The 132,439-nt window shown below is 58.5% G+C and overlaps 12 protein-coding genes across 25 annotated transcripts in view; 5 read left to right on the top strand and 7 right to left on the bottom strand.

Annotated features, from left to right (window-relative positions):
- The first annotated feature begins 6,532 nt into the window (after positions 1-6,532).
- On the top strand, positions 6,533-12,039 carry THY1 (Thy-1 cell surface antigen). Its single transcript, XM_039722180.1, has 4 exons — positions 6,533-6,779; positions 8,993-9,074; positions 9,187-9,522; positions 10,072-12,039. The coding sequence occupies exons 2-4, from the start codon at positions 9,038-9,040 to the stop codon at positions 10,182-10,184; spliced, it is 486 nt and encodes a 161-aa protein (XP_039578114.1). The 5' UTR covers positions 6,533-6,779; positions 8,993-9,037; the 3' UTR covers positions 10,185-12,039.
- A 1,280-nt stretch (positions 12,040-13,319) lies between these two features.
- USP2 (ubiquitin specific peptidase 2) lies at positions 13,320-27,626 on the top strand. 2 transcript variants are annotated; one of them, XM_039722175.1, is made up of 13 exons: positions 13,320-13,524; positions 17,318-18,057; positions 24,683-24,733; positions 24,960-25,083; positions 25,330-25,441; positions 25,521-25,631; positions 25,782-25,846; positions 25,935-26,038; positions 26,500-26,580; positions 26,687-26,765; positions 26,871-26,978; positions 27,178-27,298; positions 27,392-27,626. In XM_039722175.1, the coding sequence occupies exons 2-13, from the start codon at positions 17,359-17,361 to the stop codon at positions 27,477-27,479; spliced, it is 1,743 nt and encodes a 580-aa protein (XP_039578109.1). In that variant the 5' UTR covers positions 13,320-13,524; positions 17,318-17,358; the 3' UTR covers positions 27,480-27,626. The 2 variants fall into 2 exon arrangements, with proteins under 2 accessions (XP_039578109.1, XP_039578110.1); XM_039722176.1 differs by lacking the exons at positions 13,320-13,524; positions 17,318-18,057 and adding an exon at positions 21,524-22,209.
- A 310-nt stretch (positions 27,627-27,936) lies between these two features.
- LOC120508499 (membrane frizzled-related protein) lies at positions 27,937-33,621 on the top strand. Its single transcript, XM_039722178.1, has 13 exons — positions 27,937-29,949; positions 30,026-30,131; positions 30,292-30,420; positions 30,623-30,784; positions 30,862-31,099; positions 31,174-31,304; positions 31,431-31,556; positions 31,690-31,766; positions 31,906-32,054; positions 32,225-32,355; positions 32,734-32,868; positions 32,949-33,076; positions 33,149-33,621. The coding sequence occupies exons 1-13, from the start codon at positions 29,896-29,898 to the stop codon at positions 33,371-33,373; spliced, it is 1,791 nt and encodes a 596-aa protein (XP_039578112.1). The 5' UTR covers positions 27,937-29,895; the 3' UTR covers positions 33,374-33,621.
- A 1,227-nt stretch (positions 33,622-34,848) lies between these two features.
- Positions 34,849-37,423, top strand: C1QTNF5 (C1q and TNF related 5). Its single transcript, XM_039722179.1, has 3 exons — positions 34,849-35,183; positions 35,938-36,157; positions 36,636-37,423. Exons 1-3 carry the CDS (start codon positions 34,971-34,973, stop codon positions 37,151-37,153), a joined length of 951 nt encoding a protein of 316 aa, XP_039578113.1. The 5' UTR covers positions 34,849-34,970; the 3' UTR covers positions 37,154-37,423.
- Positions 37,424-41,429: 4,006 nt separating this feature from the next.
- Positions 41,430-44,912, bottom strand: RNF26 (ring finger protein 26). Its single transcript, XM_039722069.1, is given in 2 exon segments — positions 41,430-44,672; positions 44,675-44,912. Coding segments are annotated over 2 exon segments (1,296 nt in total). The 5' UTR covers positions 44,898-44,912; the 3' UTR covers positions 41,430-43,599.
- Positions 44,913-52,973: 8,061 nt separating this feature from the next.
- MCAM (melanoma cell adhesion molecule) lies at positions 52,974-63,104 on the top strand. 2 transcript variants are annotated; one of them, XM_039721948.1, is made up of 15 exons: positions 52,979-53,165; positions 56,731-56,858; positions 56,965-57,178; positions 57,279-57,349; positions 57,431-57,518; positions 57,601-57,780; positions 57,857-57,984; positions 58,124-58,286; positions 58,377-58,498; positions 58,748-58,886; positions 59,450-59,571; positions 59,651-59,789; positions 60,384-60,528; positions 60,877-60,994; positions 61,826-63,104. In XM_039721948.1, the coding sequence occupies exons 1-15, from the start codon at positions 53,099-53,101 to the stop codon at positions 61,853-61,855; spliced, it is 1,854 nt and encodes a 617-aa protein (XP_039577882.1). In that variant the 5' UTR covers positions 52,979-53,098; the 3' UTR covers positions 61,856-63,104. The 2 variants fall into 2 exon arrangements, with proteins under 2 accessions (XP_039577883.1, XP_039577882.1); XM_039721949.1 differs by lacking the exon at positions 60,877-60,994 and having other exon boundaries at positions 52,974-53,165.
- A 2,075-nt stretch (positions 63,105-65,179) lies between these two features.
- CBL (Cbl proto-oncogene) lies at positions 65,180-100,445 on the bottom strand. Of its 6 annotated transcripts, XR_005628976.1 has the most exons (18): positions 100,203-100,445; positions 93,694-93,941; positions 83,242-83,388; positions 81,835-81,991; positions 80,253-80,374; positions 79,664-79,801; positions 79,136-79,223; positions 78,588-78,719; positions 77,974-78,177; positions 75,953-76,084; positions 74,808-75,152; positions 73,887-73,981; positions 73,295-73,450; positions 72,699-72,802; positions 72,197-72,379; positions 66,117-69,680; positions 66,032-66,074; positions 65,180-65,947 (listed from the first exon to the last, which is right to left on the bottom strand). XR_005628976.1 is itself a non-coding variant. In XM_039721905.1 (16 exons), the coding sequence occupies exons 1-16, from the start codon at positions 100,347-100,349 to the stop codon at positions 69,415-69,417; spliced, it is 2,664 nt and encodes an 887-aa protein (XP_039577839.1). In that variant the 5' UTR covers positions 100,350-100,445; the 3' UTR covers positions 65,180-69,414. The 6 variants fall into 6 exon arrangements, 1 of the variants encoding a protein (XP_039577839.1); XR_005628972.1 differs by having other exon boundaries at positions 66,032-69,680; XR_005628973.1 differs by lacking the exon at positions 66,032-66,074 and having other exon boundaries at positions 66,075-69,680.
- A 2,435-nt stretch (positions 100,446-102,880) lies between these two features.
- Positions 102,881-107,229, bottom strand: PDZD3 (PDZ domain containing 3). The gene is made up of 10 exons (XM_039721997.1): positions 106,509-107,229; positions 105,926-105,953; positions 105,659-105,723; positions 105,006-105,217; positions 104,716-104,902; positions 104,497-104,633; positions 104,220-104,424; positions 103,872-104,068; positions 103,594-103,764; positions 102,881-103,434 (listed from the first exon to the last, which is right to left on the bottom strand). The coding sequence occupies exons 1-10, from the start codon at positions 107,200-107,202 to the stop codon at positions 103,390-103,392; spliced, it is 1,941 nt and encodes a 646-aa protein (XP_039577931.1). The 5' UTR covers positions 107,203-107,229; the 3' UTR covers positions 102,881-103,389.
- Positions 107,230-107,247: 18 nt separating this feature from the next.
- NLRX1 (NLR family member X1) lies at positions 107,248-113,497 on the bottom strand. Of its 4 annotated transcripts, none has more exons than XM_039721993.1 (10): positions 113,396-113,497; positions 112,390-112,521; positions 112,177-112,304; positions 111,979-112,042; positions 111,509-111,606; positions 110,705-111,321; positions 108,898-110,312; positions 108,025-108,111; positions 107,698-107,949; positions 107,248-107,601 (listed from the first exon to the last, which is right to left on the bottom strand). In XM_039721993.1, the coding sequence occupies exons 3-10, from the start codon at positions 112,295-112,297 to the stop codon at positions 107,283-107,285; spliced, it is 2,973 nt and encodes a 990-aa protein (XP_039577927.1). In that variant the 5' UTR covers positions 112,298-112,304; positions 112,390-112,521; positions 113,396-113,497; the 3' UTR covers positions 107,248-107,282. The 4 variants fall into 4 exon arrangements, with proteins under 4 accessions (XP_039577927.1, XP_039577930.1, XP_039577926.1 ...); XM_039721996.1 differs by lacking the exon at positions 113,396-113,497 and adding an exon at positions 112,928-113,206 and having other exon boundaries at positions 111,979-112,039; XM_039721992.1 differs by lacking the exon at positions 113,396-113,497 and adding an exon at positions 112,928-113,205.
- A 360-nt stretch (positions 113,498-113,857) lies between these two features.
- ABCG4 (ATP binding cassette subfamily G member 4) lies at positions 113,858-125,620 on the bottom strand. Of its 2 annotated transcripts, none has more exons than XM_039722170.1 (15): positions 125,216-125,620; positions 123,671-123,908; positions 121,508-121,625; positions 121,300-121,432; positions 121,053-121,103; positions 120,770-120,915; positions 120,419-120,542; positions 120,122-120,236; positions 119,852-119,988; positions 119,616-119,714; positions 119,314-119,482; positions 118,732-118,832; positions 118,429-118,587; positions 118,201-118,319; positions 113,858-118,120 (listed from the first exon to the last, which is right to left on the bottom strand). In XM_039722170.1, exons 2-15 carry the CDS (start codon positions 123,897-123,899, stop codon positions 117,895-117,897), a joined length of 1,926 nt encoding a protein of 641 aa, XP_039578104.1. In that variant the 5' UTR covers positions 123,900-123,908; positions 125,216-125,620; the 3' UTR covers positions 113,858-117,894. The 2 variants fall into 2 exon arrangements, with proteins under 2 accessions (XP_039578104.1, XP_039578105.1); XM_039722171.1 differs by lacking the exon at positions 125,216-125,620 and adding an exon at positions 125,025-125,192.
- Positions 125,621-126,768: 1,148 nt separating this feature from the next.
- On the bottom strand, positions 126,769-128,657 carry LOC120508388 (CUB and sushi domain-containing protein 3-like). 2 transcript variants are annotated; one of them, XM_039721944.1, is made up of 4 exons: positions 128,444-128,657; positions 128,154-128,321; positions 127,869-128,072; positions 126,769-127,755 (listed from the first exon to the last, which is right to left on the bottom strand). In XM_039721944.1, the coding sequence occupies exons 1-4, from the start codon at positions 128,604-128,606 to the stop codon at positions 127,742-127,744; spliced, it is 549 nt and encodes a 182-aa protein (XP_039577878.1). In that variant the 5' UTR covers positions 128,607-128,657; the 3' UTR covers positions 126,769-127,741. The 2 variants fall into 2 exon arrangements, with proteins under 2 accessions (XP_039577878.1, XP_039577877.1); XM_039721943.1 differs by having other exon boundaries at positions 126,769-128,072.
- Positions 128,658-129,814: 1,157 nt separating this feature from the next.
- LOC120508433 (histone H4 transcription factor) overlaps positions 129,815-132,439 on the bottom strand; it is a 6,495-nt gene continuing 3,870 nt past the window's right edge. The window contains exons 5-9 of one of the 2 annotated variants that reach the window (XM_039722024.1): positions 132,184-132,261; positions 131,974-132,094; positions 131,753-131,891; positions 131,530-131,654; positions 129,815-130,971 (exon numbers count right to left, since the gene is read on the bottom strand). In XM_039722024.1, coding sequence (XP_039577958.1) covers positions 130,452-130,971; positions 131,530-131,654; positions 131,753-131,891; positions 131,974-132,094; positions 132,184-132,261 — 983 coding nt within the window. In that variant the 3' untranslated portion in view covers positions 129,815-130,451. The remainder of the gene's footprint in view (positions 130,972-131,529; positions 131,655-131,752; positions 131,892-131,973; positions 132,095-132,183; positions 132,262-132,439) is intronic. The other variant, XM_039722025.1, reaches the window with a different exon arrangement.

The raw sequence follows: 132,439 nt of genomic DNA, 5'->3' as shown, positions 1-132,439 counted from the left end.
CTGGAGAAAAGCCCATCTTTAGAAAGGCTGTTTTTTTTTACAGCAGTTTTACCGTTACTGGAGAAAGTCTCTTTATCTCAGCATTCACGAAATCCTTCTTTTTTTTCTCTCCCCAGGAGCAGCAGCTGTGACTTTTTTTTTTTTTTTTTCTCTTCCTCCATCTTCTTTTCCCTCAATAAAATGCTTTTTCTGCCTCTGGTTTACAATTTTTCATACACCTTCTTCTCTCATGCTTTTGCACTTGTCCTGCATTTCTTTAACGTTTTCCCCTGCAGCTGCAGATTGTAATGTCATGAGGTGTTTATCCATCCTTGGTGTTCCTTGATGCATATTTGTTGCCATGCTTTGGTGTCCATCACCCTGCTACAGCTGACATCTTATGGGCAGATTTCTGTGAATTATCTGAAAAGAATATGAGAGTGAGTTGTAATCAAGTGCTGACTGGCAGGATCTCAAACCCCTTAGGCATAAATGTTACAGCAGATGCTGTGTAGCTTCTGCTTTGGAACATGCTCGAGCTCCCTCAGCCACAGGGAGACATTTCTGCTATAAAATACAGACAGGAGGTGTTTGCTCTTTGCGATGAAGATTTCAACATTTAAGGGAGATTTATTAAGCATGTGTTGCCTTTTCTTGTTTATTCCTGGTGTTCCCAGCTGTGAATTCCTCAGCAATAGGAGAGCAAACTCAGCAAAACTTGGTTTTACTCATGTTTGTTGTGCTTCTTGGCCAAACATAAAGAATTCTCCACATGGCAGAGCCTCCACTTGCTGAGTTTTAGGTACTGTAGATAATAATAACTAATAAAAATGTAAGTAATTGGTAATAACAATAGATAATAAATAATTAATGATAATGGATAAGTAATAGCTGAGAGAGATGAGCGCTCACCAGCACAATTCCTTGTGTGCCTGGGTAAATTCTCACTGCTACAATCCTGAATTTTTTCCCCTTTCATTTCTATCTTTTTTCTAACATTAGGATTCTCCTTTCTAAAGCTCAGTGCCTCTTTATGACAGTGCTGTCTATATCCACAATCTCTCCTACACTAACATTTCAAAGCAGAGGGGTTGGCCTGGACTAAAAAAAAAAGGAAGGGTGTTTTCTTAAGGGTGTTTTTTTCTGTGGCAAAACTGCTCCCCAGGGATAAGTGACCCACTTGCTGTCCCTGAAGGGATGGGGGACTGGGGCTCCCAGCTCTGCTGTGAGAGCCCAGACACTTGTGGGTTCTCCAGCCTAAGCAGGAGTCGATGACAAACGGGTGTTGAGCTGCCTGGGAAGCACTTGAAAATCCCCCCTGCTCGGAACAATTTGCCATTATGGGCTGGGAGGAATCCATGTGCAGCAGAAGAGGTTGGTGTGGCTGCAGGGCTGCTGGTGTTGGGGCTGTGACACCAAGAAGGGACAGAGCAGGGCTGGCCGAGTGCCTGGAGGAGCCACAGCCCGGTGTGGGGAGGCAGGGCTGCCTCCTCCTCTTCCTCCTCTTCCTCCTCTTGCAGGCACTCGGCTTGGCTGGGGCAGGAGGGCTCCTCAGAGCAGGGGAAGCCCTTTCTCCCCGGCCCTGCACATGTGCCATTGTCCCTGCTAACAATGGGGAGAGGCGGGAGCGCTGGAGCTGGTGACACAAACCCCAGGGCAGGAGCAGCTGGTGGCTGCTCAAGGGAAGCTCTGTGTGTGCAGCCACAGCCACTGCCCTGCCAGCACTGCCCGGGTCCTGACAGCCTCAGGGTAGGACTGAGCCCTGTGCCGTGCTAGAAAGGGGCAAAACTGCCTTGATTTATGGAATCGTGGAACATCCTGAGTTGGGTCATTGAGTTCCCACAGCACAGCTCCAACAGCCCCACCCTGCGCATCCCTGAGAGGAGTGTCCAAACACTCCTGGAGCTCTGGCAGCCTTGGGGCCCTGACCATTCCCTGGGGAGCCTGGGCAGTGCCTCTCCATCCTCTTTTCCTAATATCCAACCTAAATCTCCCCTGACACAGCTCCAGCCATTCCTGCACCTCCTGTCCCTGGTCATCAAAGAGCAGAGATTGAATCTCCCCTGACACAGCTCCAGCCATTCCTGCACCTCCTGTCCCTGGTCGTCAAAGAGCAGAGATTGGTGCTGCCCCTCAGGAGGAAGTTGTAGACTGTATTTAACTGTGGGCTGGATTTAACCTGCCTCTTCCCAGTGTTTGGGGCTTCCTAGCTGGCTCAGAGCACTGGGACACCCTGCAGGCTGCTGCTTCCTGTGGTTCTTCGTTGGTGCTATCCCTAGGCACCTGTGTGGTGAGAGTTAACCACCCTGGCCTAATGGTTCCTTCATAAATAAGGAATGTTAATAAATACTTTCTATTCCTTAAGGCCCAGCAGATAGGAAGAGAATAATCAAGGAAGCTATTTCCACTTTCTGTAACTTGCATTAGTCATCTCTCCTGAGACGGAGGGGAAAGCATGGCTGAGGATGGGAAACAGAAATGGTGCTGTGCTCTACACCTCTCTTTCTGTCCAGCACCTCCTGGAGGCCCCCAGCAGCATCTCCTTTCCAACATGTGTAAGTTTCTGTAAAACAAAGGGGCTTAAGTTTTATCTGGGAATCAATTCCCTCTCGGAGCTTCCAGTACTGCACATCCTGTATCAGCCCCACAGGTACTCCCCATTTTAAAGGGAGTGAGGGTGGTGGTGTCACAGGTGTTCAGCAGGTGGCAGAGGGGAGTTTCACCACCTGAAGTGGCACCTTTTCCCAATTCTATCTCTGATGTTCACTCTCCTCCAAAGAGCCCGTGGGATGTGGCACCTTGCAGAGAGCTTGAAATACAGGCCCTGTGGCTACTGACCCTGCAGGTAAAGGTCTGCAAACTGAGCCAGGAGTTACCTGCCAGACCTGCCTGGCTCAGCTGGAAGAGAAGCCTCTCCTGCCCGCAGGGATGAGTCTCACTCGCAGCTCAGCAGAGATCAGCTTTGCAGGGCACAGTGCAGAAAGCAGCTCTCTCAAAAAACCCAGCCCCTGCCGAGAACTAACAGGATGTGATGGGAGGCGGTGAGGAGGAGGCTGGAGCAGGCAGCCAAGCACCCTTCCCACTCAGTCTGGAGAGCAGATGGAGCAAACTAAGAGCTCTCTACCTCAGTCAACCTCCTCTTCCAGGCTGAGCTCACTCCTCATGTCCTGGCTGGCTCCCACAAGGATTCCTAAGACTTGCAAAGAGATTTTTAGTGGCCTTGGGCTGGAGGCGGACAGAGATAGTCAACCCCTCCTTCAGATGGATATCAGGCTGCAGGGACAATGGCTCTGCTCTGCTTTGGCAGGACAGCTCCACTGCTGGTCTTGTCTGGTGGATCCCAGTAGGCTGGGAAGGCAGCAGTGCAGGTGAAGCAGGATTTACTGGGGAGGATCCCACACTGTAGTGAATCTCAGTGCTGGCAGCCTCCCAGAGAAGCCCCTTGACAACATTCCCACTTTGGGGCACTCGTGTGACTGGTAGTGAGCACAGAGCCAGCAGTTACAAGGCAGCTCCAGGATAGAGTGTGCAGCAAACAGGGGGAAGGGAGGGATGTTCCTGCTGGCAAGTGTGTCAGTGCAGGGCTGGAGCTGACTGCTCGCAGGCACTGCTTAGCCCTGATCACTGTTAGAGATCTTCATTCTCTGGGGTTCTCTTTATGCAGGACACAGGCACAAAGCAGGTACAGGCTACCAAGGCTGGGGCTGTGTGCCAGCCATCTCCTTTGCCAGGCTGATGCGACCCCAAGCAGTGCTGCAGCAGGAGTCCTGCCTGCCCCTGTTTTCCCTGGCTCTGTGCTACCTGCAGGAAGCAGGGGAGCACAGTCTCCTCCACCCCTGCTCTGTGCAGCACTGCCACAAAGCCCAGGGGCTTAATATCTGGGCCGTGCTACATTTAGCATCTGTGGGGCCTCACTGGGCTCCCGAGGGCCATTCTGTCCCTCCAATCAAGGGCACAGCTCTTCTGCAGCCTCCCTTCCTTGTCCCTCAAAGATGGGGTGGGAAGGGCCTGGGTTTGGCTTAGTGCAGTGAGGAGCAAACCCTTTGCAGCCCTCCTGTCTCTGGGGCAGGAGCTGAGCTGTGAGGTGGATGAGCATCAGTCACTCCTTGGGCTGTGATCTCTGCAGCTCTACCACTGATGTTGCAACTCCTCAGCTCTAATGGCCTTGGGGAGGGTGTCAGGGGTCTCTCCACAGCATGGCTGCCCCCAGGTCCTGTTGTCCATGTCCTTACACCACCTCTCCCCAGCAACTGGCAGCGTGGGAGCAAATGGTTGCTGTGTGGGCATTGTTTTGAGCAGGACCCAGGGCGTGCTGCTGTGCTGTGATTCATGAGCAGGAGGAAAAGGGAGAGACTCTCCAATTCCTGTGTTTGGGATAGGCTGAGGGCAGGGCAGAGATGTTCCTCTTGGGAAGGATGTGCATCCACCTTTCTCCTAGAAGGGTGTCTCCTGCAGCAGGATGTCCTTGGGCAAGGCCAGGTTTTAATTGCTGCAGCATCACCAGACACCCGAGTCATGATGCCCCTCAGAGCCTCTGCTCCCAGCCTGCCTCCTGCAGTACAGCTACACCCACACGCCCTGGCTTTCTCTCCAGAGAGGGTCCAGGGGCAGTTTGGCTGCTCTGAGCTCCCAGGGAGCTGTCTGTGCCCTGCTTCTGCCTGCTGGTCTGTCTGTCCTGCCGCATCCACTCACTTCTGCTGGTGTCTGCACTGCTCTGCTGCGCTGTGCCTGTTTGGCTGCCTCCTTGTCCCTCTTGCTGTCTGTCTCCCTGACTGACACCTGCCACTGCCTGCCCCCCTTTCCATTAGGTTTTCTCCTCCCCACCCCTTTCCTCTGGCTGCTATCCGGAGGCCTCTGCATTAGGTGTGACTTGGATGCTTTTCTCTGGTTTAGGGATAGCAGCCAGGCTGCAATCTGCAGCAAGGGAAAACCTCTGCAAGGAGCCTCCTGCAAACACCTAGGCAGGACAGTGGCTGCCAGCACTGCCCACATACTGCACACTCACGCCTGCCTCTACAGCCAGAGACTGAAAGGAAGCCCAGATCTCTCGCAGTGGGACTTGGGCCACTGCATGCCTCTAGAAGCCAGTAATTGGAGCTTGAATTCCCTGGTTCACTGTGCAATAGCTGCAGCTGAGGGTGGGGATGCAGAGGAGACAGCTTGTGGAGATGTGAGGCTAAATGTGAAAAGGACCCGCGCGTGTGTGTGTGTGTGTGTGTGTGTGTGTGTGTGTGTGTGTGTGGTTAAATGTGCTGCCCCACATCACAGCTGTGTTTGGATGCAGACCTTGTGCTTGCAATATTTTCCCCCCGACAACATTGCAGCATGCCTCGTGTCTGTCTCTTTGCCTTGCATCCATCTGCTCCCAGTCTCGGTATCTTTCCCTGTTGTTTTGCCATGCCTCTCCTCCCATCCATAGCCAGCCCTGCCAGACTCAGCCAGCAGTGTGGTGTGTCATGCTGCCACAGTGCCTTCAACACCCCACTGCCACAAGGGTCAGCTCTTTGCCCTGCTCCTGGCAGCACACTGGGACCCTGCTGAACACTCCCAGGGCACCACAGGCCCCCTGGCCAGCTTGGGGGGCTGTCCCTGTTTGGGCCAGCACACCTGCAGCCCATGTAGCGAGCAAGCAGCCACAGCCAAGCTTCTGTAGAATTAGCAAAACCCCCTGCACAGCCAGCTTGCAAAACCTCAGCACTCGAGTGTCACCTGGGATCAGGTTCTGCTGGAGAAGAACATGACTTTTATATCAGCTTTCCCGGTGTCAGCCCTTTTAGCAGGGCCCAGCCAGAGCTGTGGGAGGAGGTGAGGGCAGGGCAGGCCATCCTGTGTGTTTCTGTGCCTTCCTGGGATACCTCTGGACCCAAACTCCCAGGGAAAACAGCTCCCTGCTGCTGCCTTCCTTGCTGTCGTGACCTTGACAAAGACCATGGAAGAGGTCTTGCCCCAGGCTGCTTTCTGGATCCAAAGCCATTTTGCCTGGGCAGACACAGCTCTGCTTATCCCCTTTCCAAACATGCTGATGGGAGCCTGTGGGGAGGAAAACCTTGCTGTGTCCTCATTGTCACCAGACCTGGGCTGAAAACTGAAGGTCTGTGTCCAATGCCATCACAGACAGAGCCTGTAGATGTGACACTTGGGGCCATGGCTTAGCTGTAGATTTGGCAGTGTTGGGTTAGCAGTTGGACTTGATGGTGTTAAAGATCCTTCCCAAATTAAATGATTGTGTGATTCTTTGATTCAGCATCGTGAATCATTGAATCACAATTACTTCCCACATGGAGGAGACCTGTGGTGACCTGGTGCAGAATGGCCTCTTGGAGCACCTGAGCTGAACTCATTTGGTGGCAGAGGATGATACCTGCCCCCTCCCCAGCAAAGCCCACACCAAGCTCCTTTTCCCCTTCCCAACCATCCTCCTTTCCCAGCAAAACACCTCCCACGCTGCCGGGGAATATGAGGGTTGGCAGCTCTTCCGCAAAATGATGTTCCCATGGCGATAGGGATGTGTCGCCCTTCCTGGGGAACATAACGGGGGCGAACGGCACCTTCCGCATCAGTGCGCGCCCCTTGTCCGGGGCGGGGGCGTCCGAGTCCCGCAGAGGCAGGGCCCCCCCGCACCGCCCCCCACCGCAGGGCCGGGGGCCGAGCCTCAGTGACGCCTCCCGGTCCCCATTCGCTGGGTCCGCCCGCCCAGCCCTGCCCAGACTGCGGGAGCGCCGCGCCCACAGCCCGCCGGGCAGCCCCGGACAGCGCCGGCAGCCCCGCAGGCAGCGGGCAGCACCGGACAGCGCCCGCAGGTAAGCACCGACCGCCCCGCAGCGCCCCGCACGCTGCGGGCCGGGAGCAGCCGCTGGGCTCGGGGCACAACGCGGGGCTGCGGGCGGGGCAGGGTCCGCAGTGGCCGGGCGCGGCGGTGGCACCGGGGGCATCTCGCCCCTCGCCCGGGGGATGCTCGGCCGGACGGAGCGCGCTGGAGGAGGGGATGGGCTCAGCTTCTCGCCCCGCTGCCGGTGCCCCCCACCCTCGGCTCGGGACTGCGGCATTCCCGGTGGGCGCGCCCGCGCGCACGCCCGCACCGCAGCCGCGCTCCCGCTCTGCGCTGCTGCAGGGGGGGAGCTCGCCCGCCCCGAGCGCTCCTGCCCCTCTCGAGGGTCGCCCGATTGCTCTTCCCTGCGCACCGCGTCCCCGTGCACCCCCTTTGCTGGCAGCACAGCCAGGACCCTGCGGCTCTGCGTTCCGTCAGCCCACCAGCCTGGCTCTGCACGCCCCCGTCCCCATCCCCATCCCCGCAGCTCGTTTGTCACCCTGAGCCTGTCACGCTGGTGGGCACAGGGGGTAGGTACCGCCATGGTGTGACCCCGAGCAGGTGGGGACCACGCCAGGAACTTTGCCCTCTAAGAGCTGGAGCCCCTCGAATGCCACCGTTCCCCTGAGCCCTGTCCCTACGCCAAACCCCTGGGATCATGCAGGAGTGAGAGTTACCTGGCTTGCTCTGCTCCCAGCACTGCTGGCAGGAGAGGAGGGGTCCAAAGGCTATCAACCCAAAGCCTAGAAAATCTGAGTGTTTGGGCACATAGATGGGAGGAAAACCCCCTCTCTGGGAGCTTGGATTTTCTGGAGGAAAGCCAGGCTATGACCTAGATAGTGTCCCAGGACATTCAAAAGCGAGCAGATTGGTGCTGGGAAATGACAAAGCAAGGGACGGAGGGACAATTTCTAGGAATCCAGAGGTTCAAGCATTTACCCCATTGGCAACCTCTTGGTTGTCAAGACCAAAGAGAAGATAATTTTTCCTCCTGGCCAGGGGTTAAGGTTCTGGATAAAGAGACTTTTCAGAGCTTCAGGGTGAGCAAATGGGTTTGGTATTTCCTCTCAGAACGTTATATGAAAAACCGAAAAATTGTGAAATAGAAAAATGTAGCTGGCTGTGGTACAGGCAATTCCTAGCTCTTCCCTGGATGCTTTGCTAGGCTCAGAGGGAGCAAACTGTGGGGCTGTTGTCCCTTCTGCCAGCTTGGAGTGACGAAGGGTTGGTTTATCAGCTCCCCCTCTTGGACCTGGCCCCACATGGCCAGCCCGGAGGGCTGACTGCAGGATGCTTGGTGTGTCCTTCAGCCCGGCCGCCTCGCTGCTCCCCCACACTGTCCCTCCATTCCGCATGTCTGCGGCTGGATTCCCCACGCGGCTGCTTGGCCAGGCTGCAAACCTTTAATTGATTCCTTGTGGCTGCGTTGGGCTGACTGGAATCAGCAGCCCTGGTGTTTGGATGGCACATCACGGGCCCCTTATCCACACACACAGCCTGGAGAGAGACAGGCACTGGGCACGGACTTGGACAGTGGATGCTGCCACCCAAACCCCTTCCACCCCATGGCCAGGCAGGCTGATCTCAGCTGCTGGAGGCTTTGTGCCATCTTTCAGTGGTCTTGGCTCACTGTCCAGCTGCTGTGTCCCTCTTCCTCACTGCTCTTGGCCCCTTTCCCTCGCTGCATCGCAATGACTCATCCTTGCTGAGCTCACCCGCTGGAGCTGCTCGAGAGCTGGCAGGGCGGGCACCCACCGCCCCCAAAGAGGGTCCCTCAGCTGGCAGCCCCCTCGCCGTGAGCCACAGACCTCTGGTCAAGGTGTGCAGGCACTGGGGTGCAGCCTGGTTTCACCTATCCAAACCTTGGCTGGCCATGGGGCAAAAGGGGGAGGAGACTGGACATGCAGGCCTTGCTGCAGGTCTGGCCACGCTCATTTAATGTCTGCTGGGGGGATCTGGACAGGGAAAACAAAGTGTGGATGGGGCATTGCCTGGGCGTGTGCAAAGATGATGCTGGGCAGACACACAGTGCCTGATTCCCCAGCTGGGTGCAGTGCCAGCCGGGCTCTGTGCAGTGAACCAGACACTGGTGAGGAGGAGCAGGCACCAGAGCATCGTCTGTGCAAGAAGGGCAGCCTGCACCACCGAGTGCCCACACCCATGGGGCAGTGGCCTGGCTAACTGCCTCTCTCTCCCCCTGCCCAGGTTCCCCTCTCAGAGACAGCCCCCACCTGGCACCTCTGCAGCAAGATGAACCCCACCGTGGGCATCGCTGTCATCCTGACAGGTACATCCCTCCCTGCTCCCTGCTCCCTGCTCTGCCCACACCAGCCTGGAGGCTGTGTGGGCACCCCCAGAGCTCTCTGTTCCCTGTCCAAGCCCCTTCTGCCTCTCCCCAGTCCTCCAGGCCGCCAACTGCCAGATGATCAAGGACCTGAGTGCCTGCCTGCTGGGCCAGAACCTGCGCGTGGACTGTCGCTATGAGAACAAAACCGACAACCCCCTGACCTACGAGTTCAGCATCACCAAGGACAACAGGAAGCACGTCATCCACAGCACCATCAGCGTCTCCGAGAACATCTACCGGAGCCGAGCCAACGTCACCATGCACAAGAACCTGGTGTGCCTCCACCTGCAGAGCTTCACCACCAGCGATGAGGGCATCTACATGTGCGAGCTGAAGGCCACCAATGACTACACTGGCAACCAGATAAAGAACATCACTGTCATCAAAGGTGAGACAGGCAGTGGCACCTGGCCTCAGTCCTTCCCACCTGCTCCGACCAGCAGAGAACACCACAACTCCCTGTCCCCAGATCCTCCCTGAGGTCCCTAAATTATGTCCTAACCCTTACATGCCCTTCAGGTGGGTTTCATCCCACAGATGGACTCAGTCTACCCCATTTCACAGTGCTTTTCCTGTCTCTCTTGGGTCCCACCTCGGGCACATTGCCTAGATATCCTCCCATAGAGAAGACAGTGGGGATCCTCCACACCTGCATCCCACAGGAGCACTCCTCCAGATGCAGAGACCTTTGTCTCACCTGGTGCCCATCCACTTGTCACCTCAGTCAGGCACAGGCAGGGTTATGCTTCTCAGGGTCTCAAAAAATCTTTATTGCTACGTGTTAGGAGGGAAACAGGCCAGGATGGGGTGTGCTGCAGTTCTGTGACAGAGCCAAGGCAAGAAGCTGTGTTCCAGTACCATTAGAACTCCCAGCCTGAGCCCCGTTCCCGAGGGATTTCATTGCCTCTCTTCTTTCCCTCCCCATTCCTTCTCACAGACAAACTGGAGAAATGCGCCGGCTTCAGCCTCTTGATCCAGAACACCTCGTGGCTCCTGCTGCTGCTCCTTTCCCTGCCTCTCCTGCAAGCCGTGGACTTCGTGTCCCTCTGAAAGGCGCAACACACACACTCACAGCGCTCGCACACACACACACGCACGCACACACCGAGCACCCAGCCACCCCGCCTTCCTCGCAGCCCCTGGAAAGAGAAGCTGAAGCGTCTGGAAGCCGTGAAACCTCTCTGTGTTATCTCTATTTAGCCGTATATTAACGCTACCCACCATCCTGTGCCGAGGCCCACCATCCCACGCCCACACGCCCCGCTCCGAAGCATGGTGGCTCTGCTAGGCAGCGTTGCTTCTCCCATCGCGCCTCCCCGCTCCGTAGGCTGGCTGGTTTGCTTGTGCTGGGAGCACTGGAGGCCTCAGCCTCGCTTGTCCCATCCCTTTAACTCTTGGGGTTTGCCTGTTCTCAACTGGGGAAAGACAGCTGGATTGGCAGGTAAGAGAGAGGGGTGATGCGAGAGCATGCAGAGGGTGCCCATGGTGGGTGCTGTGCTCGTGGTGGGTGCTGTGCCCGTGGCCCCAGGAGGTGACAGGGCTCTTGGTGTCCCCACCCACCCTGCCAGGTGACTTATTCCTCACCCTGCTCCTCTCACCCTGAGCTGTCACGGCTGGGAGAGGGCACAAAATTACTCCTGTCTCAGTGAGCAGGGGAGCCATGGGATGCTGCTGGGCCTGGCAGGCTGGGAGGAGAGAGTGGAGCAGGTCTAGGAGACACCATGAACCCCCCCCTGCCTCCTTAGGGCTTCTTTGGGGCCCTGGGAATGGGCTCAATGCAAATGTGCTTCGGCAACAAGTTTTTCCTAATCTGTTTCTTACAGCTGAGCTGTAAGTGAGGCCTCCTCCAGACACCTTCTGGTACCTTTGGGCTGCCCGAGCCAGACATCACTTGCTCTCCCCAGGGACCAGCCCTTAGCTGTGACGAGAGAATTGCTGCCAGCACCAGTGGAGGCAAGCAGAGCCTCTCTGAGCTAGCCACAGCCCCACTGCCCTCCCCAAGGCACTCAGAGCTGCACCCAGGCTGGCTGGTGGGGAGGGGGTTCCCCTCTGGGAGTGTGACCCCAGGGTCTCCATAGGGACTTCCCTGCACGGGCACCTTGTCTTCCCTAAGGGAACATCTGGGGACCCCAGTCCTTCCTCATGGAGAGGCAGAGCAGTCTTCCTCAAATCCCACCGTGCTCCTGGGAGGAGCCCTGTGTGCCCCCTCCCTTCTCCCTCCTCCCTTTCAGCATTTCCCTGTCTCCCTTGAAGAGCAGCAAAGGATGGAAGGGCAGCCCACAAGCTCGGTAAGGCCAGGATGGTGCCAGGGGCTGGCGAGAGCAGGGACAGGGATGGCCAGCACAGCTCAGATCTGCTGCCTGGATGCCCATGGGACCCCGAGGAGCCTCACCCAGGGGAGGACACAGGGAAAGGAAGAGGCAGGCAGGAGCATCCAGGTGCATGGGGTGAACCCCAGCTGTGAGACCCGTGCAGCCCGGGCTGTGCCACCACGGCTGAGAGCAATACACAGCAGCTGCTCCCCACTCCTTGCTCCTCTCCAGAGCTGCTTCCTCCCCCCGTGCCCGTCCCCTGCCCATCCCTGCCTGCTTGCTTGCTGTCTAGTGCTGCTGAGGCCGTGCCCAGCTGAGGCCTGGCTGTGCCCAGCTCCCTGGGCGTGCTGGCGAGCGCCGGGGCACGCGCGGAGCCCAGCGGCAGAGCGCGGACGCGGCTCGAGTCTCATTTTTTTGTGAACATTTGTAGTTGTTTCCACAGCTTGTCGTCAAAGAAATTCTGTTAAGGGAAAAGGGAAAAAAAATGGGAAAAAAGAACCCTATGAAAAGCAACAACAACAAAAAAAACACCTTACCATCCAGGAGTGTTCCTCTGTCTGCACAATAAAACCCTACCTAGGTTGTGTGTTGGAGCCACGGGCGCCCGTGTGTGCGGCGGTGGGGACAAGGGCTGTGTGGGGCTGGGCACCAGGACCCTGCTGAGGGGTACAGCCCCCCAGGCAACCCCAATGTCTGTGGGAGAGAAGCAGGCAGAGGGGCAAGACTCGACTTTCCTGGGCAGGACAACTCCCTCCTGCCCACCCGGACCCAGACCCTTTGTCCCCATCCTTGTCTCTAAACCCCCAGCTCCATCCCAGAGGTCACCTACTGCCCACAGTGGTGGCAGGGAGGCAAAGCAGGGGACCAGGCCTGGTGCTGGCCCATCCGTCCTCTGGGGAGGGAATTGCCAGGGATGGAAGTGGCCATGGGAGCGGGGCTGGGTGTGCACGTGTCCCAAAGCTCCTGTGCCCGTCACACCAGGGTCCTGCTGGAGCCCCCGTTCCCACACGCTGCCTGGGGGGCTGCCAAGGGCTCCTGTGTACATACACTGCCCTGCCCAGGGTCAAGACACCACCCTGGCACCAGGAGCCACCAGCAGGAGACTGCCACCACCCCTTAACACCATTGGTGACCCTGCGCCACCTCCCAGAGCGACGCCCCGACGCGTCCCTCCCTGTTTAAGGCTGGAGCCAGACGGGAGGGAGGGAGGAAGATGCCACCCTAATTACATCCCTCCCCATTATCCCCGGCAGGTGCTCGCTGAGTCACGGCCACGCAGGTGCCGTAGGCTGGGCGGGTCAGGCGTTCCGGTGTCCCCATGGATCCCCGAGGGGTGGCCATGCCACGCCAGCTGCCCCACGCCCACCTTTGCTGAAGGTTTAGGGGGCTCTTCTCCCTACAGCTCACCCCACAGTGGGCAAAACCCATTCCAGCTCCTCCCCTCACCCTGATGCTCTACTCCAGACCTTGCTGGCAGCCACGACCACCCCTTTTTTGTGCCTCCCTCCCCCCACACCAAGCTGTGTGCCCCCCTCCCCTCTCTCTTAACCCTCCCTCTATCCTTTCCCTCCTGGACCTCGGCCTCCCTCCCCAAATCTCTCCGTTCCTCACGCTTACCCTCCGTCCTCCTTCTCCACTGGCACAGCCCCCGCTGCCCCGCAGCCTCCCCTCTCGGCACCCCCTTGCCGTGGGCCACCAGCCCCCCCGGGTTCGCGTCCCCTTTAAGCCTCCCCAAGCTGGAATGCGAGAGGAGCATTTCAGCGCCCTGTGAGGTCAGATAAAGACACTATATTTATCTGGCTGGTAACCTGAGCCCTGAATTTCTGCGGTGGTGTTTTTACGTGGCCCCACAGCCCTCGGGCTCGGCCCCCTCCGGCCACTGCGCTCCCTCCCCGGGTGGAGGGGCTGAGCCGGGGGTGTCCTGTCCCCTGAGAAGGGCTCGGCTGCTGCCCATCTCCGCATCGCCCATCTCCGGTGCGGGGGGAAGCTCCCCAAGGAGGCAGGATCAGCCCCGAGGGCATCACCAAATGCCTGGCTGGTCACCCTGAGCAGCCATCGGCCACCCGCGCCACATGCAGGTGAGTGCAGGTGGGGACACCGCCCCGGGAGGGGGACACGGAGACAGACAAAACTGTCCCCCTCTTCCTTCAGCTGGATAAACCACGGGGTGAGGTTTCTCTCCAGGGAGAAGGTTCTGAGTTCACACACAAAATCCTGGCTTTGAGCCCTCCCTGGCACCCTCCTGGTCCCCCGGTGTGGGCAGAGCCACCTGCCCGAGGGTCCCTTCTTTTTTTGCCACCCACAGACCTCAAAGCAGTATCTCATGCCCTGGGTCTTATGCCAGGGTCCCCGGTGGGTTTGGGTTTTGCTGCCCGGTGGGGAGCAGGTTCTGCAGCAGGGTGGGGATGTGTCGGCAGCACAGAGCGGGGCCAGGGCAGTGACTGTGGCCATGTGGGGTGAGCGTGGGGGGTTCTCAGGCCCAGGGCTGGCAGGGGAAGGGCCCTGGCCAGGCTGGCCCTAGCTGGGTGAGTCACCTTGGGCAAGGCCTGTCGCTTTGGGGGGTGGGAGTGGTTGGGGGCAACGCAGGAGCTGGGCTGTGACAGAGGCACTGCAGTCCCCATCTGTCAACAAGGGTCACTCCAGTCCCTTCCAGGGAGCGAATGATTTGTGGCACATTCCCCCCAGGGCTGCTTGGGGTCACCCTTCCTAGAGGGAAATGGATACCTGAAGGATTCTGTGCCTTGTTTCCCTTGGGGAATGGGCAAGAGGGTGTCCCACCCCACTCAGCTGGACACAGAGCCCCTCAACCCCAAAGCACTTGTACCCTGAAGCGTGCAAAGTGCCTCACACAGGGTCCCCTCTCTGCCTCCACCACAGCAGAGTCCTGGGAGCTCCCACGTAACCTCCAGGCTGGGACATTGTGTCTCAGGGGACAGGGGACACTGCTCCAAGCCTGCGTAAGCGAGAAGCAGCTGTGCTGTGACACCTTGGATGGAGCCAGCGCTGTGTAAGCTGAGCTGAGCCCGCTCTGGGGCTCCGTGGCCGCCGAGGGGGACAGCTGCCACCAGGCACAGGCAGGACGGAGGGGACACCTGCCACTGGGCACGGGCAGGACAGCAACTGGGGACAGTGCAGGGCTCTTCTTCTCTGCCTCCAGAGTGAAGGTTTTGCCTCCTCGCTTTGAGCTGAGATTCCCAGGGAAGGCCAGGGCAGCACTGCCCAGCGCCCCGAGCAGCCCGTGGTGTCCCTGTCCCATGTGGTGGCACCGCTCCTGCCTGTCCCCGTGAGCGCAGACCGGACATTCCTGTGCCTCAGCTTCCCCTGACACCCCGGGAGGATGATGAGGGTGCAGGAGGCCTGAGTCAGCCGTGCCGGCCGCAGGGCTTTGCCAGGCAGCAGGAAAGCTCAGCACAATGACGGGTAGGGAGGGGCCAGGCAGCCCAGGAAGCGCTGGGAGGAACCGGGGTTTTCTCACACCCCCTCAGCTCCTCGGGCTCCTGGCACGCTCCGCTCTCCCGCCGCCCTGGGGTCCGCTCGGCTGTGACATGGGGACTTGGAAGCACAGGCAAGGCTGGCAGATGTGACATTGCTCCATGGTAAGGCCTCTCCTCCCAAGGAAGGGATAGCTCCCGTGTCTGGGGCCGGTGCCGCTCCTGACCCTGCATCCCTCCATCGGCTGCTCCGCATCCCCGGGGCAGGTGCTGCCCTGTGCAGACCTGTCCTGCTGCCAGGAGCTGCTGCTGCCCTCCTCTTCCCAAACTGGTGCTCTCCTGATGCTGCTGGTGCCAGGAGAGAGCGTGGGCACCTGGCAGGGGATGATGGCGTGGGGCTGTCCTGGCACCGTCCCAAGCCAAGATCATCTCTGCTGGCGAGGAGGATGGGGAGCAGGGGCAGCCGCTGTGCCAGGCTGCTCCGTGCCCCAGCAGGGCACGCAGCCAGGCATGTGCTCCCGGGGAGCCCAGGGGCTCCGTCACTTCCATCCTGGCACTCGAGTGCCAGTCTCTTGGCTGGGGTCCCACTCCCTGTGAGCGAAATTCCCCACTGTCCATGTCAAATCCCGACCGGCAGAGCCCCGCTCCCGGTGAGGGGCTGGGAAGAGCCGAGCCGGGTGTTTCGTGGCGCCCTTGCCCGGGAGCAGATTATTCACCCTTCAGCCTCCGTCCCCAAACAGGTCTGTGCGCTCCACCTCGCTGCTGCTCGTAAATATTTCCCTCTCCGCGGTGGGGTGGCTGCTCCCCGGGCAGTTGAAGCAGCTCCCGGGATGCAGCCGGCTGGCTGCAAAGCCAGGCTGCCCGCCAGGAGCCCACGGGGGCTGCTGCTCTCTCTCACCACCCCCTCCTAGAAGCATTCCCGGGGCGTTTCCACGGGGCTCTGAGCAGGAGGCTGTGTCCCCCAGGGCCAGGCTGGCAGTGACCCGCGGTGGCTCCTCGTGTCGCGTCCAGCGCCCGTCCCCAAGCCCGGGTGCACCCTCGGTGCTGCGAGGGACGGGCCAGGCACAGACTCCGGCACCTCCTGGCTTGGAGCAGGGCCAGAGCCCGCCCCGGCTGGGCTGGGAAAAGCCTTTGAATCAGGGTCATCTCCCGGGTGACTGGAGACTCTCCGAGCCACATGAGCCACTGTCCTGCCAGGGAAGGGACACCAGTCACCCCGGGAGCTGAGCACCGGCAGCGCCAGGGCAGAGGAGCTCGGCTGGGTCCTGCCTGCCCCAGTGCCACCCACAGGTAGGGATCCAGCCATCAGCCTGCCAGCCGGGTGCTGAGGGCAAACTTCCCTCAACTCCTGACAGCCTGTGTTTGGGGACTGCCACACTGCCCTGTCCCTGCTCCGGGCTGGCTCTGTGTGTGCTCTAGGAGCCTCTGTCCCTGTCTCTGTGTCCTGCCCTGTGTGGGAGTCACCAGCTCTCTGTGGGGACCGAGTGCTGGCTCTGCCCAGCTGGCAGGGGCACGGCTGCCACCTCACCAGGAGGACACTTGGCTTGAGTGACTGGTGGGGGCACACAGGGCACAGCCACGGCAGGGAGATGGGAAAGCTGCTCAGATGCTGGCCTTGCCTCAGCTTCCCTCTCACTGAAATGCCAGCCCTTTGCCAAGCCCCAGCACTCCCTGTGAGTAACCAGGGGAAGGTGCTGGGCTGGCTGGATCGGCCCATCCCACTGCCTGTCCCATCATCCTGTGTGCTGGCTCTGCCCAGCTGGCAGGGGCACGGCTGCCACCTCACCAGGAGGACACTTGGCTTGAGTGACTGGTGGGGGCACACAGGGCACAGCCACGGCAGGGAGATGGGAAAGCTGCTCAGATGCTGGCCTTGCCTCAGCTTCCCTCTCACTGAAATGCCAGCCCTTTGCCAAGCCCCAGCACTCCCTGTGAGTAACCAGGGGAAGGTGCTGGGCTGGCTGGATCAGCCCATCCCACTGCCTGTCCCAGCCAGAGCTGGGCCTGAGCATCATCCTGTGACCAGGCCACTGCCTCCCACCTGGAGGAGACACTGGGGATGTGTCTCTAGCCCCAAGAGTGGGACAGCCATGGGATGGTGTGGCAGGGATGCCAGGGCTGGGGCAGAGGTGACTGCTGCAGTTCCTTGGTGTCTATGGGGATGTTGGGTGTGTCTGGCTGTGTCCATGGGCTCCCTTCTGTGGTTTGTGGTGCGTGGGGGCATGGGGGTGGCAGTGCCAGCGGGGTCCTGCTGTTCCAGGCTCTCCAGGAAGGCTGGCAGGTGGCAGGAGCCATGGCCACACTGTCACCAACAGCCCCTGGATCCCCTCTGTCTCCCAGGATCTCCAGGGGAGGCAGGAGCTGCTGTGTGGGAGCTGCTGGGTGCCCTGCGGTGCTGAGCAGGGCCTGTGGAACTGATCCCTGGGCTCTTCCCTTGCAGCCGATGCCTCCAGGACAGCCTGCTGAGCCCCAGCCTGCAGCATGTCCCAGCTCTCCTCCACCCTGAAGCGATACGTGGACTCGTCCCGCTACGCCGAGAGCACCTACAGCAAAGTGCCCAGCGGCTACAGCTCCTACAGCTCCTATGGATCCACCCTGTCCACCGCCTACGCGGACAGCGACAAAATCGGCTTCAAAGCCAGCTACCTGCCCTCCCCCCGCTACCACCACGCTGGGGGGCTGTCCCCCACCAGCGGCTATGACAGCGGCCGCCTGTACCCCGACCCCAGCATCCGCCTGAGCCCCTCGTACCTCCGCACGCAGCCGCGGCCGCCCGGCGCCGGGCTCAGCGGAGGCGCCTGCTACTCCTTCACCGGCAGCCCCGGCAGCCCCACGGGCTACCTGCCCTCCGCAGCGCCCCTCAGCCGCCACAAATCCATCAGCCACTCGGACCTGGCGCGGGAGTTCTCGGGGCTGCACACCTCCGACAGCGCCTACCTGCCCAGCGCCCGCGCCCGGCCGGAGCTCGGCAACCTGCAGGGTCTCTACCAGGCTGCCACTCACTCCGACTATGTCCGTGGCTACCTGGACAGCTACGGGAGGAAAAGCCACCACGGCAGCCTCTCCACCGGCCACCTGAGCCCCTCTCAGGCCACGCTGCCACCGTCGGGCACCCGCTGTGGCAGCCAGCCCTGCGAGAGGAGCGATGAGCCCTGCGACGTGTCCTGCCAGGACCCCACGGTATGTGGGGCTGCCTGGGGGTGGGGGACACAGCTGTGCTGGGGGGGATGTGGGTGAGCTGAGGAGCCCGAGGCACCCGTGCTCGGCCTGGGAACCTGAGTGTGCTGCTGCGTGCCTCGGTTTCTGCGTGTGACCCTCTGCGATGCCCTTGCTGGCGCAGCAGTCCCTGCTGGAGCTGCTGAGGCAGCCGTGTGCGGGTGGGAGGGTGTCCTCTGAGGGGCTGTGCTCGCAGGGCACGCTCCCCAAGGAGGAGGATCAGCCTGTGCCCAGGGTTGTGCCCGCTGCGCTTTCCGCGTGCATGTGACAGCAGGTGATAGCTCTGGCCCCATGTGGGGCTGACGAGGATTTCCTGCTGCCTCATCCCCGATAGGGAAGGTGACATGAGCAGGCTGGGCACTCATCCTGCTGGCACAGCTGGTTTGGCTGGTGCTGGCTCTGCCACAGTGACTCGGTGCCCAGCGATGCCGGTTCCCTGGCACCATGCACTGCTGCCAGTTTGGGGCCCTGTGCCCCAGCCTGTGCGGCAGCAGGGGGTTCCCCATGGCAGTGCTGCTCTGGGCAGCACCACATGTGTTGACAGGTGCTCGGTGCCCCACGTCCCTGTCGGTGCTGCAGCGTCCCCAGAGCCCCAGCCCAGGCCGGGAGCAGGCATGGCACACGCAGCCCGTGCAGGGGAGCAGCCTGGTAATTTTCCACTCAGGTTTCCTTCCAAGATCTGGCCAGGCTGTGCCTGCATTGTCTCCCGCTGTCTTTCCAGTCACCCTCCATTCCCCCGTGGTCTGACCTGCCCTTTGTGTTCCTGCGTCTCTGTCCCACTGCCACCCGCCGAACCACAAGAAGTCCTGTCCTGCTCACAGGGAAGCAGAAAAGAATCCCGCAGCAATTTTTCCATTTGAAGCCAGTGCCCCCACATCCCTCCCTGTGCCCCTTCCCCAGTGCCTTCCCCCACAGAACCACATTCAGCAGTGCCCTGCCGTGGTGTGGAGCCCCTTGTGCCCACCTGCCTCATGCCTGGCCCCCAATCCTGGGGTGAGGGAGCGGGCTGGGGAGTCAGGGCAGTGGAAGGGAATTCCTGCCTCCCCCTCCCACACCAGGCCCTGCTGGGGGGCACCAAGGGGGGATCCAGCAGCTGCTGCAGCCACTGGCTGTCACTAAAGCTGACACTGCCACTGCAGGCTCCCCACCCCACGTGCCCACACACTGCTGTGTGGGGTGCCAGCCTGCTCCCATGGGGTGCCTGTGGGACAGCAGTGCAAGTCCCAACCCACAGTCTGCAGGTGAACACAGCCCAGGCTGATGTGTGGCAAAGGTGGCAGAGGGCGCTGGGACGGACAGCCATGCCAGGGCAGGCCGGGTCAGTGACACTGGCTTAGGTTTCCTCGGTTCTTTGATGGGCACACCTGCTATTTTCCACTGCTGTGGTTTATTCCCTCCCTTTCCCAAGCTGGGAAGCAAATGTCCCGATCATAAACCAGAGCTGGGTGCCTGCAGCCGTGCCAGGTGCCGGAAACAAGCGCAGGCTGCAGCCCCGGAGCTGCCATCCGTTCTGCCCCATTGCCCAGCCCCGAGGGCAGTGTCAGCAGCACCCGCTCCTGACGCAGCCAGGCCACGGCGGGGCTGGCCCCACGCCTCCTCCCATCCCTTTTTCCACCGCCGCCTCCTGCCTCTGCGCCATCCAGAGGGGTTTGCAGCCAGGAGTGAGGGTGTCTCCGTGTGTCCCTACCCTCACCATCACTTCGTGCCTCAGTTTACCCTGTCGGCAAAGGGAGGTGTGTGAAGGTGCGATTTCAGCGGGGGGCTGTGCCTGTGGAGCTGCAGGGCCGTGCTGGCTCCCGGGAAGGGCAGTCTGCTGAGGGGCAGGACTGGAGCTGTGCCGGCCCATTAACCACCCCGGGTGTACATAGGGTCAGAAGGCCAGGGCCACCCACCAAACCGCCGGCAGCTCTCCGCAGTCCCATCCTGAGCAGCTGACGTCCCTGGCCCGCAGCCAGGGCTGGCTGGCCCTGCCTGCTGCCACGGTGCCAACCGGGCCCGTGGCAACCTCTGCCCGCGGCAGAAGGTCACTGCTGCAGAGGGGCCAGCTGAGGGCAGGGACCTGCTCGGGGTGATGCCATCCCACCGGGTGTCCCCTTCTCTCGCCCTCAGAGCCTGCGTGCTGCTCTCTGGCTGGAGGGGAATTTGGTGCTTGGCCCGGGGCGCTCCATGTCACCGGGGCACGAGGTTCAACACGGGATGTGGCTGATCTGCCCTCTCGCCATGGAACCGGCTGGGCCAGCACGGTGCATCCCCACGGGGAGAGCTGCCCCAGCTCCCTGCACAGCTCGGGGCTGGCTGTGCCCATCCTGCCCCCACGGTGCCACCCACGCTGGCAGGAGCCCTGGATTTTAGGGAGCTGTGCCACAGCCCGGAGGCCCGGGCTGTGTCCCTGGGCATGGCAGGGCACCCAGGCAGGGCAGTAGGGCGTGTGCCCCGGTGTGCACACCGTGTCCCCGTGTGTGTACGCCGTACACAGCGCGGGGTGTGTACATGTACACACGTGTGAGCACGCGCAGGCCGCCGTTACGACAGCCCTCCCGTTGTGATGCAAAAGAGCCCTGCAGATGAATAACGCTGCAAGATGCCTCCTCAGATATTTTTGCTGGTGCCAAAAATAGTCCTGCCTCCCTTCCTCCCTCCCCTCCCTCCGTCCCCAGCCAGCCCCTCCGCTGGCTGTGCCGAGCTCTGCTTGACAGAGAGGCTGCATCTGCAGCCAGCAGGATTCAGCAGCCCCTCTGTGGATGGGGGTGTTTTGGGGGCTGCAGAGGAGCAAAGGAGGCTCTGCTTAGAGCCCTCTCGGTGAGGTTGGAGGCTGTGGCTCTGTCAGAGCAGCCCAGCCGCACTCCCTGCCCTGGCTGCCCATGGAAATTTCCCTGAGCAGGCAGAGAAACACCTGGGCACGCAGAGCAGGCGCAGGGCTCCGGCGCTCGTCCTGCCGCGGTCAGAGGGGTGAAGCAGCGGGAGACGCAGGACGAGGACGCAGGACACCCGGGCTCCCTGCCAGTCCCCGCATCTGCCCTTGCTGCAGGAGAAGAGCTGGAGCCCTGCCCGTGCCGTGCCTCAGTTTACCGAGGGGAGACACCAGGTGGGGTCTTTGCTCCACACAGGAATTGCGGGGAGTTTTTCCCCAGCGCAAGGCACTGAAATGTCCTCTGAGCTCAGTGCTAATGCATCCCCCAAAGAGAGGGGTTCCCCCAAAATGTCACTGCCTGGGAACCTGGCATTGGCACTGCAGGAAAGGCACATGCCCAGGAGCCCCACAACCCTGTCTGGCAGCCCGCAGCCCCTCTCTGGGTACAGGCACCCCCTGCACCCGCACGCTGTGGGATTATCCCACTTTTACCAAGGCAATTTTGGCGAGCGACCCCCAGGTGGGGAGCCCCACTCCCTGCCCAGTGCCTGCCCGGAGCACAGCGTGCCCGGGGCCGGACTGCCGGTGCCACCAGCCCTGGGCACGCCGAGCTGCGAGCAGGGGGGAGCACTGGGGGGGGCAGGCGCTCCTCCATCTGCCGCCTCTCCCCAAATCCCCGTTGCCCCCGCGGTGCGCGCACGGTGCCGGTGTCGGGGTACGGGAGCGCTGAGAGCGATGCCGAGGGGGCACCGCTGTCCCCCGCAGCCCCCCGGAGCCGGGGCGATGTCACCGCCCCGTTCCGGAGCGTGTCCCCGGGGCAGAGCCGCCCCTCGCGGGCCCCCCTGGCTCCGGGCGCGCTGTACCACGCGGTGCGCGGGGGCTGGCCGTCACCGAGCCGTCACCGAGCCGTCACCGAGCCCGGCCGCCGCCTCTCCACCCATTTGATGTCAGAGGCGCTCAGGTGCCGTCAGCCCCGCAGCCGGCACCGGCTCCGGCCCCGCTCGCCCAGCACGGGGGGCTCCGCGCCGGACCCCGCGCCCCCGGCTGCAGCCGGCCCCGGGTGAGGGCAGCCCGGCCGGTGTCCCCCTGCTCCCCGCCGCGCTGCGGTGCCCGCCGGGGCCACCATGAGGGACTCCTACACGGTGACGCTGCCCGAGGAGCCCCCCGCGCTGCCCGACCTTCACAAGGAGCTGCGGCCCCGCACCTCCATGCCAGGGTCCCTGCTGGTTTCCACCTTCGTCGGGCTCGTCCTCAACAAGACCAAGGTACGAGATGCCCGCAGCGCCCACCCCCCGGCTGGGGGGCAGAGAAGGGGGCACCCCCTGCCCACCTGGGGAGCGTGGAGTGCCCTGTGCCATCCCCCGTGGCCGAGGATGGGGTGCCTGGGGGTGGGTGCCCTCCCTGCTGCCCGTGGGGACGGCGTGTCCCGGTGTCCCACAGGATGGCAGGGAGCAGGTGAACTGCACGTGTCAGGACACCTGGGTTCCCCTGCCAGCCCTGCCCTTGCGGTGACCTTGGCCGGGTCCTCGTGTCCCACCACAAGGAAGGGTCTGCTGGCCACGCTGAGCCCCTTGGCAGTGCCATGGGAGTGAACTCGGCTGTCCCCAGAGCCACAGCGCCGGGACAGATCTCACCCGCAGGGATGGCAGAGCAAGGGGCAAGGAGGGCAAGGTCTGAGCACTTATGTAAGTCTGGCTGCTCTGGTTCTCCCGCTGCCCCAACAGGCTCCTGGCGTGTGGAGCTGCATGGGGCAGGACGGTCAGGATCTTGTCCCCTGTCCCCATCGCCTGTGCCTTGTCCCCGTCCTGCGGTGCAGCCTCGGGGAGTCCCCAGCCGCGCCGCGTGAGCCAGCTCTCCTTCAGCGCCTCTGAGCATGTCGTGTCCTAGATAAAGCCCTGTACGGGAGAGGGGGATTAGCTGGAGTTGAGTCACCCAGGGGAGGGGAATCCAGAGGGGGAAATAACACCTCGGTGCACACAGGGCTTGTGCCACGCTAGGGGAGCACCTGACACCCCCTCCTCACCCCTGCCCTCCCCTGGGCTTGTTCCAGGCTCTGGGAGGACAGCCTGGGAGCTGGCTGTGGCGGAAGGCAGGATCTGTGGGGAGGTTTGAACCCACACGGGCAGGACTGGCCGGTCCCTCCTGGCTGTCCAGCCAGGGCAACTGGACAAGCACGTCCTGGTGGGCATGGCCGGGGCACACTGGGGCAGCTCCTGGGGGGTGCTGCTCGCCCCTGGCACCGTGACCTTCCCTGGGGTGGTTGTGGGGACACGAGCAGAGCCTTGGGGCTCAGATCCTCCGAGGGATGGATGTAGGCTGTTGGGACACAGGCTCACCTCTCCCACTGCCATCTGCTCAGGAGCCAGGCTAGCTCCTCCAGCCGTGGCGTGGCACTGACCTGTCACATCCTGCTGGCACCCTGTGCCCAACCGAGCCTGCCCCCGGCCCAAGAAGGCACCTGGCACTTTTGGACAGCAACCCCCTGGCACTGACAGCCATGGGCAGCCCCATCTGGGGACACCCCTGTGCTCTGGGCACTGTGGGGGCACCCGATGGCACAGAGGGCAGCCGGGCAGTCCGGCAGGGCCACGTGTGCCCACGCAGGGCGGCCAGGTCCCCGCTGGTGCTGGTCCCTGCCCTGGTGGGTGATGCCTGCGCCGTCGCTAAGGAGCACGTGTAACTGGATCTGGGTTATTTTGGGCTGCTGTCAGGGCTGGGTGCTCAGCACCTCCCACACACACACCAGCTGCTGCTATTTCGGAGCTGCTGGGCCCCCTCCCCTCCTCTCGCCTCCTCTCCTCCTCCTCAAGGCTCAGGTGGGCAGCTGGGGTGTTTGCCTGAGGATCCTTAAATCCTGGGCATCCGGGGAAGCACCACCAGCAGTCTGCCCCTGCAGGCCCTGTCAGACCCCCACCCTGCTCGGGGAGGCTCCTCCTGCTGCTCCCCAGTGCAGGGCTGGCAGCAGGACCCCTGGGCTCCCCCCGGTGCCCCCCACCAGCATCCTGTCCTGCATGCTGGGAGAGGGGTGCTGGCACCCCTAAACCCCTCTGTGCTCTCCAGCAAAGAGTGATGATGGTTCCCAGCCTCAGCATCCAGCTGTCCATGCCCATCTTTGCTTTCCCAGCTCAGGGAGCACCTGGAGCACCTGGAATTGCCACCCCATGGCACAGGTGCAGCACAGGCAGGGCTGGGAAGGCACCACTGGGCACACAGCCCTGTTCCCCGGTTCGGCTGTCCCAGGGCTGGGCTTGCACTTTCCCAGGTGGACTTTATCCTGCCAGACAGCTGTGCCAAAGCCTGGGCTGCGCTTGTGCAGGGTGTCCTGGCGGGGATGGACACCCGGCACGAGGCAGGCAGGCAGTGACAGGGCACTGTGCTCCTCCTGCAGCACGCAGCAGGCACAGGGCACTGCCATGCCCCGGTGTCCCCAGGGGAGGCAGTGCCCTGACCTGCAATCCAGGGCATGGGGCAAAAGCGTTGCCAGGCAGGGAGAACTTTGAGCCCTGTGCACAGTCCTGGGCCAGCAGGACAGGGCAGGCCAGCCATGCTTTGTCACCAGGCCCTTGCCCAGAGAGCTGCTCGGTGCTGGCTCTGCCCATGATGTCACAGCAGGATGGGGCCTCTCCTTGCACCTGAGCGTCTGCTCCAGGGCCAGGACTGTGGCACCATGGCCTCGCTGGGCTGCCCACAGGCATGGCCAGCCCGCCACCCTCCCAGCACTGTTCCCTCTCTCTGCAGAGCTCCAAGGCCGTGCAGGGGCTGACCGGCCTGCGGAACCTCGGCAACACGGTGAGTGTGTCCCCAGCCCTGTGGCTCACATCTGTGGGGCAGGGGGAGCCCTGTCCCTTCACCTTGCCCCCCAACTCCCCACCCTGGCAGCTCCCTGCACCCCTCTCCCCACGGCGCTGCCTGGGGAGAAGCTTCCCCTGTCCTGTGCCCAGCCCAGGTGTCCCCCTGCCACGGCCTGCCTCCCTGTGCTTCCCGTTGCCATGGTTTTCTCTTGTGCCTCCCCCAGTGCTTCATGAACTCCATCCTGCAGTGCCTGAGCAACACCAAGGAGCTGCGGGATTACTGCCTGCAGAACCAGTACCTGCGGGACCTCAACAACAACAGCCGCATGCGCACGGCGCTCATCTCAGGTAACTGCCCAGCCCGGCCCTCGGGTGAGCTCCTGCAGCAATTCCTGCAGCAATTCCTGCAGCAGTTCCTGCAGCAGTTCCTGCAGCACATCCCTGCGACGCCCCACATCCCGCGGGACCCCCGCCCAGAGCTCCGTGCTCCTCCTTGGGCTGCCCAGCCGTGAGACCCCGGAGTGTGGCCCTGAGCTGTCCCCACGGGGGCATGGCCGTGCCACCTGCTCTGCTGACCTGCCTCTCTGCCTGCAGAGTTTGCAAAGCTGATTCAGCTGCTCTGGACCTCATCCCCCAACGAGAGCGTGAGCCCCTCCGAGTTCAAGACGCAGATCCAGAGATACGCCCCACGCTTCGTCGGCTACAAGTAAGGGGGGGTGGCTGCAGGGTGGCGGGGGGAGCTGAGCCCCTGCCGCCTCTCACCGGCCGTGCCCCGTGTCTTGCAGCCAGCAGGATGCACAGGAGTTCCTGCGGTTCCTGCTGGACGGGCTGCACAGCGAGGTGAACCGCGTGCTGGTGCGGCCCCGGGCCAGCACCGACACCCTGGATCACCTCCCGTAAGTGCTGGCACCTCACAGGCCCCAGAAGAGTGCACTGCCCGCAAGGCCAGCCCGGGGACAGTGACCTCACAGCTCCCTCTGGGCTGGGCGGCGGGGCTGGTGTCCCCCGGGCCATGCTCAGTGCCTGCTGTGTCCCCACCCTTGCAGTGACGACGAGAAGAGCCGGCAGATGTGGAGGAGGTACCAGGAGAGGGAGGACAGCCGCATCAGCGGTGAGCAGGGCTGGGAAGGGAGGGCACGGCTGGGCTGGGGGCGAGGAGGGGACCAGGGCTCTCACCCTGCTCTGTCCCACCCCACCAGACCTCTTCGTTGGGCAGCTGAAGAGCTCTCTGACCTGCAGCGAGTGTGGCTACTGCTCCACGGCCTTCGACCCCTTCTGGGACCTGTCCCTGCCCATCCCCAAGGTGAGGTGCCGGGGTCGGCTGTCACTTGTCTCTGCCCCAACACGGGAAAAGGTGGTTCTGGGCAGGCCGTGCTTTGAAAAAGGAGTCTGGACTCTTGCTTTTCGGTCTTCAGTTGAGTTTATTGTTCCTTATCTACAAAGTTTTTCTGTCTGTCCAGCCGAGGTCTGATCAGCAAGACAGCCAAGGCACTCTCTCCCGCCCATGGGGTCACTTTTATAGTAAAAACCACATATAAGATATTTACCTTCTATTTCCAATACTTTTCAACCTTGTTGGCAAGTGTACCTTCACCATGAACCAATCCACACATGCCAACATCATCCTGAACATGGATGCCAGGGAGAAGAAAGAAGGAGGACAGGGCATGCCCAGATCCCTGACAGTGAGGGAGCCCCAGCGATCCCTGTCCCACACCCCCTGTCCCACGCTGCCTGTCCCTAACCATCACTGTACCCCCACAGAAAAGCTACGGGGAGGTGACGCTCATGGATTGCCTCCGGCTCTTCACCAAAGAGGACGTGCTGGATGGGGACGAGAAACCGGTACGGGGCTCCCTGGGGCAGGCTGGGCCCCTTCCCCTCCGTGCTTGTGTTGCCAGGACTGTGGGCAGTGCCCTCACCCTCCTGCTTGTGCTGTTTTCTCCCACAGACGTGTTGTCGCTGCAAAGCCAGGACAAGGTGCACCAAAAAATTCAGCATCCAGAAGTTCCCCAAGATCCTGGTGCTTCGTATCCTTCGGGCAGAGGGATGGGGACAGGGGCTGTTGTGGGGGGTGGAGATGGGTTATTGCAGGCTCCCCTCTGTCCCTTTGGCCCCTTGACGTGACCCCCCAGACCTGAAGCGCTTCTCCGAGGCCAGGATACGAAGCAGCAAACTCACCACCTTCGTCAACTTCCCGCTGAAGGACCTGGACCTGCGGGAATTCGCCTCGCAGAGCTGCAGTGAGTCCCAAACCCTGCCTGGTCTGACCCCAGCCCGGAGCTCCTGGGGACCCCCGGGCTCCTCGTGTCCCAGCTGGTGGGGGGCAGAAGTGTGAGGGGTGGGAGGCACGGAATCCCCTGGAGCTGCTGGCATGGTGGGGGGCTCTGTGCTGGCGCTTTTTGGGGCAGCAGGGCTGAGCAGCACCCCGGCTCCCCACAGACCACGCCGTTTACAACCTCTACGCCGTCTCCAACCACTCGGGCACCACCATGGGGGGACACTACACAGCCTACTGCAAGAGCCCCGTGTCCAGCGAGTGGCACACCTTCAACGACTCCCGGTGAGCCTGGCGGGGGGGACAAGCCAGCAGCGACGCCCTGCTCAGGGCATCCCCTCCCTGCTGCTCACAGCTGTCCCCTTCCCCTCTCCGCAGCGTCACGCCGATGTCCTCGAGCCACGTGCGCAGCAGCGATGCCTACCTGCTCTTCTACGAGCTGGCCAGCCCGTCCTCCCGCATGTAGCCAGCCCTGCCTCCCTGGGGAAGCCCTGGGCCACCCCTCAGAGCCGGCTGTGCCAGAGTTCGGGCGTTCAGCCCCCCCGGAGCAAGGGGAGGCGAAGAGGAGACACCCCCGAGGTGGCTGCAGAGGGAGGCTGGGGACAGCCAGGAGCAGAGCCCGGGCAGGGACATCCCAGCTCTGAACTGAGGAGGGACTCATGACAGGACAGGGCTCAGGCAGCTCAGGCACCTTCTGATGGCTGGCATTTGGTTTTTACCTCGGGGTTTTAGTTTCTTTTTTTTTTCTCTTTTTTTCCCCCCTTTTTTATCTTTTTCCCTCTTTTTTCCTTTTTCCCCCCTTTTTTCCTTTTATTTTCTTTTTTTTTTCTCTTTTTTTTCTTTTTTCTTTTTTTTTTTTTTTTTTTTTTGGGTTAAAAAAAAATTCTGGGAAAGNCCCGGGCAGGGACATCCCAGCTCTGAACTGAGGAGGGACTCATGACAGGACAGGGCTCAGGCAGCTCAGGCACCTTCTGATGGCTGGCATTTGGTTTTTACCTCGGGGTTTTAGTTTCTTATTTTTTTCTCTTTTTTTTCCCCCTTTTTTATTTTTTCCCTCTTTTTTTCCTTTTTTCCCCCTTTTTTTCCTTTTATTTTCTTTTTTTCTCCTTTTTTTCTTTTTTTTCTTTTTTTTTTTTTTGGTGTGTAATAAAAATCCTGAGCAAGGGACTCTACAGGAATGGGGCCACCTGTCCCATTGACTCGAGCAGGACCTCTCCTCCCCTGGGACAGCACCCAGGAGAGCCTCACACATCCCTCCTGACCTCTTGCCACTCCTGTATCTGCTTGGCCGTCCCAGAGGATCCGTGAACTGCTCCCGATCTCCTCCCAGCACTTCCAAACCTCCTGGCAAAGGACTCCAGCCCTCCGGTGGCCTCAGGCAGCACATCCCCTGCAGCTGCCCCACACACACTCCTCAAAGCAGCCTGAGCCCAGACTCACGGACAGGAGGGAGGAAAACCTTTTGTGGAATTTCTATGTATTTATAATGGACTTGGCTTCAGCCTGGAGCCCCCCGCTGCTTCCTGCCTCTCCAGGGACTCGTGCCGGGGCTGCTCCGGGTAGGTTTTTACCTGCCTCCTCATACGACGGTGCCTTAAACCATTTAGGGGAGCAGGGGTCACACCGAGAGGGGGGGAGGACGGTGGCTTTCCGGGACCATCTGCAATCGGGGCTTTTTCCTCCCTGTGATCAGGAGCCCTCCTGGGTGCCCGGGGACCCGCCCTGCTGCTCTGTCCTCCAGCTAGCAAATGCCAGTGGCCTTTTTAGCCTTTAATTTATTCTCCTCCCCGTCCTGCCTTGCCGGAGGCGCAGCGGGAGGAGACACGGGCACCATCCCAGCCCTGGAGGCAGCTCCATCCAACCCACAGCCGGCCGGCTTCGCCCTCGCTGCCCCGCGGGCACGGGCTGAGCGCTGGCACCAGCATCCTGCCCAGCCTGGGGCATCCCAGCGGGGCTCGGGGGGGCAGGATGGGAAAGGGGGGCAGGAGCTGGGCTGGGGCAGCGATGCTGCTTGGCAGGTGGCTTGTTTACTGTGTAAGCAAGACGGGTGGGAAGCGTCTCATACAAGGGAGACTCGTGCAGGAATAAATCTGAGCTTGAACAGGGCGTCGGGTGCGTGTGATTTGTCTCTGGGGGGGCTGGCAGAGGGTGGGGAGCTGCCACCGGGGGAGCCCCAGGGGCACCCATGGACCAGGAGCGCTCCGGGCTCGCCTGGAGCAAGGGAGATGTGGCTGCAGGTGGCAGAAGGAGCATTTCCAGCCCCACGGGGCTCCCCGGTGCCCACACTCTTCCCTCAAAACCCCTGAACAATGGCCCCTTTCTGCCCTGCTTAGGGAAGGAGACGGGCATTAAGGGGCAGCAGGAATGCGGGTGGCAGGGCCCAGGCACCCAGCGAGGGCAGGGGGGACACGCTCAGCCCGGAGTCCCCAGCACGGCCCCTTCAGCGCTGCCCTGAGCGGCGAGGAGCCTGCTGGAAAACCAAGGAGCATCGTGGGGACCCCCGCAGCAGGGTGCCTGGGGGGTGGGCTCCCAGCGGGATGGCTGCGAGCACTCGTTCCCCTTTAAGACGCTGTTTCTCCGTGCCAGAGCCTGACCTCGGCATCCTCAGCTGAGCTGGATTAACGGGGCGAGGGGGAAGGGGCCTGCCGAGGGGACTGGGGCTGCTCCCCGCACTCCCGGCGGGGTGGGCATGGCCCTCGGGTGGGCTCCGGCGCTGGGCTGCCACGTGTAGGGCTGGCACTGCCACCACCCCGTCCCCGGAGCGGGAACAGGGGTCCCCACGGCGCCCCGGGGCCCATGGGGGCAGCTGGGGAGGAGTGGGTGGTGGGCACAGGGCACCGGGCAGGGTTTTAGCCAGGCTGCGCCGGGAACCTCCCGCTGCCATGAAAGACTTCACCGAAATCACGCTTTGCCCCGAGGCTCTGGACGGCAGCAAGGTAGGGCTGGGCGTGTGGGCGCTGCTGATGGTCCCCGCGGGTCCCCAGGGTGCCACCCGCGCTCGCTGTCCCACAGACCGAGTTCTGCAACCCCGTTTTTGAGGGCGAGGAGCCCCGGGCGGCGCCGGAGCATCCGCCAGACAAGGATGGGACCGGCCCCGCAGCGCGCCGGGACGGCCTCGGTACCAGCCTGGGGGTTTGTACACACCCCCTGCCCGTGGGGTGCGGGAGAGGGGTGCTGGGGCTGCCTGGGGACACATCGGCACCGCGGGGACTGCCCAGCCAGGGCAGGGAGGTGGGGGAATGATTTAGCAGCGCCCTGCCCGCTGCCCTCGCCTCCAGGCCAGCAGCTGTGGGCACAGGTGGGCTGGAGGCACCGCGCCGACTGCAGGTTCACCTGGCTCTGCGTGGCCCTGATGAGCGCCATCCTGCTCTTCCTCATCGCCCTCCTGCTCGGCATCGTCATCCACCGTGAGTGCCGAGCCCGGGGGCGGCTGTGGCCGGGGTGGGGCACCCAGAACCGGCTCACGGTGGGAGGGGGGCACCCCGGGCACACCCCGGGGTTCCGCAGTGTGGGATCCCCTGTGGGTAAGGAGCACAGGGCTGGGTGGGCTCCCCGAGCCCCTTCCCTCCCCGCCGGGGCTGAGCGATCCCTGCTCTTCCCTGGGCACAGAGCTGACGTCCCCGCACCCCCCCGGCGCCCCGGGCACGGCGCTGCCCGCCCGCGGCACTGCCACCACGGCCACAGCAGCCATCCGAAGGGACCCCCCGGCCCCCAAAACAGCCGCCACCCCAACGGCGAGCGGGCTGCCCGCGGCCCGCACCGCAGCGCCGGGTGAGTCCCGAGCGGGGCAGCGTTTCGGGATGGGGGTGCCCTGCTCCAGCTCATGCCCACGCTGTTGCCTCGTTCAGCCTGCGGAGGGACCCTGCGGGGCCCCGAGGGCTCCTTCAGCTCCCCCAACTTCCCCGGCCCCTACCCCCCCAACGCCCTCTGCATCTGGCGCATCGAGGTGAGCGCCGGCCTGGCCATCCAGCTGAGGATGGAGGCGTTCAGCGTGGAGGGCACGGCCTCCTGCCTCTTCGACCGCCTGGAGCTCTACGAAGAGCCGGGCACCGCTGGCACTGCCCCGGCTCGGGGCAGCCCGACCAGGTAGGGCTCCTCGCACCTGGGGAGCGTGGCAGCGCGGGGGCAGCGAGCGGTGCCAGCGCTTGCTGTGCCCCCAGGTTTTGTGGCAACGTGCCCCCGCCGACCTTCAACACGGACTCGAACCGCCTGCGGGTCACCTTCGTGTCCGACAGCAGCGTGGGCGCCCCGGGCTTCAGCGCCCGCTACCGCGCCGTGAGCCCCGCCGAGAGTGAGTGCCCCCAGCCCGGGCACTGCCAGGGTCCCTCCCGGCTGGCAGCGAGCGGGGACAGCCGGCGGGGAGGGCAGGGTGCCCCGCGGAACCCCCGCTCCATCCCGGGTGTGTGGCTGCGTGCAGAGAGCTGCTCCTGGGACGAGCACCTGTGCGACCGCGGGCTGTGCCTGCAGCTGGGCTTCGTGTGCGACGGCTTCCAGGACTGCGCGGACAGGAGCGACGAGGCCAACTGCAGCCTGAGACACAGAGGTGGGCGGGAGAGACCCCCACCCGCAGCCCCCAGCCCCCCCCGGCACCGGGGATGAGCGGGGAGATGGAGGGAAGGGAGAGGGGCAGGGGTAAATCTCTGTCTCTGTGTGTTTGTGTGTGTGTCCCCCTCCAGAATGTGGGGGCTCGCTGACCGCCTTGGAGGGACACTTCTCCACCCCGAACCACCCGCAGCCATACCCGCACCAGCAGGTGAGAGAAGGGGCGCTGTGGGAGCACGGGGAGGGTGAGGGTGGGAGGGGAGGAAGGCAACCCCGGCCCCGGGGAGAGCTGGGGGTGCCCCTGCCCAGCTTCACGGGTGTCGCCGGCTGCCCCCCACCCCGCCCCGCAGCTGTGCCTCTGGCAGATCTCGGTGCCCCTGGGCCACGTCATCGACCTGCACTTCCACAACTTCAGCCTGGAGTCGCACGAGGAATGCAGCTTCGACTTCGTGGAGGTGCACGACAGCGCGGGCACGGGCACCGCCAGCCTCATGGGCAGGTACCCGACACCCCGGGCCTGCTGTGCCACCCCGGAGACACAGGAGCCGTGCCTCACCCGGGGAAACTGAGGCACGGGGCCGGCTGGTGGGGAGGAGCCACCAGAAGGCAGGGTTTGGGGAGGTGCTGGTCAGCCCCCTGACGCCATCTCTTGTCCCCTGGTCTCGGCAGGTTTTGTGGCCACCAGCTGCCACCCCCCCTGACCTCCTCACGGCACGTCATGACCGTCCTCTTCGTGGCAGACGAGGGGGTTGCAGATGAGGGGTTCTTTGCCACCTACCAAGCCCGCAATGCCACAGAGAGTAGGTAGCCAAGCGGGGGCACAGGCTGCCCCGGGGTGGGTGGTGCCACCTCCATCCTTGGGGGGCTTCAAGGCCAAGCTGGATAAAAACCTGGGAGAAGCAGCTCTTGTTCCAAAGCTGGCCCTGCTTGGAGAAAAAGGCCCCGGGGCCCCTTCTCACCTGGTTTACCCTAAAACCTTACAGCCCTGGGGGTGGGACTCGGACGGGCTCACCTGCACAGAGGCCTGATCCATGACCTGAGGGCTCCTCCAAAAAAACCAGGGAATTTGGGATTCCCTAAGCTGGATCTGCCAGATCCCCTGGCCAGTGAGCAAGACAGGGGTGGTCAGCATGGGACCACGCTGCCCCCCAGCCGAGCCCTGCCCTCTCCCCTCCCAGAGACCTGCAGCCCCGCCGAGTTTTCCTGTGGGAACGGCGAGTGCCGGGCGCTGGAGTCCGTGTGTGACGGCTGGCACGACTGCCCCGACGGCACCGACGAGCTGAACTGCACCGGGGTGTCCTACCCGGCCTTCGGTGAGTGCCACCACCCCTGGGTGCCCCCCGGGCACGCACCGGCAGCGCTGCCGCTGGCACAACCCTTCTCCCTGTGGCAGGGTCTGTCTGCGAGCCCGTGGAGGTGGAGATGTGCCTGGGGCTGGGCTACAACGCCACCTCCTTCCCCAACATCTGGCTGGCCATCCCGGACCAGCAGGGAGCCGCCGAGGTGCTGCAGGACTACCAGGTGAGCCGGCCCCCGCGGGGCTGCCCTCGCCCTGCCACGCCGCGCTCACCGCGCTGTCCCCGCTGTCCCCAGACGCTGATGGAGCTGCCGTGCTACCAGCACCTCCGCCTGCTCATCTGCAGCCTCTTCGTGCCCAAGTGCACCCCGGACGGCGGCGTGCTGCAGCCCTGCCGCGCCGTGTGCCTGGCGGCCGAGCAGCGCTGCCGCCAGTCCCTCGGCCTGCTGGGCATCCTCTGGCCCATCAACTGCAACATCCTGCCCGACTCCAGCGACCCCGTGGAGTGCTTCCAGCCCTGAGCCGGCCAGAGGAGGGCAGCAGGGGCTGAAGCACCCTCCCCACCCCAAACGTCCCTCCTGTGCTTTTGCTGTTGTGGATGCCCAGCTGTTGGGGTGCCCCCTCAGCTGCCCCTGTGCCCAGTGCTTGCCGTGGTGCCTGGATGCCACGGGCTTGCCCACAGCTCCATTTCCCTAGAGAGCAGGTGACATATCCCACAGGGAAAGGGTTAATGCTCCCCAAAGGGAGCAGGGCTGGGCAGAGGTGGGCCAGGCTGCAGGGACAGGAGCCCAGGCCTGCCCGTGTGCCACAGCCCCAAACCCAGCAGAATAAACAGCGTGAGCAGCTGACAGACCCAAAGCTGACTCATCTGGGGTCTGTGTGGGGGTGCTGCCAGATCCCAGGGAAACTGAGGAATGGGTGGAGGGAGGGAAGACAGGGATGGGGCAGGGAGCTGGGCAGGGATGGAGGGGCACAGGGAAGACTGCAGGGGACAGTGGGCAGCTGCCTGTGCTCTCACTGGGCTTGGGGCTTGCAGGGTCCCGGGGAGATGGATGGGTCTCACAGGGGCTCCAATTGGTGGCCCCGTGGTGTAGGGAAGGGATCCTGCACCACCAAGAGTGGAAGCAGCCCTGCTGGCTGAGCTGGCTGTGCTGGCTGAAGGCCACCCTCATAGCCACAGGCCTGGCAACACCCATGGCCACAAACCAGTGTCCAGCTGGCCAAAAACAACAGTCCCTTCACACCTTCGAGAGGAGAGAGGTGGCTCCCTGCCAGCACCCAGCCCGGCCATGGGCATCCAGGTCTGCAAGGCACATTTGGCAATGTCCCCAGCTCCACTGCAGGCTGTGGCACGGAGAGGAGAGAGCCAGCAGTGCCACCGTGTTTCCCACTGCCCTGAGCATGTGGAGAAATCCCCAGCCTGGCTGGGGTCACTGGGGTCAGGACTCACTGGTGCCAGCACCGCTCTGCCCCCGTACCCAGCACTGCCACCCAGCCCGGCGGGTTTGAGCCCACCCAGCTCCTTCTCTCCCTGCATGTCCCAGCTGCTGCCGGGCACAGGGACATCCCCGGCCGCAGGCCCGCCCCTCTGGCCAGCGTGTGACCGTGTCCCTTGGATGCACTTGGTGCTGGAACGAGTTTAAGGCGGGCTGGGAGCGCCTCGAAAGCCTCGCCGCGTGCTCCGCGTCCCCGGGGCCAGCCCTGCCTCCTGGCACGGGCACAGCGCTGCTCTGCCTGCCCTTCCACCTGCCCTGCACGCTCAGCCCAGCGTGCTGGGACCGCCCAGATGGATCCTGCGTGCTCCCAGGGCTGGCACTGCCAGGCAGCGTGTGTTCTGCCATCCTCAGCTCTGCCCTGCTGCCAGTCAGGGCACCCGCACACCCTGAGAGCTCCCTCTTCTTTCTGCCACCCCATCTCTCTCTGCCTTGCTGGGTTCCTCCCCTCTTCACCCTTTATCTTGTTTCCTTTCCCTGTGCTGCCTGTTCTCCCTGTTTTCCTCCCCTCCACCCCCTGCCCAGCCCTGTCCAGCTGAGGAGGTTCCCAGCCTGTGCCTCCTCTCCCTCGGCCGGGCTCTTTGCAGCCCTCTCCCTTCCCCCTGCTTACAGCACTTCCGACATCATGGGATTATTTTTCTTTTTCCCCTTGTCTTGTAGCTTTTGGCTCCCAAAGCCCTTGATTTCCTTTGGAGTTTGGGAGGAGAGACGTGGGGAGGAGGAGGGGGGGGAGAGGCTGCCTCTCTTAGGGCCTTCGTCAGAGCCAAGTGGCCAGGAAGAGCCTCAGCCCTTGCACAGCGGCGAGCAGCGAGGCCCCCGACAGGAGCACGGGATCACAGTGAGTGGGGACACCCAGCCGGGGGCAGCTGGGACTCCCTGCCCTCCTGGCTCCGGCGCCTGGGCGGAGGAGAGACGCTTTTCTCCTCCTTTTCCTCTTTGTCGCCGTCGTGGAAGGGGGAAGAGAGCAGCTCCTCTGGCTCGAGGCCACGGGGAGGGGGCCAGCGCTGGCCCCGGGGCTCAGCCCTCGCCGTGCTGCTGCGGGAAGGGCTGGGGGCAGCGCGGGCAGGGGGGTGGTCCCGGCAGCCGCCGGGGATGCTGCGGCCGGCCGGGGGTGGAGCGGAGCCGCCGGCAGCCGGGATGCTGCCAAGGGCAGGGCCACGACACAGCCCCGCAGCTCCCCGAGCTGCCGCCCCACCACGCAGCCCCCCAGGGGCAACAACCCCACCCCAGGCACGCCCACCACCCCCAGCCCGAAATCCCCCTGCCCGTTTCCCCCGTAGCTGGGCACGGCGGGGCAGTGCCCACCCCAAAGAGCCCCCAGCCCCACACACCGAGCCACTGGCACAGCCCCTGGCCCCGCACACGTCCCGAGCTGTCCCGGGGCTGCAGGGTGCTCTGGTGGCACACGGGCCACCGGGATGCTGTGGCAGGTGCAGGCAGCACCGGGGCCTCGCTGATGGGAGCAGCCCAAAAGGTAAAGGGAAAACAAGGCGGGAGTGTCCCCTGCTGACCCCCCACACTCCCTGTCAGGCGCTTCCAGCCCTCTCCACTGTGGTGCCCAGAGCTGTGATCCTTCTCTGCCCCCTCTCCAGGAGAAGATGAAGCAGCTCTTCCTCCTCTTCCTCCTCGGGCTCGTCACCAGGTCCTTGCAGATCGAAGACAACAAGATCCCCGGGCTGTGCTCAGGGCAGCCGGGCATCCCGGGCACCCCGGGCCTGCACGGGGGCCAGGGTTTGCCAGGCAGAGACGGGCGAGATGGCCGGGATGGAGCCGTGGGGATGCCAGGGGAGAAGGGCGAGATGGGCCCTCCTGGTAAGAAAGGGGAGATGCCAGCTGGGGAGGGGGATTTGCCATTCCCAGCCCGTGGGGAGCACCCCATGCCAGGGGGTGAGTCCTGCAGGCTGGCACAAATTGCCAAACGGAGAATGAAGCCTGCAGAAGCGCCCCTCCCATGCCACCACCACCCTTTGGCCCTGCCTGTGGTGCCCCTGTGTCCTGTAGAAAGCAGTAGCTGGTGAAGCTGCGTTTGTCCCCATCCCAAATGCCACCTCGCTCTTCCAGCCCTGCTTTAGGAGGCACCACCAGGAATTGTACAATCCCTGCCCTGGCTCCTGGGCTGGGCTCTCCCCTGGCCTGTGAGGGTTTCTCCAAAGATTTGTTGAATTACACATCCATCCCTCCCCACTCCTGCTGCTTCCCCACGCAGTGCCCGGCTCCGGCAGGGAATTTGGGCTGGGCAGGAGGGGTGGACGAGCTGTGTTGGTGACTCAGCGGTGACCCTGTCCCCCAGGAGTGCCCGGGCCCCGCGGGGAGGCGGGCAGCCCCGGCGCGGACGGGCTGCCCGGCCACAAGGGCGCTCAGGGCGAGTGCGCCGTGGCTCCGCGCTCCGCCTTCAGCGCCAAGCGCTCCGAGTCGCGCAGCCCTCCCCTGGCCGACCAGCCCATCCTCTTCGACGTGGTGCTCATCAACGAGCAGGGCCACTACGACCCGGCCACGGGCAAGTTCACCTGCGAGGTGCCCGGCCTGTACTACTTCGCCGTGCACGCCACCGTGTACCGCACCAGCCTGCAGTTCGACATCATGAAGAACGGCGGCTCCATCGCCTCCTTCTTCCAGTACTACGGCAACTGGCCCAAGCCCACCTCGCTCTCCGGGGGCACCCTGGTGCGCCTGGAGCCCGAGGATGAGGTGTGGGTGCAGGTAGGGGTGGGCGACTACATCGGCTTCTACGCCAGCGTCAAGACGGACAGCACCTTCACCGGCTTCCTCGTCTACTCCTACTGGCAAAACTCCGCCGTGTTCGCCTGAGCCAGCCCTGCGCTGCGGGTGGGGCCGGGCAGGTGCCCCTTCCCAGCCCCTTCCCAGCCCCCAGCGCGGTGGGAGCCGGGGCAGCGCGACCCCCGCCCTGCCCGGGGCACAGAAACCCTCCCTGTGCCATCGCGGGGGGACGGAGCCCCCCTGGGGCAGAGCTCGCTGTTGTTTCGGGCACCCCCAGGGCAGGGCAAGCCGGGCTGAGTGGCCAGGAGCCCGTCCAGAGGGTCCTGCCCCATCCCTCCCCTCAATAAAGGGCTGCTCAGCTCCGCGTGTGCCGCCTGCCTGCGTGCCCCCGCGGGACCCCCGAGGGCCGAGGGGGCTGCCTGGGGGTTCCGGGCCGGGGCCACCGCGTCGGGATGTCCCCGCAGGGCCAGCGAGAGCCGCTAGATGGTGGCATCGGCGTCCTTGAGCCGTGAGCGCGGCGCTGCGGCCGCCCCCGGCGCCTCCCCGAGGCTCGGGAGCACCCCCGAGGACCGAGCCCCGCAGGATGGGAGGGTCCCCAGGCTGCCAGGGCCGCCCCGGGGGGAGCGGAGCCGCGGTCCGGGGCCGGCCGAGCCCCCCGCCCCGCTGTGAAAGCGGCGACCCGCCGCTGGGAAAGGTCGCTATTTTTAGCGGGGGAATGAAGAGCTTCCTCATTCCTTGCCCAAAATGGGTCCCTGAAGGGACCGGCCGGGGAGGGGGCTCTTGGCCAGCGGCCGAAGCCCTTCATGGGCTTGGGAGGCTGCCCTGCCGGGCTGTGGGGTGCCAGCTGGGACCGGCTCCTCTCCTGGCCGTGCCAGCGGGATTTTGCAGCATTCCCCAGCCCAGGAACCCCGAACACAGCTGGACAGACACAGCTGGATCCCCCACTGCCCCCCACCTGTGCCGGATGGACCCCCAGGAGCACAGCTGTGCCCGTCGGGATGAGCAAACCCCGTGTCCCTGCTCGCCAGGGGTGCCACCAGCCCTGGGGACACCGCGTGCCACCCTACAGGGTGCCACCCCAAAGGAACCCCCACTGCCACAATGAGGACCATGGGCACATCACTGCAGCCTGCCCGGGCCACCCCCAGCCCGTGGGGACGTGTGGCGGTGCTGGGTGACACCTGGTGCCCCTTGGGGGGCTCTGGGCTCTGCTGCAGCCTCCCCGCGGGCAGCGCCGGCTCGGGTTGCAGCGGAAGCCTCTGTTTGGGTTGGGGATGGCTTCTTCTGTAAGCAGAGCTGCTCCGGGGGCAAACAGAGCAGAGCGGATCGATGGCTGCTCTGGGAGGAGGGAAGGGAATTTTCTGGATGGGGTGTGGGGGCTGGGAGCGTTCCCTGGTCCCTGTCACGACGTGGAGGAGCAGGATCAGCACAGGGAGCCACGGCAGCTCCTGGGCTCTGCTTCCTTTGGGGTGCTCTTGGCTGTGTGGACACTGTCTGGGGTCAGGGGGAGCCCTGTGAGACTGTGAGGGTGTCTGCTGCTGCCTGGGGAGGATGAGGAAGAAGGAAAAGGAAAAGGAAGGAGAGCCACAGGAAACTTTGACAAGTTCCTAGTAAGCTCCAGGTGCTTTAGATGAGCTCTGCCAGCTTCCCTGAGTTAGGAGAGCTTGGAACCATGGGCAGAGGTTCCAAGGTTAGGGAGGGGCCAGCATCCCTCAGCCAGGGCAGGAGAGGAGCCTCTAAAAGAGCCAGGCTGAGCCCACAGGTGCTGAGTGCAGCTCACAGAGGCAGCAGTTTCGTGGTTTTGTTGTTTCTTGCGAGGTTTTTGTGGTTGCTTTGTGGGTTTTTAGAAACAAAAATAAACATCAGCGCCTCTTTGCAGAGCAGCACTGGTGTCCTTGGCACTGCAAGGTCACCTGAGGAGGTCAGCAGGCAGCAGAGGTTAAAGAGATCAACTGGGCCATGTCTGGGGCCCTACAGCTGCACAGGGCTATGGGGTCAGAGTGTGGGAATGCCCCGGTGCTGAAGGGTGGCCTGGTGACTGCTGGCAGCAGCAGGGCAGCTCCTGCTCCACCCAAAAGTTTGGTTATGGCCCAGGTTCAGAGGCCCCATCGCTGCAGAGTGCAGGGAACACTCCCAGACACCTTCAGGACTGCTGAGCTGGTAAGGAGACCTTTAACCTGGCCATGGCAGGGGAGGGGACAGTCCTTGCTCACGTGGGCATGGGCAAGAGAAGGACCACAAGCCTGGATTTCAGGGGAACAGACACTGGCTCCTTCAGGGATGTCCTCGGGAGAATCTCATGGCCTGGAGAGGTGTCCAGGAGGAGGAAAGATCAGCTCCTCCAACCTCGGGTCCATCCCCAGCAGCAGGGGTGAGAGGCACTGACCAAACCCTGCCCCGGGCTGCTCAGAGGGGCAGCAGAGCCTCTCCCCACGGAGCCACCGGGAGCCCTGCTGTCCCCAGAACCGAGCAAGGCTGGGTGAGCGCGGTGTCCCCTCCGGAGCTGATGAGGCTCCCTGTGCTGGCTCGCTAATGAGAGCCCAGGCTGGCGCCGGCAGCAGCCCGAAGGCTCCCCGCGGTTCTGCCGCAGATCCTCACCTGCTCCCTCCCTCCCTCCCTGGGATCATCCCCGCTCCTGCTGTGCCCCATCTGCTGTCCCCGCCGTCCCTCCCGCTCCCCGCTGGCAGGCGGAGCGTGCCTCTTGTCCCCAGGCTGTGGCGACAGCCTCATTAGGGCGGGGGAGCTGCAGCTGGGCGGACAAAGGGGTTTCCCCAGCGCCTGGGGGCTCTGCTTTCAGCCCACCACCCCCGTGCCCCCAAACCGGGCTCACCCCGCAGCACCGCGCTGCTCCCTCCCTGGGGAAGGCTCTGGGCACTCCGAGCTGGGAGCAGCCCGCTTGGCTCGTGTGGGAGCCTCCCAAGCATGTTCTGCAGCAGGGGACACCCCGAGGAGTCCGAACCTTCTGTCCTGGGGCGGCCCAGGCTGTGCAGCCCTTGCCCAAAACCCGAAGTGCCAGGGCAGGCAGGGCTCACCGATTTCAGCCCACCACCCCCGTGCCCCCAAACCGGGCTCACCCCGCAGCACCGCGCTGCTCCCTCCCTGGGGAAGGCTCTGGGCACTCCGAGCTGGGAGCAGCCCGCTTGGCTCGTGTGGGAGCCTCCCAGGCATGTTCTGCAGCAGGGGACACCCCGAGGAGTCCGAACCTTCTGTCCTGGGGCGGCCCAGGCTGTGCAGCCCTGCTCCAAACCCCAAGTGCCAGGGCAGGCAGGGCTCACAGGGCTTCTCCATCAGCACGGAGGTGGCTGCATTTTCCTCCTGCAATTTCTGGCTGTTTGAGCAGAGATTGAGCCAAGCTGTGTGCAGGATGGCTCCCGGGGGAGGGCCGTGTCCTGCACATCCTGTCCTCTCTGGGAAAGCTCGGCTGCATGGCCTGAGGTGGCCGAGCACCCTTCCCATCCCCTGCCGGGGCTGCTGGGCTGGGAGGGGCTGTCTGTGACATTCCCTGCTGATCCCACCCTCCTGCCCCCGCTGCAGCCTCCCCAGGCGCCCAGCCAGCCTAGGAGCCCGAGAAGTGCCTCAGTTTACCCAGTTATCTGGCAGCACTGCCCTCCTGCCTGTGCCTGAGCAGATATCTGCCCTTTTCTGGCCTCCCAGCAGCTCCCATCTCCCCTCTCCTGGTTTCCATCCTGATTAAAATGAGCCACTTTGCTGGCATGGCCCTGCCAGGGCAGGGCAAGCCAGGACTGCTGGAGTCTCTGCCCATCAGGATCCTGAGCCATTTTTCCAAACAATTTATGAGGATGCTGGGGAAGCAGAGAGTGCTTAAAAGCACAAAGCAACCTGCCAGGAGCTCAGCTCCGAGCCAAGGAGCAGCTCCTTGTGCAGCAAATGCATCTGCTCAGTAACCCTGAGCCTGCCACAGCCTTTCTGCAAGGCAAGAGCTGCCTCCATCCCAGGGACAGTCTGAGGCATCAGTGCAGGAACAGGTATAAACGTGTCCCAGCACATTCCTGCCAGCCTGGAACACCCTGGGAGACCCCAGCCCCTCCTCCCTGTCCCCTGGTGTGGTGTATTCACAACCATTTCCTCTCACAGGGGTTGGCCGAGCAGGATTTGGGGGCTGCCAGCTCTAAAAGCCCACCCAGAGTGGGTTTGGGTGTGAATTCACCTCCTGGGTGCTGGATTTTCCCTGCTCCAGGGTACCCCACAGCACTGCTTTTCTGGGGGCAAACCCCACTGAGCCTGCAGGTGATGTTGAGCTTTGTGGGGAGTGATGGGCTTTCCATGGAGCCCTGGGGTGGGTAAAGGAGGCATAAACACACATTTCCCCCAAAAAATCCTTCCCAAGAACGAGGCAGCGCCCAGCTTTTGGTAAAGGAGATTTTAATCTGCTCAGTATCTAGTCCATAGTGCAAAGAGTTAAACTTAAGGCAAAGCTTTCTCTTATAAACAGCAAACAGGCCCTAAACAAACAAGCGGGACTGCTATCATAATAATAATAATAATAATAGTAACAAAAAAAAGGGCTTAAGGGAACAAACTGCACTTTTGGGGAGGTGTCCTTCCCCCCCAGCCTGTAACTCATGGAGGGAACATTGCAGCCCCTGATCCACGAGCTGGTCCCAAGGGAATGCTGCTGCCTGTGGCCAGGAGCAGGGCCACAATCCCACTCGTGAGTGACTCCAGCTGCAGCTCCCTGACTCCCCTGCCAGTGCCTGGGACAGCCCAGAGCCTGGGCTCACTCCCCTGCTCAGGGTTTGGCTGCTCCCACGTGCTGGTGGCTGCAGGGAGCCAGCTGAACAAGGGAGGTGTGTGGGGAGGCACGGGGACAAGAGCTGGAGCAACGGGGAGCTTTGCATCTCCTTGAAGTGGAGTGCAGCAGCTGAGGGCCCCTTCTAACAGCCATCAGTGCCCAAAAGCCTGGCCTGGCCAGGAATCCTTCCAGCTCCCGGGAAATGTGGGAGCAACCAGCCCTGGCCGTGCCTTTCTGAGCAAAGCCACTCAACAAGATGATAGCTCCTAGCTGGAGCTCAGCTTTACAGCTCAGAGGCATCTCCCAGCACAGCCTGGCCTCTCTGCTGCCTCTGTTCTGGCTTAAATTGCTAATCAAGAAGGAAAATAGAAGGAAAAGCATGCCAGCTGCCCTCAGGCTCTTGGCTTGCAGTCCAGAGTCAAGACTCTCTCCGGTCTGGCTCCAGCCAAAATTGGCTGTGGCGTGTGGCTGACCTCAGGCAAGCAGCTGGAAAAGGAAAAGCTTTTTAGTGCAGGGCCCTCTTGCAGCCCAGCAATTCCTTGGAATGGTGCTGGATGCCCGGGCTGGGATGAGCCTGCCCCAGCCAGGATGGGTGATGCACTCCTTGGACTTCAGGGGACACCTCTGAACAGAAGTGGCTACACTGGTGACAGACAACAAGACAAAACAAAGGTACAGCCCTGCCCTAACCCAAGGGATCCGTGGTCCTGGTACTGCTCCACAACTGCACACAACTGCAGATCCACAGCACGGATGTGCAGAAGCTGTGCCTGGAGCTGGAATGTCTGTGAGCTCCCAGGAGCTTTGGGGTGCTCCCTCTCCTCCCAAAGAGCCCCTCCCTCTAGCCAGCCCAGCCTGGGAAGGAGCCAGCAAGCTCTGGAGCCACCCTCCCTGCTCCATGGCACTCCCAGCCTGCAAATTGTGTTGGTTTTGGAGAGGATTCTCCAGCCTGGGCTGCTGCTGCTGCCAGGGCTGGGAGCACTGGCTGGGGGGCCACTCCTCAGTGCCCCAAGCAGGGGGACTGATCCCCCCAGCCCCCCCTGTGCAGGTAGCCTGACGTGTGCTCTAGTCTTGCATAGGTGATGCGTGGAAGCAGCAGCAGCAGCACTGAGCTCTGCAGGGAGCTGAGCCCATCACAGCTCCACGCTGTCCTGGCAAGAGAGATCCCTCAAAAAAAGCAAAGCCCTGGGCTGATGAAGTATCCCAGAAACTCTGTTCTCCAGCTGAGAGCCAGGTTCAGCAAACACTAAAAAACTCGAGTGTGCTCCTGGCTCTCCTGGGCCTTGCAAACAGGGCACTCCTCCCTTTTCCCATGGAGCTCCTCCACTCTGATGGTGGCAGGAGGAAACAGGCCTGCATGCAGCCTGCCAGGTAATTTTCTAGTGAGACCCTGGGGAAAAAACCTCCCTTGCCCTGCACCAGCCCCTGTGACTGCCAGGAGGGCACAGCCTGTAACCTTCCATCAGCTTTGGCCAGGAGGGACCAGAGCGTTTTTCTGCGCTCTGCTTTGGGTCTCAGCCTGCAGGCTCAAGGCAACGGGCCCTGAAACGGCAAAAGTTGTCAACAAAAAACCAGGTAACTCTTCCAGCCCGCTGCAGAGATCAGTATTGTGCTTGCTAGCAAGAGCTACAACCTAGTTAGGCAGCAAATGTGACCAGCAGACAGCCCACAGCGTTCTGCCCTTCCAGCACCATCCACGGTTCTTCGGAAGCTGCTCAAGGCAGCCCTGGGAAGTGCACACAGGGGTGCCTCTGACCTCCTGGGGAAACAGCCCCCCGTGGGCTCACAGGTACACGTTGAGGGTCTGCAGGATCACCTGGCGGCACAGGGGGCAGTTGCGCTGGTAGATGTCCTGCTGCAGGAGCACCTCGGTGCACTCCTGGCACAGGCACAGGTGCCTGCAGGGCAGCAGCAGGACTGTCTTGGTCTGGTCCTGGCAGATGACACATTTCTTCCTCTCCTCTTGCTCCTTCAGCAGCGCCCAGGGGTCGTTGTCAGCTCCCTCGGCGGTCGCGTCCAGCCGCCGCCTCCTCGGCTCTTTCCACCACGACGTGCCCGGCTCCTCCCTGGATGTCTGGGCACGCTGCCCTGCCCCAGCACGGCTCAGAGCAGCCCGCGGCTGCGGCCCCTGCTCCGCGTCCAGCTGCTCCTCCAGCTCGGCCAGCAGCTGGCCCAGCGTCACCCTGTCTGCGGCCGGAGCTCGGGGGGCCCCCACGGCCCGCCGCGCCTCGCTGCCCTGGTTCAGCGCCCTTCCTCCCCGGCTCCAGTTGGTCACCTGCTGGACCCAGTCCGCCAGCCTGCGCCAGCGCTGCGAGGTCACCGCCACGCCCAGGGTGAGCACGGCCAGCTGGTAGAGGCGGCCGGCGTCGCGCTGCAGGCGGCGCAGGGAGGGCAGCGTGTGCCAGTGGCCCAGCGCGTAGCCCGTCAGCGTCCACAGCAGCCCGGGGTTGAAGGCGAGGGCGCCCAGCAGCACGATGAGCAGCAGCAAGCCCAGCCCGTAGACGTTGACGAAGAAGACGCTGATGAAGAGGTCGGCGGCGCAGCAGAGCAGCTCCAGGGCCGCCTGGCAGGGCGACCACAGCAGGATGGACACGGCGATGGCGCCGCTGGACACGTGCGCCAGGAACGCCGCCAGCAGCTCGGCCGCCCGCACCGCCGGCCCGGCCAGCGAGTCCCAGAGCGCGGCCAGCAGCGTGAAGAGGTTCTGCGCGCCGATGAGGCACACGTTGACCAGGCTGTTGGCCAGGTACATCAGCAGGCTGCTGCCGATGGCCAGCGCCTCGCCCAGCTGCCGGCCCAGCGCCTGCCCGCAGCCCAGCGCGGCGCCCAGGCCTCGCTGCGCCAGCTCCCGGCCCCCCTCACGGCCTCCATGGCCCCGCAGCAGCCGCGCACCAGCAGCAGCGCGTCCCAGCACGCCACCGCCGCGGCGGCCGCGGCCGCGGGCAGGCTGCAGGCCGCGGCCAGCAGCCAGAGCAGCGCGGACACCAGCGAGGACACCAGGAAGAAGTTGAGGTCGAGCACCAGCAGCAGCAGGTCGAGCAGCAGGCGCAGCCCGCGCAGCAGCGCGAACAGCACGTCCATGCTGCCGGCGGGGCCGTACGGCGGCTCAGCCGCGGGGCCCCTCCGCCATGGGCGCAGCCATCTTGGCGCCCGCCGCCGTGCGCCGCGCGGCCAATCGGCGGCGGGGGCTCCGCCCGGGCTCGCCGCCCATTGGTCGGTTCGCGGGACGCGGAGGGGCGTGGCGGGGGCGCGGCTTCCAGCAGAGGGGCGAGCCTGGCCACGCCCACCGCGGCTCATTTAAAGGGCCAGTAGCGCCGTTGGCCCGGACCGTTCGCTGCGCCGCGCGCGGCGGTTTTTGCAGTTTTCGCCGTTTTCGCCGTTTTTGCAGTTTTTTAACTGCAGAATTAAGACTGTAGATGCAATCCCTGATCTGTTTGTGGAGGTGGATCCGCCTGATCACTACATAAAGAGGAGCAGCTCATGGCGCAGGGACGCTTTCCAATACCCCGGACTGATCCAGCCTGGCCTCAGACACTGCCAGGGATGGGGCAGGCACTGGGCGAGCTGTGCCAGGCCCTCCCCACGCTCACAGGGTGCCCAGTATCCCATGTAACCCTGCCCCTGTTAGTGGGCAGCCATCCCCATGTCCCACAGGGATGCCCAGGGGATGCAGCAGCTCCGCTCTGGAGGCAGGCTGGGAGAGCTGGGGCTGTCCAGCTTGGAGAAGAGGACCTTGGAGCCCCTTCCAGTGCCTGGAGGAGCTCCAGGAGAGCTGGAGAGGGGGCTTGCACAAGGGGTGGGGTGGTGGGATGGGGCTCAGGAGCCAGGCACAGAGCACGGGATGGGCAGGGCTTGAAACCTGCCCCCTCAGCCTGGTTCCAGACAGCACAGGGAGATCCCGGGATGGGGCTCAGGAGCCAGGCACAGAGCACAGGATGGGCAGGGCTTGAAACCAGCCCCCTCAGCCTGGTTCCAGACAGCACAGGGGGATCCCGAAATAAATGGGCAGGAGATCTTTCTCCTTTTTAATGTCTTTATTAAAGAGAATCAGCTCAGGTGGGGAGAAATCGAAGGGCACGGAGGAGGAGGGGGATGCAGCTGTGTCCGCTGATCTGCAGGCAGAGCTGGGGATTCCGTCCTCACGGGAGATTAGCAAATTCCAGATTTTAGGTCCAATACCCCGGGTCGTCTCTCTAGTTAACATCTTTTGAGGTTAGGGTGAGAAGCAAAAAGGATCCAAGCAGGCACTGGACTACGCTCCCATCCTCAGACATCACCTAGGTCACTCAGTTCTATGTTGGATTGTAATTTTTAGGGTTTTTCCTGGAAAACTGCAAAATTGGGCGCAATGCATTTCTCATCTGCATACCACTCCCATTCTCCTGGTACCTGCAGGATCTCTGTGTCCCTCCCTGGCAAGCATCGGGGGGCCAGTGGTTAATCACCAACCATTAACAGGTAATTGAAGAAGAGCTCTTAACAATGACGCTAACTTAACAGCACTGGTCCAATCTGTTTTAACTCTGCAACCTTAAAAAAAAAAAAAAAGATAACTTTTTATCTATTTATCTATTTATCAGCGGCCGTGCAGGAGAGGGGTGTGTGCCAGCCCGAGCCCTGGCACAGGCAAGGCGAGCACTCGCCAGCAGGATCCCCTGGGCCTGCCTGGGACAGTCAGGGCAGGGTCACCCGGCCAAGCAGTTTCCTGCAGGAGGTTTGGACATAAAGGCACGGCTCGCAGCGAGGTCACAGCCCTGGAGCAGGTCCTGCCCTCCCTGCTGGACCCCGCCAGGGCCTGGGGCTGCCGCGGGGGGATGCTCCAGCCCTGAAGCCGATGCCAAGCTCAGGAAAACGAAGCCCGAGGCTTTTTAAGGAAGGCGAGGGCGAGCTGATGAGCCCCGGCAGAGCCACGCACAGCCCGGGAGGGAAGCACCGCACCCCGGGCAGCCCGGCACGAACATCCGCGCAGGTGCCTCCCCGAGCGGGCAGGGGCCGGGCTGGCGCATCCGCGTCTGTCTGTCTGTCCGTGCGGGCTCCGCGGCGCTGTCTGTCGCTGCCGCGGCTCCGAGGCAGCCGGCGCCTGCCTCCCCGGGGAGCGCGCGGCCGTGACGGAGCCGGGATGCTTTCAGCATTTATGGTAATGTTTGGATTTCTCATCGCCCTCCCGAGCTGGAGGAGGGAAAAGGGAGCCGAGCCAAGGGCTGGGCGCGCTCCGCTCGCTGCCTGCCCCGCGGCCGTGCACCTGCCCTGCCCTGCCCGCTCCTGCTCCCAGTGCTCCCAGTGAGCTTCCAGTGCTCCCACTGCACTCCTTATGCTCCCAGTGTGCTCCCAGTGTGCTCCCAGTGTGTTCCCAGTGTGCTCCCAGTACTCCCAGCATGCTCCCACTGCGTTCCCAGTGCTCTCCCAGTGCTCTTCCAGTGCTCTCCCAGTGCATTCCCAGTGCTCTCCCAACTCTCCCAGTGCTCCCAGTGCTCTCCCAGCTCCCTGGGCAGGGTGTCCATGCCCAGGTGCCCCCCCGCAGGTGCAGGGTGTGTGGCAGCCCCGAGGGCTGGGTCAGGGCAGGCAGCGCGGCCCTGCCGGGCTCTGCCTCACCTCGGGTGCTCCCAGAGCACCTGGGCCGGGCTCCCGCGGGCCCGAGCTCGCAGCCCAGCCGGGAACAATGGCTCATTGGGCCGCATCCGCTCCGGAAAACCCCCGGCCCCTCTTGGGCTGCGCTCCAGGGTGCTGCGGCGCGCTCTTCCTCTGGCCTTGGGGGCAGCTGAAGGATCCCCCCCGCGGGCAGGGAACACCCCGGGGCTGCTGGGGAGAGTCCCCAGGAAGGATCTGGAGCGGCAGGGAGCCCAGCCCTGCGTCCCCAGCAGCCACAGCCTCCCCTCACACTGCTCACCCTGCCAGGGCAGGAGCACGAGGGCTGCTCGCCGTGGTTCTGGAGGGCTCCGTGTCTCCCCACGACGGAAGCTGGGATATCTGTCTCCTCCTGGAGCCCGGCCAGGCAGCCCTGGGAAAGGCAAGTCCTCTTGCATGGGAAAGTCGTGCGAGAAGGAATGGCTCTTGGGCCAGCCCAGCCCCGCCGCTCCCCAGGGCCCTGGTGGGACTGTGCCCTGCTTATCCCACTCATTCCTTGGTTGTGCTGCCCTATCCCACTCCTTCCTTGGTTGTGCTGCCTTATCCCACTCCTTCCTTGGTTGCCCCCATCCCTCTCCACAGGCAGCCTTTCCCATGGCTCTCCAAAGGGATCCCCTGCAAGGGGGGCTCCCCCAAAGCTGGGCCTGCCCGGGGCTAATCTCTCATTAGGCTTTCTATGATCCTAATGAGCCCTGCAGACAAAGCCGGGAGGAGGAGATCCCTGCAGGCAAGCCCAGGCAGTGATGCTGTGTCCCCATCCCACTTCTCCTCCCTTCCTCGGCAGCAGGGAGCCGGAAAAGCCGGGTGACAGGAGCACAGGGCAGGGCTGTTCCTCCTGCCCGCTCCTCGGGGCAGCCAGTGCTGGATGAGCGTGGCCAGGAGCCCACGGCCAGGCCCCACAGCTGGCCCAGCATCTGCCCCGTTGTGTGGGGCGTGCCCAGCCCCGTCCCGGCCGGCGCCAGCACAATGGGGCCATTTTCCGGCCGGCCCTGAGGGAGATGGACTCGGAAGTGCTCCCAAGGAAAAGGACTGTTTATAAATAGCTCCCGCCTTCCCCCGGCCGCCCTGCCAGCGCCCATCCCCAAATCCTGCCCCTCGCTGCGTGCCCAGGCTGGGAGAGCAGCCTGGGACACGGACGGGATGGATCCAGCTGGACGTGTGCGAGGGGGGCAGGACGTGGCTGTCACACCCCGTCCCAGGGCTGTCACACCCTGTCCCAGGGCTGTCACACCCCGTCCCAGGGCTGCACCTGCTCGGGCCCTGCGGCTCCTGCAGCCCCAGAGGAGCAGCGGCAGCCCCGGGCAGAGGGCTCCTTCTCCCCGTGCCTTGGCAGCGCCTCTCAGCTGGATAAGGTTCTCCCAGGCGTGCTCCAGCTGTCCTTGTCCATCCACCCTGCAGGCAGCTCCCGGGGCAGGGAGCAAGGGAAGCTCCACAGCCTTCCCCGTGCACCACAAACCACCTCAAAGCCACTCCTGGAGCGCTGGGGTGCTGCTTGTGCCCTCCGTCAGGGCAGCATGCTGAGCTCTCTGCTCCGGGCTGGGTGACCCGTGCCAGCTCAGCTCCTTTTTGGGGCTTTGCCACACTGCCCTGCATCCGCCGAGCCCCGGCCACCCCCGCACAGCTGCTCCAAAATCCGTGACAGACACCCAGATGTCACCTTCCTTTGCTCCCCCCCACCTTCCTTCCCCCCCTTCCGCTCCTGTCCTTCCTCTCTCCACCCTCCTCGAGGCTCCTGCTCCGGCCCCTGCTGAACAAAGGCCCCGTAGCCATGGTTAATAATCCCCACAGAAAGGCCCTGCACAAGAGCAGGGGAAGGAGAGAGAGACACAAAGGAGCCGCTGGGAGCCAAGCGAGGAAGGGGGCTGGAAGGAGGCGTTTTCCTCAGCTGGAGGACACAGCCCCAAAGAGGCTCCCAGAGGTGAACAGGGACGGGGCAGGGGTACCCCAAAGTGACCTCACAGCACTCAGGGAGCAGAGAACCAAGGGCTGGGCAACCCAGGAGGGCTCCTGCACTTACCCCAGAGTGCAAAGTCATAGAGCCCCCCAAAATGAGCAGCAGGGACTGGCAGAAGGTGCCCTGAGGGTGAGGGGAGCAGTGGCAGGGCAGCATGAGGAGCTCCTGGGCAGTGTGGGAACGCTCAGTGCTGGCCCACATCCCATCCCTTCCCCGGGGAGGGGGCCCCTGGCGGCCCTGAGGGTGTTGTGTGAGGAGGTGCAGGCCTGGCTGGACACAGCCAGAGATTTCCACCCTGCACTGCTGCCCTCCATCCACCCCGGAGACCTGCAGGGAGCAGGGCCAGCCCTCAGCCTGTGGGCACTGGAACCAGGCCAGCCCCCAGCCCAGGGGCACTGGAACCAGGCTAGCCCCCAGCCCACAGGCACTGGAACCAGTTCCCAGCCCATGGGAACAAGAGCCAGGCCAGTCCCCAGCCCATAGGAACCAGGGCCAGCCCCCAGCCCATGGCACTGGAACCAGGGCCAGCCCCCAGCCCACGGGCACTGGTGAGGGTTCACCGGGGGCACACCTGGCCCAGAGCCCCCCAAGCTCCCCCCAGAGCCCACCCCAGCTTCTCTGGGCTTGGCTGCAGGCCTGGGGGAAGGCACAGGGCCCCCGTCCCACCTGGGACACACGAGCAGCCTGTCAGGACAGGCACAGGCACAGCCCACGCCGGGCCAGCTCCCTCTGGAAGAATCCCAAGGTCCCCACATCAGCGGGGATGTGTGTGGGAGTGCAGGAAAAGCTGGGAGAGCTGAGGTGTGTGCTGGGATGCACAGCCCCAGGCCTGGCTCCGTGCTGACCACTGCAGAGAGCCAGGCCCAGCAGCAGCCAGAGGAGGGAGGAAAATGCAAGTGCACCATTCCAGATCATTCCTGCGACGCTCAGATAACGCCGGGAAATCAGCCCTGCCCTGGGCAGGGTCCTGTGGATCCCAGGTTTCCAGCAGCTGTGCCAGGGACTGGCAAAGCCTCACCTCTGCCAGGGGCAGAGCTGCCTGCCCAGGCACGGCCTCCCTGAGCAGTGGCAGGAGGGATGGAGGAGGAGAGTGCTGGGAGCTGCGGGGCCCAGGCACCAACATCCCTGCCCTGGCAGGGACTGGGAGCTCTGGGAGCTGCTCTGTGCCTCAGGTGGGGCCAGACCTCTGCTCCCTGGCTTTCCCACCCCGGCTGTGTGCGTGGGACTGCGGCAGGGGAGCCTGATCCACGGTGTGTGTGGAGTGGGGACTGCAGCCAAATCCATTAAGCAAGCAGATAAACAAGAAGGCGTGAGATGAGGCAGCAGGGAGGGAAGATGAAGGTGGCCAGCCTGCCACGCTCCCCACGCAGAGTCCCCGAGCCCGCCGGGTGCCACACACAGCGTGGCAGGCTGATTTCATGCCATCTGCTCACGCCTTGATTTCCAATCCTGCCCCTCTCCCCTTTTGTTGGGGGGAAAAAAGCACGAGTTTTCTTCAAAGTTAAGCAGGCTGAAGCCCGACCAGCTGGAGGCAGAGCCATGCAGGGAGAGCAGGGGGCTGCCTGAGGGTGGCATCCTCCCCAGCCTGTTTTCCCCAGGGAGTGGCACTGCCCTTTCCAACTGCTGGGAATTTTCTGCAGAGGTTTTCTTAGCGACGTCCTGCTTTATTTTTAACGCGGAATAAAAGTTAGGCCCAGAACAAAATGCACCAGGGGTGTGCCAGCTGAGCACTCTTTGTTTGTTTGACTTTGGTGGATGCTTTCCCCTGGGCCTCCTTCCCTCTCAGGGTGGCATTTGAGGGGTGTTTGGTGCCAGGTGGAGCATCCCTTTCCCTGCTCCAAGGAGAACAGAGCCTGAGGCTCCTCTGGTGCTGCATCCTGCCCTTTGGAGGGAGGGGAAGAGTGAGAACACTGTCAGGGAGTCCCTGAGCCTAGGGTACCCACTTGGGGTGGATTTGCCCACCACAGACAGGGAGCTCCTGCCACGAGGTGTGACAGCATCCCAAAACTGAGCCTGTGAGGCTGGAGAGCAGCTCCTGAGCATCCTGCGGGTGATGGCACAGCTCCCTTGCACTTGTTCTTCCCAGCAAAGGGAGGAGGCCTCCCCTGCCCAGCAGCACCAGCGTGACTCTCAGCCTTATCACTGCCCAGCATTGCCATTTTAAGCAACTGATCTCCTGGGGAAAAAACTTAATCATTTCCGATGAATCACTGAGTGTGTTTGGCTGGGAAAGTCTTGTGGGGGGGTGCCGGTCAGCCGTGCAGAGGAGGAGGAGGAGGAGGAGGGGGGCATGGGAAGGGGCGCTGCATGGCACCGGCCGGGGAGCAGCGCTGGGGCTGGGGGCCAGCACAGGGGGCTGGCGGTGGGACAATTCCCAGGAGGAATGCCGTGCCTCAGGGGAACCTGCAGCCCAGCCCTGGAGTGGCTCCGGGAGGGTCGCAGGGGTGCAGCCCCTGCTGCCGGGGGACGGGAATGCTGCAGGGAAAGGAGGAGAGAAAAGGATGTGCAAAAGTTCAGAGCGTCTGGGCTGGGAGCGGGAGGAGGGCGCTGTCACAGCCCTGGGTCTGTCCCCGTGTGTGATGAATCTGAATCAGCGAGTTTCGGATGTCCTGTGAGCGGGGAAAAGAAACGGCTTTGAGGTGGAGGATACCTTTGTACTCCACCAGCCCCTCTGGCTCTGATTGACCCGGGGAAACTGAGGCACGGAGCCAGGCTGTGACAGGACAGGGTCGCTGGGGCCGGCTGCGGGCAACTCGCAGCACCTGGCGGGGTTTGCTGCGCTCCTCCCGGCTCTGCCCGGGGCTGCCGGAGGGGCCGGGCTGGGTGATTACCCCTGGATAATGGGAGCCTTGTGCAGCCCGGCGAGCCCCCCCGCCCCCGGGCCGGCCCCCGGGCGGGCTGCGGCCCCGGCCACGGGGGGAACAGCTCCTGCACAGCCGCCCCATTCAGCGACAGCTGCGCGGGGCCGGGGACACCGGGGCTCAGCGGGGCTGGGTGCCAGCCCTGCAGCCCCCGGTGACCCTCCTGGACACGAGCCTGCTCCGCCCCCCGGCCCAAACTGCCCCCAGGTGTCCGCACAATGACAAAGAGTGTTTTGCCTGGCTGTTTTGAGTCTGTGCTGGTTTGGCGTGGGTTCAAAGGTGGCCCCGCAGCCGTGGCTGGGCTTTGGGGCAGTGTGGGGCCGGGGCTGGGCTTTAGGGCAGCAGGTCACCTCTGATTACCGCTGCCACCTGCACACTGCACCCTCGGGGAGCGTCGCGCCGCCGCATTCCCCAAACACTCCGAAAAACACATCCCACGCCTCAGCCCCCTCCTCCGGCTCTGCGAGGAGCGATTCCACCCCCAGCGCGCCCCTGTCTGCCTGCCCCAGCCCGTGCACGCCCGGACAGGCAGGAGCTGGCAGCTCTGCGAGCCCCTGGGAGCAGCTGGGGCCGGGCTGGGGGCCGAGCCGAGCTGTGCCTGGAGCCGTGCGGGGCCGGGCACGGAGCTGCGGGGCCGGGCACGGAGCTGCGGGGCTGGGCACCGAGCTGCGGGGCTGGGCGGGGACGGCGCCCGCCCGGCTGCTGCTGGGGGTGATAAGCGGCTGCGGGCGGTGGGCAGGCACCGCGCCTTCCTCCTCCTCCTCCTCCTCTCCTCCTCCTCCTCCTCCTCCGCCTGACGTCAGCCCGCGGCCCCGCTCAGTCTCGGGCGGCCGGCGGCGGGCATGGCTGGGGGGCGGCGGCCGGCGGGGCTGGCCCTGGGCTGGGGCTGCTGCCTGCTGCTGTGCTGCGGTGAGTGGCTGCGCTGCGGGCCGGGCGCTGCGCTGCGGGGCCGGGCGGTGCGGGCCGGGCGGACGCGCGCACCTGCGGAGCGCCGCGGGGTCCCGCGGAGCCCCGGCGGGGATGTCCTTAACCCCGGGGGACACCGGGGTGCGGGGCTGGGTTCGGGCGCCGTGCAGCCCCCCGAGGCGGCAGCCGGAGCGGGGTCCCCGCAGAGGCGCGGCGGGGCCGGCGGCCGGGAGCGCTGCGCCCCTCGGGCGGTGCCTGGCGCGGCTCCGGGAATGCTCGGATCGCGGGGTCGGGGCAGCCCAGGTGGGATCGGCCCTTCCCAGCGTGTCCCCGCCCGGATGGCCCCGCGATCCGCCGTGGGGTGGGTCTGCGTGCCCCGTCCCGCTCTCGGGGCCCCGCTGCAGCCCCCCAAGCGCAGCGCAGGTTGAGGGGTGACCCACGTGCGCTCAGCGCGCACCGGGGCGAGCCGCTTGTTGTTAGGAAGCATCCACCCCTTTCCTTCTAAGGAGTTTTCCCCCGAGCGCTGTGTTTCTCTTGGCGCTTTTTTTTTTTAGTGCTTTCTTTTTTTATCCGCTTTCCAGTCCATTTTCACCCTCGGGGGGTGGCCGTGCTTCCTGCCCTGCCCCGCTGCCCCCGCCGGGAGCCCGGGAGCGGTCCCGGTGCGCCGGCCGCTCCCAGCCCCGCTGAGCTGCGGAGGTGGCCCCGGCGCTGGGAACCTGCCCGGGCCGAGGTGTAGGAGCCAAAGTCAGGCTCAGAGCGCGGTCTAGAGCAGGCTGCTCCCACCCCCGTCCCGTGCCGGGATCCCCTTCCCACAGCCCGTGTGCCGAGCCAGGAGCCTCTCAATGGTTGGCGGCGTCGGTGAATTTGGAAGCCCAGCCACGTGAAAAGCTTGATGCTTCCCAGAAGCACAAGGGGCCACGGCCAAGACATTCCCAGACCAGCCAGCGCTGCTGGAACGGGGGGCTGAGCCCACCCCGGGGCTGCCTGAGCCGCCCCATCCCTTTGTGCCCCGCGGTCTGGCTGTTACAGAGGTGTCTGCGTGTTGTCACCCAGCTGCGGGGTGGGCTTGGGAGCTTTGCCTCTCCAGGTGCACATGGTGGGGTCCTGGGGCTGTTTTGGGGTGCAAGGTGCTGCTCCCCGCTGCAGCAGAGCCCTGGCTCCGTCCCCATCCCGGGCAGGGCGGAGGCTGTCAGTGTGAGGAGGTGCTGGACACCGCTGGTGGTGCTGCTTCCTGCGGGGCTGGGGCTCTGCACCCTCTTCCTTCTCTCTGTGAAGCAAACAGGATGCGGGTGATGCTGTTTGGGGGCACCCCGGCTCGGCGATCTGAAGGGATAGGAGGGGTAGCATGTGCGGCTGTGCCGGCAGCAGGCGGGATCTGGCCGCAGCTGGTTTGCCTGAGAGGGGAACACAAACCCAGGGAAACCTCAGGAATCCCATGTGCGGCTCCAGAGCCCCGCGGTGCCTCTGCTCCCGCCCCGGGCCGGGGGCTCTGTGCCGCACTTCTCGCCTTCTCGCCGCACACCTCGGCTCTGCAGGAGGCTGGCGAGGGACTGTGCTGCTCCCCACCCCCTTCCCCAGCTCTAAAAGCAAATCTTTGTTCTTGCGGAGCTCTGGCTGCCGGCCGGCTGTCCGCCAGCCAGATGGAAAAGGCACGGGGGCTCTCCTTCCTTCCCTGCTCGCTCCCTGCAGACGCCCTCTCCAGATCTCGAGGTCTCCGGCTGGAGCTGTGCCAGGCCCTTGGGGTGGATGGAGCTGATAGAGCTCGGTGCTGCAGCTGGGCCGCTCCACGCCTGCCTGATGGGTCTCCCCAGGTTCCATCACCAACCCTGCAGCTGCGCTGGGCACGAGGGAGGATTGCCAGGTCCCCGGAGCCTGCTGTGCCAGGCTGGCTGTGCCCAGTGCCTCTTTAGCCTGCCCACGCACAGAGCAAAAGGTCTTGGAGCTGTAGAAGCGAGCCTTGTGTCCCCAGGCTTGTGGGGGACCTCGTGAGTGTCCCCTTGTGTCCCTCTTCCAGCCCGTCCCGCAGGAGGTGGGGAGCACTGAGCCCTTTCTCCAGGCAGGGTGGGGGCTGCAGCGGCCGTGTCGGCCTCCTCAAGGGCAGTGGATGGCTGGGAGGGTTGTGATCCTCATGCCAGCCCCGGATGCCAGCCATTCTCCAGCTGTGAGCTCATGGTTTCGCTTGCTCGCTGCCTGGTCGAGGGCTCTCATGCCGAGCGGGTCAGGGGGAGGGCCAGCTGCTCTCCCGGGGGCTGGCTCCGCCTGGGGCCCTTGCTGAAGGTCTGAAAATGATGGAGAGGCAAAGCCTGGCCTGGCTGCCTGCAGCCCAGAGCGCCAGGGCTCAGGGGAGGCTGCGTGGGGTCAGCAGGGACACACCCAGCCCCAGGTGCCCTCCAGCAGCCGAGTGGTGGCTGTGCAGGTGGGCAGCTGCCTGCTGTGCAAAGTTATCTTTTCCTTTGTGTTCTCAGCCAGTTTCCTGTCCCTGCTGCTTGCTTATCTCTGGGACTTTCACCTGTTTTTCCAGCACCTTCTTTGCTGTGCCGTGATTTGCTCATCTCTCTGTGCCAACTGTAACACGCTGACGGGACGGGCGAGGGCCCAACCCTGGGTGCTGGGGAGCCCTGAGGCGGCTGGTCCTGCGTGTCGGGGCCTTTGCTGTGGCAGGAGGGCTCCTGGCTGCGTTTTGGCTTTGTGCCACCACGTACCCACTCCAAACAAAGAGCATTTTGTGGGCACGGCGCTGCCCTTTGAAGCCTTGGTGGTGGCTGTTAGGGAGCGGGCGCTATCAAGGGAGATGTTGACACAGCTGCTTCCTCCAAGCCTCTCGTCCCCAGCTCCCATACCTGGGCTGGCTCTGTTGCTTGGGGACAGGCTGTTGTCCCCTCTGCGGGGCCGTGTGCCAGCCCAGGGCTTTGGCAGGGGTGGTGGCAGTGACGCTGCCAGCCGTGCTGCGGTGCCGCCCTTGTCTCTGCTGTGCCCCCAATCCTTGGGAAGCTGCTCCCTGCCCTGTCCTGGATCAATAGCCATTACCCTTCCATCCTCTCTGGAGCAGGGCCAGCAGCTCCATTACTGCTGTGGGCAGCTGGGCTGGGAGGAAGGTGGGGTGCAGGGATGGGCAAGCTCCACTCATGGGGGTGTGGGCAGAGCTGGGCAGGGAGCAGAGCAGCAGCCAGGGGAAGCCTTGGGAATGCTGCAGGGATGGATGCTTGGACTGCTGGGTTCCTGCTTGTGGAGGGACCTGGGAGTCCTGGCTGTGCCAAGGCCGTGGTGGCTGGGGACGTGCTGCCTCCCGATGGTGTCCTGGGCACACAGCTGGTGGGGGCACGCCATGCCACGTCCCCTCTTTGGGTACAGGATCACTTTCCTGAGCCCATGAGCTCCCTGTGGGTGCTGAAGGCAGAGTGGCAGTGGGGTCCTGGTGTCACTCCTGCTGGGCTGGGACACGGTGCGTGGAGCACAAGGCACGGCTCTGCCCCACAGCTTTTGGGGGATGGAGATGGGCACAGGCTGTGCTTGGACAGCTCGTTATTCCCCGTTCTTCCTGCCCCTAACCGCAGATTCTGTCCCACAGCTGCAGCCAGCAAGCTGGAGATCTCCATGCCACCTGTGGTGGAAGTGGAGATGGGGGGCACAGCCAGGATCGAGTGCAACTTCTACATCCCTGAGAATGCTTCCTACACCTACATCGACTGGTTCTACGTGAGTGCTGGCCCGGCAGAGCAGCTCAGGCTGCTGGGCTGGGGTGGCAACCAGCCCAGGGCATCCTGCCGGGCCCCCCAGCCCAGCCCCACCCCTCGCCTTGCAGGTGGACCGCAGCAACAGGCAGGTGAGGCTGTACCACGTCACAGCCAGCGGCGTCCTGCAGGACGACACGGACTACAAGGAGCGCCTGTCACTGGGGCAGGACAAGGCCCTGTCCCTCAGCGCAGTGACGCTGCAGGATGCCAGGATCTTCATGTGCCAGGTCGGGGCTGGCAGCTACGGCGTGGGAGAGAACAGCACCCAGCTCAGCGTCTACAGTGAGTGGCACAGCAGGGCAGCAGGCCTGGGCAGCTGCTCTGGGGGCTGGCGGGGACCCCATCCCAACCCTCATATGTGTGGGGTGGCTTCTCTTTGCAGAGGTCCCCACCACCCCTGAGATTGAGCCACACTCAGGAGGCATCTCCGTGCACAGCAGTGAAATCCCAGAGGTGAGGAGGGGCTGCACACAGGGGGCAGGGACGCTCCCTGCTGACCCTGACCCGTGCTCACTGCCACCTCTGCCACCACAGATCGCCAAGTGCGTGAGCAAAAACAGCTTCCCACCCCCCAACATCACCTGGCACAAGAACGGGCAGCAGCTGCACGCCCAGGAGAACCGTGAGTGGGGTGGGGACGGGTGGGGAGTGGCAGAGGGGCTGGTGCCCAGAGCAGCCCTCCCACGCGGCCGTGTCCCCCGCAGAGGTGACGATGCCGTCGACGCTGACGCGCGAGTCCAGCGGGCTGTACACGGTGAGCAGCGCGCTGTACGCGCCCGTCACGCGCCAGGACCGCCACTCCCGCTACCACTGCACCGTGCACTACTGGCTGCAGGGACAGCGGCGCGCCCTGGACTCGCGGGGGGTCACCGTCAACATCTTCTGTGAGTCTGGGGCTGGGGGGCAGCGCTGGAGCCCCGCAGAGGGGCCGGGCACTGACTCTGCCCACGCCTGCCCCAGACCCCGCCGAGCACTTGAAGCTGCAGGTGGTGCCGTCCTCGACGCTGGTGAAGGAAGGGGACAATGTGACACTGGTCTGCGAGGCTGATGGGAACCCACAGCCCGTCTTCAGCTTCTTTAAGAAAAATGTAAGGCTGGGGCAGCTCTCCCTTGGCCAGCATCTCCTGGCTGCTCTTTGTCCCCTAGCAGGAGGGTCCTGGGGAGGGGGATGTTGGGTGGGAGGGGGTCTGTGTGGGGTTGAGGACTCTGCTTCGTGCCCACTATCAGCAGCTGGATGAGTGGCAGGAACTGACGTCGCTGGCAGAGACCGACACCGGGGTCCTGAAGCTGCACGATGTGGACAAGAGCAGCAATGGCACGTACAGGTGCCAGTCCCTGGACCTGGATGACATGTCCCAGATAGAGGAGGAGGTGGATCTCGTTGTGAACTGTAAGAGAGGGGGGACTGGACCCTGTGGACCTCGTGGTGGGTGCTTTGTCCCTCCTGCTCACCCTGCCCTGGTCTCCATCCCTTTCCTAGACATTGAAGGGGTCCGTGTGAAGATGGAGCCGTCCTCCACCCTCCGTGAAGGGGACAGTGTGACGCTGAGCTGTGACGCCCACAGCCCCGTGGGCCTGAAATACCAGTGGAGGGATGAGGAGGTGAGTAGGCATCCCAGTTCTGGCATGCTCAGGCTCAGCTGGGCTTTGCAGCAAGTCAGGCAATCAGTGCTCCATCTCTCCTGGGAGGCTGGGGAAGGATTCCCTCTTTCATGGACCTGCTTTGTCCACCCCAAAATTGTCACCTCCTGACCAGGATTGCAAGGCAATCCAGTGCTTGCAGGCTCCCTCTCTGTGTTTTTGGGACGTGGGCACAGAGTGCTCATTGCTGGGGACATTCCTTCCCAACAGGGCACGAAGCTGGTGGACGGGAACCAGCTCTTCCTGAGCAACCTCACCTTCGAAACCTCCAAAAACTTCAGCTGCAAGGTGATGGCCCCGAGCGTGCCAGGGCTGGAGCAGAGCAAGAAGGTGTTCGTGGCTGTCGAGGGTAAGACCTGGCCGGGGTGCAGGGTGACCCCTGGGGTGCAGAGTGACCCCTGGGTGCAGAGTGATTCCTGTCTGCCCTGCAAGCTGTGGGTGCTGATGTCCCTGCCCAGCACCTATTTCCCTGGGAGAGGGTGCAGGGTGATCCCTGGGGTGCAGGGTGACCCCTGGGTGCAGAGTGATCCCTGTCTGCCCAGAACCCATTCCCTGGGAGCTGTGGGTGCAGAGTGACCCCTGGGTGCAGAGTGATTCCTGTCTGCCCTGCAAGCTGTGGGTGCTGATGTCCCCTGCCCAGCACCCATTCCCTTGGGACCTATGGGTGCTGATGCCCCTGCCCAGCACCCATTTCCCTGGGAGCTCTGGGTGTTGATGTCCCTGCCCAGCACCCATTCCCTGGGGATTGAGGGTGCAGAGTGACCCCTGCCTGCCCCAGCACCCATTTCCTTGGGACCTATGGGTGCTGATATCCCTGCCCAGCACCCATTTCCCTGCGAGCCGTGGGTGCTGATGCCCCTGCCCAGCACCCATTTCCTCAGGATCTGTGGGTGCTGATGTCCCTGCCCCCAGGGAAGCCGCGGATCGTGGCCATCAGCTCCCCGCTCCACGTGCGCCAGGACGAGCTGGTGAACCTGACCTGCAAGGCCATCGCCTTCCCCCCGCCCACCCTCCAGTGGAGCATCAACGGCACGGTGAGAGCCGGGAGGGGCCGGCCTGGCGTGTCCCGGGGGCTGCCCAGGCGCTGAGTCCTGCCCTGCCTGCCCTGCCCAGGCCCACGAGTACGTGGACAAGCAGCACATCGCCAGCAACCTGACGGTGCGGGTGAGCCACGAGCTGCTGCGGGCGGGAGCCATGTGCCGCGTGTCCAACAGGCTGGGCGTCAGTGAGAAGCACATCCAGCTGGTGGTGGGTGAGTGTCAGGCGCTGCTCTCTGTGCCAGGAGCCCCCCAGCAGTGGCAGTCCCCCCTGGCCCCCACGGCTGTGCCGTGTTGCTGAGGGGGGGCTGAGTTTGGTGTCTTTCCCTCCCTTGCTGCTCTTCCAGATGATTCCATCAAGAAAGGTCAGTCTGCTGCTGGTGTCCATCAGGATATGGGTTATGCTCACCTGTAGCCTGGGGAGGGAGCTTGGCTGCTGGCTCTGCACTGCTTCTGTTGCTGCTTCTCTCCCTGGGCAGGAGGCTGAGGCTCTGTCCCCAGCGAGGCCACCAAGTGCAGCTTCCTGCAGCCCAAATCTGCTGGGCAAGGAAGCAGAGTGGATTGGCCTGGTGCCTTGCAGGAATTCCTGCTATCCACCCTCCTGTGGCACACGGGGCATGGCAGCCCAGAGCAGAATTGCTGTGCTCCTACAGAAACTGCCCCAGCAGAGCATTTCTGTACTGAAATCTGCATCCTGCAGGCAGCTGGAGCTTTTCCGGGAGAAGGAGCCCTTTCCTAGCACAGATGGGAAGCTGGACGGGGTCACGGTGGGACAGATATTAATTTCTTCCTCTCCCCGTTGTGTTTAGATCAAAAGTCAACAGCAGAGAGCCAAGGGGTGATCATCGTGGCCATCATCGTGGCCATCCTCGTGGTGGCCGTGCTGGGCGCTGTCATCTACTTCCTGCACAAGAAAGGCAAGATCCCGTGTGGCCGTGCCGGGAAGCAGGACATGTAAGCACTGCCACCATTCCCCCAGGGGCCTGTGGGGCTGGGGGTGCCTGATGTCACTCACGCTTCCCATCCCATCCCATCCCACTGCTCCAGCTCTCCCTCTCCCGGGGCGGCAGCGTGGCTTGGGGGGCACCGCGCCGGGGGCTCGGCGGCTTCTCCAGCTTCCCACAGGGCAGGGAGGAGACAGCAGAGTGCTAGAGCAGCCAAGAGCCCCCTCCCTGGGCACCCCAAAGCTTTCTGGGGGCTGGAGTCTCTTTGACCCCGAGATGGAGCCCCAGGGCTCAGCCAGCCACGTGCCCGCCTGGGCATCGCTGACGCGTCTCAAAAATTGTCACCTCCCTCCCCTAGCACAAAGCCAGAGGCCCGTAAAGACAAGATTGTAGTTGAAGTTAAGTCAGATAAACTTTCCGAAGAGGCGGGGCTCCTGCAGGGCGCCAACGGCGAGAAGAGAGCCGCGGCTGACCAGGTAGGACAGAGCCCAGGGAACGCTTGGCTCCCCTCCTCCGGCACTGCCCACCCTGCACGGGCCTCCATCATCCATCAGCAGCGCCGGGGGACGCGGCAGGGAGGGGAGGGGACAGATCTGGGAGGTGACAGAGCTCTGCTGGTGGCAGTGCCCTGCTTGGCTCTGCCTCCTTCCGCGGAGCAGCAGCCAGGCTCCCCAGGGGAGGAGGAACTGAAATAGAAAGATGTCTGGCCAGAAGTCAGAGCAGAGGCTGCAGGAATGCTTCCCCTGGGCCAGAGATCTTGGGATCAGTCTTTTGGGACATGGGCGTTCCCCTCACCTGGGATGGAGCAGCTTTGCAGTGTCACTGCTGGGCCACCACTATCTGTGCCAGCCAAAGATGCAGCCCCTGAGCCCAGTGTGGTTTTATTTACCTTGGGCCAGCCAAAACTGCAGCTCCTGAGCCCAGTGTGGTTTTATTTACCTTGGGCCAGCCAAAACTGCAGCTCCTGCGCCCAGTGTGGTTTTATTTCCTGAGCCCAGTGTGGTTTTATTTCCTGAGCCCACCGAGGTTTTATTTCCTGAGCCCACTGAGGTTTTATTTCCTGAGCCCACCGAGGTTTTATTTCCTGAGCCCACTGAGGTTTTCTTTTCCTCAGGGCAGCAGAGAGCCCTGCCTGGCTGTGCTCAGCTCCCACTCCCCTCCCCTGGGGTGGGTGCTCAGCCACCCTGGGGTGCCCCAGCTGTCCCCACCCCTGTGTGTCACTGCCAGCCCTGCAGCAGAGGGCTGGCTTTGTGCTCATCCCTAACCGTGCGTTTTCCCTCTCCTTTTCCCTTCTGGCCGAACTGAAGAGCGAGAAATACATCGATCTGAGAAACTAGAGAGCAAACCCACTAAGTGCTTTCTTCCTTCCAACCTTTCCTGCTCTTGGATTGCCTTCTCCCACCCCTGCTGCAGCCCCTGGGGAGCACGGCCAGAGGCCAGCCGAGTGTCACCGCGCTGGGGCCACCTCCCTGGCTCTCCTGGCCATTACCTCAGCCCTGGGCTCGCAGGTGTTGCCTTAGCAGCAAAGCTGGACTCGCTTTACTACTCCAGAGAAGCCACAGCAATATTAGGAAGAATTATATCCCGTTAATCCCTACTTGGTGGAAGGATTTGAGGTTCTTTCAGGTAATCTGTTCTGTACACGTCGTGGGAAGGTTTCGACGCATTCTTTTTTACCCTGACCTTGCTCAGAGAGGCTGGTGAAATTTGGGGTTGGGGATGTCTGAGGCACCTTAGCTGTAGGGGGTGCAGGTTGGAGGAGAGAGGAGAGGCAGGGGGGTGTGTTGGGGAGGTGTTTGCAGCTCCTCAGAGGCTCTGAGTGCTTTGCTTTGTCTTTGAACCGTCCCTGGTCAGTTGATCCCACAGGAGGAGAGAGGAGAGGCAGGGGGGTGTGTTGGGGAGGTGTTTGCAGCTCCTCAGAGGCTCTGAGTGCTTTGCTTTGTCTTTGATCCCTGGGTCAGTTGATCCCACAGGAGGAGAGGGCCTGGCAGAGCAAGGCAGGGTGCCAGTCCCCAGGAAGGTTTGAGGTGTCTGCTTTGGGGCTGTGCTGAGCCCAGGGGCAGGGCTGTCTCTCCCCTCTGAATCTGGCTCGCTGTAGGGATGCTGCAGCAGCAGGACCCGGAGCTCCCACAGATTGAAATTCCAACTTGGCCAGGGCCAGTCAGTGACGTCTCAGGGTTTTTTTGTGCTCAGCCATTGCCAGCCCCAGGTCCAGCTCCTCTCTGAGCTTCGCTGCCACCCCTGGCCCCGCGGGGAGGGGAGAAGGGCAAGAACTGCCAGGAGCTTCTGTGCCAGCCCTGCCCTGCCCCGTGCCAGAGGGACCAGCCCCTGCTGCCCCTCCGTGCCACCCTGAGCTCTGCTGCCCACAAGGCTTCGTCCCCTGGGTGTCACACAGGAGCTGTCCCCTCCTGCTGCACGTGGTGTCCCAGCAAAAGCTTTGGTTTATATATATTTGTGTTGGATTGTGTGTACATTTCCAGGAGTTTTATTTCCTTTTTTTTTTTGTTTTTTTCTCCTTGTTGTTGTCCGATACTTGCGACGTTTTTTTTTTATATATGTGAAAATAAAGTACGGATTCAAAGCTGAGTGCTGGAGTTTGTTCCCACAGACAGAAGGGTGGGAAGGGCATTCCATAATCCCATGGAGCTTCCAAGAGGATCCATTTATGCCCCTCTGGCTGCTAATAATACACTAATTAATATCAGTGCTAATAAATCTGTCCATAACAACAACACCACCACCAATAATAATAAAATAATAATAATAATAATAATAAAATAATAACAATAATAATAAAATAATAATAATAAATAATTTTATTTATATATATAATAAATAATCCTAGTTTTCAGCTGTAATAGGTGATTATATCATTCAATCTCAAAAAATAATATTGTAAATAGAATTTAATAGTAGAATTTATTGATAATTTAATTAATAGCCAGTACCAATACTGTAGATGCTAACGTGTAGAGAAGATGATAATAAACAGTAATAAACTGACTACTAATGAATAGAAAATATTAATAAAGCTAATAACCAGCCCCTGTCACTACCCTGAGGGGACAGAGGGCCAACGATGGGTGACACCAAAGTGTCCCTTGTCCTTTGGCCCCAGCTCACAAGAATTAATTCCTGTGTCCTCATCCCAGCCCTTGGTCAATTATTGGGGCCTCAAATGACCTAAAGTAACCCCTATGACCTAAAGTAACCCCGGTCAGGGCCTCAAATGACCCCAATGACCTCAAGTAACCCCGATCGTGACCTCAAATGACCCCTGTGACCTCAAGTGACCCCGATTTGGGGTCTCAAATGACCCAAAGTAACCCCTGGAAAATAAAAAAATTCTCAAATGACCTCAAGTAACCCCGATCGTGACCTCAAATGACCCCTGTGACCTCAAGTGACCCCGATTTGGGGTCTCAAATGACCCAAAGTAACCCCTGGAAAATAAAAAAATTCTCAAATGACCTCAAGTAACCCCTGTGACCTCAAGTGACCCCAACGACCTCAAGTAACCCGGGGCCTCAAATGACCTAAAGTAACCCCTATGACCTAAAGTAACCCCGGTCAGGGCCTCAAATGACCCCAATGACCTCAAGTAACCCCGATCGTGACCTCAAATGACCCCTGTGACCTCAAGTGACCCCGATTTGGGGTCTCAAATGACCCAAAGTAACCCCTGGAAAATAAAAAAATTCTCAAATGACCTCAAGTAACCCCTGTGACCTCAAGTGACCCCAACGACCTCAAGTAGGTTGGACTTGATGATCTTAGAGGTCTCTTCCAACCTCGTGATTCTGTGATTCTGTGATTCTGTGAAGTAACCCTGCTCATGACCTCAAATGACCCCTGTGACCTCAAGTAACCCGAATTATGACCCCTGTGACCCCGAAGAGCGGCTCAGATGACCTCAGGTAACCCCATCTCCCCATCTGACCCAATTCCCCTGGTTTCACCCCATTCTGAGGCTCCTGGGAGTTTTCCCAGTTCAGCTGTCCCCCGTGGCCCCAGTGACCCCCGCTTTGGCTGGGGGTCCCCATGTGACCCCTGGGTCCTGTGTCCCTGGTTATTTTATCTCTGGGCCCCTCCTGGCTCTGGAATGTTGGAGTGTGGCAGAACCTGGATTTATTAGATCTGCTTTATAGATAAAATATCAATGTATTGCTATATATCAATAGACATCAATGAGTATCCAATTAATGGATTCAAATACGTATCATTATTTCCTATCTTTATTAATAATACATGATATATTCTAATAACTGTTCTAGGATTGTGATACATGCACATGTAATTCTAGAATTGTGTGAGATATCAGTTTATTTATTTCTAGAATTTCCACGCAGTAACTTTAAAAGTCTGCAGAATATTCCCATGGATTCCCTTGGATTCTCTTCCTGGGTGGGAACTTCGTGTTCTTCTTGGTCCTGATTGGAGTCTTCATTCATTGATTCTTTCAGAAAATGTTTAATTATTATAATCTTTATATAAATCTTTCCTGGCCTCTGTCAGTGGCCGGAATATCAATTAAAATTTAAATTTGTAGTGATAATTATAAAATAACTCCAAAGTCAGTCTGCAAAGGATCCAGGAGATTGAAATCCTAAAATTTTCTTTTCCCAGCACTTACAGAAGCACCACAACACACACACACCATCTGCTACAACAAAGGAAATTTTATTTAAAAATAAAACTTTGTTTTGTTTTCTTTCTTACTGACACAGGTGAATGAAATCCCAAACAAAGAAGCTCTTAGTGGGCAGCATACAAGGATGGAAACAATTAATAAATAACATTAGTATAACCTCTAAACATTAACAATGCATCTGCAAACAAAATGAGGACTTTAAACCAAGTGAACCTTAAAGCTCAGCTACTCTCTGTAAGAATATTTACCTTCTGTTTTTCCTTATTCTTTACAGATCTGAAAGGATTAAATACTGCTATTATAATTTTATATTAATGACACTATTATACTTTTTTTTTTAAAATATCTCGTGAAAATCTCAACATTTTTTAACACTGATATTTTACAAATTGGTATTTGTCATCCATGAGAAAGAACAACAGTAACAGCAGTTCTTCCTCCACTGGGAATTTCAAACAAAAAAGATTTTTAGGAGGAACTTTAAAAATAAATGTCCTTATTCCCCACTAATCTTTAAAGTGGCACCTCTGAGAAGGTACCCTGGGAGTTGCATTTTTCTTGCTCAACTGAAAAAAAAATAAAAAAAAAACGAACAAAAACCCAACAAACCAAGCAATCAAACCACATTTACAGTAAGGAGCCTGCCTCAGGACGAGCCACAGAAATGTCACAGGTCTGGAGCAGGGGGCCCTGAGCCCTGGGGAGGGCTGGCCCAGGGACATGCACAAAGGAAGGGGAGGAGTTGGGATTCCTGGGGGCTCTGAACACAGGAAATCACCTGGGTCCTGCCAAGGAGGCACCTCCAGCTTCAGGAAATCACCTGGGTCCTGCCAAGGAGGCACTCCCAGCTTCAGGAAATCACCTGGGTCCTGCTCAGGGGGACACCCCCAGCTTCAGGAAATCACCTGGGTCCTGCCAAGGGGACACCCCCAGCTTCAGGAAATCACCTGGGTCCTGCTCAGGGGGACACCTCCCACTTCCCACAGCTCCTGCTCCTGCTGGGAGTGTTTCCTTCTCCTTTTGGGAGTGTTCTCTGCTCCTTTTGGGAGCATTCCCCACTCTTTTGGAGTGTTCCCCACTCTTTTGGGAGCGTTTCCCACTCTTTTTGGAGTGTTCCCCACTCTTTTGGGAGCATTCCCCACTCTTTTGGGAAAGTTCCCCACTCTTTTGGGAGTTCCCCACTCTTTTGGAGCGTTCCCCACTCTTTTGGGAGTTCCCCATTCTTCTGGGAGTGTTTCCCACTCTTTTGGGAGTTCCCCACTCTCCTGGGAGTGTTCCCTGCTCCTTTTGAGGACAGCCCCAGCATTTTTTACCCCATCCCACGACCCTGACCTGGCCCCAGGCTCGGCACAGCACCAGTCCAGACACGGAAGCTCCAGGGCTGAAATGCTACAAAACACAGTGTCAGAGTCCCAGTGAGCACTGCCCGTCTCTCCTGCTCCTCTTTTCACCCCTTCCCAAAGCAGTTTGGTGCTGCTTGTCCAGCTCTGCTCATTTCCCCACAGGGGTGGTGGATCCTCAGACCCAGCCTGGCCACGCAGCGTCCCCTCAAGAAAGGCACTAGACATTTGGGTGGTTTTTCCTTTTTAAAGTAGCATCAGAAAGGTAATTTTCTTCAGGATAAAGAAGAGGGAGGTGAAAGGAAAGAAGAGCAATCAATCTTGGGCTTAGAAAGAACAAGAAAAATCCACTGGGCAGTGCCTGGATGGAGCTGGCAGAGCACAGCCACAAGACATGGCCAGGACTCTGCTGCCCTCAGTGGAATCAGCAAATTCTTAACGTGTCTAAGGAAGAAAAGGCAAGACTTAAGTTTCTTAAATCAGTTTGAGACATAAACAAGTGCACAGAAAGGACACATGCAGAGAAATCAGCGATACATGCCACAAAGATTGCTCTCTCTAATCTCTAATACCCAGAACAACACCCACAGGAACATCTCTTGGCACACAGACCCCAAAGACAGGCCTGCAGCAGCTCTGCCAGGCAGGATTTCATGGAAATGACAGCCAGCCTGCCCCGAGGGGCTCCGAGGGGACAGGGAATCCCTGGAGCTGGGCAGGACAAGAGTTAAGGCTTTGGAGCTCAGCCATGGCAGGGGTCACACTGAGCTCACACAGCAGGGCAGACACCAAAGGGCTCCAAACCAACACAGAGCCAGTGGGAGCGTGGAAAAGAGGGAAATAAACCTCTCACCAAAGGGTTTGCACCTGCATCTCCTGGAGAAGGGGCTGCTTGGCTGCTCAGGCTCCCCACAGCGTGCCACAGCTGTCCCCTGCTCCTGCCTCAGCAGCACCAGTGCTGGCCTTGCTCCTGCTGAGCCCCAAAAATCCCACAGGGAGCAGGGCTGGCACCCCTGGCACAGGAGGAAGAGCAGCTCTTCCTCCCCTCCTTCCTCGCCCAGGCACTGAGCCCACCTTCCCCAGGGCTGTGCCCGAGCCCTGTGCCCTGCAGAGCACCCTGCCCACGGCCAGACCTGGCACGTGCCAGCCCTGACCCCAAACAGCAAAGCGTGGGGTCAGGGAGCCTGGCAGGAAATCTCCTCACGCTGTCTCAGTGCTTTCTCCACTACAGAGAGGAGTAAAGAGAGACACTTCAGCCTGCCTGGAGGCCACTGCAGCAACTCAAAGCTAGAATTCTCTTCTCTTTCTAGAGAGAAAGCTCACCTTGAATTAAAAACCCACTTTCTGCTCTGCTAACACTCCTGGAGGCCTCTCTGCCCCTGCAGCCATCTGGCCCAGCCCCTGGATTCCTCAAAAGGCACCCGACTGCCAGAACCATTCCAGCAATATTCCAAACTGCAGCCCTTAGCCCAGTGACCTCTGCTGACCTCAGGGAGGTGCAAATAATGCTGGACATGCTCCAAAGGCCAAGAGCCTCTCAGGCTGACAGGCTGTGATCTGTCTGTGCCTCTTGGAGCTAAATCCTCTCCAAAGGAACCATCCACTCCTCCAACATGAACAGAGTTAAGTAGCTGAGTAGGCAAGTCAGGTTTTTCCAATGCAACAGCTGAGTTCTGACCTTTAAAACCATGTGATCACTTCACAAATACAGATTTTTTTTTCCCCCAGGTCTGTTTTAACACCAGACCTGGCAGTACTTTAGAGAAATGGCAATGGAAAGGAGAGCCCCCATGTTGTTTGGACAGCCATGCAGAGAACTGCTGCACTTCTGTGACTGCAAAGCAGGTGAAATTCCAACAAACACACCAGCTGCATCTACCAACTCCACAAAACACCCTGGCACGACGACGGCTCCTGCAAAAGCTCTCTGGAGGAATGTGTGTGAAGGCCACTAGTCTGCAACAGCCACCATGCAATGAAGAGAAATAAAACATCCAATTTACCAGGTGCAACATTCCCAGGGAAGAGCAATGGGAGTGTCCAGTGACGGCTGCTCCAGCCCAGCAGGGCCACAAATCAAATCTGAGCACTGAAGCACAAAATGCTCAAGGCTAAGAGAGGAGAGGCAGCAGCCCCAGTTCTTTGCTCTTGCTCAAATTCTTTGCCCCCTCTCCCACCCCAAGCTCCTCTAGCTGCTGGAATCTGGTGCTGCCAGTGCAGGAGCACACACCCACACGAGAGAAATCCAACTCCCAGCAGTGCCAGGACCAAAACCCCTGACAGAAGCCCATCCTGCCATCTCCAGGCAGCCAGGGAGGACTGGAACCAGAAGCAATAACTGCTATCATTACAGGCAAGAGGGACACACCATGGCCAACAGGAAGCAATCAAAGGATTCTTCCAAGGTCTCCTATAAATTCCCAGCAGAAAGTGACCTCCCAGCTTCTCTAAAAAGCCTGAGCCAGACACACAGCAGCGAACAGATCCAAACCTAGTACCATGAACCACAGGACACACCACACCGACCTCGAGACTTTTGTTTCTCTGAGCATCCACTTAAAATTCACAGCACAAAACAACTCCCCCCAGCCTCCAGGGCATCGGCTCGGGGATCCCTTGTCACGACACCTTTCTCTACCAACACCCTGGAAATAAATCTGCTCTCTCAGACAAGAGGTAGGGGTAAAGGACTCCAAGACATACACTGTATAAAACACCGCTCCGCTCCATCCCACTGCTTTGAAATCTGGAACCACGAAAACCTGATAACTGATTCTCTTAAAGAGGCAGGACTGACCTCAGCACGAAGTCTCTAAAGGAACCCCCTTCCCCTTTGGTGCACAGCTGGGCAGCAGCTGCCCAGGCAGTTGGTCCACAGCAGCTCAGGCGTGGAGGTGCTCGTGTGCTATGTGGCCACGTGCGCCGGCGAGGAGATGGACACGAACTCCCGCAGGATGTTCTTGGCCATCTCGATATTGTTATGTGCAATGACCAGAGCTTTCTGGATGTCCTGATATGAGTAGCCTTGGCTCATGAGGTTCTCGATCTCGCTGGAGAGGTGCAGGGAGGAGCTGGCCCCGCTGCTGGCTCCTCCTGCCTTGCGCTCCGAGTTGATCCGCCGGGGCAGCGGCTTCGGCGGCCGCTCGGGGACCTGGGAGCCCTCCGAGAAACCTGCCAGGAGAAACAAGGGCAGCACTTCAAGGGAAAGAAATTTTGGTTGGAACGAAGCTGAGATGGCAGCAGGGGGATAAATGGCACTTCAAAAAGCTGTCACCGAGCTCTGCTGGTTTCTCCAGCTCTTTTATCCTCCTTCCCAAGCTGCTCAGCTTCCCCGCCTGGGTGCAAAAACAGCTGGGGAGGTTTTGCTTAATTAGCAAAGCTCATCAGGCTCATTTATTAAGATAAAACCACATAAAAAATGACATAGGATCTATGTGTGTCAGCAGAGCTCAGATATCAGCCTTAGAATCAGAAAAAATGACACAGTGAATATTCAATTCAGCAGGCATCCATTTCCTTCCAGAATCAGACAGAACCCCCCAGTTTCACTGTCCAGAGGCTGCTCCCTCATCTCTGTGTGCACCAACTCAGTCCCAACTCAGCCACCACAATTGCCTCAGCAACTGAATTATGCTCTCTGAAGGGTCAGCAACTGAATTATGTTCTCCTCTTCCTCTGCTGAAGCTCTCCCTGCCTAATGGCAGATCAATAAAGCTCAGCCTGTTCTGCTTTTCCCTGAGTCATTCTGATGTGACACTGCCCTGCAGCCACATCATGCACTGCTGGGAAAAGGAAATAACAGCCAATAAACCAAACAAGTCACCAAACTCTCCAAGGAAAAAGCACATTGTTTAATGTGCTCATCCAGCATCTGGCTATTTCTGAGTCCTAACCTCCTGTATCCTTGCAGAAAGCATTTTTTGCCAATCACAGGAAACTTTTTCTACACGGATGTTTGACATCACCTTAAAGAAAGATTTATTTGTCTCCTGGAAAAAGTCCTCAGGGCACTCCACAGAGTTTTCTGGCAGCAGAACTGGAGTACAACAGACAAATCACGTCCACACAATCCCTGTCTAAGAGTGAGCACTGCAGCTTGCTCAGAGCAGCAGCATTGTGGGGCCTTTGTGAAAAACTTGCACCAAAAGCCCTGAGACAGAGAAAGCTCTTCAGGAACCAGATTCCCTGCAGCTTCCTCACCAACCACAGCTCAGTGCAGCTCCCTCGTCTTCAGAATTGAAGTTTTTCCCAAATAAAAAGCTTTTTGTACATGTGAAAAGAAGGCCTGCCCCAGACTGCCTTCTGGAATAGCTGTTTCAGCTTGAGCTGGATCAAGTTTCAGAGAGCACGGGTCAGTCTGAAAGGACAACTGCTAAGACAGTTATTTTGGTAAATCATTAATTAAAACTGCAGGGTCCAGCTCCTGAGAGCATAAATCTGCCAAGATGAATCCCACAGCAGTCAGGCTTGCCTGCACCACTGCCTTGCTTCCCAGAGCAGTAACAATCAGCATTTTCCACATTTTCCATTTTCCTACCCCTAAAGCAGGACAACAGCAGTGTTATTTCAGGCCTGTAGAAACAGAGTGTCAATGATTAAACTCAGTACTTCATCTGGGAGTGGGGGTGGGACTTGCTCTGTTTCTTTTTTTCCCCTTTCAGCCAAATTCTACAGACACAGGGACAGATTTAAAAAGTGAAAAGGGGAGGTGGGGCACAAATAATGAATTTTCTGCACTAGGAAACTCTTCTCTGTGCTAAAGAAGGTCAGGGAAGTGGAATGGTGAAGTGGGAAAAGAGAAGACTCACTGGGGGAAGGGGTTCTGGGTACAGGAGGTTCTGCTTCCAGAAGGAACAAGAAACTCATTCCTCCTCCTTGGCAAATCACCAGCACATTCAGACTGAAAACCCCCAACAGGAAGAGTTTCAGAGCTTTCTTAAGAGCTGCTGAGCAGGGAATAAGTCAATCATTATTCAGAAGGGCTCTAGGAGACACGAGGCTTTCGTTTTTCCCTCAGAGAATGTGCCTTGCAGCCAGAAGGACACCGTGTCCTCTATTCCCCAGAGACAAAAAGCTGACCTTGCTGAGCCACTGGGCCCTGCTCAGAGGAGCTGAGAGCACCAGGAGCTGTGTGCAGAACTCTTGTGCCATCTGCAGGCACTGGCAGTGCCACAAACCCTGCCAGGCCAGCCCTGCATCCTCCGCTTGGCACAGGGACACAACCCCTGAATGGACTGGGTTGGAAGGGACCTCAAAGGTCCTTCCACCCCCTGCCATGGGCAGGGACACCTTGCACTATTTCAGGGTGCTCCAACCCCAAATTTAACCTGGCCTTGGGCACTTGCAGGGATGGGAAATCCTGTCTCACACCCAGGTACACCATGGTACAAAAATATCTGTGCTCTGTAGGAAACAGTTTAAGGAATATACTTTAAGCTGAAAAAGCCTTTTCCTAACTGTGATTTCAGGGTGATTTGCAAGCTTGGGGATTAAATGACCAAGGCTGCACATTCTAAGCTATACATCAACACAAAAGCTAAAATTAATCAAACAAAGTACCCAAGAACCGATTCTGCCTCACCAACCTAATTTCACACCTTACACCCAAAACCTCCAGTGAGTGACACAAGTTTTGAAGGTGCAGAGGCAGGCAGCAGCAGCAAGAAGGGAGAGGAGAGCTCTCAGACCTGTGGCAGGGTCGCTCTCCAAGGACATGCGGCCGAAGGCAGGGGTGGCATTGGAGATGTCAGACAGCGTGCGACGGGCGCTGGCCACGGGCAGCGGCGCCTTGGGCACGTCGTAGCCATCCTCCTCGTTCTCTGACTCCTCAGGGCCATTGCTGGCACTGGCTGCTGCCAGGCTCCCTTCGTCTGCAACAGGAGGCACGTGCTGAGCGCTGGGGCTGAGCAGACTCTGCTCCCCCACTTTCCAAACGCTGACAGGACACAGAACTAAAGTTTTGCTGTTAAAAGCTCACATTTAACGGCAGTTCTTTCCAGAAGGGAAAATCAGGTTAAAAATACTTGACAGATGCAGTGTGTATGCACAGACTCATACTTCCACATACAGCCCAGCTATTTTAACAACAAAACCAAATGTAATTCCTTTAATTCAGCCCAAAATGCTGTTCCACTGGGAGCAATTCATTGTAGGCCAGTTCCTCAGCTGTTCTTTAGCACACCCACTCACCAGAAGTGTTGACAGCCTCGAAAGCAGAGGATGCTGCTTGGGAGTGAATGTTGTACATTGCTTCATACATGGAGCCCTCGGGCTGCTGGTCACAGTCCAAAACTCTGAGGGAGAGAAGACATTCCCCATCACACAGGTGACAGTGGCCACCACCTCCAGCCTGTGACAGTTTGTGCAAAGCTTCTTGTTTCAAGGTGAAATCACCACTGCTCTGTGAAATATTTGTTCTAGAAAATGCTCTATTAATGTTTATTGCAGTACAGTACCTCAGCTTAAAAGATTTAAAATGATACCACCAAAACTGATACCACTGAAAATTACATTTTAGTAAGAGTTTTGAATTTCAGTTGTTTCTGCTCTCAAAAGGTTCTTGGCAGACAGAGTGGGAAGGAAGGGGATATCTGAGTCCTTTAATACTGTACAAGGACTCTGCAAAGAGCAGTGGTCACATTTCCTTCATTGCTATTTTAGTCAAGATCTGGTGAATATCACTGGGGGAATTCAGAAATCTGAACAAGCAAAATTCCCACCCTGATGTCCCAAATGTGCTGCCCCAGAGCTGGGAGGAGGAAGTGCAAAACCAGCCAGAATCTCACCGTAAACTCTGAGTCATTTCCAAAGGCATTTTGAGCTCTGGTTTTTGCACAGCAGGACCTGGAGGCACCACAGGCAGAGAGGATGGTGACATGTATTCAGTGTCCTCATCGCTCTCAGACTGCTCCCCAGGAGGCAGTTTTGGTACAGGCAGTGGTCTGGAGGCAGGAGAAACAAGATATAAAACATTTACACCAAATCTAATTAATACCAAGGTGCCCTTTGAAATCCATAATCACCTCACAGCAAGTCTGTCTAAAGAAATAATTTGGTTTTCAGTTTGCAGCCCACAAGGTCACAGCAGCACAAGGTCATGATGCAAAAGGAAGAGACAATATCATGCACATTTATATCACACAAAGCCCCACTCAAAAGTGAATTTATTAAAGAGCTGATGGCACCTGGAGCCTGATTCCTACAGCCCAGGGTAGCTCCCACCACTCCCCACAGCCCTTTGATTTCAGCTGCTTTCTCTAAATTGTGTTTTGAATCTGTCAGTGTTTAAAACTAAGACTGGAAGAGTTGTGCCAGTTCTGTCCCTGGCACCAGCACCCTGCAATTCCCACTCTGTAAGGTATAAAAAACCCAACTGACCTGGCAGCTAAGGAGTAGATGGCATTGGCAGACGAGGAGGGTTTGATTTTGGGGTGTTCACACTCTGAGGTTGCTGCTGGACCACTGTTGGAGCTCTGGAAGACAAAAGTCCAAACCAGGAATCAGAAACAACACATGGCCCAGCGTAGCTGCAAAGCCACTCCTTCAACAGCCTCTGTGGGAATGAAGCATCCTCGTTTCTTCCACAGAATTTACTGACACCTCAGAAATCTAGGAATTCTCTGACAGCTCTCCCTCAGTGAGGACACTGCAGGGGCTTTCCTGCAGGAAGAACTTCACTTTCTGAGCTTCCAATGGCCTTGGCAAATTCAGCTGAAACAGGCCAAAAAGGGAGCCAAGAGGAAAAGGATGCAGACAAGCACACACAGTTGGAGACAGGATGACAACTGTGCACGTGCCATTTTCTTAGAAAATCTGGCTAAAAATGTGTTTGCTTTCAGTTTTAGAAAGCTGGAATCATTAGAAGGAAAAATAAAGAAAATGGAATCGAGGAAAGCAAAACTGCCTGCAAATTTCTTTTAGAGAACAAAATGTTGGACTAATCAGTTCACTGGTAACAGTGTCCTGCAGGTGAACAGACCAAACTGAACCCAGATTTTATCCAGTCAAACTTCTCACAGCTGATGTGGTAGGGCTGAAAAGCCAGCAGAGTAAGTCAGACTTTTTCAGAGAACGACAGAAAACATTCTCAGCTTTTCAGCACTGAAAGCTGAACAATGATCAGGCAACTGGGATTTCAACCGGGATTTCAACCTTGTTCCCGAAAGGAATGAAAGCATCTCCCTTGCCTGGAATTCACCAGTTTCTTTTTCTCCCATGACAAAATCCCACTCCTCAGTGTGAGAAGAGCGTGCCTTTTACCTCCCCCAGTTTACCTCCATCCCCAGCAGCCCTACTCACCGCGGGGCCGTCCAGGCTGAGCGTGCTGCCCAGCCGGAGGCTCTCAGCCCTGCACTCCAGCTGCGAGGGCAGCGAGAAGGGCAGCGAGTGCCGGTTGGACAGCTCCCTGCCAGCCCAGGGCTCGGCCGGGGCTTTGGGCATGGGCCTGCCCGGCCACGGCTCGGCCTGGCGGCCGGAGGGCAGCGGGGGGGGCTTGTCGCCCGGGGTGCAGGGCAGGGGCCGGCGCTGCGGGCGGCCCTCGGGGCACAGGGCGTGCGGGCGGTCCGGGGGCGGCGGCGGCGGCAGGTCCCGCAGCGTGGGGGGGATCGGCAGAGGTTTGTCCTTGTGCAGAGCGCCCGGAGCAGCCTGTGGGGAGCAGGGATCGAAGTGGTGCTTAGTGCAGGCACATAGAGATAAACAGGAGGGAGTTTTCAGCTGGTTTTGTAAGGAATTATCTTGGAGAATGCGGAGATATCTCCGCACCTTCTGCACAGGCTTGAGGAGATAGCACAGGAGCTACGTGCACTCCAGCCAGGCTCTGAACACCCCAGATTCCTCCTCTTGAGGGAAAACAGGAGCTTACAGCAGCCTTAGATTGGAATCCAAACAGAGCCTCCCCATTATTTTAAAAAATGATTCAATTGTGGGTTATTTGTACAAGTTAACATTCATCAGTCAGTGATGAGTATTCACAGAAATAGGTATTTTCTTCTGCCTGAACTTTCCTAATTTCGTTATTTCATCTGAACCAGATGAAGAACTGCTGCTGCATCTCAAGAACCATTAACTTAATGCCACCAAGATCATCCTACTGCCTTCTGCTGATTAATCAGAAAGCCAGTTCACTTCTCCCAGTCACACCCATTGAATTCCTTCTTTCATTTTCTACATAAAAAATGTTTTATGTAAAAATGAGTGCAGAAAAGCTGGGGGAGAGAAATATGATACCCTGTGTATCAGCTAGAACAAAATATGAGGAAAATCCAAAGGGTGCAGGGAGCAGGGATTGAGGCTGAAAATAGAGAATGTGATAATTTGGTAGTTGAGGATGCCGGACAGAAAAAGAAGAAAGGACTTGGGGATGTCAGAGGGAACACGTCGGGGTCCCCAGATTGCTGTGCCCCACTCAAATCACACGGAAGGGGAGAGAAAGAGGTGTGGCTGACCTTGGAAGCGGTGCCAGGGCTGGAGGCCCCGGGGGGGTTGGCCACTCGCTGCTGCAGCAGGTCCAGCCGGGGGGGCACCGGGGGCAGGGCGGCCTGGGGAGCCACCGAGAAGGGCGAGGGAGGGCGTTCCACCTGGGAGAGGAGGGTGGGACATCAGCACACGGTAATTGCACGGAATTCCTGTCCTCTGGAGAGCCTCTCCACTGCTAAACGCTCTGTGAGTAACAAGTGTCCTCCAGGAATGGAGGCGGTGCTCAGCACTGCAGGGCTTGGACAATCCAAGCTCAGCAGGGAGACACCACTGAAATGCAACTTAGAAACACAAACCAAGGTGGGTTAACAAAAAATAACAAATAGAATAGCAAAAATGAAATTTAGAAACACAAACCAAGGTGGGTTAACAAATGGAGTAACAAAAGTGCAATTTAGAAACACAAACCAAGGTGGGTTAACAAATGGAGTAACAAAAATGCAATTTAGAAACACAAACCAAGACGGGTTAACAAATAGTAACAAATTGTAACAAAAATGCAATTTAGAAACACAAACCAAGGCGGGTTAAATAACAATAACAAAAGGAGTAACAAAAATGCAACTTAGAAACACAAACCAAGGTGGGTTAAATAATAACAAATGGAGTAACAAAAATGCAACTTAGAAACACAACCCAAGCTGTCCTGATGGAGTAATGAAAATATAACTTAGAAACATAAATCAAGGTGTCCTGATGGAGTAATGAAAATGCAACTTAGAAACATAACCCAAGTTGTCCTAATAGAACAACAAAAATTCAATTTAGAACTACAAACCACCTGTCCTGATGGAGTAACAAAAATACAACTTAGAAACACAAATCAAGTTGTCCTGATGGAATAAAGAAAATGCAACTTAGAAACCGAGCTGCCCTGCTGGAGTAACAAACGTGCCTCAGTGGCCCTGAGCAGGGACAAGCTGCTTTTCAACAGCAGAGGGCACGATCTGCTGCAAACCTCCTGTCCCTGTGCAAACTGCTTTCACTACAGAGCACTGCTGTGCACCAAACCCTCCATTTTTATCTCTGGAAAGCTGGTTTTCCACTTAAAGCAGCACAGTGCCTGGTATTCTCTTTATTTTCTCTTTTTTTTACAATCAAAGCTAGTGCTGTTTAATTTTTAAAAGCTTCACGTATGTTTGAGCTCACTAAAGCCAACAAAATACCAACACTGACAGGATGTCACACAGAGAAAATTGCTTTGCTTCCCCAAAATATGTAAAAAAGCCCTCCAGGAATAGTGTTTACTGATTAATACATTATTACACAGGATGGAAGATAAAGGGAAAAAGACTCCAGGTAAATCAGAGGTGAAGATTCTTTCTGACTAGGAAATGCAGCTTATTTTAGTTGATTCAGCTATTAAAAATTAGCCAAATTCAAACCCACTTCCCTATGCAGTAAAAAAAATGCAAGAGCAGCAATCAGATTTGGAAATGAGAAATGAAAATAAAAAAGCCATGCAGGGATCCACAAAGAATGCCTGGACACAGCTCCTGGAGGGAAGCAGAGTTATCACACCTCTATTAGACAGATTTATCAGCCACCATAGAAAAAGATGACAGCCAAATTGAGTTCCTCAGCAGAAGAGCCTGCCCTCTACCCTGTTATTTATCAGGACCTTGGGAAGACTGTACCTGGGGAAAAATGGATGAATTTCTGCTGCTCTGGGTGAATTCTGGCTAGAAAACCAAAATAGAAACACATAGAGGAGTGTTCCAAACCCAGATCTTCCATTCCAACAGGTCAGGCCAGATTTTTAACCCCTCTGGGGATTCCTCCAAGACAACACACAAGAGATCAAAGGTTTCAAAGTGTGATCCCCAACTGGCAGTGTGAAGTGAGCTCACAAAACTGGACCTAAATCCCCGTTTTCCACAGGGAGCAGGATCTTTACTGCTACACAGTCTGACAAACCTCACAGGCACAAATCACTGAGAGAAAACTGCTGCAGAAAAGGCACTGCCACATTTATCATTTATGACCTTACTTTGGTACCAGCGAGTTCTTTCATCATGAAGAGGGAATCATCAGCTTTGTCATCATCATCATCATCGTAATTAGGAGAGGGGGTTCCTTCTGCCCCTTGCCTGGACAATCCTCCTCCTCCTCTGGGATCAAATGGATCCACCACGATTGGCTCTGTTCCTTTGATCTCACAGCGGCAGAAGGGACAGCCTTGGCCTTCAGATTCCTGCAGGGGACACAAGAGATCTGTCACAGCAGCCCCTGGGGTGCACAATTATCACCTGCTCCATAAACAATCAGCTTGTGACCTGCTTTCTGCCACGGAGCTTTCAACTGACAGGAACACAAAAAAATACCGAATATTTTCTCCTTGAAGTAGAAAAACAGAACTTTGGGAAGTATTCACAGTTTTTCCTTACTCCATATTAAGAGATCAGAAATCTAAACAGTTTCTGATGCAGTGACATCATGAGACAATGTTTCTGCTATATTCTCTCCACACTTAAACAGTGTGAGAATACCTGTAAAAGATATTCTGTATAAGAATCTGTAAAAAAAGAGAATACATGTAAAAGATCAAGCAGCTGCCCTCAGAGAGATAAAGAAGAGAGAGATAAAGAAGAGGCCAAGGCTCACCTGCCAGGCTGTGAGGCAGGAGGTGCACATCAGGTGCCCACAAGGTTCAATCTTCACGTCCTTGTCGTTCTCAGCACAGATTTTACACAGCTGGAACGTGGAGCCCATCTCACAGTACAGCTCATATTGTTCCTGTGGGAAAGCCAGCATAAATCACAGGGAGAAGAGAAATATGCAAAGATTTCACTACCATTTTACACGCTAAATGCATTTGTCAAGCTCGGAAAAAAGTGGAATTCAATATAAAATTATCCAGTAATTTTCATTTAAGCACCCCAAGAAAAGCAGGGTTCAAGACATGTTGATGTTGAATGGCACAAAAGCATCAATGTTGGCAGAATATTCTAAATATAAAGGCTTAAAATCTGTGTTTGCAGTCTCATCAGCCCATCCCTATCACACAAAGATTTCTGAATTCCTGCAAAATACTGCAGCACTAAAAACAAGTCTTGGGAATACCAAGGATGACAGAACTGGGTGAACAGCTAAGGAGGGCAGAAATCAGGGAGAAAGGCAGAGAGTTGGATGGAATGGAATATTTGACTCACCTGGGTAACTTTAATGTGGTCCTGAGGTGTGGGCTCACACAAGCCAGTCAAGTCAGGATTCTGATTCCGGCCGTCAGGAAATAAATAACTGCAAGAAGTTGGGAGAAAAAATATCTCTGTATGTGCCTGTACACACATGTACACACACACAGATCCAAGGCTTCTTTTGGAGGTAGGAAGGGAAGGAAGAATGAAGGTGAGAAGAAAGGGGTGGGAAGTCAAGGTATTCTGAATTCTAAAAGTTGTGGAGGAATTTTATGATTGGACCAAAATGAAACACGTTATTAGTTCAAATTGAGGGTTTGGAAAAAAAAAAGGGGGGATTTATGAGAAGGGAAACACTGGTGCACATTTATCATCTGCTCCTGCACAGCTCTCCAGTGCCAATATTTTGGCAGTCAGGAATTACTGACAGAAAGACAGCTGTCAGTAATTCCTGAGTGCCAAAATAGTTCAGCAATGACTTATTAAACTGACAGCAATGGGGCTATTCAAATTTTAACTCCTGATTTTTATAAAGTTACTTACAAGCCTTCCCTGAAGCCATCAATCAGTGCTTGGAAAAGAGGTTTGTTGTGGGGGATTGTCTGGAGGATGTTCCCATCTGCAGTGACATAGCCAATGGCCCACTGACCCAGGCGGGTACAGCTCAGTCTGAAAATGTAACTGAAAACACAAAGGGAAAAGAAACCTCAGCTGGGAACAGACAGAAAACATTCAGTGACAGTAGGCAGCCTTTGTCTGGCCATATCAAGACAGCAAATAAAATTAGTAGGAATAACTTGATGATTTGTAGCAGCTTTCCTCAACTGAGGCCCAGGCAGTTCAAAGGGGAACTTTGCAATATGATACAAAATGAGAAAAAAACCCAAGCACTGGCCTCCAGGTGAAATTAAACCCAGAATCCAAAGCAGGACAAGTTAACATCCTTAAAACCATTTGTTTCAAATCAACTTTGAAAAACCCAACAAACAAACAGATGAGAGGAGGTTTCCATGTTTCAAAGCAGCCCAGAAGTAACCACACAAGCTGCAGAAAGGAACACAGATCATCTGTCAGCCCTGCTGCCATCAGGGGTGGCAGCCAGAGCCTCCCTGCTGGCTGAGCTCCCTCTCACCTGCCAGGTTTGTGAATGAATTTCTGCAGTCTGGCCTTCACCTCGTCATAGGTGAGGAATGCCATGTACCCAGGGTGAGTCACGGCCAGGCTGTTCCAGTTCCTCAGCAAGGATGACCAGGGCTGGGGAAGCACCAAAGCAACAAATTAACCACACACTTCTGGAAAGGGTTAATGTTCCTGAAGCAAAGGGTTCTTCAGTTAAAGAAACATGTTTCTGTTCCACCACAAATCCAACAGAGAAACCAAAACATTCATTTCCCAATGCAGTACTTGGCATTTGAGTTTGTTGCTTTTTGGGGATAAAATTATCACCTAAAACAGACCTTAATCAAAACTCCTTTAATAAATACAAAAGGAGAAGTCACTGAGGTCACAGCTCAAGAATAGCCATCAATTGTGCTGCTTGTGCAGAGAGAATGACTCATTGCCCAGACAGGGATCAAGGCAGGAGTTTAATGAGATTATGCAGAGCCCAGGAACCATGACTGCTCTGCTCTCCAACACCGACTTCCTGCATGGCCTGGGGACAGTGACCTCCCCTCTGTGTCTCAGTTTCACTGGCTGTAACTTGTGACTGCTCCTCACCAACCCAGCCTCCCCGGGGTGTGGCAAGGGCTGTGGCTGGGCTCAGATCTGAATGAAGAAACCAGCACACAAATCTCAAATATTGCTTAAAATGATGCCCCAAAAGTCATAACTACCATTTGGAATCTCTCAGTCCTGAGAAGGGCTTGGGTGTGTAAATCTCACCTGATTTTTCCAAGTTTTTAAAACCCTCTACAGGAAGGTATCAGCACTCCCTAAGAACTCTGCATCCCCTGGAATTTGCAGCAGCTCTTGACTTGTTCTTTATGTACAACACTTGGAAAAAGTGCTGAATGAGATCAGCTACATTGCAACACCAAACATGGGAATTTTTCATCTAGACATATCTTAATTACAACCCACCCCATCACATGGGAAAAGGCAAGTCAGAGCCAAAGAAGTAAGTGATTGTTCTTGTAAATACCCAATTGTACCATCAGAAGCTGTGTTTTTGAATTTAGCACTATTAGAGACTGTGGGGAAGATTTTTACCTACTGTTAATATCCCTTCAGTGATACAGAGATTTCTCACACACACAGACATGTTCACAACATCCTGGCTGGGGCAGTTCAAAAGCTAGGAAGCCCAAATTTCCATGCCTGAGCTCCATCCTGAACAACCCCCCTCTGTGGAAAATAAATCTGACAATAAAGAAAGGGAAGACAGAGTGATAAACTAAGCTTCACATTTCCTGGCTTGCAGAAGCTGTGTCAGAGCTTCAGTCTCAAAGTGACCTTTGAAAGAGAAAACCTGATTCATGGCAGGATGCTGAATGTGCCTGGGAGTTGCAGTGTATATTTAGGGATTTTTTGAGTCTACAGGCAGAAATATCACCCACTTCTACTGCAATGTGGGGTCTTCAGTATTACTCTGCAAGGGATGGAGGGACAAGCAAATCCCATACAGTACAAATAATGAGTGTCAAACATTGGCCTGGAAAAAGAAGAGTGTAACACTGAGACACTTCAGGTGATGCCCATTGCTCAGTTCTCACCTGGAAGAGTCGTGTGAAGATGTCAAACTCAAACACTGAGATGTAGTCATTGCAGGTGAGGTCGATGGTTGACTTGAGGGCCATGGCCTCCAGGCCAGAGCTGATGGGATGCACCTCGTGCAGGGCCTGCCGGAAGCTCTTCCAAGGAACAATGGTCCTGGGAAAGCAGGGAATGGAAAAGGCTGAGCACCCCACCACCATGCACACAGCACACCTTATCTTTGTCAGAATCCATGCTGTGATAACGAGGAAAATCAAAAACAGCCACAAGAGATTTATTCACGTCACACAAAAAACCAGATTTCTTGGCACTGCAGGAAATCAGCAGCCAAATGAAATTATGACAATTTTCTCTGCACATGCAGAATTTTGGAATTAGAAGGCCCCCTCTGGTTTCTGTTTTCCCTCTTCCTGCAGTCCTACCACAGCATCACTTGATAATCATTTCACAGTGTTGCAGCTGGCAGAGAAGAAGTTAAGTCTAGATGGTTAAAAAAAAGGGCAACCAACTCTCTAAAGAAGGATTAACTGGAGAAGGAAGATAATCACAAGCCAAAACACAGGCTCCTGTTTAAAGGAATATTTTCCTTTTTTAATAAATCAAGTGGCATAGAAACAGAGAAAGAAAATGCCTCACTTCAGACAACTGTGCTATTCATGAGTAAACACATTATGGCTTTTTGTTCTGACAGCTACTAATTAAACTCTTTAGGTGAAGTACCTCAGTCCCTTCAGTTTGAAAGCAGTACCCAATCCATTAACTTTAATCCCCAAACATTGCTGTGAACACCTCCATGGTTCATTTAGTCAGTGTTTTATTAGATACAGAAATTAAACCTGACATTTCAGCAGTCTGCACACAAAGACTGTTGCATTTCCCTTTCCCCTTCACTCTTAGCAAAGCCATTTTGCAAACAGAAATCCAGAGAAGAAGAGAGGTGAGTAAATGATTGGAAAGACTAATTGGAGGGAAGATGAAAAGAAAATAATATTATGGCTTAGCTAAAGAACAACCCATGTTGGGGGCATGGTAACCTTTGGAAGAAGAAAGGATTATTTTGCATAGCTTGTACAGCTTACTTAAAAGTTAAAGAATTAAATCAAGGAGAGGAAAATTTAAGCTGAATAATCAAGGAAAACAGTGTGACAATACAAGAGTCTCCTGGGGAAACTGGGGGAAAATTCATCACTTGACACATTTAAAACCAGACAGGACAAAAACTGGGAAATTTCATGTGGGAATAATTCCTTACCTCAGCCCAGAGATGGACCAAATGACCAGTAGCTCTCTCCCATCATTTATTTTAACCTGACAAAGCCCTTCCTGAATGGCCAAACAGAATTCTTAAAAAACACTGGGTGCGATTTGCTCCCACACCTTTATTTTTAATACAGTTAGAAACTTACTTTTCACCAAAAGCCTTTCTCCAAAATTCTGCAGCATCTGCCTTGGTGATCCGGAACGTGTCCCCCTGGAAGAGGCCACTGGGGAAAATCCCCTTGAGTTCTGCCAGCATGTGGCTGAATATCAGGGACAGTTTGGTCAGGTTCCTCCTGCAAAGGACCACAAACATTTTTTCTTTTAGGAAAAAAAAGAGTTTAGTATTCCAAGCAAAGCAGAATCAGCATTTATTGCAATTGAAGAATGATCCCAGCATGCAAAACTCTTATTTGGGGCTCTCTTTCAAGTGTTTCCCCAGCATTTAGAACATCCAAAACATGGGAACTACCAGCAAGGTCTGTGTTTGTCAAGACATTTTCCACAGTGACAAACTCTGTATAATCTGTTTAAGGTGAGCAGGCAAAAATCCTCCCATGGAAAAACACACTCACAAAAAATGTGCAAAACCAATACTCAGACCTCACCTACTGAGTACTGAAGACAAAAACTCATCAGGTTTGGGTCTGAAAATTCCTTTTGAGAGCACATAAAACTACTCCTGTCTCAGACAATGGAAGCTGAATGTCTTTGCAGGTCTCCAGAGGCTCCCGACACAATAGATTTGCTCAGGGAATCTCTAACTGATCCTAACAGCCCCAAGCTCCCAAGGGAATGCAAAAACACCTGCAGGTTTTTCCTAAAATGGTCACGACTTACACACAAAGGCTCTCAAACGTGCTGTGTTTAATTATCCAATTTGAATTACAGCTGGGACCTCAAGTCCCTTCTCTGCCTGGTGACACTGAGACACCAGCAGTGCTCTGTCCCACAGGAAATGCCCTTTTTTAAACTGGAAAAGAGAATAAATATTTTCTGCTGTTCTATTCACCAGAGGCACCTCTCTCGCTCACTCCTTTATCCAAATATTCCAATTATTCTCCTCCACTCCATTGCTAGGAAAAGTGCCTGAAAAGAGACAGGGATATTTCTAGGCCAGAGGAGGTTTTTTTTCACCCTCATGTCACGTCCTTCAAGGGAAAAGAAGGAGCTGGCATCATGTGGGGAAAAACAACTTGAGAGCTGTGCCCAACACACCAGAGCTGCTCAGAAACCTGCACCAAGCACCAGGCATGGCACAGACTCACTTCTGGCACTGATTGTTTAAAATGTGAACCACAGAGGGAGGGAACATCCCCAGCCACATTGGATTTTCCTCTTTTCCCATCTCTCTCCCTGAGTTTGCTGCTGTTGCAGAACACTTGTGTTTGGCAGCAAGCTGCACTCCCCCTGGCTCCAGCCTTTCACCAGTTTCTGCTGCTCTGGTTGGGTTGGCTCCTGTTCACTTCATCTTGGACATTTTTCAGATACCACTTGCTCTTGTGGCCATTCGAAGGACTTATCCTGTTAAAGTGTCTGATTGCAGAACTGACCTCCAGCCTTTCCACAAAAATTCCCTGGACATTTGGGACATTTCCCCCATTTCCACAGGGTCTAAACTCAATTGGAAGTGACCATATTGCTTGACATACATTCTAGTATTTCCTCAGCCCCTCACGAGCTTTCTCCATACCCTGACAGTCCGGGCAGATTAGAAGGGCCCAAAACTCTAAATTTTCTCTGTCAGCAGTTCTTTCTCACCCTCCTTTATTTCAGCTACATTTTCATTTGTGTGCAGCAACGAAAGCTGCTCAAAGTGTTTATGGAAAACACCAGCTACACAGAGAATTCTGGTTTTTGTCATTTCATATTGTCCAACAACAGCAGGTGTTGGGATTAACAGGAGGAAAAGCCCCCAGCTGCTCTCCCCGAGCTGTCCCACTCCCCAGCTGTCCCTGGATGTGTCACACACCCAAACTGGGGATTCTGAAGCAGTTCTACACACTGGGTTTGGCATGTGAAGGAATTCAAAGCTGTGTGTTTCTCTCTGCATTTCTGAGGGGAAGGCTCAGATGCTCGTGGTACAGGGAAAGTGATTTCACTGTAAATTCCCACCCCAGTTCCCTCCCTCATGGAGATTCCCACCGTGTCCCTGCAATGCCTTTTTCGGATAAACACTAGAAAAATTGTAAATCAGAGCTGTGGAATTCTGAAAGCCCTCACCCTCATAAAAAGGTAAAAAAAAAGAGGACAGTTTGTGTTAGTGCAAGAAGAAAAAGCAAACACCAGGCTGCTGTCAATCATTTAATCCATGTAATCTACAACCCAAGCAAAAAATTATGGTCTTTTTTTTACTGAGTTTATAAAAATAGAGGCTTTAACAAACCTGCTAATGATTTTGTACTCTCCTATTGTTGCCCAGCACAATGTGGGGAAATTTGGGTATGACAGAAAAGCACTTTGATGCATTTCTGACCCTGAACAAGTGCATGGTTCAAACAAAACACTGCAAAAAGCCAGGGAATATTCCAGTGCCCAGTTGTTTATCTCTTCTGCCCCAGCTGAGCTCCAGGAAGTGCTTGCACTCAGCTGAGCACATCAGTTAATGAGAGAAATAACTTCCTCAGGCTTAAGGATGGATAAACAAATGGTTTTACACACACACGTTGAAGGCCTTGGTTTCCTAAACCAGCTGAACATTTTAAATTCTCAAGGTTGTCATATTTTTTATAAATATTCAGCTATATTTTAAGTAAATAACAGGAAAAACCACAGGAAGTGAACATAAAGAGCAGCAAATTGCAAAATAGTTTGTGTTACTGGCTTTTACACACAGCAGTTCCCAATCCTATGCTAACAGGACAAAAATGTCTTTATTTTAACAATTTACATATTTGTAAATTTATACAGACCAAATAAACACCTGCAATTCTAGAGAATATTTTTATTGGCATGTCAAAGCTCACTGATGATTGTGCTTTATTTTTAGTAACCTCAGAACTGTCCTTATTGCTATTGCTTCAACTAAGCAGTGTGAATGTACTCTCAGAAAAAGAGGCACACATTCAAAGAACATTTATGGCTCTTAGACTGGAGATTCCCAAACAGTTTTGGCCACAGACCTCCAGCAATGTCCCATTTTTCAAAATTTTACTTAAACCCAGTAATCCACACAACACTGTCACCGAGGGCTCCACCAGAGACAAATTACAAATTCAAGAACTAAATCTTCCCAAGTTAAAATTAAACCCTCCAAGAATTAATTAAAATTAAACAAGTTAAAGAACGAAATGCCAAACCCGGGTTGGGAAGAGCTGAGTGCAGCACCCAAATCCTGCTGCTGGGGAATTTCAACACCTGCCAACGTTACCCAGGGACCCCAGGCCACATCACAGAGCTGTCCCCAGAGCGTGCAGGCAGCTGCAGGCAGCACCTGGGCCAGCTTCAAAGAGCCAGGGCTGCTTCTGCTCTGTGCTCACAACCCCAGCCGAGGTGGGATTTCACAGCCCCGAGTGCTTTCACACGTACGTGCAAAGCTTTCGGTTTATTATGGTTGGAAATAACGAATCAACAAGTGAAAACGGCAAAAGATAAATATTTTTTTTCCACTGTATACAGTAGCCAAGTGTTTCACACGTGGTGAGGAACGCCTGCAGCTGGAGCATGGAGGGATCAGTGCTTGTGCACAGAGAGTGAGCTGAGAATTGGTTCTGGAACCGGCCAGACACAGCTCCAGAGCCTGCTCGGCCCAAACCCTGCTGCCCTGGCTCAGCTCAAACCCTGCTGCCCCAGCACCCACCGGGCTCTGAACTTTGGGGAACCAAAACCAGCATGAAGCTATGGTCTTCCTTCAGTTCCTTCAGTTCCTTCAGTTCCCCCATGCCCACGGACAGTTCCCCCTCCTTCCTGCCCCGAGCCCCCTCTGCTGTGGTTCTGCTCTTCCTTCCTGCCCCAGGATGGCTTTGGGCTTGCTCCACACATTTCTGTGGGATTCAGGAGGCTGAGCAGAAACTTCCAGGGGTAGCCCCCACTGCCAGCCCCAGCTGGGGGTTCTGGTGGTGTTGCTTCCCCCCAGACACTCAGAAGATTTTTCTTTCCCAGTTTCCTGGACAAAAGTCCTTTTACTGTATGGGCTCCATCTTGGAAAGCCATTAAAGGTTTGGTTTAATCAGGGATGTGTCTCTCAGCCACACTGCCACAATTAGTTAAATTAATGTGCTTTGTGACTAAATGCCTTTTCCCCTCAAGGCAATGTTAACGTGGCACAACCATTTCTGCCACTGCCAGCTAGGACTTTTTATTTTTCTTCCAGCATTTCTCATCTCCTTCAGAGCCACCCAGCTGACACAATATAATTTAGCTCCTCACACGTAGCAAGGATCAGCTCCACAGGCTGATTCAGTCACAATATTGTGCTCACATGCCATCATTTGACGTGCACACACTGTGAAGCTCATTCTGCTGAAGGCATGTAACAAACACACAGGAATTATGAGCTGTAGCACAAGAAACCAACCTCAAAATGCTTCACTTCTCTGCAATTATTGTCCTTATTTCTTACTCTTACACTCTTGCCATCCCATTCTGTTTAGGTGACATGGTTAGCATCCACTGGATAAACTGCAAGCTCCACTACTTATGAAAACACCAACCACAAACCCACAGGTTTTTTCCTGTAACTACATCTTACAATTTTATATTTGAAGAGCTAAAAAAAATTAATTAAAAAAAAAAGAAAACCAAACCCAAACAGCTCTTTTAACGACTCCAACAAGTAAAATGCACCTTTCAGAAACCACAAAGATGTGAGGTTCTCATGTCACAGGGGCTTTCAGATGCACAGCCACGAGCAGTTTGATTTCAGCAGAGAGTTTGATATGCCTGCCTTCAAAAAGGAGAATTGTCTGATGCTGTGCTCCCACCCCAGCCAGGGGTTTTCTGTGTGCTCGTGTGTGGAAATGCTCGAGGTGATCCCAAGCTGTCTTTTGTAACCCTGAGGCAGCTCAGGCTCCTCTGATCAGGCTAAAAATAGAAACAGCGGAACTACTTTCAGCAAAACTTGCAACACAGGAAGTGAACGAAATTCCACTTAACTATTGCTGGCTCAACAGAAGGCACCTTACACAGCCAGCTCTGTAACATTTAATTTAAATAAAAGAATGGATTAACATTACATTTATTGCTTGTTCTATAGAATTTTTCACCATCAGCTCCTCCTTTTTCAGTGCTTTAGGTATTACAGGGCAGCACTGAACCCTGGCACTTTTCAGGTCACATAAATATGTTTTAACACCTCGAGTCCTGTGAGCAGAGGCTGCCCATCACTTCAAAAGGTAACACAAAACACATAAACCACCCCAAAATGTCATATATCCCTATCAGTATGCAAATGGCTGGGAGTGATGGGAAGCAGAAAGGAATCAGGCCACTGTGCTGACCACAAGGACCAAACCAGCTGACCTTTAAAGGATCTGGAATTATTGTTTTTGGCACAAGTGTTGCTTTTTTTTTTTTTCACTGTTAAGAAGCTAAAAATCCACTTCTAAAATTGAAATTTTAGAGATTATGCTTTAAAGAGAGGAATACATTTGGTATTATTAATGGTCTTTAAGGAGCTAAACACATATTCAGAGGACTGACAAGGTAAAGGATAAAACTCTCATTTAGGTAACAGAATAATTTATTTTACCAGATTCAGGGGATTACACAAGAAATTTACTGCTCAGGACACTTCTCATTATACCTAATTTTGGGCTCCGTGCACAAATATTGGCATTTCAGGGGCTATTTGCAGTAGTTAAAGAGAAAAGCAGAGCACAAAAACTCTGTTTCCAAATCAAGGAAGATCCCATATTTCATTATTCATCTTCAGCCACCTCAAAACTGGACACCAAGTGGGATTGACAAGGAGCTGGGGCAGGTTCAGGGTAGATATTAAAAAGATCTTTATTCTAAGGGAAAATATTCTTTATTTTAGGGTGGGCAGGCCCTGGCACAGCTGCCCTCCCTGGGAGTGCCCAGGGAACAACCCGGGATAGTGGGAGGGATGGCAGGGAGTGGGATGGGCTAAAATCCAACCCCAGAAATCCCAAATGTGGCACCCCAGCCCTGAACACCCCAGCCAAGCACCCAAGAGACATGATACAGTTGCCAAGTAGCAGCAGCAGATTTTTGCCAGCATGGAGAAATCCATCACATTTCCAATGATAATTACTACAAATGAAGCAACGTGCTTGTAATTCCACCCACAACAGCGAGTCCACAGCTCCCATAACACTCCACAGTTTTATAGGCTCTGAGAGGAAAGAAGAATAAAAATCTTCCTTCCTTATTATGCAATCATCTGAAATCTTGCATTTGTCCACAAATTGATTTTCAAGATGCTGGTCCAATTTTAGACAGAAAGAAAACTATAATGAATGGAAGCTTAAGCCAATTATGCTAAGTGTTACTTAAGTTCCAAAACTATCACCTAAACTGCAATTTAAAACCAAATTAGAAAGAAATAATTCACATTCCTCCCCTCCAACAACATTTACATGATAATGAATTTCTTCTTGGGTAATAAGCAGTTAGTTAGTGTTCATATGCTGGAGCCTGGCAAGGAAACCTTTCTTGTGGGCAGCTTTGGAGCCTGTTCTTTTCTTTAAGATGTTCTAATTTAAATGCAGATGTAGACTTCACACTAGTGGGTTTTGTTTAAAAAAAAAAAGTGCTGCTGTATTAGAAGGAAGTGACAGAAAGGGGACTCAAACACACCATTTTGAGTTCCACATTTTGCACTATCTCCTTTTCCCTGGGCAGCAATGTGTGCAAGAGGTCTCAAATATGAGATTAGAGCACCAGCCCCCCCTCCTCCCAGAGGGTTTTCTGCTTCAGGGTTTAACACAAGTATTTTCCAACTTTTTCCTCTTTAAATTCCAACCTTTTTCTTTTTTTTTAATTTTTTTTTCCTCCAAGTCATTCTTCATGCACTTCCTTCCCCTTCATAGACATGCATGGTCATTTCCAGGAGACATTAAACACTGGTAGCTTTTTCCTGTGTAAATTAGTGAGTCTTAACATTGGAGCTGGAGAAGAAATGAAATCCTGCTGAGCCAGCATCCCCTAAGCTGTTGTCAGAAGAACAATTAAACATGGATCAGCTTCCCAAGGCTTTTTTTCACCTCCATGCTCTATGGAAAAAGTTTATTGTATTCCCTGCTTAACCCCATTCTCTCTACAGATATATTTATTTTTTAACTGGCTTTGTTAACAATTTGTTTCCTACAGCTGAACTGGAAAAATAACTTGTGCTGTTCCTTAAACATCCAGTCCACATCCTGAAAAATTATTTCTCCTCACTCACCCTGCAGCTTCCATAGCTGTCCTCTTAATGTGGAAACATTTGCAGTGCTCTGATTTTATTTAGCAAATAACCTCTCTGAATTTTCCCTCCTTATAGACTGCTTTAACATAATTAGTAAATTTGATTCTTTGGTGAAAAATGGACTCTTCAGCCTAATTAATCCTTTCCCAAGGAACAGACAATTCCTCCACCTGTCTCCTGACCAGCAAGCTATTTTTCACTCCTGCCATGTCAAGTATAATCTATTTACACAACTGCAAAACCACTGCTGCAAGAAGTAATTGATGTCGTGTGGAAAGCTGACAAATTGCAGCTCTTCTGTGCAAGCAAGAGGGCTGAGAAGTAAAAGCTTCCTGCAATGGAAACATTAAAAAAAATAGTCCAGCAAAACCACCAAGGCTCTAAATGAAACTGAAATCGAGACCTGAGGCAGGTTCAGAGTAGGAATGGCACTGTCAAGCAAAGCAACATTGCAGGGAAAAATATGTTTATTTCAGGGAAAAATATGTTTATTTCATCTTTTTGTTGTTGTTAAAAAGGAAACTCCAGAGGTTCACAATAGAGAAGTCACATATTTACCCCTGGATCTATAAAGAAAAGGAAGCAGCACCTCTGGAAATGTGCTCAGCCTCAAGAATTCCTAATTACTGCACACAGCCAACAAATCATTGGATCATTTGCCTTTACAAGCATACAACAAAATATCCAAAATTATTAACTCTAGAAATGCTACTTGTTTCCAAGCCTGCAGATGTTACTTTTAGCTATCAAAACTCAGAGGAGCAACACAGTATCTGGAATAAAAACCCCAAAGTCACTAAGTTGCATCTGATCTACTCCCTGAAATTCAGTTTTAAACAGTACCCAGAAGCTGCTGCTCATACCTATCAGTCAGGAAATGCACACAGAGCCTTAAAAGCACCCTCAGCAGCATGAATTTTTAAACAGACATGGAAGTGAGCTAAAGCAGAATTGAAATAGCATCTGAAAGCTCTCTGAACAAAACAAGCGAGCTCCCCTCACAGAAATCACAGCGTGAGTTTAAGGCAGGCCAGGTACAACCATGGTTAATTTATGTATTTATAGTCTGAACCACTGCACACCAAAACCACGGAGCTCCAGAGACCTCCCAAAGGTCTGGGGGGAAGCACACAAAGAGCAAGTTGGAAATGGCAGGACTAGAAGGGTGATGCTCAAGTGGTCAGGGCAGCTCTGAACCTGCTTCAGTCATTTTGCATCACTGGGCTGGAGGGGCAAACTCCAGCTTTCACACTGCTTGTGCAAATGTCAAAATTGGGCCTTCTGCTCTGCCCCAGGAGCCATTTGGGGGAGAAAATAAGGAATACACAGCAGGAAGCAAAATGAAAGCGAAGTCTGGAAGAGAGGAGGAAAAAGCTTCAAGAACAACAGGGACAAAAAAGTCAGAAAAGTCCAAACTTAAAGTTATTAAACTTTTAAAGTCCTGCTCTCAAAACCCTGCAGACTAATGGCCACAAACATGAAAGATATCAAGAGCAAACTGGATTATATATATATATATATATAAAAATATACAAATATGTATATATTTGTATATATTTATATACATCTATACATTTATATCTATATACACACTGCCATGAGTACATTCCCAGTGAATACCAGATACAAGTTCTATTTGTTTGCTTTACAGACTGCTGACCACCTTCCAAAAAGCTTCTCCCACACTTGGAGTATTTCAATTTATTAATGCATTATTATGAATTATTATGAATTTTTAATTTATTAATTATCTCCCAAAATATTAGTATTTTTCTTCAGCTCCTAGCAAGGTGAGAAAATTCCAGTTTCTTCACCTTAGATTAGTATACATATGTTATATCTAGAGGTGCATTTATAGCAGCAATTAATTTAATTTCATTAATAAGTAGCACTGAAGTGAGTGGGTTTTAAGAACCATTGAATGTGGCACTGCCAGTGCAGCATTTAACAAAATCCCCAAAACCAAAATCCTCATTCTTTGTCCAGGCACCTCTTGAACTGGTGCACACACCACAGGCACTGGCTGCTCTACTCTTGCCCTTTTCTGTGACAAATTCAAGAACTGAGAGTGTTCCCAGCTCAAGGAAAAGGCTCTCTGGTGTCACCCCTTCAGTCAGACAGGCCCTGCTGCTTCCTGGGCTGTGCAGAGGCAGAGGAAGATGCCATGAGAGTGGCCAGGATGTGATGCTGTTTTAATGCTGGTCTTTAACACAAATCTCCCCACAGTTCCTTCCCTGCTAAAGCTGTTTATTCATAAATGGGACAATTAGCAATTCCCCCGGGACTGCCATGCCTGCTGTGAGAACAGCAGCCTCTGCTGCAGTCCTGACACTCACATCTATCAATCTGCATTTCCCCTGCTCCCTCCAGTCAATTAGTTGGATTACAAACCAACTAGGATGATTAACCCCCCCTCTTTGCTCCTCTCTGAAAAACCAAGGCACTGGAGGTGAGATTTTGGATTCATGACTGACATAGCCACCATTTACTCATCAGATGTTCCAGATTTATGATAAATCACAATACACACACAGTTAACAGCACTCCAGAAAGAAACTTCCATTTCTTAATCCATTCTTCTACACAGGCAGCAGCAATCCAAGCAGCACCAGCAATGCTTTCTGAGCCACTGTCACAGCCTTTGGTTGGAGCTCAATATCATGCAATATGCTACACAGAGTTCAATATTAAACCAGAAACATGTGCCAACACTTTTCCCCCCTCCAGTAATTCCAAGCTGTTGCCACGCCGTTAACCACATTCTCCCCAGGGCAATTATGTTCAGCCACTGGGTGGTTTTCACATTTTTTCCACCTTTTTTTTTTAAAATTCAACATCTACTCCAAAAACCTGAAACGATTTTGGTGTTACAAATGTGTGCCTTGTATATCTCTGCCTGTTAGACCCTGCACAAATGTGTCAGATTGATTCTTTACAGAGCTTTACTCCTAATTCACCTTGTCTTTCCTTTTCTTAAAGCTGGATGAGGAAAGACCTTCTCAGGTACACTAAGTTCATACTATTTTGCTCAAGAGAGCCTTATATTCAGCAAGTGCAGTTTCTACCTCCACCTATCCCTTTTTTAAGTGCTGTTCACCTTGAAGGTGCCCCTTGACCTCAGCTATACCTTTGCACGAAATGAAAGACGAGCTGACAAATCCACCTTAAACACCAACCTTCCAAACGCATTCAACTCCCCCAACAAACACCTGAAACCATTTCTCCCCTTTACCTAGGCTGGGAGTTCTCCTCGTACATCCTCTCCTTCCCTTCCTTGAAGAGGCTGATGGTCTGCTTGGTTTTCTTCATCAGGTTCTCCATGAAGACGCGGAAATACTCGTTCTCGCCCAGGGTCTCCATCTTGCCCTCGTAGCGGGACAGGATGGTGCGCAGGTGCTGGTAGGTGTCAGGCAGCAGGTCCAGGATGTAGGGAGGGCTGTTCTTCAGGGCCAGCTTGGGGTTCTGGCACAGCCGTACCACCTGTGGGAACGGGGAAAGCAGCTCTGTGAAAACTCCAGGAGAGGAGCACGATCGGGGGTTAAACACAAGTCACGGTCACAAACACGTTTGCTGCAACAAATCCCATTTGTGGGGGAAGTCCAGGTGGAATCCCAGAATCACTGAGGCTGGAAAAGATGGCTGAGTTTGAGTCCAGCCTGGTCCCCACCTCACCAGTCAGACCAGTGCCACATCCAGGCATTCCTTGGATACCTCCACCACCTCCCTGGGCAGCCCCTTCCAAAGCCTGACCATCCTTTCCATGGAGAAATTCCCCCTGATGTCCCACCTGGTACAACTTGAGGTTGTTTCCTCTTGTCCTGCCACTGCTTGCCTGGGAGCAGAGCCCAACCCCCAGCTCACTAGAACTTTCAGAGAGTTTTAGAGTGATCAGGTCTCCCCTGAGCCTCCTTTTCCCCAGATACTGAGCCCAGCCACCATAAAAGAATGCAATTTCTGGGCTGAAGTGCATGTGGACTGATGAAACTCATGATAATAAATTGATGTGACAGGGGAGGGGAAAGGAAGCCACTTCACCATCCGCCATAGCCAAATGTTTCCATTATCTAAACTGAGAATTAAAGGGAGAGTTGATAGCAAAGCAGCCATTTGAAAGATTAAGTAGTGAACTTTCAGTTCTACAAAGGGCAGGAATTAAGAGTTGTGAGGTCAGTTTTGAATCAAGTTTAGAAGGCAAGAAGCAGCAGTCTAACACCTCTGTATTCTGTGATTTCCAGCAAACCTGAGCACAAAATGTGGCTACACTTTGCTGAAGTTCTTCCCTATAATGAATATTATCTGGCTGCTTAACACCCAGCATATAAATGAGGTCTAAACCAGGTATGAGGGAATTACAGATATCAAACAGTGCAGAATGCAAAACTTCTTTTCTTATCCACTAAAGTGGACAAGAAAAAGCAAAAGAACAGTTTAACATCCTTTTGCAGCACTTCATTTCCACAAAACCTTGTGAAACCTTCAAGAGGAATTGAGCAGTTCCCTACAGTGCAGGCTCAAATACCTACTTCCTTTAAATATAGATGGTAAACAGAGTCATTCCTTCTGAAAGAGTGCTTCAGCATTTCACTTTGCCATTTAGGGTATGTGCAAAAAGCAACCTCGTGAAGTGACACCTCCAATTTTATCTGACTTACAGCAGTGCCTGTACCCAAGAGCTGACCTGAGAAAGGTTCAATTTCAGCCAAGAGAAAGGCACACAGTGTATCAAAACTCCAACCAGAAAAATCAGGCTGCTGGTAAAAGAAAAAATAAACATCTAAAAAAGCCTCTGCAAGAATACATGGGAAAAACAAAGTACCAAAACTTTCCCTCCATTTTGAGGAGGCTGCCATGGCCTTAAGATGAAGAGATGGATGGCCAGACAGCTGAGTTAGTCAATTGATGCTGATGCCTCAACTGCTGCTTCCTTGGAGCCTGTGAACATTGCACACTGAACCATATCAACAAATTGAGTCAACACGTTTGTGCCCTGAAAAAAAAAATAGTTTCACTCTGAGCATGAATAGGTTCTAAATGTGCTCCTCAGACCCAGCTGAGCTGGGCTCTGGGCAGCAAAACCTTTTCTTCAGCAGAAATTGTTTATCATACAGTGGGTCTAAAACCCTAACAAACACAGTCAGCTCCGAGGAGGAAGCCACATGAAGCAAGCAGAGCCTGCACTTCCCTCAGCCAGCTGAAAATAGAGAACAGTTTGGCTGTTACACTTTGAAAATACCCAGCTATGGGAGGAACAGACCTGCTCCATTTCAGACTTTGAGATCAATTAAAACAATTCCCCCACAGCAGCAGAGAGTTCTGCAAACTGCTCATTCTCAGAGCCCCTGTAAAATGCTTCCCAAGAAGTAGATACCTCAAACAGTTAACAGAAAGGTCAGAACTGCTGGTATTTTATTATCAAATCAGCTTCTTTATTTACCAAGCAGACCAAAATTAGCTAAGATGAGCAGTTAAACAAAACTGCATAACTAAGAACTGCTGCCTCCTGAGCAGATTTGGGGCTTTTATAACACAGCAGCAACAAAAGCAGTGGCATTTTCCTTCTTTCTCTACGTGTGCACTTGCAGCATCATGACAACATCCAAAGGAATGTTCCCAGCCCTGGGAACAGCTGCCCCTCAGCAGCCTTCCACAGGGACCAGCAACGTGGAAGGAAATTGAGCAAAAAGCAGAAAAATATTTTTTTGTTTAGGTGTGATGGCAACGAACAGAAGCAATCCACGGTTTTAAATTATCATCCAAAAGTTTGGCTTATGTTGTGTTCTCTGAGGAACAAACCATTTAGGGAGACATTTTTGGGTTTTCAGACACACCAATAAAGCTCAGCATGAAGAGAGGTGGGCCTGTAAAGAATCTGAAAACTGACTTCACCCATTTCCATTTTCCAAATGCAAGTCAAAAACCAGTTTTCCCAGCTGAGTTTTGAGGAAAGAATCTGTTATGTACTCATTCTAGGAAAAATAATCTCATCTAGATCTTTGATGCCTGGAATTGAATCTTTCCCCTCAACAATCTGCAGCTTCCCTTGACTAATTCTGCATTTAAGAGTCCCAGGCCTGAGGAGCATCCAGGGGCTACTCCCAGGTAAGATTCCCCCTCCCAGGGCAGCTCTGAAAACTCATTTTTTCCTTCCTTTAGCAGCTGAACAGCTGAGATCACACCTCATTCCAGTGCAAGCCAGCAGCAAAACAAAACCCACTCAAACATCTCTTATCTCTTGCTAGATTTGTGTTTGGCCTTTCTTCTTCTCACAATGAGGACGACCTGCAGTGGCACTTCTCTATATCAGTTCTAGGAACTGAATGGTATCAGGAAACCCTTTGGAGAAGCTTTATCTCAAAGCTCCTCTTCCTCCTCCGTGCCTTCCCACATTTATTCCACTCAGCTCATGACTAACCCACCTATTCCTCAAACACCACCCACAGCAGTGAACTCCAGGGGGCTGCATTTCATCTCTGAGAAATGCAGAAATATCACCTCGTTCAGCTGAAGGGGAGCATCCAGCAGGGATGGATGGATGGATGGAAAGGGCTATTTTATGTCCTTGCTCTGTGTGACCACGTGTAGCTGGGGGAGGAATGGTACTGACAAAAAATTGGGGCTTCAAATGAAAGAATCTGAAAGACATAAATATGTCAGGCAGCTTATGGAGAGCATTACAGGGGAAATATTTGGACAAGAATCAACTTGCATAGGAAATTCATCAGTCACATCCGAAAGCAGAATGCTTTGACACCAGCTAATTATGCAGACTAACAAATGAGGTCGTGAGTGTGGTGTACCCACACAGACACAGCACGCAGCTCTGAGAGGCAAAAACATCATCTATTAAACATGCACACAAGCAGGTTTTTTATCTGCACCTGGAATTTCATGTTCCTGGCCCAGAAATCTAACCCATTCTCAACACCTTCCATTCATTTAGCACTTCTCACCGTGAGATTCTCTGCGTTTTTGCTACACCACCAAAGAGATTTGAATTCAGATGTGTTCTTTGAGTGTGCATAAGTACAGCTGAAATCTAACTGAAATCTGGAAGGCTTTTCAGAGCCAGATCTGTCCTTTTGTACAAATCAGACTGAACAAGCCTGAGAGCTTCTGGGTGCTACCTGTGAGTAAACCTGGAGTTAAAAGAGGTTGATGCAACTTGTGACAAATACAGCAGCAGCCTTGGCTTTTCTGGCAGTGGAGAGAGAGCACAACCAACCTGCTATACAGACCTAAAGCTGTGAAATTTCCCCCAAAAAAACATCCTGCTGCATTTTTAAATGCCACAATAATCAGCTTTTTTTCAGGTTAGTCTTTTCCTTCAAGCAGAGCAGGTTATGAGGTCAAACACAAGTTGCCACCTATATCTACATATTCTAGAGATGAAAATGTGCATTCTTACAGGTTACATTTATTTAGGGTCCTGTTTCCATGCCCAAATTGCCTTTTCTACATTAGCACTTGTGCTTGGCCCCCAGAGTCTGTAAGAGAGCCAATGGCACCTCTCAAAAGGGTTTTTTGCTGTGGCCCAGTCTCTGGAGGTGATCAAAGCTCATCACAGGCACAGCAAGGCACAGCTACAAACCCTGCCTTTTGTTGAGCCAGCCAGCACAGAGTGATTTCTTGGCAGGAACAGAATTTAATACGCCTTTAAAGAAGTCATTTGCTCTGCCTGCTTTTAGCACTTACTGCAGGAGGTTCAGACACTGCATGGATAAACAATGCAGGGGAAGAGAAGCAAAATGGATAAGCCTGAGGGGCAATTGGATGAGGGATGCCCAAAATCCCTGCCTGCTCTGCTCCCGGAGGGGAAGGAGGTGGCCAGGTGACAGTCCCCAAGGCCTGGGGGCAATGTGGGTGATGCTCTTACTCTACACAGCTTGTAGGGCCCTGAATCAGTGTCACAAAATGCACTGCACATTTCAAATTGGATGAGGGATGCCCAAAATCCCTGCCTGCTCTGCTCCCGGAGGGGAAGGAGGTGGCCAGGTGACAGTCCCCAAGGCCTGGGGGCAATGTGGGTGATGCTCTTGTAGGGCCCTGAACTCAGTGTCATGAAATGCACTGCACATTTCCGGCTGCAACATGCCATCCTAGCCTTGATTTCAGGGCTGAATAGCAATTATCAATGAAAACTCCACAAAAATGTTCAATTTTTATTCTGTGCCTATTTCTGCGTGCCTGCTTTCACTCACTTGATCGTTCCCTGACACCTCCCCAGGATTTCTGGAACACTGGACTGACCAGCACACCTAGCCAGGCCAGTAAATCAAATATCCCATCACACCAACAGGCCAAAAGGTCTGGTGTCCTGCCCCCGGCAAGAGCCATTTCCTGGCATTTTAAAAGGAGGAGGAGGAGGAGTGCAGAGTCTTAATGACCCCAGAGAGCCCCTCCTAAAGGTGTGGGGCTGGAAGAAGGCCTTTCCAGCTCCCACGCCACAAGTTTTTCTTGTTAAACATCACTTGATATTTTATCTAACTAGATGTACTTATTGCAAAAGGGTTTAGTCAGGCTTTTACAGTTTTCCCTCAGTTTTAAGGAAATGTTTTTGTCCTGAGTGCAGCAACACAGGCCTGTTCATTCCAAAAGGAATAACCTGACCTGCCACAAAGCTTCACCATCCACTACCCACACACCAGGCTATTTGCTTCCAAGGAGCAAATCCTACATTTCTCCCTTGTCCTGCTGTCACCTCCTGCAGCTCCCCACCAGCCCCTACCCACTCCCAGCACCACCAGTGCCCACCCCAGCACCTGCAGGACTGGCATTATCTATACATGTACGTGATTTATGCAGATATCACAGGATATCCTGGCTTGGAACAGATCCATGAGGATCATCCAGTGCAGCTCCTGGCCTGGCACAGGACACCCCAACAATCCCACCCTGTGTTGTCCAAATGCTGAGCTCTGGGCTGTGAGCACTGCCCTGGGGAAGCACCCCAGATCCTCCACTCCAAACTGTCCCCTCTCCCTCCACCTTGATCAGCAGAGCTGCTGGTGTCCCTTCACGCCTTCCCAGCCTGGCATCCCATTCCCACGCTGGCCTCTCCTCCGTGCCTCTCCTCCCCACCACGTCCCACATGGAATCACAGACTGGCTGGGGCTGCAAGGACCTCAGAGCCCATCCTGGGACATCTTCCACTGTCCCAGACTGCTCCAAACCCCAACACCCCAACAATCCCACACTGCCAGGGATGCAGGGGCAGCCACAGCTGCTCTGGGCACCCTGTGCCAGCCCTGCCCACCCTGCCAGGGAACAATCCCTGATTCCCAACACCCCATCCAAGCCTGCCTTCCCGCACTGCCAAGCCATTCCCCCTTGTCCTGTCACACTGCATCCTTCCCCCAAAGCGCTGCACCCCATTCTGTGACCACACACCCCTCACCCCCCAAATATCCCCACCCCAAGCCGCAGACCCGTCTGTCCCACAGCCAACCCCACAGACCTCTCTGTCCCCTCACGGACCCCTGTGTCCCACAGCCAACCCCACAGATCTGTCTGTTCCACAGCCAACCCACAGACCCCTCTGTCCCCCACCCAACCCCAAGGGCCCCTCTGTCCCCCCACAGATCCCTCTGTCCCACAGCCAACCCCACAGATCCCACAGCCAACCCCACAGACCCCTCTGTCCCCCCCCAGACCCCACAGCTCCAGGCTCACCCCAGATCCCCAAAGGCCGATCCCAGAGCCCCCAGGCCAGCCCTGTGCCACGGCCCCCCGCGGCCTCCCCACCTTATCCATGAGCTTCCAGCACTTCTCCACCATCTTCTTGTCCACGGCGCCGGGCTGGTGCGGCCCGAGGTGGTGGTGGTGCGGCTGGAACGCGTCCTTCATCAGCCCGATGAGCCCGCCGGGGCCCTTCTTCAGCGGCGCCGACATGGGGGCGCCCACAGCCGGCCCGTGGGGCCCGTCCGGCACCGGGGCCGCGGCCCTGGAGGGGACCGGGCTGAGGGCGCTCCGGGCCGGGCCGGGCCGGGCTGGCTGGGCTGCCCCGAGTCCAGCAGGCCCCGCAGCAGGCTGGAGGCAGCGGCTCGCCGGGGCCCGGGGGGCTGCGCCTCGCCCGCCGCCCGCGCCTCCCGGCCCTGCTCCGAGGAGCTGGAGAAGGAGGGGGCTTTGCTCCAGCGGGCGGGGCGCGGTCGCCATGGGAACGCGGGGGCCGCGCTCGGCCCCGGCCGGGCCCGCGGCCTCCGGGGCGCTGCTCGCGAAACGGCGCCGCTTCCCCTCTCCTGGAGACGCCTGCCCTCCTCCGAGAGCGGAGCTGCACGCCCCCCCTCTCCCGCAGAGGGATGTGCCCGCGGCAGGAGCGGCGTCCCCAAACGGCGCCGCTTCCCCTCTCCTGGAGACGCCTGCCCTCCTCCGAGAGCGGCGCTGCACGCCACCCTCTCCTGCAGAGGGATGTGCCCGAGGCAGGAGCGGCGTCCCCGTGGCGGGGAGGGAACGGGAGCGGGAGAGCGCCCGGTGCTCCTGGCAGGTACCTGAGGCCGCTCCCCGCAAAGGCAGGGGCAGGCAGAGCCCACCGGGGATGAGGGCCCGTTCCCGGCATCCCGGCTCCGAGGGGAGAAGGAGCGGGAGCCGGGCAGTGAGGGCAACAGCGGGAGAAAAGGGGAGCGGGGAGAGAAAAGGGAGCCAGAGAGTGAAAAAAGGAAGCAGGGAGAGAAAAGGAGATCAGGGAGAGATAAGGGACCAGGGGGAGAAAAGAGAAGCAGGGGGTCAAAAGGAGACAAGGGAGAGAAAAGGGAAGCAGGGAGTGAACAGGGACCAGGAGAGAAAGGGGAGCAGGGAAGCTTAAGGGAACTAGGGATTGAGTTTGTCAGAGCTGGCACCACCAAACTTTTAAAAAAATTACAACATGGGCTTGAAAGTCAGTTGCGTTCTGTTTTTTGCTGCCTTCAGATCCTCTTTTCACCTCCTCTCCGGGCAGAAGAACACATCCTTTTGCAAAAACCAGCCGTGGCTGGCACCACAGGGGCAGGAAGCCAGGCCAAGGCAAACTGTGGGTTTGCCCACGTCACTCTGGGGAACACGAGCACCCCAAACTCGGGAGGTCGGGCAGCACAGCCTCAGCCTCTGCATCCAGCCTCCTGCAGGGAGGTTTGCTTCCCCTGTGGCACCCGCTGGCTGAGGAGCCAAATGGACAGCACTGAACACAGCAAGGGAGCCCAGCATGGACTGGTTATAAAACCCTCTGCCTTCGTTTTATTGCCTTTGGTAAAGCTTGGTAAATATTTCTGGGACAGGCAACTCCTTGTCTGGCTTTAATTACCTGGGCAAATTTTCCTAAGGATTATATTGACCTCAAATATGTCAACGTTTATTGAGGCCGTGTTCCTGAGGCTTTTCCCATTAGGTGCTAATGGATTCTGGCTAATAGTCAAGCCGGATTGACCACCAGCAGGTGCCCTGGCCAGCTCCACGCTACCACAAGTACCTGGGGAGAGAGCTGGGGAGGGCAGCACTGGCTCTGTGAGAGCCAAGCACAAAAATCACCATGGCTCTGATCCAAAGAGATCGGGGAGCACCATTGAGTAATTGCATTCCTGACTATCTGCTTCTCTGGGCATGATTCACTCCCAGCTGGGGCTGTGAGACTTCAAGCAAAGGTTGATTTTGCTGGGGACTGTTGTGGCTGTCTCATTTTGGATTCTTGGGAGGGTTTCTCTTGGGACTCTTGGGACAGATGCAGGGACCCCACACCCTGGTGCTGCTGAGAGCTCCCAGCCATGTTTTTCCCACCTCTCCCTTGAGTGTTCACCCTGTGGCTGGCCAGCCCTGCTCCCTCCCGAGCTGTCAGCTCCCAAAGGCTCTGAACAAGGATTTCTTGCAGCCCAGATGCCTGCACTGAGCTCAGAGGACACAGAGGCAGGACTCCAGCCTGGCGTTTCCATTCACGCTCGAGAAGGGGCCCAGGTAAAACCTCAGCCCGAGGTTTGTGGTTCTTGGCCACATGCAAAACTCTGTGCTCATTTTCACTCTCCCACGCTCAGCACAGAGGTGAAATTTCCCCGCTGGGATCCCCCCTGAACCCCTCCCCCAGCATTGTCACCACCCTGGCAGGGCAGGAACGGATGCTCCTGGTGTGTCACCTGCAAAGGGAACACTCAGGATGCTCCTGATGTGTCACCTGCAAGGGGAGCCCTCAGGATGCTCCTGGTGTGTCACCTGCAAGGGGAGCCCTCAGGAACAGCCCTTGCCCTGGAGCACAAGGGATGCCTGCAGGAGTTTTGCTCTCCAGTTCCTGGAGGTGCAGGGCCCAGGGGCTCTCAGGATGGCTCTCAGCCTCTCAGCAGCACACCTGGAGAGCTTCCACATCCACTGCCCAACTCCAGGCTTGGGAAGAGAAGATGGATCTGGCCCTGGGATGTGCTGCCAGGTCGCAGTGCTGTCCACAACATCACCCACACACACAGCAGTGTGGATTTGTCCTTTAATCACCCCAAAAAGGGTGGTGCAGGAACAGGGTGGTGCAGGGTGGTGGACACTCTCTGTCCACAGTTCAGGGAGAGGATGAGAGGAGAAGCACAGGAGAGATGTCCATGCACGTGCAGATCTGAGCCAACCCTCAAGTCCCTGGGTTGTGGTGCAGAGAGCAGAGCCTCAGCTCTCCTGGGAAACTCCCAGAGCCTGGAGCTGGGCAAGGGCTTCAGTGCAATGTCCTGAGGAATCCCTGGAGGTAGCTGGGCAGGCAGAGACACAGGTCTGTGGTCGGGTTACGAGGAGCTGCCACTGTGGTTGATAAAAGCTCTGAGTCAGCCTCGGTGAGCAGAGACGAGTCCCTGGGAGTGTCATGCTGCGAGCCAGGCATGAGACACAGGAGCTGCTTGTGCAGGGTCCATGCTGAGCAGTGCTGAGGCCCGAGGGGCTGGACGTGGCCTGGGTGGAGGTGCTGTGTGGGAGAGCCTGTCCCGAGGCTCCTGGGCTGTCAGAATGCCTGGCACAGCTTTGTGTGCTCCTCCTGGCGCTGGCTCTGCGGGGACACAGGTTGGAGAGGTCTTTCTGCCTGGCCCCTGTGGCTAGAGGACCACGCAGCCTCCTCCTGGCAGCACCACAGGTGCCAGGAAATGTTAGGATGGGCAGAACAGGAGGGTGGCAGCACTCAGAGCACTGCCAGGCTGTGAGGAGCTACCTGTATGATCTCTATACTGTTGGCAGCAGCCATCAGCCAGGACACAGGTCCCTTGGGTGCCACCTCAACGTCACAGAGTGCAGGAGAGCCGCTGCGAGAGGGCAGCGAGGGCGTGCAGGAGCCTGAGGCGGGGTCACTGTCCTCAAAGAACTGCAGGGGGGACAGCCCGATCTGGAAGAGCAGAAGAGGGATGGACACACCGCCCCTGTGGAGGACACCCATCCCACCGTGCAGCCTCAGCACCCCAGGGCTCCCCAGGCAGTGCCCCCAGGACGTACCGAGTGGTAGAACGCGTCCCCAGCGGGGTCGATGACCAGCAGTGTCACCCGGTCCTCCCGGGCGCGGATCCTGTGCACGGTCTGCTCGTGGTCCAGCCCCTCGATGCTCTCCCCGTTCACGGCCAGCACACGATCCCCTTCCTTCATCCCTGCCTGCTCGGCCGGCAGCCCCACATCCACCTCCCACAGGAACTGGCCTGCCACAGCGGGGCACAGGGAGGGGCAGAGGCTCGCAGAGGGGAACTGGCTCTGCTGACCCCCGTGTGCGGGTGGGCACAGGGTCCCATTGCAGGCACAGAGCTGTCAGCTCTCCCCAGCCCTCAGAACCGCCCCTCTCAGCCCCCTCACCTACTCCTCCCGAGCTGCAGTCATCCTCCTTGAGCAGGAACCCGTAGCCAGCGGGACCCTTCACCAGGTGCAGCTCCCGGACCTTGAAGGGGAGCCTGGAGGTGTCTGCCAAGGCAGCCGTGACCCGCAGCCCCCGCAGCCGATAGAACTCCTCCACGGCGCTGGAGGCCACCAGCAGCGTCACCTTGTTGCCGCTCTGCTTAAGCTGGATGGCAAGCACAGGTGCTCAGTGACACCCTCAGCCCCATCCCTCGCCCCCCGTGGCAGGAGCAGGCACCTTTCTGCTGAGCTGTGTGTGCGAGTAGCTCTTGACGCTGTCCCCGTTCAGCTCCAGCAGCCAGCAGCCCGGTGGCACCCCTGCTCTGTCCGCTGGCCCGTCCTGCAGCACCGACAGCTGGAAGGTGCCCTTGGTGCCTGCAGGAGGAGCAGGAGGGGCACTTTGGGGTGAGTGAGGAGCTACAACGGGGAGGCTCGTGCTGGCAGCATCCTGCTTTACCTTCTGGACAGGACACGCTGAAGCCAAAGCCGCTTTTGTCCCTGGTGACGTGGCAGAGGCGCGGGCGGATGTCGTCCGGCAGCATCTGGGACAGGTCCCTGCCCAGGGATTTGGCTGCTTCGTAGGAGTCACCATCCAGCACCGCCAGCAGGACCTGGTTCCCGCTGGCCTTGATCTTCTGCACCACCTGGAAGGAGCCAGGCTGTGAACTCTGGGTCAGCTGGGCTCATGCATCCTTGTGCCCCTGGCTGGGGAGCACCAGGCGTTCCTGTGGGATGCTCCCAGCTTACCCTGAGGTGGTCCATGTGGTCCACGAAGTGGCCATTGACCTGGAGCAGCCGGTCCCCGTCCTGCAGCCCCCGGCGCTGGGCCACCCCCCCCTGCTCAATCTGCCGGATGACGTGGCCCTGGCAGCCCAGCTCCTCGTGCAGGCAGAAGCCGAAGCTCTCTGTGCTCTCCTTGCTCAGGAGGTAGAAGCGGGGCTCCCCCACGCCCTCAGCATCTGTGTGGGGGCACAGCCCGTGAGCAGGGCCCTGCAGGGATCCTCACACAAGCTCTGCACCCCATCCTGGGCTGGGGATCTGCTCATCCCTTCTGTGTTCGCCTCCCACAGGTCCCCAGTGAGAGAGAGCTCAGGATCCCAGCAGTGCCACAGCCCCTGCAGACACAGGGACCCCCCAGTGCCACAACCCCCTGCAGACACAGGGACACCCCAGTGCCGCAACCCCTGCAGACACAGGGACACCCCGGTGCCACAGCCCCCTGCAGACACAGGGACAGCCAGGTGCCACAGCCCCTGCAGACACAGGGACACCCGGATGCCACAGCCCCTGCAGACACAGGGACACCCCGGTGCCACAGCCCCGTGCAGACACAGGGACACCCGAGTGCCACAGCCCCTGCAGACACAGGGACACCCTGGAAGATGAGGGCGTGTATTTACCCGTGTCCTCAGTCAGTGTCAAGGCTGGGTTGTCGATCCCAACTTTGGGGTTAAATTCAAATTTTCTGAAATGATAAAGGGCAGGAGAGGCCGCGTTAGTGCAGGATGGCCCTGCCTCTGCCTCCCCAGCCCTGGGGAGCTTGTTCCTCCCAGAAAGGGCCAACTGGGCCTGTGCCTGAAAGCCAGAGGGGATTTCCCTCTTGGACCACTTCCCACATCTCTCCTGAGCCCCACAAAGCCCCTGGTCAAGGGGAGATCAGCACTTACATGATGGACATCTTGTCTCCCTCGAGCCCTGCAGAGGGAGAGGAGAGGTCAGCACAGGAGGGGTGGGCTGGGAGCAGACCCCACTCTTGCAGGCGTGTCCACTCGCAGGCTGAGCCTTCCATCCAGGTGAGGGGGTTTGCCAAGCCCACACAGCCCCCAAGCCCCTCTGTGCTGCTCCTTGGCCCTGTCACCACTGTCCTCCTGCGTTCCCAACAGCAGGACCTGCTGCTCAGGTCCCGTGGGCACAGCAGGGCCAAGCAGATGGGGCCAGTCCTGGGGGTTCACAGGGCTCTTCAGTGAGGGCTGAGAAGGTTCAGCAGGACTCCAGAGAGCTGCTGGAGCCAGGAGAAGGAAACAGAGGCCTTCCCCAGCACACACCCCCCCATACAACCCCTCCACACCTCTTTGGGCACAAGGCACCCCAAACCCAGGGTGCCTTCCCAGCATCCCCACAAGGAGACATTTTCCTGCATGCCTCTGGCTCCTTCCACAGGCTGCCTGGGCTCTGCCATTGCCTTGCTCCACCTGGCAGCAGGGCCTGTGTGTGTGGGGAAGGGTCTCCAGAGGATTCCCCGGCACATACCTTTTGTTTGCTTCATGGCTGCAGGGATTGCCAGAGGGAGCAAGGTACAGGGTGAAGTGGCAGGGAAGTGTCCCCGCCTCCCCCAAGACGCCCCAGGTTTAATGGTTAAACAGCTCCAAGTCTCGCCTGCCCTCCCAGCCCCAGGGCACTGCCAGCCAGAGCTGGGAGCAGGGACCAGCACCCTGGGACACCCAGCTTGGGGACAGCTCCTGGTGGCTTCCAGGGGGACACACAGTGGGGGGAGAATGACTGGATCAGCACTAGAGCAGTGGTGGGCTGCTCCACACCAGTGCTGTGAGGTGGGGAAAGGCAGAACCCTCCACTCCAGAGGTTGGAGTGGTGGCTCCACATTCCCCCCAGGAAAGGCAGAACCCTCCACTCCAGAGGTTGGAGTGGTGGCTCCACATTCCCCCAGGAAGGGGCCGAAGAGGAGATCAAGTCTTGGTACTAGTGTGGTCAGTGGAAATGAAGAGGTGCACTTTAATGCTCCCAAAAGATTCACAGACAAGCCCCAGTCCTGCTCCCTGCCACTGCCCTGGCTGGGGTGCAGGGGCTGGCTTTCCACAAGCCCAGAAGAACAAGTCCCATTTGCTCCTGGCCTGGTTTCTGTGCCATTCCCACACTTCAGCCTCACGTGCAGATGAGGCTGCGCCCCACACACCCAGCACCTTTGACAGCACCATCCACCCAGCATCTCCAGGTGGGTAAGGGCGCAGGGAATGTGCTGCTGGGCACACTCCACTGCCCCACCCTGGCTGGTGGATGGGCAGCAGGTTAGAGGCTCCCATCCTGCAGTTTCCCCAGCATTTTCTTGACCTCGCTCTCGACTCGCAGGAATTTGGCTTTCCTCCAAGGATTGGCAGTCTGGCTGCGGCTGCTCTCCAGGTCCTGCAGGAGGAGGGCGAGGTGCTGCCGGACCCGCTCGCGGTCCCAGAAGGGCAGGTTCCTCTGCACCACGTTCAGGATGTGGGACCAGTAATCGGAGACGTCGGTGCCCGCCGTGAGGAAAACCAGAGCCCTGACACCATCCCGGTCCATGCGCAGGCTGTCCAGAGCCCTCTTGCCATCCTCACTGATGTCGTTGAAGTAGAGACTGGGAAAGCAGCAGGAGACCCTGGTGAGGGCTGAGGGAAGGACAGAGGCACACAGAGCAGGGCAGAAGGGCGGGGACGTGGCAGAGCACACTCACTGCACTTTGTCCAGCGTCTCGTGCCTCTTGGCCACCTCCACCACGCGCAGGGCCGCCGCGTCCGTCAGGGAGTTGTAGCCCAGGTTGAGCTCCTGCAGGTGCTGGTTCTGGGCCAGCTGCTGGGCGATGGCCTCGGCGCCGGCGTCCCCCAGCGCGGTGTGCAGCAGGGACAGCTGCGCCAGCGAGCGGTTGCCGGCCAGCGCCTCGGCCAGGTAGCGAGCACCCTGCTCGCCCACGGGGTTGTTGGCCAGCCTGGGGGACACGGGAGCTCAGGGAGTGCCCAGGCATGTTGGGGGCAGCGTCATGCAGGGTGGGGGCCGTACTCACCGCAGGCTGCTCACCACACACTTGTCATGCAGGAGCAGGTCACGGATTTCCTTGCAGGCGTCGGCGCCCAGGCTATTGAGCTGCAGACTGGTGCAGAGCAAGGCACGGGGGTGACAAGGGACAAAATGGCTGTTACCTGTGAGCCTGGCAGCCCTGCCCGCTCCATTTTGCCCATCACCATCCTCCCTGGGCTCCCCAAACTAGGCCACTCCAGGTTTCCTCTCCCAAAAGGAGCACAGTGACACTGCACCGGAGCATGAGCCAGCAGAGCCAGTGCCAGCAGGAGCAGGGCAAGGGGAAGGGGATGGCGGAGTCTTCAGGAGGTGGGTGAAGGTCAGAGGAGGGATCAGGGCTCCATCAAGCCCTCCTGAGCATCTGGAGGAAGGAAGTGCGGCACAGCCCAGCTGCACAGCCTGATCCATCTGTGCTGAGCACGTCTCGCCACCACCTGGGCGGCAGGAAGACCTGCAGCTCCACAAACCTTCTGGAACGCTTGTGGGAACATCTGCACAGCCCAGACTCCCACCTCTGGGACAGCAAACTCTGCACAGAGCTAACGACACGGGGATGCCGGGTAACTTCCCCGAGGGACCCGGGTCTGCCAGGACAGCTGGCAGCCCGCCCAGCCTGTACCAGCTGCAGGGAACTTCCCAAAAATTCCTGCGGGAGTTGGGACTGCAAATCCCAGCATGCAGTGCCCTAGAAAGGCTGCTCAAGGAGCGTTGCATGTTGGAAGCTGTAGTTCCCTAGATCTGCACTGAGGATAAACATGCCCTTTCCTAAATTTCCCATACTTGGGCTCCTAAACCACCCCTGTGATGGGCAGAGGTGAGAAAAAACCCGATTTTTGAGCAGTGAGGAGGCGGTACTCACTGGAGAGCTTTGCATCGCAGCAGGACAGGGAAGAGGGTCCTCAAGCTGCCGCTGTCCAGGTTGCAGGAGGTCAGGTTCAGCTCCTCCACCTCGTGACACGTGGTGCTCATGACAGACGCCAGCACGGAGCACTTGAGAGGGGTCATCTTGACGGAGGAGAGGTTGACAGCACGGAGGGAGCGGATGGCCTCGGCCGTGAAGCGCTCGTTCTGGAACTCGTGCAGGAAGAACAGGTAGTCCATGAGCTCCGAGGGGGGCAGGCCCCTGCGGCCCTTCCTGATCACCGTCTTCTTCATGGCCTTGGCGATCTCAAAAGCTGCCAGGTTCTTGATGGAGCAGCCCAGCTGCTCCAGGATGGCGCGGTTGCGGCGGGAGAGGATGCCACCCATGAAAATGGGGAAGAGCTCGAAGACCTCATCATCCGGGGCCTCATCGGGGTGGCGCATGGGGCCCTCCACGCCCAGGATGCTGGAGTTGATCTGGTCCAAGACATCATCGTTGTAGTAATCCTCCTCTTTGAACAGCTCCTCTGCCATGGTGTGGGCAATGGTGTCCCTGTCCTTGCCGCCCACCCGGGAGAAGTAGCGAGGGAAGATCTTGAGCAGGTTGAAGAGCACGGGGAGGAAGCGCAGGGGCAGCACCTTGGAGACGATGTTCACAACCACAGCCACGTCCTCGCTCACCTTCCCGAGCACCTCCGACAGCTCCTTCCCCACTCTCTGGGCCAGGGTCTTCTTCTCGCCCAGCACCACGTACAGGGCTGCCAGGTACTCCTGCATGGCGGGGATGGTGAAGACAAAGGTGTGCTCCTTGCCCGGCTGCACGCACGGGCTGAGGAAGAAGCGGAAGACGTCGCTGCGGAAAACCTCCAGGAGGTTGAGCTCGCTTTCAGTCTTCATCTCCACCTCGAAACACTCCCGCAGGTCCTCCTCCGAGAAGCAGGTCTTGCGGGACATCACCCCCTCGTAGGCCAGCTTGCCCACTGTCTTGGCCACGTACTTCATCATGGAGATGTGGGTGGGGTCGGTGCTGTCCAGCACCTCCCCGCTGAAGTTGAGCCTCAGGAAGCTGGTGTAGATGCCAGTGAGGGTCTGGCTGGGAGGAACCGTCCTGGTGAAGTAGAGGAAGTGCAGCGTGGTGCACACCAGCCAGCAGTAGGAGGGCAAGAAGCAGGCAGCCGTTATTTGGTTGTGGCGCTCCAGGTTCCTCGACAACATCTCCACCAGGTTCTCCTGCTCCGCTGAGCGGCGGTGCTGGCTCTCCTCTCCGGAGCAGCCGGGCTGGCTGAGGCGCATCTGGAAGTAGAGCTTCTGCAGGTTGGTGTCGGAGAAGCCGCAGATCTCGGCGTAGCGCCCCACGTACTTGCCGGGGATGCGGCGCACGGCCGACGGGCGTGTGGTGACGATGATGCTGGCCTGGGGACACAGCGGGGCGTGAGGCTGGGGCTGCTCAGCAGGGCGCAACCCACTGAGAGGTGCACAAGGATCACCCCGTCCGCAGGGTGGGGTTCACAAAGGTGCTGCACAAAGGGCGCTGGATCAAACCTGGCCCAGGCAGAGGGGACAGAAGAATTTTCCCCATTTCCTCCTAGACATAAAGTCTGGAAGATCACAGCCTTCATTACCTTACCAGGCCCCCCCAAAGATCCCACCAGTGACACGAGGCCACCTTGGCAAGCCCCTCCAGGAACAGAGGCTGCCTGCTTGCTCCCAGCCAAGCTGGACTGCAAACAACGATCACAACAGCCCTGGGCTGCCTCAGGGCTCACCCCCAACCTTCTCCCAGCACGAAGCAGGGCAACACCAACCTCGGGCAGCAGGTATTTCCGCAGCAGGTTGACCACAATGGCAGAGGGAGGCACGGGCTCGTTGGGGTCACAGCACAGCTCCGTGCCAGCCAGGCGGAAATCCAGGTTGAGGCGCTCCAGGCCGTTGAGGATGAAGAGCACCCTGAGGTTGGAAGCTTCCAGAACTGGCACCACGTCCCGCAGGTGCTGGTACTTCTTGGTGACGAGGCGCCGCAGGGACACGTGGGCGTGGCTGTGGGACAGGTCCTCGCAGGAGAAGGGGATGACCAGCTGGAAGTGGGGCAGGCGCCCGTGGCACCAGTCCACCACCATCTTCTTGATGAGGGTGCTCTTGCCCGTGCCCACGGTGCCGTAGAGCACCACGTTCTTCACCTGCCGCCCGCAGGCGTCCACATCAAAGAGGTTGTGCAGGCTGATAACCTTCCTACAGGGCTGCTGGAGCTGGTTCTGGATGGTTAAATCGGGGGAGGGCTTCAGAATCTCCTCCAGGGAGCTCTCCCGGATCACTGGGTCCACGTGGACGGCATCCAGAGAGAAGGAAGGGCCGAACTGCCTCTCCTCATTGGGCTGGTGGCTGAACCACGCAGACAGGCTCTTCTGGTGCTTCTTGATGGCACCTGGAAGGAGGAAGGTGACATGGACAAGGGTTGCTCACTGGCAGGGCACTGGGGAAGTTGCCTGGCCCAAGCCACTGCAGAGAGGGGACAGCACCCAGTTATGGGGAGCCCTCACCCTGCCCAGGACAGCAGCTGCCCCCACCCCGCTGTGTAGGACCCTCCCTCCAGACCAGAGCTGCAAACTCACCGGAAAAAGCCACGTTCCTCAGCTGGGACTGACCATGGTGAGAGGAGCTGGGCTGGGCAGAGCTGTCCTGGGAGTCTCCCTGGTACTGAACACAGCCCCTGCAGGAGGAGGGGAGTGTCACAGGGAGCAGCTCCAAACCCTGCCAGGGCAGGGCGGGCAGAGCACCAGCGAGGCTGTGGGAAGTGCTGAGAGGAGCCAGCTCACCCCTTCCTTCCCCCACACCACGGGAGGGCTCAGGGCAAGGTAGGGGCACGGCTGGGAGGTGAGGGCAGGTCAGCAAGGCACGGGCTGTGCCTTCCCAGAGAAGCCGTGCAGAGGCAGGGGAGGTGGGCTGGAGTCAGAGCAGGCAGGGAGGTTGGTCTGGGTGTTTGTCTAGGTGGAAGCAAAGCAGCGTCCCTGCTGCCAAGGCAGCCAGCTCAGCCACCCAGGTGCTGTGACAAAGATCCCCAGCCGTGTGACACTGACTGTACCTGGGGAGGGAGATGCTGCTCGGGCGAAGGATCCTCCTGAGGAAACACCTGCCTGCACCGCCTGCTGGGGAGGAGGAATGCACACAGTCAGGGACCCAGCAGGGCTAACCCCACCCTGCTAGGGTGCCCCACAGCCCTGCACAGCTGGGGAGGGGTGTCCAACAGGGCTGAGTGCCCGAGGCACAGCGCCCAGCTCACCTGGCACGGCAGCAGCACACAGAGACACGCTGCGGGTCCCCCTTGTCCCCGCCAGGGACCGCGGCAGCCGTGCCCAGCTGCCCCAGGGCAGGCAGCTCTGGCACTGCATGGCCCGGGACATCCTCCACCTGAAACACAGGGGGGTGGCGAGGGGGCTCAGCAGAGCACAGGGGGCTGCGGGATGGGCTGCAGCAGGGCCCTGCCCAGCCTCACCTGCCCCAGCGTGGTCCAGCCCGGCAGAACCGGCTGCGCTGCCGCTGACTCAGGCTCCCGCCCCAGCAGGGCTCAGCAGGGCGATCCTTCAGGAGCCCGGGCAGCACTCACAGCCCCCAACATCCCGGGAAACTGAGGCAGAGAATGGGAGGAGAAAGATATAAGCAAACCGCAGCCGAGAGGAGGCGACAAGCAGGGTGACAACTCGCTGACACCTCCCACGCACCACGCTGTTTACAGCCCCTCTTTATGCGATCCAGGTGGAGAAACTGAGGCACAGGAACGGGGGGAGAGGAGCTGACCTTGAACACAGGTGTCCCGACCTCGGTGCCCCTGCAGGCACAAACCCCACGCTGTCCCCTGCCCGCTTCCCAGCCCCTCTGCTGAGCCGAGGGCCCTGAGCTGCCGCTGAGCCCTTCCAGGGACCCCTCCGGGGACCCCCGTGTCCCGGTGGCGGAGGTGCCCCCGCCGCTGTGCCCTCCCGGCTCCCCGCTCCATGGCGAGGCCGCGGCGGGGCGGGGAGCGGCGCCGGGGTTACCTCGTCCTGCCGGATTCCAGCCGGGAACGCCGAGCTGCCCGCGCTGGATGTGCCCGGAGCTGCCCATCCGCCTCCTGCCCTGCCTGTCCCGGGCACGGCTCCGCTGCGGAGGCGGCTGCTTCGCAGGCAGAACTTCCTGCAACGCCATCCCGCCCTGGCCCGCCCCGCACACGGCGCTGCCAGCTCCCCGGGCAGGACGGGAGAGCGGCTGCAGGCTGGGAGAACACCCGCACCCTGCTCTGCCAGCTCCCGAACACCATGGGAGAGCGGCTGCAGGCTGGCACAACACCCGCACCCTGCTCTGCCAGCCCCCCAACACCATGGGAGAGCGGCTGCAGGCTGGAAGAACACCCGCACCCGGCTTTCCCAACTCCCCGAGCAGGGTGGGAGAGCGGCTGGAGGCTGGCAGAAACACCCGCACTCCCCACGGCCTCCCAAACCTGCAGGACTGGGGAGCTGCGCTCTTACCAGATGTGCTGCCAGGCGGGGATGTCCTCCGGCCACATCTGGCGGCTGTGCGTGCCCAGCTGCTGCCCGGCTGTGCAACCGGAGCTGCACGGACGCGTTCTGCTCCGGCCGGAATCCCTCCCCGGCGGGGAGGCTGTGCCTGTTGAACACACACAAACACACACAAACACGCACAAACACACACAAACACGCACAAACACGCACAAACACGCACGCCTGTACCTGTACCTGCCCTCCCGCTGCTGGCAGATCCTCCCTGGCCACCCGGCGAGTGACAGCTGTGTCACCGGGGCCACACTCACTCTTCTCAGCCCCTGGGTGCTGTCCTGGAAGTGCCAGCCCACCCAGGGGTGCTGGGACTGAGGGGTCACAGCTGCGCCCCAAATTCCACACCCCCCTCGAGGCTCTCAGGAAAGGGAGACAGCCAGGCAGTACACTATAAATATAAGTTTTATTGATGTGTGAAACCCAACAAGTACAGCTGGCATCTCGGGAACACCGACACAAACCAGAGCATCTCCTCCTGCCCAACAGCTCCCGGGACCCTCTGGGCACTGGCGAGCAGCAAGCTGGCAGCTGGCACCCCGTCCCTGCGGGGCACTTACCTGCGTGTGCAGCCCAGCCTGCAGAGCCCAGGGGAACCTCCACCCTGCCTGGTTCCTGCCAGGCTGCAGCTATGCCCTGGTCCTGCTTCACAGCCTCCTCCCAGCAAGGCAGAACGAGCTGGGCAAATGCCCCCCGGGGCAGCTGCCACAACAGAGCTGTGCCAGCAGCCTGCCTCGGCCTTTGAGCTGGTACCTGCATCTTATTTTGGCAGGCTGTCCCAGGGAGAAAGCAGCTCACACCCGTGCTCGTGTGGAAATGTGAGTTTCAACGCCTGCTCTTCCCTGCGTGGTGCCCCCCTGGATCACACACACGTGTCCCCAGTGTCCAGCCTGGTGTCCTGGCACGGCCAAGGCTGGAAAACCACAGGGTCCAGCGTGGCAGGGACACAGAGAGCCCAGGCTGCCCGTGCAGAGGGACAGGACAAATGGTGTCCGCACACAGTGAGAAGGAAACACTGTTTTATTGCCTGATTTGGGAGAGGGGTGAAACCCTGGCAGAAGCCCCATCCCCTCCCTGTTCTAGCCCAGTCTCCCCTCCAGCAAACCCCAGCCAGGTGATGAAGCGTTTGCTCTTCTTGTGCGTGTGACAGAGGTGGCCTGGACATGCATGGAGGTGAGTGGCCATGCCCCTGCCTGCCTGCCTGCCACCAGAGCACCCCTGAGAGGCAGAACCCGATACAGCCGTGGGCCAAAGGGGCTGGAGCAGTTTTTGGTAGGTTGAGGCTCAGCTGGTGTTCCCGGCGAGCCAGAGCCACAGCCTGAACCCCACCCTCATCCACTCAAAGTGCATCACAAGGGAGGGCAGGGGCAGGAGAGGACGGGAGGTGTGGGGGAAGAAGCCTGCTCTCCTCCATCACGCTCCTCGTGATTATCCAGACGCGTTCTCTCGGGGCATTCCTGCAGCCAGCAGTGCCCACGGCTCCGCTTCCCTGCTCTGATAAAGTGCATCCTTGCTGCTTCCCTAAGGGCCCCCTGGAGCAGGGTGGCTGCACGCCGTCCCTCTGCCATGCCTGGGCAGAGAAAACCCCTCCTGCAGGGCAGGGACCACCCAGGCCACAAACCCCGGGGTGCCCAGCCCAGCCCTGCCAGCCTCGGGCTCAGTGCAAACGTGCTTCTCCTCCTCTCATTTCCCTGCACCTTCCACCCCCTCTGGGGCTGTCCTTGAGGGCAGGGAAAGGACAGTCTCAGCTCCTCAGGCAGCACTGAGGGTGCCTTTGCCCTGTGCCACTTCCCCCTCTCATCACCCCCTTCATACCAACACATTCACGGGTGTCCTGCTGCCCCGGGCACGAGCAGCCTGCCCCATCACCCCCACTCCCCAGAGCCCTTGCCCAGCTCGGGGACAGCCATCCTGCAGCTCCAGGCTTTGTCCTGGCCCTCTGCCCCGCAGTGGCCACGTACCTGGTGAGCTGGGACACTGCAGCTCACGGGCACAGGCTGTGCTGAGCCCTCCTGGACATCCCGGGGGTGCTGCCAGCTGCCCCACCCCAGGCAGGCTGGGCCCTGCAGTGGGAGCCACCTGCCCTGGCAGCGCTGCTCCGAGCTGGGGAAGCCTGCAAGCAGCAGAGCCTGGTCAACAAAGCTTCCCTGTGCCAGGGGCAGGCACTGGTGCCTGCTGGGAGCCCCTTTGCTCCACACACCAGTCCATCTTGTCCTGCTCCTCCTGGGAGGGGTGGTGGCCCTGCTGTGATGGCACAGGGGTGTCCAGGTGTGCAGGACACAGCGCTGGGGACGGCAGCACCCCCAGGGTGCAGAGGACAGGACCCACCATGAGAGCCCCAAATGCCAGGGGGGAAGCAGGAGCTGTGCAGAGCTGCCCCAGTGCCACCTCCTGCACCTCAGGATCCATCCAGGGAAAAGCCTCAGCCCAGCAGAGCACGGACTCGTCCCAGCCCAAGAGCAGGACAGCAGCAGGGCATCATTCCCAACAGCTCCAGGGACAAGGAGATGGACGAGGGTGACACCCCACGTCCCCCAGCTCCCTGCACCCCGTGACAGAGCAGGCACAGGGTCTGTCCCCACTCCTCCGTGCCCCTGTGGCTGTGGGTGGCAGCACTGCAGCCCTCCAGCTGGCACAGCTCCACTGCAGAGCACGGCACTGGAGGAAGATCCAGGAGCAGGGGGACAGTGAAAAGTCAGACAACAGCCCTGGGGAAAACCCCGATTCTCAGCGTGGGAAGGGCAGCAGGGTGTGTCCTGCTTCCAGACCCTCTGTGCAGGACAGCCCCACGGCCAAACATTCCTCGAAGCCCTGCAGGCAGGGGAAACTCAGCCTTGCTGAGTGCCAGCATCAGTGTCAGGCCAGCCAGACTCTGCTGCACAGCCCCAACCCGAGCCAGCAAAACCAAAGACCAGCGTCCAGGATTCTGCTGGAATCTGGCAATCTGCAATCCCTGGCGGCTCAGAGTGCCAGCAGCACGATCCCCAGGCTGCCCTGAACCAGGGCCAGCCTGCCAGGGTGGGGCAGGGCTGCCTCCCCCACGTCCACGCTTGCCAGAATCCTGCGGGTTGCCACATCCGTGGGTGACACTCACAGCCCAGTGCCAGCACGCCCAGGGAGCTGTGCTGTGCAGGTGAGCACGGTGCTGTGTTCCCAGCATGTGCAGATGCCCCAGCAGCTCTGGGCTCAGCTCAGTTCCTCTGGAGAGCCAGCAAGGTGCTGAACTGCCTTCCCTCTGCGGGGTGTGCGAGTTTGGAGCAGCCACCAGAGACACCAGTGCCAAAGGGACCTTCTGGTGCCAGTCACTTCCCGGTGTCCGGGTCACCCACTGCAAACAAACCAGCTGGGATCTCACCTGTTTCCAGTTCAGGCACTGCGGGACCCCCTTCTGCACAGTGTCACCCTGGGGCTGGCACTGTGACAGGCCGGGTGTCCTTGGTGTCCCCTCCTTGCACAGTCGGTGCTGAGCGAGGCTCGTCCATCCCGTCCTGCTGAGACAGCCCCGGTGGAGCTGGGGGAGAGAGGCTGCAGGGAAGGGCTCAGGGCCAGCTCTCCTCCTGCAGCAGAGCCTCCAGGGTGACACAGCTGAGCCCAGCCCCGTTTTTCAGCCTCCTGGCAGCGTGTGGGAACCCAAATCCTCCTTGCTCCATGCAAGTCACTTCTCTCCGTGTTGGTTGAATTGGTTCAGAGCCTCCTGTCTCAGACCCCAGAGACAACAGGGACTGAATGTGACTCCCCAAGGTCTGAGAACACCGTCCTGCTCCCACAGACCCTGGTTTGAAGATCCCATCTCTGAGGGTGATGTCCCAGCAGGAGTCTGAGACAGAGCCCCAAGTCCTTCTCTGCCTCTTTGCTCCCTTTGCTGGGATGCAGTGGGGCTTGTGGGGAACAAAAATAAAGAAAAAGGAAAAAAAAGAAAAAAAAAGGAAGATTTGCACAGAAAGGAAAGGGGGATGCAGCAATCTCTGTGGCTACAGCGACAGGAAACTCTAAAGCCTTGTGCACTCCACCTATGGCATCTTTGGGCTCTTCTCAGCACTGGCCAGGATGAGGAACGGGGCCACCAGCAGCTCTTCCAGCTCTGCAGCTCTCTCCTCCCAGCCCAGCACGGAGCAGGCTCCTCGGCACAAAGCCCTGGGCTGGACTGTCCCTGGTGTCCCCAGGGCAGCGCCAGGCAGGGACAGGAGGCGACCCAAGCTCCGTGGGGCTCGTCAGTCCTGGGGGGGAGAGTGGCACGTGCCAGGGCTGTACAAAACGTTTTGCAATGAAGAGTGTGTGGAAAGGTTAAAACAGTTCCGAGATGTCTCAAAACCCTTCTCGACTGAGCCAGGCCTGGCTGGCACCTCCCAGTGCCTCCGCCACGGTCCGGGACCTGCAGGAGCACCGTGTCCATCTGCAGAACATCTCTCACAGCAGGCCAGGCCCGGGAACGGCACCGGGGCCCCACGGCCCCTTTATCTCTCAGATTTCACCTTGTACCTGAGCACCAGGTAAGCCAGGAGCCGCAGGATGACGAAGAAGATGCCCAGGATGAGGAAGTCCAGGTAGAGCTTGGCCTCCTCCACGTCCAGCTCCTGCAGGATCTTGATGGGCTTTTGGAAAGGGCAGAAGTCCTCGAGGCACTCCAGGTCCTCGCGCTCCATGGCGTAGATGGTGAGGATGACCCCCTCGAAGCCATACCTGGGCCAGAGCACACCTGAGGGTCACCAGGGGCCCCAGGGGAGCCCAGGACGGGAGCTCTGGGCAGAGCTGGGGCCCACCTGACGTAGGAGACGTAGGAGCTCCACTGCAGGTAGGTGGGGATGGTCTTGAAGCTGACGAAGAAGCCCGAGAAGAGCAGCACGGGGATGGCAGTGACGGGTCCCACAAAGGTGGCCACCTGGGGAGCAGAGGCCACTGGGGGTCACGTCCCTGCCCACCCGTGGGCAGAACTTCACCCCAAACTGCCACAGGGCAACTCTGCACAGAGAGGCAAAGCCCCGCCAGACCTGCAGGGAAGTGGAGGCAGCTCCGATGAGCAGCCCGAGGGACTGGGCCACCAGGGCCGTGGCGGTGGCCAGGGCGGAGAAGAGCAGGAAGCGCGTGGCCTCGGGGGGCTGGCCCGTCATCCAGTACACGATGCTGCAGTAGGCGATGGGGCAGATCACCTGCACGGGGACAGGGACAGCCCTGCTGGGCCCCACGGCCATCCCCACCCCGCCACGACCAGCCTGGGGCTCTGGGCAGGGAGTGGCTGTGCCAAGGGTGGCATATCAGCGTCAGGGTGGTGACAAAACGCACAGGAAGCTCACCTGGAAGGGCACGTCTGCCATGGTCTTTGCCAGGTAATAGGCTTTGAGGCTGTACCAGTAGTTCAGGTGCTCCCTCAGGAACACGGTCATCTCCTGGGGGACTGCAGGGAAACAAGGGGTGAGCAGCCAGCAGCTCTCTGCCCCGGGGGGCTCCAGCCCCTCTCACACCCACCCTGCAGGGGGATGAACCAGGTAACCCCCTGCCTGCAGCATGGGAGGGTGCCCAAACCTTCGTTGGGGAAAAAAATCAGTGACTGATGTGGGAAATTCCACGTGGAAAAGTCAGCTTGGGTGGGGCTTTTTACAGATTTACACACATTTTCTCAGATTAAAAATAAAATGTTAAAATTCCAGCATTCTTCTTTGAGCCAGCAGGGGTCAAATAGCCAGATTATAGCCAAATAAAGGCAAATACAGGCAAACAGAAAGTTTTCCCCTGTTCGTTCATTTTTTTTCTCTCCTCTCTTATTTTGCCCCTTTTGCCCGCTCCCTCTGGCTCCCCACACCCTGCCCAGCACCCTCACTCTGCCACGCAGCTGGGGCACCCCCAGAGCTGGATTTTGGGGGCAAGGGGCTCCTTACAGGTGAGGATGGTGGGCATGAGGGCGGCGAACATGAGGAAGAGCATGGAGAAGAAGAGGAAGCCGGTGTTGTTGAAGACCTTGCCCGCGTCGTTGCCGATGTGCAGGTAGAGCAGCCCGATGAGCACCCCGATGCAGATGTGGGACATGAACCGCAGGTGGGTCAGCACCTGCGGGCACAGCGGGGCTCAGCAAGGCAGGGCTGCCCCCCAAAAACACCCCAAGGGGGCAGAGCACGGCCCGTGGAGCTCCTTGTGGCTGCCAGCCCCCAAAGAGGCCAAGCCCAGCCCCTCCTGGCCTCACCGTGTCCCGCAGGATGCAGATGAAGGTTCTCTTGAAGAGGATGCAGAACTGAGTGGAGGTGCTGGTGGCAAACGTGTGGCTCTCGATGTGATCCACATCCTGCAAGAGCACGTGGCTCAGGCTGACCCCACGGGGCCCCTGCTGGCACTGGAGGCTCCTCTGAGCACGGGGACGTGGCTCAGGCTCACCCCACAGGGCCCCTGCTGGCACGGGAGGCTCCTCTGAGCCCCACTCACCGTCCCACACGTGGGGCACGACGAGTCTGCCTTGTCAGGGCTGCTCTTCTTCTCAGCCATGGTGCACATCCCGTTCTGGACGGCGCGGAACAGGACGGGGTTGAGGTCCCCATACTCTCCTGAGGCCACCTCGATGACTGTGGAGGAGGACAGGAGCCCTGAGAGGTGCTGAGCCCGCCAGCACCCAGCAGGAGGGGCACAGGCATCTCTCCCTTGGGCAGCCCCCAGGGTTGGGCACTGGGTTTGGAGCTGGCCACCCTCTGCACTCACTGAAGTCAGCGGGGTTGTGGTAAGTGGGGCAGTGCAGGCCGAGCCCCTTCAGGTAGGGGATGAGGTTGGTCACGACGCCCTTGAAGATGCACTGGCCCTGGCTCAGGATGTAGAGCTGCAAGAGGAGACCAGGATGTGGCAGGTGCAGGGCAGCCAGGGCACTGTCACCTGCTCCTGCCACCTCCCTGGCCCACGGTGACACAGGCCACAAAGCCCCAGCACTGCAGCCTGCAGCCCACCCCTGCCATGGCCTCCCTGCTGGTCCTGGGGGCAGAGGGACCCTGCCCCAGGCCAAACCTTGTCGAACATCTCGAAGAGCTTGGCGCTGGGCTGGTGGATGGTGCAGATGATGGTGCGGCCCCCCTGAGCCAGGGAGCGCATCAGGGACACCACCTGGAAGCAGGAGGCACTGTCCAGACCGCTGCGGCCACGCAGGAGGAGGAAGAGACAGCAGAGAGACAAGGGGAGGGTTGAGAGGGGGAGAGGAACATCCTCAAGATGCCCCCACTTGCCTCCCCTCGTGTCCACCCTCAGATCCACGCAGAAGAGCATCGTCCCCAGGGGCACAGTGGGCACCAGAGGGCACTGGCCACGCCAGCAGGGGCTGCCCAGGTGGGCGGGCAGTGCTGGGAGCCCCTGAGGCCTCACCTGGTGGGCTCATCGAAGAACATGACGGGGGGGTTGTTGACCAGCTCCAGGGCGATGGCCAGGCGCTTGCGCTGCCCCCCCGACAGGGAGCTGGTGCGGGTGTAGGAGCACTCCAGCAGCCCCAGGGCCGTCAGGATCTCGTTCACCTGCCACACAGACAGGGTTTTTCATGGACTTTCATCCCAATCCTGCCCCCTTCCTTCACCCTTGCCGTGCCCTGCTCCCCTTGTCCCCATTTCGGGGAGAGCTGAGGGGGTCTGGGCTCACCCTCCTCAGCCCTTACCAGCTCCTTCTTCACCTCCTGCTTCTCGCTCAGCTTCAGGTTAGCAGAGACCTGCAGGGAGAGGATGGCCAGGGAGACAAGGCTGTCAGATGTAGGGAGCAGAACTGGCTGCACCGTGGCTCCAGCCCCGCCTGCTCAGCATGAAGGGAGCACGGGCAGCAGGATTTTGTTCCCTTGGAGGTGCCCGAGGCCGGTGTGAGCTCAGTGCCCACAAGGAGACAGCCCACAGGATGTCCCCGGAGCTCACCATCATGGCCTCGAGCACGGTGAGGTGTGGCAGCAGCATGTCATCCTGCATGATGTAGCAGGACATCTTGCGGAAGGTGCGCAGGTCCCGCGGCCGCCCGTTCACCAGGATCTGCCCCTTCATGCCAGTCTCCCTGCAGGAACGGGGCAGGCGTGGGGGCTGCAGCGCAGCCCTGCACCCCCAGCCCCCCTGGAGCCCCCTGACCCACCTGTAGCCAGCCAGGATGTTCATTAGTGTGGATTTCCCAGCTCCCGAGGGGCCCATGATGCCAATGAGCTCCCGCTGGCAGAACTTCCCTGACAGGCATTTCAGGAGAGTCTTGTACCCTGCAGGGACAGAGCACCGGGGTTTGGCCTCCCAGGGCAGGGATTGCCGTGCCATGCCAGCTCCTGGGGCACCTCAGGAGCCCCGTGTGCCGTGCCAGGGGCTGTGTGTGCTCCGTCAGCATCCCCTGGCACAGCAGCTGCCACCTCCAGCACCATCCCTGCCCCTGGTCCTGGGCTGATCCCACTGTGCTGAGGAAGCTCCTGACCTGGATCACAGCAACGAGCAGGGAAATCCCGGGGTCAGGTCACAGAGCTGCTGAGGGACATTACCCCTGTGACACTGCTCTGGGCGTGTCTTCAGATGCTGATCCCCAAGGGCAGGGGGAGCAGGGCAGCAGGAGGGGGCAGGATTCCCGATCCGGCTGCTGCCTTCATTGGCATTCACGCCGTGGCACCCGGCAGCAGCCGCTGCTAATCAGACCTGGAATTATCTCTGCTTTAAACGCGGCTGATTAGCATTTTCTGGCAGAGGGAACATGATGTGTCGGGAGCAAGGAACAAGCACAGCCTCAGGCTCTCAGGAGCTGCCCCTGAAATGGAGCCCTGGCTGGACAGGAATTGCTTTTGGGGGTGATAACCCCACGGAGCCAGCCTGAGCATCCCTCCGATGGAATTGTGTCCCCACCGGGACAGCTGCTGTGGGGAAAGGACAACAAACCCCAGCTGGGGCAAGCCCAGGGACGGAGCACCGACAGCCCCGAGCCCTGGGCTCGTCCACCCCCAGGGAAGGTCGCCCAGCCCCGCAGCCCCCCGCACCCCTCGGAACCCCGCAGCAGAAGGGGGTCCCGCGGGCAGAGGGGCGGCCAGAGGAGGGGAGGGGGCTGCGCAGGGTGGCCAGGGGCGAGCAGAGCCGGCAGCTCCCCCCGCGGCTCCGCACCGCGCATGCTGCTCACGTCGGCGCCACTGCAGCTTGCGCAGCGGTTACTCACGTTCATTGACTGCCAGTAACCTCCTGCTCAGCGCCGCGGGCCAGCCGGGGCTGGGGGCTGTGGCCAAAGCCACCGCGACCCCCGCCAGCCCCGCCTGAACCGGGGGAGGAAAGCCGGCTCCCTCCGCCCTCCCTCCCTCCGCCACGCCCGGGACCCCCGGAGCCCTCGGCTCGCTCCCACCTTGCCGAGCCTCCCCCCCTCCCTCCCTGCAGGGCACTGGCCCGCTGGCAAGCAGCCGGATCCCTCCTGGGTGCTAGAGAACAATCCGCCCCGGATTGTCATGGATCCTTCTGGGATGCTTCCTCAGCATCCCGGATAAACAGAGGCACCATCCCGGCGGGTGTCAGGGCTGCTCCCGGGGTGTTTGGGCGCCTCGGATTCCCGAGCTGCACAGCCTGGGCACGGGGCAGAGCCCCATCGGGCACTGCTGGCTGGCAGAGCCCCTCACCGAGCCCTGTGACCTCGGTTCCTGCTCGTCCCCGCCTGCCTTCAGCTGCTACAGATCTGCTCACCCTCCATCTTATCGGGCTGCCTGATTGGCATCCCATTAACCGAGAGCGCTAATTAAAGCAGACTACCACCCACCAGCCGCCATCTGCCTCCCCCTCCCCTCCCCGAGCTCTCGGCCAGAGCCGCACGCAGGGAAGGGGGCCACGGCCGGGCTGCCCGGGGAGAGGAAATCCCCCACAAACCACACCTTCTCCTTGCCAGGCTCGGGGCTGGGCGTCCTGCTGCATCCCACACAGCCATGACAGCAGTGCTGGGGAACTCATCCCATCCATCCTGCCCCAAACAGCAGTGCTGGGAAACCCAAACCATCCATCCTGCCCCGAATAGCAGTGCTGGGGAACCCATCCCACCCCATCCCATCCCATCCCACCCCATCCCATCCCGTCCTGGCAGGCCCAGGGTGTCTGCCCTGGCCAGAGGTTTCCCTGGAATGCGCTCTGCCTTCCCCTGGCACTGCCCAGCACAGGAGCCTCGCCTCCTCCTCCCACGGGCACCCAGAGCAAACCCCCCTGGCACTCGGACAGGGCAGGGTGAGGCCGTGGCGTGCAGAACGGGGTGGGAGAGCCCTGCAGCCCCCCTGCCCTGCCCGCCCTTCCCTGCTCCTACCTCTCTTCCTCCACCAGGATCCCTCCCGCACGGAGTAGGACAGGTCGATGAACTCGATGTTGACAGCCGAGCGCTTGGGGAGGTGGGAGAACCTCTGCGCCTCCGTGATGTGGTTCTCCACCTTCTTCAGGTGCGTGGTGAGCAGCGGGGCGTCGGGCGGGCCGGCGTGGCACACCGTGTCCTCCAGGGCGATGGAGACGCAGGCGGGATCCATGCCCTTCTCCGCCATCCTGCCGCTCTGTGGGGAGCGCACGGGGATGGGCTCCCTCCTGCCGGCGCTGCAGCCAGCCCCGTCTCTGCCGCTCCCGCTGGCTCCAGGCCTCGCTGTCCCCCCCGCCCCGCCGGGGACAGCACCCGCATCAGGCTGGGGATGGAGCCGAGCCTGCACCAGGGGCGAGGAGCAGCAGGATTTTGTGCAGCTCCGCTGTCAATAATTCATGCAGCTCCTGCGCCTTGGTCCAGCTCAGCTCCCCCAGCCCCGGGGGGGCCCTGCCCCGGTCCCTTTTGTCCCGGTGGGCTCAGGGAGGGAGCTGGGAGAGCTGATGTCCTGCCCTGTGCCTGGATGTCCCCAAGGACTCACCAGGAAGCAGCCCTGCTCTGGCCTTGTGGGACACAGGTATGAAATCCTAAACGAGCAGATGATTCCAGCGGTTTCTTGGACAAAGCACGCCGTGCTCCTGGGGCAGAGCAGCCCCGGGCACATCAGACCCTCACACAGCGCCTGGGGTCCCCTGGGCTGCTGGGAGACCTTAACAGCGCAGGGAGGGGGCCCTGCTGCTGCCATCCCTTCTCTGCCTTCCTCGGCTCACCCTTTCACCTTCCGGGCTCTCTCAGCACAGCCCGGGAGGCCAGGCCGGCGCTGAGCCGGGGCCGTGACAGAGCTGTCAGAGCCGCCCCAGCCCTCCCTGCCCGCAGCGCTCCGCGGCCGAGCTCCGGGGGACTGCGGTGCCGGGGGATGCTGAGCGGGCAGGGCGGGGAGCCCCGGCTCCCAGGGGCTCCCAGAGGCTCGGGGATCCCCCCGGCAGCAGCAAAAGGAGCTCGGGCTGTGCCGGAACGAGCTGTGCCCTGCATCCCTCTCGCCACCCAGCCGGGGGTCCCAGCGCCTCGCTAACCTACATTCAGGGGGCTGCGGGCAGCGGCTCGCTGCGGCTGCAGCGCACACACGGTCCCGGGCAGCTGCGGGAGATCCCCCCAGCCCAGCCCCCGCCGCGGGCAGACCCCGCTCGGCGCTGGAGGGAAGCCAACCCAGCCCCGGGCAAGGAGGGGTGGGGGTCCCCAGCACCCGCGGGGTGCAGAAAAGCGGGGTTCGGGGGGGTGGTGGGGGGCAGCGGGCTCGAAGCGCCCTCGGGCTCACCTTGACTCCTCCGGCTGGGCGTCCGCGGAGCGCTAAATCCCGCAAGCCGCTCTCCGCGGCTTAGCCCAGCCCCGAGGCGCGGGGTGGGGACGGCAAGGCTTTGCCCGAGGATGCTCTTCCTCCATCCCCGGCCCCCTCCATCCCCAGCCCCCCCGGCCCCGCGGAGGCTCCCGGCTCTCCCGCAGGCTCACCTGGCAGGGTGCGGGGCGGCGGCTCCGCTCCCGCAGCGCCCCCGCCGCGCCTCCTCCGCAGACAAAGGGGCGATGCCCGGGGGGCCCGGGCTCGGCTCGGCTCGGCTCGGTTGGGCTCGGTTCGGCGCGGCTGCGGCGCTCAGCGGCGGGAGCCGGGCTGGGCGCTGCCCGGCCCGGGTCTCCTCCCCATCCCTCCGCGGGGCTGGGCGGGCAGGGCGGGCGGGGGGCGCTCCGGCCGCAGCCCGCAGTGGCTAGCAGGAAGCCCGCAGTGGCCAGCAGCCCCCCGGGCCGGGCTGCTCGGGGGGGGCCCTCTCCGCCAGCCCCGGTGCTGCCGGGCGGGGAGCGGGATGGGCGGCAGGATGGAAGGATGGATGGAGGGATGGATGGGCTGCCCGGGCGGGCAGCGCTGCCAGGCAGCGAAAAATCCTCTTAAAGGGACCGGCCCTATTTCCTCTCGCTGCCTGCCAGCAGGCCCCGAGCATCCCTGAGCGCAGCCCGGGCTTTGCCAGCCCTGCCCCCGCACCCCCTGCACCCCAGGGACACAGCCCCCGCACTGCCAAACCCCCCGAGGGAGCCCAGCCCACCCTAAAGCTGCTCCTGCCCTGCACAGAGCCCTGGGCAGACCCCCCAGCACGGGCACAGCGGGCAGCCAGGGCTGGCACGGCTTGGGACAGCCAGGGGGGTGACAGCTGGTCACAAAGGGGGCTGTCCCTCCGGGGTTTCACCCCCAGCACACCCTCCCGGGTGCAGCTGGTCCTGCAGCTCCCCTGCAGCACGCCTGGCTCCCTCCTCGCTGTTACTCACACCTCGCACCCACCACAGCACTTAAACGCCAGAGACATATGGAAATGAGTGGCACCGGCAAGAGTATTAATTAAAAATGCATCTGTTGAGCCAAGGAGAGCTTTCCCCACCCCCCTGGCAGCTTGGGGCTGGGACAGATCTCAGGGCAGGATCCAGGCTGAGGAGTTCAGGGAGGGCACAAGTAGCCAAGCTCCTCATGGAGGTCCTAAGTCATCTTGTCCTGGAGCACAAGGCAGGTGGGACTCACTGAGCTCTCTCTGCACCCAGCCCTGGGTCAGTCCCCCTGTGCAGGTCGCAGCCCTGCAGGGAATGGCCTGGGGGTGACCTCAGGGCTGCCAAACCCCTTTCTGCTCAGCTGGGCCCATGAGGGTGGCCATGAAGCACCCAGCAGTGCTGGGGAGTCATTTCAGGGTGGGAGGAAGCAGGGATGGAGCCCAGTGCCACGGGGACATTCACATCCCTCTAATCCCCAGCTGTGGCCTTGTCCACAGCTGTGTGCCCGTGGGGGCTCGCTTGCTCAGGACAGTGGCAGAGGGAGCCTGTCCTGGTTCTGTCACCTGTGCTCAGGGCTGCAGGGACAGAGCAGGCAGCAGAACCTCTCTGCATGGCAGGAAAACCTGTGGGTTCCCTGCAAATATATTTTTAATGACCCGTGGCTGGTCCTCCAGGACCCTCAGCAGTGCCATCACTTGTTGCTCCAGGACACAAAACAACACGACATGGACACGCTGTTGTTTTCAAGGGAAAAATGGAAGTTTATTTTCTCACTCCAACATTTATAGATTTCCAAAGGTGACAGTGGAATGGAGGGTGACAGTGCCACCTCTCCAAACTTAGACAAACTAACAGCTTATTAAATTTCTCCTCCTCCATAAAAGAATGCAAAACAATAAGTTGTTTACAGAAAGTGTGTGAGAAAGTTTGCTACAAGTATGCAAACATCAGAAGGCTTAGAAAATCTTAAAAAATCCAAGTGACAATCACCTGTGCCCCAGACCACCCTCTCCTTCCCTGGGGGAATAAAACTGCTTCCATGGCTGCTTTGAGGAGCCAGAGATGTCCTCAAGGGGCACAAAGCTGGAGCCACATCTCCCCATTTGTAGTCCCATGCTGGTGGGAGGAGAAACCCCTGTGGAAAGGGACTCTCAGGGCAGGAGCACGACCAGCAGCCAGCAGGAAAGATTTTCCACCTGGGAGGTGAGACCTTTCCCCCTCTGCAGTCTCAGGGAGGCTGCAGGGCAGTTTGATTCCTCAGCAGTGGGTGCTGCAGCCCTGGCCAGGCTGCTCCGTCCCTGCCATGGGGACAGGAGGCAGATGCCACGCTCCTGCTGGCCTCAGTGTGCTCAGGGGGCAGCTCCACCTCCCAGCTCAGGCCTGGAATTCCCTGGCACGGAGAAACCACAGCCTGCAGCACTGAAGGACAGGTATTTCCACCAGGCACAGGCGCTGCCTCCCCCTAGGAGGGGCTCTGGGAAGCAGCTGGGAATTGGGTGCTGGCAGCCCTGTCCCAAGCCCTGCTGCAGGAAACGCCCCCAGATCCCAGCAGCTGCTGCTCCCAGAGCACCCCCGGCCCTGGGGAGCCTGGCATGAGCCACCCTGGCAGAGTGAGCGCAGAACCCTCAGCTGGCAGCCTCGGGGCACGCAGAGCCGCTGGAAGGAGCGCAGCAGTGACGGGAGGCAGCCCCGGGCTGGGAGCCCCCCGCAGCCCCGGCCGCCCCAGCTCTACCTGGAAGCACCTGAGGAGAGCAAAGAGAGCGGATTTTGAGCTGTTTGCAGCTCCCATCTCCCAGCGCCAGCCCTCCCTTCACACAGGGACACTCGGGCGGGCAGTGCCAGCAGCGGGACCCACCGCAGGGCACGTGGCAGTCGCACTCGCAGATGTCACAGCGCTGGAACCAGCGGGGCCAGCCCGACAGCTTGGTGGCACAGGCGGAGACCCTGATGCATCCTCGGCTGAGGGCGGCTCCCGGGGGCGCGGGGCTGCCGCAGGACGAGGAGCAGCCTCCGGTCAGCTCCCGCTCGCTGATCTCGATGCGGCCGCGCAGGCAGATCCCTGCGGGGCACGGCCCATCACGGGGGGCTCACCCGCACCAGGAGGGCTCGGGGCCCTGCCCGCAGCGGCCGGGCTACTCACGGAGGCAGGAGGGCTTGGGGGTCCAGCGGCCATCGGGCTGGCAGGCGCTGGCGGGGTCCCCCAGCAGCACGAAGCCGGGCCGGCAGCTGTAGCGCACCACGGAGCCCACCCACCAGTCGTTACCGTGCACCACCGAGTTAAAATCCGCCTCGGGCCGCCCGCAGTTCACTGCACACAGGGATGCAGGCGGGGATGGCAGCTGGGCAGGCTGCTGGCCGCGGGGACAGCGCAGGGCTCACCACACAAGGCAGCGTGGCACAGAGCATCCCCAGCGATCCCGCGGGTTTTACCTCTGCAGAAGGACTTGTAGCCCAGCCAGCAGCAGCTGCCGTTCCCGCACTGGCTCCTCTTCAGCTCCTTGTGCCGCCCCTTGCAGCCCCCCAGGCAGATGGGCGCCGTGCCAGACCAGTACGTGTCCAGCTCTGCTGGGGCCAGCGGGGACAGCGACACCATGGCCAGGGCTTGCCCAGCCCTCAGAGCCCACAGGGCGGTGCTGGAGCCCGCAAAAACCCGTCCCATCCCGTCCCGTCCCACCCCATCCCGTCCCATCCCATATCCCATCCCATCCCAAATCCCGTCCCATCCCATCCCAAATCCCATCCCATCCCATCCCATCCCATCCCATCCCATCCCATCCCATCCCAGCCCTGCTGTGAGCACACCCACTCACACCTCAGCTCCCACGTCCCCTGTGCCTGTTCTTGCTCCTTACTGGGCAGGACTGGTGCCAGCTCTGGGGCACCCCATAAACCCCCTGGTCCCCCCAGCCCCCTGTTACCTTCTGGCTGCTGGCAGGAGGTGAGCGTGGCCAGCACGGCGAGGAAGAGGAGGCCCAGTGCCATCATCTGCCCTCCTCCCCTCGCCCAGGAGAAAGTGACCTCGGTTTGCACACACACCCCAGGCCCGGGGAGGCTGCAGGGCACGGGGGAAGGAGGACACACTCCCTCTAATGCCAATCCTCTCCCGGCAGATAATCTCTGGCAGATTACCCTGCCTGGGGCCGGGTTTAAAGGGACATCCCAGCAGTGCTGCGAGTGCAAACCTGGCACGGGGCCCCTCTCGAAGGCAGCTCAGCCCAGCTGTGCCAGGCCAGGGCCAGGCTGGGGTGGGAAGGCTGGGCAAGGCAGGGATGCTCTGCCTGCAGCAAGGGGCATCCTCCAGCAGGGTGGGCTCTCAGGAACAGCTCCTGCCCCTCCCGAGGTGCTGGGATCAAGGGTTTACCCCAACACCCCAAAATTCCAGCAGCTTTTGCTCAGCTGCTGGAGAGAGAGCAATGAGGGAAAGTCAGTGCCCAGCCCAGTGCCTCCCTGTGTCCCCCTGGGCACATCAGGGCAGGGAGGGTCTAAATGGCACTCCAGGGACCCCAAATTCACTGTCCTCACCCAGCCACTCAAAAAAGGACAAGCTGGCCCTGCTCACAAGCCCAGGCTGCTCCCTGGATTCAAACAAGGCCTGAGCAGGCAGCAGACAGCCCTGGGGAGGCAGCAGAACTCAGCCCCACTGCAGGAACACCAGTGCCAGAGCTAAACCTGGCCTTCCAGTGCCACCTCTGGGGAGCAGCACAGCGCCAGGAGAGCCTGGCAGCTCCTCAGTGCCCACCTCCCACCCTGCACAGCACAGCTGGCAGGGGTAGGGCCGAGCAGGAAAACACCAGACACTGCTGGGCCTGGCAGCCTGATGTTTATTTGTCTCGCCAAAGAACACTTTGCCCAAGCAGGAGCCCAAACCCCAATGTGGGGAGGACACCCAGGGCATGCCAAAAGCAGCAAGAAGCTCCCAATGTCCCAGTGCTGCACTGGCCTCCCAGAGAGCAGGGCTGGTTATAGGATCAGGGAGCCAAACACCACCAGCAGCAGCAGGTGAGACAGGAAATGTGTGCAGGAAGTGCTGATGAAGGCATGAAACCCCCTGGAAAAGGCATGGATGGGCAGGACAGGCCTGCCAAGGGCCACACGTGCTCCCAGGGAAGAGGCTTCAGCACCAGAGTGTGCTCCACACACCACCCTGCCTGGGGAACAGAAGGGCACAGCTGCTGACCACCCCACCCTGCCAGGCCTAGGCCAAACCTCCCAGAAGGGTGGGAGAAGCTTGACAGGCCCCAATCCCCACAAGGAGGAGGCAGACAGCTCCTTGCAGCTCAGACACACCTGGGGGATGTGTCCCTCCCCTCTCCCCACGCCGACAGAACCAGCAGCCAGCCAGGCTGGGCTGAGGACAGCCCCAGCCCTGTCCCCAAGCACTCCTCCAGCAGCACATCCCCACGAGGCTGAGGCTCTCCTGCAGCAGAGGGGCAGCCCCTCACACGATCTGGATGCCCAGCTCCTCAGCTGTTTTCTGCAGCCTGTCCATGACGTTCTCCTCCAGCTCCAGGCCCGGGGCTGCTGTGGCCTGCTGCTCTGAGGCTGTGCTGGCCAGCACATAATAGACAGTCTCGCTCTGGCCCTGCTCGTTGGTCCTGCTCACCACACGGATGATGGGGCTGCTGGTGCTGCTGTCTCCTTGCTCTGAGGAGGAGGAGGAGGATGAGGAAGCTCCTGGGATGGGGCTGGGCCGTGCTGGCTCAGAGCTGGGAGCAGAGCACAGGGCTGGGGGCGCAGGCAGCTCTGATGTGCTGCTCTCTGCTGGGGCAGGGTTTGCTGCAGGCTCCAGAAGGATGCCCTGCAGGTTGCCCTCGCCCTCAGGCAGCACCACGCACTCGCTGGAGCCATCCAGAGCCTCCCCACGCCTCTCCCTGTCCTTGAGCAGCTGCTCTGTGAGCTCCACGCTCTCGTAGCGCACCAGCTGCAGCCTCATGTAGCCATCCTCGTGCTCCCTGTACCTGGGCACAGACAGAGGGGTCAGCCAGGCACACTCCCCCTCCCAGGAGATGGGCAGCAGCCAGGGAAAGGGCACAACAGCCGAGCTTCCACCCCCTGTGCTGCACAGATGGTGTTTCAGCCCTACTCCCAAAGGCACACCCGTGTGGCAGATTCTGAGCTCTGTGCCAGGCTCAATCCTCCCCAGCCCATCTCCTTCCACCATTCTGTTGCACTGGGAGAATTTCAAGTCCACCCTCTTCCCCTCCCAGCTTTCAGGCTCTGGAAACCCTCTGGATTTCCTACAGGGTGTGCAGCAGAGGATTCTGTCCCAAGATTTCTCTCTCTAGAGGGGAACACCTGGACCTGCTCCCTGCCAAGCTCAGAAGTGTCCCACCAGAGTGATGGCACCACTGCCCTGGAGCTGCCAGCCAGCACTGCTCAGATCCCACTGAACACTCACTGCCCAGTGCCTCCCAGCCACTGGGAAAAGGGTCCTGAACACATTTACAGAAATCACTGCCAGCACAGCTCAGGGTGCACTGGAGAGGAGGCACTGAGGAGCTCAAGGTGAGCAGTACCTGAAGCGAGGATGTCCCGAGGGCCATTTGAACTGGTGCTTCTTCCTGAGGTGGACAGTGAGGTTGTTCCCCCGTGTGAAGCACTTGTCACACACGTGGCACTTGTACCGGGGCTCGGAGTCGCCCTGAGGGACACCGAGAGCAACATCAGCACCCCGCACGTGCAGGGAAGGAGACAGAAACTTCTCTGGGAAGAATGATATGGGGCAATGCCAGTTCCCACCTCGTGGACCTTCCTGTAGTGCAGTTTGATGGAGCAGAGGGAGCGGGCAGAGAAGCTGCAGGCCTCGAACTCGCAGCGGTACGCCGGCTCCTTGCTGTGCGTGTCCAGGTGCTTCCGCAGGTCAATGAGGTTCTTGCAGCTGGAAAAACAACGTGAGGGAACAGAGCTGCAGCACACACACACACAGAGGCCTCTGGGAGGGGTGGGGACAGGGCCCTCACCTGTAGTCACAGTAGTCACACTTGAAGGGGCGCTCCTCGCTGTGCCGGAAGCGGATGTGGTTGCGCAGCGAGGAGGGCAGCGGGCAGGTCATGTCACACAGGGGGCACTTGTAGTGGTTCACTGGGACAAAAACGGGGAGAAACGTCACCCCAGAGCAGGGCAGAGCAGGGGGCTGAGCTGGCAGCAGGGCCCTGCACTCACTCACTCACCATGGTTCCTCATGTGGTCGCGGAGCAGCCGCTCGGTGGCAAACCTCTTGGAGCAGTGGGAGCACTGAAACCTCTGCTCTGCACAGGGGCACAGGAGACACCAGGGCAGGGAGAACAGCACAGAGAGCAGTGAGGAGAGGTGCTCCAGGGGGATGGAAACGCTGGTGGGCAGCCCTGGGTTCCCACAGGAGGAACAGCCTCCAGCCTGCCTCTGCCAGGAGACAATTCCCAGGGGACACGGCCTCAAGCTGGGCCG

Source organism: Passer montanus, unplaced genomic scaffold (genome assembly GCF_014805655.1).
Source record: "Passer montanus isolate IOZ18808 unplaced genomic scaffold, ASM1480565v1 scaffold47, whole genome shotgun sequence".
NCBI lineage: Eukaryota > Metazoa > Chordata > Aves > Passeriformes > Passeridae > Passer > Passer montanus.
Note: the sequence above shows the minus strand (reverse complement) of the source record. Positions and strands in the feature narration are given on the sequence as shown.

Coding starts and splice junctions, on each gene's coding strand:
- LOC120508499 (XM_039722178.1), top strand. CDS start 29,896: ATGAAAGACTTCACCGAAATCACGCTTTGCCCCGAGGCTCTGGACGGC. Junction 31,557..31,689: donor CTGCAGCCTGAGACACAGAG/GTGGGCGGGAGA, acceptor GTCCCCCTCCAG/AATGTGGGGGCTCGCTGACC. Junction 31,767..31,905: donor AGCCATACCCGCACCAGCAG/GTGAGAGAAGGG, acceptor CCCGCCCCGCAG/CTGTGCCTCTGGCAGATCTC.
- ABCG4 (XM_039722170.1), bottom strand. CDS start 123,899: ATGGCGGAGAAGGGCATGGATCCCGCCTGCGTCTCCATCGCCCTGGAG. Junction 120,237..120,418: donor TCTTCGAGATGTTCGACAAG/GTTTGGCCTGGG, acceptor CTCCTCTTGCAG/CTCTACATCCTGAGCCAGGG. Junction 118,588..118,731: donor TGGCAGACGTGCCCTTCCAG/GTGAGCTTCCTG, acceptor GTCCCCGTGCAG/GTGATCTGCCCCATCGCCTA.
- PDZD3 (XM_039721997.1), bottom strand. CDS start 107,202: ATGCTGGGTGGATGGTGCTGTCAAAGGTGCTGGGTGTGTGGGGCGCAG. Junction 104,634..104,715: donor CAGCGTGTCCTGTCCAGAAG/GTAAAGCAGGAT, acceptor CTCCTCCTGCAG/GCACCAAGGGCACCTTCCAG. Junction 103,435..103,593: donor ACAGTATAGAGATCATACAG/GTAGCTCCTCAC, acceptor GTGTCCCCGCAG/AGCCAGCGCCAGGAGGAGCA.
- NLRX1 (XM_039721993.1), bottom strand. CDS start 112,297: ATGTCCCGGGCCATGCAGTGCCAGAGCTGCCTGCCCTGGGGCAGCTGG. Junction 111,322..111,508: donor GAGGAACGTGGCTTTTTCCG/GTGAGTTTGCAG, acceptor TCCTCCTTCCAG/GTGCCATCAAGAAGCACCAG. Junction 110,313..110,704: donor GGAAATACCTGCTGCCCGAG/GTTGGTGTTGCC, acceptor CTGTGTCCCCAG/GCCAGCATCATCGTCACCAC.
- C1QTNF5 (XM_039722179.1), top strand. CDS start 34,971: ATGGGATTATTTTTCTTTTTCCCCTTGTCTTGTAGCTTTTGGCTCCCA. Junction 35,184..35,937: donor GACAGGAGCACGGGATCACA/GTGAGTGGGGAC, acceptor CCCCCTCTCCAG/GAGAAGATGAAGCAGCTCTT. Junction 36,158..36,635: donor GGGCGAGATGGGCCCTCCTG/GTAAGAAAGGGG, acceptor CCTGTCCCCCAG/GAGTGCCCGGGCCCCGCGGG.
- MCAM (XM_039721948.1), top strand. CDS start 53,099: ATGGCTGGGGGGCGGCGGCCGGCGGGGCTGGCCCTGGGCTGGGGCTGC. Junction 53,166..56,730: donor CTGCCTGCTGCTGTGCTGCG/GTGAGTGGCTGC, acceptor TCTGTCCCACAG/CTGCAGCCAGCAAGCTGGAG. Junction 57,350..57,430: donor ACAGCAGTGAAATCCCAGAG/GTGAGGAGGGGC, acceptor CTGCCACCACAG/ATCGCCAAGTGCGTGAGCAA.
- LOC120508388 (XM_039721943.1), bottom strand. CDS start 128,606: ATGGTGTCGCTGTCCCCGCTGGCCCCAGCAGAGCTGGACACGTACTGG. Junction 128,322..128,443: donor CTACAAGTCCTTCTGCAGAG/GTAAAACCCGCG, acceptor CCCTGTGTGCAG/TGAACTGCGGGCGGCCCGAG. Junction 128,073..128,153: donor CCCCAAGCCCTCCTGCCTCC/GTGAGTAGCCCG, acceptor CGTGCCCCGCAG/GGATCTGCCTGCGCGGCCGC.
- USP2 (XM_039722175.1), top strand. CDS start 17,359: ATGTCCCAGCTCTCCTCCACCCTGAAGCGATACGTGGACTCGTCCCGC. Junction 18,058..24,682: donor TGTCCTGCCAGGACCCCACG/GTATGTGGGGCT, acceptor CTCTCTCTGCAG/AGCTCCAAGGCCGTGCAGGG. Junction 25,632..25,781: donor GACACCCTGGATCACCTCCC/GTAAGTGCTGGC, acceptor CCACCCTTGCAG/TGACGACGAGAAGAGCCGGC.
- CBL (XM_039721905.1), bottom strand. CDS start 100,349: ATGTCGGCGCCGCTGAAGAAGGGCCCCGGCGGGCTCATCGGGCTGATG. Junction 79,802..80,252: donor TTCATTCACAAACCTGGCAG/GTGAGAGGGAGC, acceptor TTGTGTTTTCAG/TTACATTTTCAGACTGAGCT. Junction 78,178..78,587: donor CCTGCCTCACAGCCTGGCAG/GTGAGCCTTGGC, acceptor TGTCCCCTGCAG/GAATCTGAAGGCCAAGGCTG.
- THY1 (XM_039722180.1), top strand. CDS start 9,038: ATGAACCCCACCGTGGGCATCGCTGTCATCCTGACAG. Junction 9,075..9,186: donor CATCGCTGTCATCCTGACAG/GTACATCCCTCC, acceptor GCCTCTCCCCAG/TCCTCCAGGCCGCCAACTGC. Junction 9,523..10,071: donor GAACATCACTGTCATCAAAG/GTGAGACAGGCA, acceptor TCCTTCTCACAG/ACAAACTGGAGAAATGCGCC.